Consider the following 144,179-nt stretch of genomic DNA (forward strand, 5'->3'; position numbering starts at 1 on the left):
CGAGGGACAGATACTCCTTAATATTCGAGAAGGGGAATTGTCTATATTGCGCATGCATTGAAGGAAAACGCGCACGATAAACAGTCAAACCTGGGACTTCACCGAAGCCAGGATATTGTTCCACTGGTGTCATGTGATCAGTTTCTGACGTCATGAACAATGCATTACAATTTTATTGTGAATTGTATCTGTAAATCACGAAGGCGAGATTGACAATATGAATGCGTCATTATAAAACTATGACGTCATAATTATAGACATGGTGTTTTTTGTGAAGTGAGACGCGAGACGCTGAAATGGCCACAAAGAAAGATGAAAAATGTAGTTACGTAATAATTTATGCGGTATATTTAAGTTTGACGACCAGCTCTAGTCGCATCAGGCGAAACTGACGTCAACCTGGCAGATGAATGTTGTTCCGTAATGGTCTTCAGCAACCAAAGCTTGTCGTAAGAGGCGACTAACGGTACGGGTGCACTAAGTTGGTCGATGCATGTCATCTGCGTGGATCGATCGTCAATTTGTCAATCACTATCTGGCCAAGACTCGATTACATATAGACGCCGTCTTATACTTGGAATACTCAGAAGCGCGGCGTCAGACAATGAGTGAGTGAGGTCTGACGTCACTTTAAACAGTAATTAATATATATCATGGGCATGGCGTGTGAGCAATGTCAACTACTATGGCACTGACAAAACATGGACAAGGATATGTGTGTGTGTGCGTGCACGTGCGTGCGTGCGTGTATTTTTACATTAAAACATGTTTTGATTTGCAAAGACGTATTGATCGATATACCAATGCAGTGTGCGTAATAGTTTCCAAATTTGGCTAGCCAATCGGTCTAGCTATGCCTGAAAGTTACTAGCCCACAGACTAGCTCACTAGTCCGAAATTTGAATGTAGACACGGGTTTCATCATTAAGCTGCTAATATGATGAACATTTTTATCAGGCCACTACTTTAAATGATTTAAAAGTGTATTATAACTCAACAAGTCGGAGAGTGTGATATATTTACAAAATGACCCCATGAAAATTCACTAGCCAGCCAGGCCAGTACTGGCCCGAATGGATGTTTACTAGCCACGGTCTAGCGGGCCACTGGCTATTTCGCACACTGTATCCATGGCGCAATGTATCGCGTTAGGCCCAAAACAGAAGGAAATATAGCTCAGCTTAACATTAACATATTGAATGTCAATTCGTTTCAATTCCTCCCTACACGTTCACGTGTCCCCGTGTGTCACCTGTGTATACCTGATTCACACCAAGGGCAGAATCAGCGATGCTGTCCACTTAGGTAGTTTCAAGTATTTCTAATACAAAAAGAAAAGATGTCTCCCAAACACTTCACGATATAGTCGGAATCGGATATATATACCTTATAACTGTAGAAAGAGGTTTAGTGGTAGTCTGCTCGTGACTAAAAGGGGAACTGTTTGGATTAGGATGTGAAACTACGGTCAATTATATAGAGTGTCCAAAAAACATAATTAGATTCGACTTCCAAACCAATCCGCTACCGACGGTAATGTATTTGATTCCATTATTCCGAACAGAGAGAGAGAGAGATTTTACGTCGCATCAGCTGTATTTCAGGCATATAGTGACGAGGAGAAAGTATAGTCCTTGATAGTACTTTGAATAGTTTTGTCGAAATACTAACACACTCCATTAAATCAGATAAAGACAGCGTGTTCTAACATGTGCAAACCAGGATACTGCTACTTTCAACTAAACAAACATTCTCTAAGAATGATAAGAAATCTCTGTCTAAAGCAGAATCTCTACTATTCAGTCTGCATAGCATGTTCATGTATCAACACTAATCTAGGTGCGACACAAATATCTTCAAGTCTGCACATGTATGACAGGAAGAACGCTTTCAAGTCTCCAGTGGCTATGTCAAGCAATATTCAAGCCGTTCCTGCATATAGTGTCTCCAGTTCACACTCCTGGGGTATAGGGGTGGTGGGGTAGCCTAGTGGTTAAAGTGTTGGCTCGTCACGCCGAAGACCCGGGTTCGAATCCCCACATGGGTACAATATGTGAAGCATATTTCTGGTGTCCCCCGCCGTGATGTTGCTGGAATATTGCTAAAAGCGGCGTAAAACCAAACTCAGTTAGTCAGTCTTGGGGTATAGATATACAACCGAGCAGGTTCTTTCACACAGCATTATAGACTCTTGCTTGAAAGTTGTTAAAACTTTAAAAAAAAGTCGGTGGACACGAGGAGGCCATTTCCAAATTTAACACACCAGTAACGAAAATGATACAATTCGATACAACTCCCTATGTTCACTTGAACGCTCTGATGTTTTTTTCAGGTGGAGGTTTGACTGACCTTGCCTTGTCTGGTCCACCACTATTGGATAGTGATTCGTGAACACATCCTCATGATATAGTCAGAATCGTAAAATGGCCCTTTGTTTAGATTTCGTATGACTGTGGAGGCTATCTTGTTGTTTTCTATGTAAGACTCAGTCACTGGTTTGTCTGGTCCAAACTGGATCATAAACATGTTACAGTGACACAGAAGGGCTGTTCTCACTGCGGCGTAAAACAACGTAAACCGACGATGATACTGATTAACTTTATTGCAAATATCATATACAAAGTTCTATGTACATGTAGCAGGTTAACTGTTCATCAGATGACGCGGCTTCTCATTTAGCCCCTGGAATAAGAAAGGTCATACTTAGTTGTTACAAGACAAGACAAGAGTGTAAATGAGAGTTTGCGATACTTGCTAAACCAACAAGATTAAACTATCGATCACATATTAACTAAAGACGATTGTTAAACTTTGGAGACACCAGCTTGATCTTCTATGACATTGCTACCGACCATATAATGTTTATATGTTTATATGCGACGACTTTGTCAATAGAAACCCACCAATGAGCGTACCTTCATCACTATCTCTGCTCTGATTTACTTCATGGTTCTGAGGGAAGTGGCTTGTCTGTGGTTAAGGCAGTTAAACCTATTGCCACACGTGCTACCCTTTATTGGTGTTCTATGAATCATGGTGTCTCGTGAAAGCACAGTTAAACCCAGTAGTCATTTAATTGATAAGCTGATCAAATGACATATGTATTTGTGAAATGTTCACGAAGCTGTTTTTTTCATAAACTTTGCCTACCTCTGTTGAGGTACTGCGAACAGAACTCTCTAAGTCTCTGGTCAATCTGGAAGTATCGCCCGATGAGGAACTCGTCTCTTGGCACCTTCTCCAGCTCAAAAGCAATGTCATCAGCGAGATGGTCCAATACCTGATCACAGCATGAAGAGTTGGCTGGAAAAAACCCCAGAAAAATATCCATTATTATCTTAAAGTAGGATGTATTGTCACCTTGAGAACATGTGTATCATCCTCGAAATGACACGTCCACTTATGTAAGACTGTACTTAAAGTTCTATTTTTACGAAGTAACTTACTAATTCCAAGAAATCCTCCAAGTCCACCCCCGAAGGCGCCGCCTGTCTGACTGTAGACAACGGTGAAGACGGCAGAGAGCAGCACTACGGCGACGATGAGGAGGTGCATGTTGCTGATGTTGAGGTTGATTGACGTTGTGGTTGGTCGCTGACTTTGTGGGGTTATATACTCACCAAGGTGAGGAACGTAATTGGCATATGTCACATGGTAGGTCACGTGGTTGTTGTCAATTTCGACTTTCAACAGGTGCTAAAGTGTGTGACACGTGCTTAAGATCTGCCAGATTAATAAATTAGAGGATTGATTGACATGAGAAAGTAATCCTTAATTTGATTGGTCTCATGGGTTGCGCTGTACATCCATTTGATTAAGGATATTGAAACCAAGGAATGATGAGGTGTATGGAACATTCTGTCAACTACTTTATGATCAGATATTGAGCAAAAATCGTGAATTATATTCACAGTAAGGCTGAGGTCTGTTACGAAATTCAGCTTCTGATTTTGTTGTGAAACCTGATTTTTAGTGAGAATTTTCACACTTTTGTTTTACTGATGAGTTAAATCTCTGTATATAAAGAACTCATTTGATTTGCCAAAATCCAAAAGAAATGACACTGATTTGGAAGTGAAAAGTAACTATTTAGGGCAAGCAAGCCAGGAAAAACTACCCACTTCCAACTACATCACTCACCCCCAAAACACCTGGTCCCATTACTGATTTTCTCTATTAGTAAATGCACCACTGATTTTCATTAATCATTGATAATTGAAACGACTTCTAGGAGCATTTTGTGCCATTTCGGAAGATGGGACTACAATAATGACATTTTTATGCATGACAGCTCTTTTTATTTCATGAGTGCGATAGCTATTCCATACAGATTGACATCTGTACAAGAATCTATATCAAAACGTCTCACTCACGAAATAATACACGCTGCTATCTATAATTTGTTAATTTTTTGTAACCACTTTTATATTTTACGCCCAGTAAGAAATGTGTTTCATACTTATTATTAAAGACGATAGATAATTATGTTTTCCTGACAATGACTCTCACATTGCCTACTTCCGATGAAGTTCCTGTTGCTTTTTTCCAAGATCTTTGTGAAGCATTCTGACAATGACTTTTCAAAATTGTTTAGTCACATTGGCATTGAGTGGCATTTGAGGGGTCTCCTCACTGCTCAATGCGTAAACAATTACACACTTTAACGTTATATCGGCTCCGCTTACGCGTCGCCGATATAACTAAATTTGCGGCTATATAACTACCGGTATACGTCCCCAATTCGTCAAACACAGTACAGTTATCCCTTAAGTGGCACAGAACGAAACAGAATGAATGTTGGGGTGATTCTGGCCAAGTTTGCTTAGTCTTGCATGCCATACTTCGACATGATTTGTGGTCCTGGCACCCACAGTGTGGAAGTGATTCCACACATGTCTACCGGGACCCTCAATCCACTGCAAAGTCACATAGTCTGCAAACTGGTTCACACATGGGTCATTCAGATAATTCACATTGTTCACAGCACTGAGCCACACATCGTCAATGTCCTCTGGTCTCATCAGTGGCAAAGCGGAAGCAATTCAAAGCACAGTTATAAACTTGTCAATCTCGCTTGTATTCTTATCAATATCCATATCCATGCAAATAAGCAAATGCCATTGTTGGCCTATTATTACAACTGAGTATGTTACATTTTTTAATTAAAGTGTTTACTGTGTTAAAAGTAAAAGTTTGATTGAAAATTTCGCTTGTATTCTTATCAATATCCATATTAGGCCCAACATTATTAAACGGATAAAAATATTGATGCAAAATGCTTCCTCCTGTGTAATCCAAAACGGTCATCTCTCCTCTTTCTTTCCTAATGATCGTGGCTGTAGACAAGGAGACCCAGTTTCTCCGTATCTATACATTCTGGTAGCTGAGATCCTCGGTATCATGATAAGGGATAATAAAGAAATCAATGGTATAAAACTGGATAATGAGGAATATAAATTAGCACAATATGCAGATGATACTCAATTATACTTAGACGGTTCTGAAGAAAGTTTGAAATTACAAACATTTTACAGCATGGACTTAAGATTAATGGGGAGAAAACTAAAGCTGTTTGGGTAGGCTCTAAAATTGGAAGCAAAGTAATACTGTGCCCAGAAAATAGTTTAGACTGGCAGGAAAATGACTTTAACATTCTTGGCATATATATCAATCCTAATTTGGATAATTTAAGGGTAATTAATACTAGAAAAAGACTAGAAACAATTAATAGAATTCTTGCAAGTTGGAAAAAGAGGAAACACTACAAGGGAAAATTACAGTTTTGAAAACATTAGCACTATCAACTTTAGTCCATATTTTTTCTGTTCTTCCATCTCCCCCAAAAGAATTCATTAATCAATTGAATGACATTATGCATAACTTCATGTGGGATGGTAAGAAGGATAAAATAAAGTGAACAACTTTATGTAGAAAATATGAAGAAGGTGGACTGAGAATGGCATTAGATCCTTTATAAAATCATTAAAGCGTCATGCCTAAGAAGACATTTGAATAAAACATCATCTCAAAATCCAAGAATATTTCCAATCAACAAGATATACTGAGTCAAAAAAGAAACTTCAAAAAATGTAATTTGAAAAATAATGAATAATTTTTCTCTGATGATACATCTATGTATCCGAAATGGGATCCCTATCTTTCGACTCTAGAAAAACGTTAGCAAAACCCACTCAAACCCATCCATTCGTAGTGCAAATGACGTTAGTGCCAAATCAGGTTTTGCACGTGCAGTCGATCACGTGATCTTCGCATCGACGTTTTCTTCATATTCACGTGTTTGCATTGGCCTCAAGAATTGAAAAAACACTTTTAAACCACAGTTCTAACGGTACTTGAAATGCCACGATTGTCAAATGTGCAACGTGAACGCGCCGTTGGCATGTTGCAAGCGGGAAGATCAGTTATTGACGTCGCAAGAGCAATGGGATGCTGCCGTCGTACTGTTTATGACTTGCGAGGTCGTCTACAACAAACTGGCACCACTTCTGATCGCCCAAGGTCGGGTTGTCCACGTGTGACGTCACGAGCAGAAGACCGTCAAATCGTCCTACGTCACCTACGTGACAGATTTCTGCCGGCTACACGAACCAGGGCTGAGATGTTTAGAGGTCGACTGTCCTCACAGACCATTCGAAATCGGTTGCGGGCTGCCAATCTCCATTCTCGACGTCCATATCGTGGGCCAATATTGACGCCGTTTCATCAACGTCAACGTCTGCTGTGAGCCCAACGTCACCTCCGATGGACCCAGAGAGACTGGAATCGAGTCGCCTTTAGCGATGAATCCAGGTTTACCCTCAGATTCGCGGACGGCAGGCATAGAGTATGGAGACGACGTCGTGAACGGTATGCCCAATGTTGTGTATAGGAAGTAGACAGATTCGGGGGCGGAAGTTGCATGGTGTGGGGTGCTTTCTGTGGGAACAACCGTTCCCGACTTCTGGTCATCCGTGGAAACCTCACAGCTGCTGCTTACCGCGACCAGGTGCTCACCCCTGAACTCGTTCCTTTCATGGCGGCTCAAGGCCCAGGTCTACAGTTCCAGCATGATAATGCTCGGCCGCATACCGCGATGTTGACACGAAATGTCCTTCAAAACGCTGGAATCAACGTCATGGACTGGCCATCGAGGTCCCCTGACCTTAATCCAATAGAGCACGTTTGGGATGCACTTGGGAGAAAGCTTCGTGGTCTTAGGAACCAACCTCAGAATTTGCAGGAACTTGGCGCTGCCTTGCAAGAGCAATGGCGCAGAATCTCCAACCACGTGTTCACAAGCATCAGGCAGTCGATGAGGAGACGGTGTTTGGCAGTGGTGAATGCGCGGGGTGGCCATACACGATATTGAACTGAGAAATCTCGCATTTTTATTCTTGTGACTTGACATTCTGTATACCCATGTTTTGGAACGGCGGTGTAGCCTAATGGAACTGATTATGGCACTGTCAGTGTATCGAGTACATCACACAGATCTCAGCAATTAAATAATAACAATTTAACCATCTTACCATCTCTTGTTCTTTTATAGTGCTCTGAAGAAAGAATGTGAAGTTTTAATATTTCTTCTTGGTGCACACATTGATAAACATCTAATGGTTGACAATCCATTTTGGAGTGAGGTTTTAGCTATAGTTTGGCATGAAATGCATGTGGACCCGTTTTTTTGTAAATATCTCTTCATCCAATGACCCAATCGATCTCAAACTGTGCAAGTGGGTGCTTTGTCAGACAACCTAATCACATTGTAAATCACCGATTTTATGCATTTGTATTAAAGAATCTGTCTATGTAACTGTCAACAAAATAAACAGCAGACCGCAGACTGCTTGCAGAGGGAGGGAGCCAATGACCTGTAAAAAAACGGGTCCACATGCATTTCATGCCAAACTATATATGGAGTAACTATCACAAACAACTATAGTTAATATTAATCAAGTAGAAGAAATATTGACTGAACCTTTGTGGGTGAATCACCAGTGTAGAAATAGTAATCTTTATATTAAAAATTCGTTCGATGGAGGTATTCACTTAATAGGAGACATTTGGGGAGAAAATGTTTTTTTGTCTTTCAATGAATTAAATTTTTTTATCGCATTAAAGGCACTGTTTTAGAGTAAAATAAACTTAAATCGAATATTCCAAAAACCTGGAAAACCACTCTTTCCTCTCATGCAATTAACACTCAAAAACCTCTCATTAAACTCAACTCTTCAAGATTTAAAGGTGGTAGGAATTATTATGACAAAATGATTGCTTGTAACACTCTCCCCAAGGTGTGTCATAAATGGCAGAAAGAACTCGACAGAAATATTTCATGGAATACTGTTTTTTACGAAATATAGAATTGTACCAAGGATGTGAAACTCTTAGAGTTTCAGTACAGATATTTTAATAGAGAAATTTACACTAGAAAAGAACTATTGCAAATGAGACTTATTGATAAAAATATTTGCTGGTATCAGACTTGATCATAGGTTACGACAATGTGACGACCACCTGCGTATTCGGAATGAACTCTAGATTTACTTGAACATTAGCCATGGTGATGAATGATAGTGACTAAGCATTTTCCTGTGTAATATATAGCTGACAACATGAATTTTAAACAGTGACATTAATTGAACATTGATAATTGGTGAGTTGATATCAGTCTGACAATCCATCAGCTTGGAATCTGTCCCTTGGCCATGAGTTAAGTTCAGCTAAATCATGGGACGATCCCTTTCCTTAAAACAACATCACTAATCCTAATCCTCTGCAGGCTGCCTGCACAGTGAGGATAAACCGAATTTGGAAGATGGTGTGGTGAACAACGGGGAAAGTTCTATTGAGATGTAGATCAGGAAACTACTAGAAGCCATCGCATCAAGAGACTCTAATCGGCCATAAACATAGACCAAGGTAGTCACATCTCCACTGCCGACCATCAACTCATCAGTAAGCAATCTTAATCCTGTTTATCTCGTGTCCATCACATCGTTGACTTAATTTCCCCTTAATCCCTCCAAACTTAATTGTGCTTATGGAAGCAATTATCTTGTATGTGTAAACATCCTTCACACTTTGTAAATCAACCGTATCGATTGTGTAAACATCAATGGACTTACTGTACAAACCCTACTCATGTATATATAAGCATTTCCAGTAGTATTGTACATCAATTGCTTGATAACATTGCTTACATTGATAATAAAGATGCTGTATATCCATAGGACCTTCCCCGTTGTACTTTGTCTGTCCATTGTTTTCTGCCAGTAATTCTTTATGTTGGTTTCTAACAATGTCTTTCATTTCTTAACATAAGCCTGCATGCCGCTTTCTAAAATGACCAGTCGTATTGGGTTTGGACATGAGGTTACTGTTTCAAACGTCCACCAAACGAGCGTAAGCTTATCGTTTAGTGGTTGTCGTCATCTGAAGATTGTTTCAATATCTCTGCACATTAGGGATCTGTAGCCTTCTTGTGAGTGTACCAGTTTATGTTCAATGTTCTCCGACAGACTGGAGCCCAAACTATTGAGTGTGTGTAATTAGGTGTAACCCGTGTTCTTGAATGTGACATTGCTGAGGTTACGTTCACTATCAGTGGGGGACTACTCTTCTTCGCTACAGTGTCCTCGTTTTCCCGAGGCAGAAACTATCATGTGGAATGTTACTGATGTTATGGAGTTGCCAGTATGAAGTGTGAGTTGGCTACATGCAGTAATGCATGTTATGAAGACATGTTATTTGCATTATTATGCGTCAGAGGAATATCTTATGTTGGATTGATTCGAAAGGACGTGTGTCACCATTTGCCTTCAAGACCCGTTGCAAACGTTCCATGTTGTACATTGTTTCAACGAGTGTGTTTTGGTTCTGATAGTCATCTGGAAGTGGATCTTTATCGAAAGTCTCTGTAGGTGATGCACATGACTGACACATTGAGTTTAGTTTTACGCCGTTCTGTAGAAATGTTTACATATCACTTGGGAGTCTTCGCGCCGTTCCGCATGTGGGTGAACTACGTCAATGCGTGACGTCATCTTTAATGTATGCGACAACGCCCTCCTCACGTCAAATGTAAATGACCTACCGCCCTCACAGGTTGGTTGTTGTTTTACGTGCTCCTGACCCCGTTGGCGCCCTACACGACTCCGCCCTCATGTTTTCGCCGAAATACAACATATTTTAAAGAACAAAAAACAAAACAAAAACAGGACCAAAATCGATCTCACAATGAACAGGCACAGACGTTATCGCGACGGGAATTTTTGGAATACATGACATTTGTCGCATCTCTCCAGTAAAAGTACCAGTGTTGTACATTTTGAATATTCAAAGGGAACCCCGGCTTTATCTGTATGTATACAGGGAATACGTATAATCAGGGAATATGCATAATCCCCGAATTTCAGGTAATATGTGTAATGTCTGATTCACTCAGGGAATATACATAATGCCTAAAATTTTCAGGAATTATACATATTCCCTGGTTTTAGGAGAGGTTTTTTAGACATATTCCTGAAACTGTTTGAAAGTTTAAATGCTTAACTTATCATTGTAGCACCTCCAGACGGAATTATTGAAATAAAATATTAACAAGAAACTTTTCACCCCCTTAACGGCAATGGTATACAAGTCACTTTCACTACAGTCCAGCACAACTCCAATAAGGTTTCTGGGATCTGATCGGCCCCTGTCAACGTGGGGAATTTGAACAGTTACATTGTCACCAATGTTTACTTTATGTCATCACACGCCTGCTACGTTTGACCATTCTCTCAGTCTGCTGCATCTGTGCTTCATTGGCTTGCTTTCTCTTAAGATGGATATCTTCCTGTCGAGTCTCAATTGTAGATTCAGATGGCGACTCACTTGATGCTGGTGTGGCAAAGTCGGTTTCTGGTGGAGGGTCTGTAGAAGTGTCGGACTCTTCACTTGATGTGGGATTAGATACTACAGAAAGAAGATCATCTTCACTTTGAAGCTTCTGGGTGATCTCATGTGGAGGGCTTGGTGAAGTTGGTCCTGTGCTTGCATCTTCACCAAGGAGTGCTGCAAAGGGAGAACATTTAATTCCACTGTGGAAACTAGAGTTTTTCTGAAACTGCACCAACTTAAGGCCGACTGTCCAATCAGTTGTATTGTTGTCACCTAACCATGCTACCAACATGTCCTTGATGTCACAATTGGCTCTCTCAACAGAGCCCTGGCTTTGTGGATGCCTAGGCTTGCCGTGAACTATTACAAGATCTGGCCACATTTGCTTCAGGTCGGCAATTACCTGGGCAGTAAACTCTGATCCGTTGTCACTCTGGAGAACGCAAGGAGCTCCAAACAAAAGGAAAATATCAAATAACTGGTAAGCAACCTCAGCAGCACGCTTGGACGTAAGGGCACGAGGGAACACAGAACTTAGTTAGGTGATCTTGATAAACCATGATGAACTTGAACTGTCCTTGGCTCATTGACCGCATGTCTATGAGATCAACTTGGCATCTGGAATTGAAGTTCTTGCTGACAATAGGCTTAACAATAGTCTCTTTCTCTTGCGTTAGCACTCCGCACACATGTTCTTGAAAAGGGGCGAGAGCATCTTGGGTCACATTAGCATATTACTTGGACACTTCTTTCACCATCTTGTCTCTCCCACCATGACCAGTCGCCAAATGGGCTCGCTTGATAACATCAAATGTCTCTTCTATGCTGACAAAGTAGACAGGAGCTTCATCAGGTTGTTGGCGTCTTCGTATCAACTTTTGTACATCCCCACACTGTATAATTCATACTTCTTCAGGGGTCTTCTTGGAAGTGTTAGTAGCATCAATAATTTCACTCAGTATTTTACCGTACTCTTCTATAGGGATCAGGACTCTCTTGTTCTCTTCATAGATCTTGTACAGGGACTGTGTAAAGTTCTCTTCAAGCTCCATTTTGCAAATGTGACTAACGTTGCAGAAAAAACCCTCTTTTATATCCTGGTTGATATTACTGTGATCAAATGTTGTTACAAGATTGTACTACTTCACCCGATTAATGGAATGAGATTAACACTTAAATATTTAAAACTACAAGCGCTACCCTTGTTGGAATTATTGAGATCACATACTCATCGAAAGTGAGTGGGAAATCCTGCACTACTTCATCCGAGATATTGTTACTACAATCATTAAGTTGTTTGATCTTAACAAGCTAAAAGTTATATTTTTACATTAAAGGTGCACACACAAAAACAACCCCAAAAACATCTAAACTTTCAAACAGTTTCAGGGAACATGTCTAAAAAAACTCTCCTAAAACCAGGGAATATGTATAATTCCTGAATCATTTAGGTATTATATATATGAGTGAATAAGACATTACACATATTCCCTGATTATGCATATTCCCTGTAACATATACACGGCTCTCAGACACAGACCACTGCTTTCTAACAAAGACCACGTTCGTCAACACTTCCTTCCTTTCACTGACAGTACGAGTAGAGTGTTTTGCGATAACCTGGTGTTATCACGGATTTATAATGATAACATTGAAAATAATCTCACTGTAATTACGTTTAGTCCCAATGGAATGTATTCAGTAGAACATCCACACCCGTTATTCTCTGTTGTCATTTTATACTATTCAGAAAGTAGAGGATATTCCGTTTTGGGATGATACTTTCGGAACCAAGATGAATGTATATGGATTTGGACGACGATTGTTCCATTCAGAAGGTGTTATGAATTTCGTGTAAACAGGCCAAGCAGTGTTTCATGATGTGCACGTGAACATAGTCTGTGTAAAATTCGAAATGTAAACTGAACTATATCAGGAAGTATAGCAAGATGTATTTGGTGTCTTTGGAAAGCTTGGAATCTCTAGTTTTCGAAAACCAAGGTTGCCAGACTTGTAATTCTTACTCAACATTTCATTTTGGGGCGTTTCCATGGTAACCATGCTATTCACAGATATAACACATGGTGCCATTTTGGCGCCGACATGGACGTCGTTTTGTATTTCAGGATGTCAAGAGCACACAGGGCCCGTATTGTTTCTGAGTACATCCAACGGGAGAACATAACCATCTTACCATGGCCAGTACTTAGTACAGACTAATCGACCATCGGTCATGTCTGCGATATCCTGGGGCACCTTGTTTTTGAATATCCTCCACATTTCAATTTTTTAGTAGCATATATAATATCCTGAACGTTACCTTAAACACGGCACATGTATGCTGAAACCTACACGGAAGTCGACAGTTGTCATTCATGCCTGTCAATATATCTTGATATTTAAATTTAGTTATTCAAACATTAAAAGTATTAAAATGCTCAAGAATAAACAAGAAAGAAACAATATCAATATTTGTATTCATTGTACATGTTATATTTGTTCCATGTGCAATCAATAATACATATTTCTAATTTTTTTACATTGTACATAGGTAGGTATATATTACAACATAGGTAATGGTGTGCTGTTGTGGCATAGAGATTGAAATATTTATGTATGTAGATTCTGTTTTATATATGTAGTTATATCTATGCCATCATATGATTATGCTACTTTTGGACGGATATGATGGTAGGATAACATATGTTTTATTATGATATTTATGTTTCAATAAGTAAGTGTATAATATACTTTTTGTGTATATTAACATTTATAGATGGACAATATGTGCAAGATGAGGTAGATGCCTTTACTCTTACCTGAGTGCCACACATTTGGGAGGCATATTTAATCTTTTATTGTACTTTTATAGAATTCTGATGTTTCTATCATTTACAAACTATTTAAACAAACAGTAATTTTTGGATAGTCTAACTCTAACCAAAGACGTTATACATATACATGTCTATGCTCTAACCAAGTCTAACGATTAAAATAACTTAGTGTAGTGTGTTTGTGTTTTCATCTGCACATGATATGATTTATGATAAATGTAAGCAATACAGTATTTCTTGAATATCCTGTAATTAACGATGACGTGCAGTATTTTAATATGTATGTGCTTTGACAATTTTACCTATTCCTAATTCCTATTGCTACAAGGTGAAAATGTCTTGTGATTCCTAAGTCACAACTCACACCCCAGCAGGCGTTGGTCTCATTCAACTATACAACCCTAATCCTGCTACAATATCAAATCATCCTCATGTTCCTGCGAAATGTGAAATGCTGGATTTCCTGGCATATTCACAGCTATTTTCCCTGTACACCAACTTGAATCTACATCTGTGGATAGCACAAAACTGGGTTGTCTTTTGCACTGACGTTTTATAGTTCACTGAAGTGTGAAACGTCGGGTAAGGCCTTATTTAAGAAGTCGGCATCTCAACCAGCACAATCGCCCTCCCCTCCTTACTGATCCGTTTCTTCAAACATTTGAATCGGAACTTCTGCTGGATTTAGCAGCACCAAAAGAGGAATGTGTTCAAGCATCAAGGATATCGATAGATGATAACAATCAATAAAGGCTTAAATAGCCAAATACGTCATTAACATATATGAAGTGGAAATAAGAGCCCAGTGAAACCACCAATCTCTTTGATTTGTAGATCTGTGTATTAAGATACAGAGTGCCAAAAATACCACTCTCCTCAAGACTGGGGATTTTGAGGCGGAGATTTGAAAGACCTCAAACGACTTTTACTGGATGAGGGTTACAATATTCAGGGCCTCGGTAAAGCTTCCAAAATGTTTTTTTGGTAGAAATATGGGAAATATTTCTAAATTTGACACATCCGTGACAAAATAATGTCCGATTTTCATTTTTGTGCCAAATGTTTCAAGGGAGACAACTGACTTGTGTCCCTACTTGTGAGGCAGGATTAGCTGATAGTTTTGCGAACCACTGGCATCATCGGTATTGGATGGTGATTCACATGCTCATGACATAGTCGGAATCATTCAACATGTAACAATACTGGTCGTTAATTGAATATATACCCCTTTCTTGTGTTATTATGCATTTCAGTTCAATTGAATTTTCAAACGCATTAGGGACATATTTTCAAATTCTTGTCTACCCCTGAGGGTATTCGGGGTTAGATTTCTTCCAAGAAATCAGTGGTTGTACTTGATGACTAAAAATGATCTTGTGATCTTGTGATCAGGTTCAATGACGTCCTTTCAGACTTATTGCAGTTTACAGTGCGCATGACCATTTGTTGAATGTAGCAAAATCGAACACACAGAAACACAATAGACGTTGATATTAGTATTTATTGTAGATCAATTACAGGCAGAATCCTTGCCCTGTGTAGCAGGCTACCTAGGTAACACCAAGCAGCTTCTCACGCTGTAATAGAGGAAAATATAATGTTGAGTGATTGAAGCATGGAGAGTGACAAATGTGATGTCACTATAACACTGCATAAACAACTAACCACAAAATGTGTTAGTGCTATTATGCAAGATGGATGAGACTATCCTCTTCAACTATATCTCCGCTGATTCAGTTCTAGGTCCTGGTGTAGTGGGTTATCTCTGGTTCCCCATATTACTACACATGTACCGCCATCTAGTGCTCTTCTGTGTACTATGGCTATTTGGGAAAAAATCGTTAACCCCCCCTGTCATTGTATAGAAAACGACACCAATGTAATGACAAGAAATTCGTGTTGTATGTTTGAAGCAAAAAATATGGAATTTGATTTGTCCAGAACCACCCTACACATTCACCTCGAACAAGATGTTCATTCAGCGCTGACAAAGTGGTAAAATGTCTAAGATCTACGTAATTACAGACTTTTTCAACATTTGTGACGTTGTTATTCCTGTGAGAATGTTATGGCATTTGGTTCAAATCCTTGTCCACAGCGATTAGTAATCTCTTGTTCCAAACCATACCCTTGCTGGCGTCTTTCACCAACGTGTTTAACTCAAAGACCGGCATCGCCTCTGGTTGTTCTCGGTATGGTGCCATGTCATCACGCCATTACAGACACATTTACGCTGCCGCGTGATGTATAGGGATAACTAAATGATATGGATGAATAGCTGAATGATGTCCCTTAATGTCCCTTCTCTGGTTGGAATACACCTGAGTCATGAAAAGTCAGAACATCAACACTATAGAGCACATATTTTCAGAAGTTTTGCCTACCTCTGTTGAGGTACTGCGAACAGAACTCTCTAAGTCTCTGGTCAATCTGGAAGTATCGCCCGATGAGGAACTCGTCTCTTGGCACCTTCTCAAACTCAAAAGCAATGTCATCAGCGAGATGGTCCAATACCTGATCACAGCATGAAGAGTTGGCTGGAAAAAAACCCAGGAAAATATCCATTATTATCTTAAAGTAGGATGTATTGTCACCTTGAGAACATGTGTATCATCCTCGAAATGACACGTCCACTTATGTAAGACTGTACTTAAAGTCTATTTTTTACGAAGTAACTTACTAATTCCAAGAAATCCTCCAAGTCCACCCCCGAAGGCGCCGCCTGTCTGACTGTAGACAACGGTGAAGACGGCAGAGAGCAGCACTACGGCGACGATGAGGAGGTGCATGTTGCTGATGTAGAGGCTGACTGACGTTGTGGTTGGTCGCTGACTTTGTAGGGTTATATACTCACCAAGGTTAGGAACGTAATTGGCATATGTCACATGGTAGGTCACGTGGTTGTTGTCAATTTCAACTTTCAACAGGTGCTAAAGTGTGTGACACGTGCTTTAGATCTTGCATATTAATAAATTAGAGGATTGATTGACATATTAAATCAGTTATCTATAATTTGCATAATTTCAAGATTAGTATTGTAGGGGTGATTCAATTTGACTACATGAGGGCGCATCCATTTGATGTGTATTCTGGGATTGGGAGGCGGGATGCTCTGAGATAAACAAACTAATGTTTAGCACTCAGTATTCACGAATATATCTATTTATTAGCACAATAAACGAGTCAACGAATCGATTCATTTTCCTCGTTAACACATCCTGTTTGACAAATGGATACCTTCCACTTTGTTTCAACACATTATCAATTTTTGGAAAATGTCTGAACAAACACTCAAATTTAGACAAATCTCTTCCACATGTACAACCCAACACGCCCACACATAGACATCCAAATGGATGCACTCAGAGAACTTTGAATTTGCTTTGACCATAAACATTTAAGGATTTAAGAGAGGTGTGGAATATGCCGTTATCTTCAACATAATAATGTATCAAGGTCATCATGTTATTTATACAGTAAGGAACATATCTGTTATTCAATTGCTGTATATTTGGCTGTTTAGGCGTAAGGTTTGAATATTACAACCAATAGTTACATAATGTTTACATATGTTTAATTCTAAGAACTGACTTTATGACGCAAATGCCACACGACCTGACATGAATTGGTCTTCAGTAACCCATGCTTGTCGTTGGAGGCGTCTAACGGGATCGGGTGATCAGGCTCGCTGACTTGGTTGACACATGCATCATATCCCGATTGCGTAAATCGATGCTCATGATGTTGATCATTGGATTGTCTGGTCCAGAATCGATTATTTACAGATTGTCGTCATATAGCTGGACTATTGCTGAGTGCGATGTAAAACTAAACTCACTCACTCACTCGCTCGCTCACTCAGAATGACTTTTCATATAACTTTCTGAAAATGGTCTTCACATTGTTTTCTGATAATGGCTTTTCTTATTGTACTTCGACATTGACCTTTGTACTGTTTTCTGACAATGACCATTCATTTCCCTTTCTGACAATGATGTTCCCAATTCTGTCTGATAATGACCTTCGTATTGCTTTCTGGCAATTGCCTGTTTTACTGAAACATAGAAAGCAATGGTGTAAATATCACAAAACAATGATCCAAAACGTTATCGACAAGGAACTGAATGTAAACGTCCCTTTTGGTTTCTAAGTACATTGTGTGAAGCCCATTCCTCTTATACCTCGCCCTGATTTTCTTTTGAGTAAGCGGCGTAAAACCACACTCACTCAATAAACCATAATCGGACAAGTTTAGCATGTCAATTTTCTTAGAAGTACATTAAACACAAATGGTTAATCCAGGCATGCGTATTAACACACGGTGAACTGAATTGTTTGGGTTCAGTCAGCAACAGCTGTCCGTGTAATGAACTGACAGGTGAACTCAATAATACCTGAACATAGCCTCCACGTGATATTGCAATTACACAAATATTTACCTGTGACCAACTACTGATTAATTTACATACCAGTGCATGGTTGGAGGTACACAAACAAAAGTATACAATTCAGCTGAACGGATATACGTCGATATAAGTCGGATTTACGTGTCATTTGAATTTTGTATCGAATGTTTTCATTCTCAGCTTTGTAAATATATAATCTTCAATTAGTTTATGTACCTTAAAACGAAACGCCCGCGAATTAAAAATGTGTTTGCAAAAATTCTCGGCACACAGCCGCAAATAACGGCAATTGTTGACTTCAGGCACATCACGTCGAGTGGTACCCAGTCTAATATTTTCTTCATAATGAAATATTTTTTTTATAATTTGATCGATATTTTTGTTCTTTGTTGAAAATAAAACACTGCAGTTTCCCATTTTCTAAAAATTAGTAACTTTCGGTTTAATTAACGATTGGATGAATAGGAATGATCATGTCAAGGGCGGTAAACAAACAGCTCCACATGCATCATGATACCGAAAAAATTGTGCCATCCTTTTGATAGATACAACTATTGTGGCTGGAATTAATTACATGATCTGATTAGGTAAATGGTTTTGTCTTTGTAACAAAATTATCATATTTATCGAGTTTAAAATGATTTTGTTTGATTAACCTTCAGACACTGTTATTTTTGACAGCCGTAGGTGACGCGTAAGGGCGTGGCCAAACTAGTGTTGGGAATTGGTTGAAATCTCACAATTGATGATTGCTTCATTACCAACGAACAATCATCGAAATAAATTGGTTAGTGTCATTTTTCAGATTTTCCTACCAAGGTTGTTATTGTAGATATGTATAACATGATGCAACTTGCTACTTTAAAGTGATGAGTAATATATCATGAACATAAACTTTCTGGAGTCTTCAAGAAATATTCAGTCATGACTTTTCAGTTAGTGAAGTGAGTTTTCTAAGAATTAAACAAGTTTTCAGGCCCTGACAATTTCGAAGATATGTTCCATCGTCAAGTGTTTCAAACACTAAAACAGCAGTTCCAAAATCGTTTGTGTTCGATTATGAGAAAATGTGATCGATTGCTTGGTCGTTTGGTCACTGCGACCAATCTTCGATTATTTCAATTAATCGGAACACCACTAGGCCAAACTCGCGGTTATTTTTAGGTGACAAGACACGAAGGATGTTTGAAAATACGCGTTCAAAAGCAGAATCTGAACTCATATACATTCAAAGAAAACGACTCACTACCTAAATAATGCAGATCATGACACATTATCACAATATTTGTAATTGCACCCACCCTTGATGAAACCGGAAGCACGTACGACATCGCACACATGGAGGCAAAATATGCACGAGTTGGAAAACGACCATTGATACATTTTCTACGATGGAGATATCATCTTGGTGGCCTGAAGGTACAGAGTTTCATCAACAGCAGTTACTACTTCTACTGTATCAACCAAACAAAAACATAATCCAACCATACCACTGTGTTTAAAACGAACATATTTCTTTAACTATGTTATTGACTCACACAACAAAATCTCCACACTTGTTCACTGTAGACTTATCGTTTTTAGTTTTTATGTATCAGTAAATGTGTCACAGGTCAATCGCTTGGTTGGTTTCTTTATTATTATTTGGCAATATTCCAGCAACATCACGGCGGGGGACACCAGAAATGGGCTTCACACATTGTACCCATGTGGGGATTCGAACCCGGGTCTTCGGCGTGACGAGCCAACGCTTTAACCATTAGGCTACCCCACCGCCCGGTTTCTTTAAAGGCCAATGCCCCTGAAACACTTCACTTCATGTGCAAATGGTGTGAGTGACGGGTGCTACCAAAAGTGTAGTACGTGCTTTCCATTTTCGCAAACACCCGGTGTCATAACTGAATTACAGTGATCTATTGATATATCTGCATTTTACCTTGTACGCCCCTTGAGTGAGTGAGTTGGGTTTTACGCCGCCTTTAACAAAATTCCAGCAATATCACGGCGGGATACGTCAGAAATGGGCTTCACACATTGTACCCATGTGGGGAATCGAACTCGGGACTTCGGCGTAACGAGCGAAGGCTTAAACCACTAGGCTACCCCATCGACCCTATACGCCTAGTATTTATTTGTTTTTAAAGGAAAATGACACTTGTTTCCTCGTTCAACGTGTTATGTTACGTTGGATTAAACGATGACCTTGGACATCTTCACAGCTCTCTTAAACGCACGCACGCACGCACGCACGCCAACGCACACACACACGCACACATAAACCGACACACTTCTCAAACCTAACGAATTAAGCATGCATTACAAAGTTCTATATATCAATGCCAATATAAATAGCCTTATGAATTTGGACATTGCCGACAGCTGCAACCTTTCCCTTGGGTGTTTCCGTGTTTTATAAAACAATACTGTGCTCAAATTCCTGTACTTGTGGCAACAAAGACTCATTGTACTGCTAGACATGCTAACCTTACGATGTGCCAACTTTTGTTTCGGTGGCGCAACCACGACAGTTATGTGGCTGCCACGTCGTCACCATTTGATATAATTATTTAAACTCTGTCGTAGACTGAATTCCGGTCAATCTGCGTGGAATCGACATATCGACACGGAACACGTAATGCAGCTGAGGGAATTCAACGCCTCTTCCGATATAGCATGCAGGCTCGTCACCTTCACAGGTGTTCTTCAGAAGGAGCAGGCACTGAACAAAGTGCAGATGGCCCACGTGACTTCTGGGTACATGGGTCCACTTGGACAGAACAATCTAGGTATCAACCGACCCTAGGCGCATACAATCCACTTTACAATCACCTTTCTATTGTCCAACTCCACTTGCACATCGATCCTAGCAGGATTGTAAGACGATTTGGATTTAAGATCGTAGCTAAGATCGAAATCTTCGACGGTGGAGGTACGGATTTCTTAAACTCGACTACTGTCTACCGCAAACCAAAATCTCTCTAAAAGATTAGTGAGTTGCATGAGAATAATTTAGTATAAGCACTGCTTGTTTTTGTTCCTCCTGTTGTTTTGTTCCTGGGACTGAGAGGTGATATGACATATTGTTGTGGTAACCATCTGGATTGTGCTTAAAGTACGGAAATATCACACAGACTCTTCCTCCCTCTCTCTCAATGAATTGCTGCCTGTGCGCTTTTATTGTTTGAAGAGTGTACGCCGACATATGTTTACTGATGTTTATCCTCGAACAATTGGTAAACTTGCGATGCTAAGAAACAGCGGCCATTAGACGTTTCTAACACATGGCATTATGTTATTATAATTCATTTCATTAACAAATTTTAGAAATAAAAGTGAAATTTCCCCCTGACTTGATCAATGTAACCTGTCATGCGCGACCTTCCAATGACAACTGTTGGTGACGCTACTGTATCCTATAAGTACCGAGGTAGCCAGTCCATGCAAGTATCGCCGAGCCTGTTGTAGAATGTGAAGGTAAGGGGGAAATATTTCAAACTGTAAGGTAGGGTTTTGCTGTGACTATCACGTCGACACAATATTCCTTTCACTTAAGTACTGTTTGAAAATGTTGAGACCATGGATAACCTGCAATAAGTTAAGATATACTGACTGACTGAGTTTGGTTTTACGCGGCTTTTAGCAATATTCCAGCAACATCACGGCTGGGAACACCAGAAATGGGCTTCACACATTGTACCCATGTAGGGATTCGAACCCGGGTCTTCGGCGTGACGAGCCAACACTTTAACCACTAGGCTACCAACGCCCCACTTAAGATATAAATATTGATAAGAAAATAACGCCCAAGGGAGAAACATTATTGTAATTGGACGCGCATGATGATGATTTGGAACAACAGATCTGGATGCATAGGTCGTAGAAACAGATGTTGACCTTGCTGTTAGGATTCACGTATTATCTGTAACTTGCACACTGGGTGAATAATTATTTTTTTTAAAACCGTTATGTTTTCAATTCGTTGAGTATTTCATAGTTCGAGACGCACTGCGTCGATATGTGATCATGTGATCATTTGGTCACGAGTTCTCCGTATCATCAGTAACAGTATCATCTTTTCAAACTGTTTTAGCGACTTATTTTACTGCAGGTGATTGTCGACTGTGTATGACAGTAGTCCTCCTTTAAGTGTAACAGTAGTGTCTGCCTGTGTGTGACAGCAGTCCCCCTTTAACCGTTACAGTAATGTCTACCTGTGTATGACAGTAGTCCCCCTTTAACCGTTACAGTCGAGTCTGGCTGTGTATGATTTCAGAGTCTTACGGACTGTTGTGAGGAGATTCTGATCTCCATCAAGACGTACGAAGACTGCAGCTGCCCGCTACTGACTGAGGCCAACCCGGAAGAGACTCGTCAGAATTTCTACCTCCGTATTTTCTACCGCGAGCTGTCTGTCTGGCTCAAATGGTACTGCTACCTGCATGGCGCTTACGTGCCCTTCGGCGACGGACTCCCCATTCTCCCGTACTACGGTGGGTGCTGCTGGTCGTTAGTTTAAATTTTAGACTCAACGTGTTACTTTATATTGAGAAAGGAATTTGGGTTAACTGTCAGTAATCTAGAGAAATCATATAGGAGTGTTTCGTTATTATGTATTAATTTATTCGACATTATGAGTTATATGTGCTTGTGTCGGGGAGGTTAATTGGGTCTTATGTGATGTAATAAGCAAGTGATGTTACGTACAAGCTTACGTTTATGACGTTTTATGAGACGCTGGGTGGAGGACCAATCAGATCGACAGAACATACAAACTATTATAATATAAACAAGATGTTTTATGGATTTAAGCTTCTGTATTCTGTCCCACTCAACGTTTCGGAATCATTACAGATCCCTTCATCAGATGAAGTCATCACCTGATGAAGAGATCTGTAATGATCCCGAAACGTTGTGTGGGAAAGAATAAAGAAGCGTAAATCCATAAAATATCTTGGTCGTCTATAACAACTTCAAAATGCCGCTGAAAGACATCACACGACATCAATATAATAATATGTTCCATACAAATATATTGCAAAAGGACTAATCCCTGGAAATAAATCTGAACGAATGTCTCTGTTCAAAGGTTCTAACATCGGTAAGTACCAGTAATCACTGTTGTGTGAATACCAATCGGTGTCGCAGTGTCGCAGGGCTGCAGTATGTTTCTTTATGAGAATCATGTCCCAAATTCGACACAAAACATGGCATTGCATATTATAATTTTCAGAAACTGTTTTCAGCAGCGATCTGTTATCGAATAAAGGTTTTTTTGTCAAAAAATATGACGTCACCCTTTGTCATCATGACGTCATAGCATTTCAAAGTAACGAGATGAAGCACATGGATATGGACAAACTATTCTTTTTTCTTATGTGCCTCAAGACTGTTGTTATTGGGTTTTCCGTGCATGGAATTATAACATTTGACTTCAGGCTGACTGTTTAGGTTCCAAATGTACAAATACACGACAAAATCGTAATTTCGGGGAGATGTGTCACTAACGCAGCTCTAGAGAAATACTGATAAAAGTCAGTTAATGTTTTTAGTTATGTTTTTCGTATAGGAGTTTGTTTCTAATGATAAACCGCGTCTGCGTGTTATCCCATAACAACAGAGACTTTTAACGAATATATATAATGATGCATAATTTTATCATTTCAGAGGATGATGAAGAATAAACAACGTCGGACATAACCACGTAAATGCATTTATGCAATAAACAAAGAAATATGTTTAAGCAGAATCAGTTTTTGTTATATTTACTTTTCTAAGATTCTTCGCTGAAAGATCAAAGGCGTCGACAGTACTTTACCAAGCTTTAAGTACACTTTTATTTGACGTCACACTGAATTGACGTCATTACGTCTTTACCGTCAAACCTCTCGTAAGAGTAAGTACTCTTGGTAACCGCCTTCACGATTCAGGTCAGTTGTCAGAATCCTACAGTCGTACATTATCCTGTAATAGTGTGATATCCTACAGTGCAACTCATTCCGTTAGCGTCATGTTTCGTGGTTTGCAGTGGTTTCAGTCGGCTATCATTACTGGTTGAAACATGTCCACACTTCCCCCATGCATTCGTAGATGGTCACGTGATTAGCCAGTTTGTTCCAGATGCACTGAATTGAACTTATATTGAGTGTAAAAATGCGACGTTCATATTGACTTTTGTGGTTCACGATAGTCGCATACCTAATTGACAAAAATAAAGAGATCAGCATCAGCGCCAGGAAATAACCAGCGTTATTACACATACGCGTCTAACATATTGTTCATAACGTCAACGATCAGCGTCATCACACATACACGTGTCATATACTGTTCACAACGCCAACATCAGGGCATAATCAACGTTATCACTCATACACGTGTCGCATATTGTTCAAAACGTCAACGTCAGTGAATAATCATGGTTATCACATATACACGTGTCATATATTGTTCACAACGTCAACGTCAGTGAATAATCAACGTTATCACTCATACACGTCTCATATATTGTTCACAACGTCAACGTCAGTGAATAATCATGGATATCACACATACAAGTGTCATATATTGTTCATAACGTCAACGTCAGGGAATAATCAACGTTATCACTCATGCACGTCCCATATATTGTTCACAACGTCAACGTCAGTGAATAATCATGGTTTTCACACATACAAGTGTCATATATTGTTCATAACGTCAACGTCAGGGAATAATCAGCGTTATCACACATACAAGTGTCATATATTGTTCACAACGTCAACGTCAGGGAATAATCAACGTTATCACCCATACACGTCCCATATATTGTTCACAACGTCAACGTCAGTGAAAAATCATAGTTATCACACATACAAGTGTCATATATTGTTCATAACGTCAACGCCAGGGAATAATCAGCGTTATCACACATACAAGTGTCATATATTGTTCATTACGTCCACGTCGGGGAATAGTCAGCGTTATCACACATACAAGTCATATATTGTTCATAACGCCAACGTCAGTGAACAAACAGCGTTATCACACATACAAGTGTCATAAATTGTTCACAACGTCAGCGTCAGTGAATAATCATGGTTATCACTCATACAAGTGTCATATATTGTTCACAACGCCAACGTCAGTGAACAAACAGCGTTATCACACATACAAGTGTCATATATTGTTCACAACGTCAACGTCAGTGAATAATCATGGTTATCACTCATACAAGTGTCATATATTGTTCATAATGTCAACGTCAGTGAATAATCATGGTTATCACTCATACAAGTGTCATATATTGTTCATTCCGCAACTCCACGGAATAATCAGTGTCGAATATCTACCGAAACATATTTCACAATACGTTAAAACAAATTCATTACACGAATGGAATAGCTAAATTTAAATCGTTCATGATCTACTTGATCGGGTAGTCAGACACGCTGACTTTGTTGACTCATGTCTTCGCGTTTAAAATATGTCATCGTATCCCAATGACGTAGATCGATGCTCGTGATGTTGATCACTGGATTGTCTGGCCCAGACTCGAATCGAGCGTCGCCATATAGCTGGTATAATGAGCGCGGCGTAAAACTAAACTCACTCACTAGTGGATACAGCGTCTACCCTGCGGTTCGATTCCAGGCTGCGTCATACCAAAAGACATCAACCTGTGGATCAGGTATTTGTTGTTACCCTTCCTGAGAACAAGAAAACAAGAACTCGGAGTATATCATGTCTGAGTGGGGAATCGATATGAAACCTCGGATACTTGGTGTGCAGTCGATAAGGAGTCTGGGTCTGGGTCTGGGTGTGGGTGTGGGTGTGGGTGTGGGTGTGGGTGTGGGTGTGGATGTGGGTGTGGGTGTGGGTCTGAGAGTGTGGGTTCGAATCCCGGACTCAACCCACAAAGATACTAGGATCTGTACTTTAATAAGTGTAATCCCAGATATAGCATGATATCATGCTAAGGGACCGTTCATAATTTATGGCTAGGGGGGTGATGATGGTTTTAAGGGGGGGCCACCCATTTTGTTCTGGTGAGGTTCAGCAATTTTGTACATAAAAATATTTAAAAATTATGCTTAAAAAATATTGGAAGGGGGGGCAATGATTTTGTACATAAATTTTAGGGGGGGTCATTCACATTGTACATGCTTCTCCATAAGAATCATCTCTCTCACACACACACACACACACACACACACACACACACACACACACACACACACACACACACACACACGGGCCATAAATTATGAACGGTCCCTAAATATGAAGCGACAAAGAACTATAATCCCAAGCATGTTTTTATTGTCAATGCAAACAGATTCAATTGATAATTCTTTGGTAGTTCTTTGTTTCCAAACATTAACAAGTCATTACCATAACAAGTTCATTGATTCTCTTCTCCGTGATTAATACCTGTGTCGTGAGTACGAGAGAGAGAGAGAGAGAGAGAGAGAGAGAGAGAGAGAGAGAGAGAGAGAGAGAGAGAGAGAGAGAGAGAGAGAGAGAGAGAGAGAGAGAGAGAGAGAGAGAGAGAGAGAGAGAGAGAGAGAGAGAGAGACACAGAGAGAGACACAGAGAGAGACACAGAGAGAGGACGGGGGTTGGGGGGATCGGAGAGAAACATCTTGCTGGATGTACTCGCTAACAATACGGGCCCTGTGTGTTCCTGTGTTGTTATCCTGAAGTACAAAACGACGCCCATGTTGGCGTATGCCTTCAGGATGTTGTCACGGTGGAAGTGTCCAGTAACAAATCTGTATAGCCTGGACGTCCAAAGTAAACCTTGATTCGTCAGAAAACAAATCGTTTGACCAAATGGTTCTGGGCACGTCATGACGTAATGTGATGGTCAGTCAGTCGTGGGAGAACACGTGGGCCTCGGACATGCAGGTTCCATCTGTCGTCCATCTGTATCTCTGTGCAGTTCGTCTTCATATTGGGAGGCATTTTGACCACGGTCGTTCTGTTGAAAAAGTCTTGTGCGCCGGTTGTTGCCGTTGGTGCAGTAGATCGACGTACAGTCAACTACTGTCATGAACGTTAATTGTCTGTCGATAGCATGAGTGTTACCTGAGGGACCGTTCATAATTTATGGCTAAAGCGGCCTTCACACGGCAAACTAAAGTTTGAAAACACGTGTTGTCAAACACGAGTTTTAGAGCGTTCCAACATTCCAACAACTCGCTACCAACACCAATTTCAAAGTTGTCAAACTGTTGTCGAGAAATAGGATCTGTCTCTGTTCTCACCACCTTTTCCATCAAACTTTTTGTCAAATTCGAGTTTGACGTGTGAACTCAAACTCGTGTTGTTCAGAAACAATCAATCGCCGTCAACGACATGGCTCTCAAATGACACGACATTTTGACAACATGTGGTTGACGTGTGAACACGCGAGTTTGACAACTTTAAACATTTACACTACACATAAGCATAATATTTAGATATGAATATGTACAAAATTGTTGACCACCCTACATCCCTAGAACAAAATGGGTGCCCCCTTTATATCATCATGACCCCAACTGCCCACCCCATAGCCATAAATTGTGAACAATTACTCACTGTGAAATGTTGAGAGTTCGTGTCACCAGGCAAGCCTAATCTATGATGGTATTAACAAACCACTGCAAAGCGGTACATTGGACTGTTTCTGTACTTCCTTAAGGCCAAACACCCAAATGTCATCTGCGTAACATGTACTCGGGGCTACTTTATTATCAACTATAGAAACAATTATTCAAATGTGATAGGTACATGGAAACAAACAAAGCAAGTGGGGCATTGTTTGAGCAGTAGGGCATGACATGCTTACCATTTAAAAAAAACACCTTCAGTGGTTCTTTCATGTAATCTTCGCAGTTGTTTCGCTCTTTACACTAACTGCAGTCTGTCTGCAGACTGGACCACATCGTGTAACGTGTATTTGAGTTTGTTGCATGTGGGGTACAACAGTTATCTATGCTAATGGCAATTTACAGATGACATTGCTATCAGTGTAACAACGTACAACGAATATATATGTTGACAAATAACACATGACCCCGAGCTCACAGCCAAATAGCGTACAGCAAGTATCTATGTTACTGAGGTGGTAAACTTGACTTGGAGTTTTCATATCTTTTAAAAAGAAATAATTTATAAAACTTAGTATACATTGAATACGCCAATATATACTCATGCCAATAATGGTTGTCACCCCTCCCACCCCAACCCCCACACCCCACACCCTCTCCAATAAAAACAAATTGAAGGGGTGACAATCATTATTGGCATGAGTACATGTATAAGCTGTGGAAAATATGTCGATATAGTTGTTAACGAAGCATAAAGTGTTTTTGTAGAGAATTAACTAATTTTGCGTTCATGATTAGAAGAAAATCCACGTTTCTGTAAGGTTAGTCTTATGCATTTAACTTGCAATGGCAAGAAATAGCAATCATTTGAAATATGACATATGGCATTATCTTATTATATTTCAATCTGGACTATAATTAACAATTTTCAGACTTAATAAGAGTACATACTCGGTACGTGATATAGTTGACAGCTGCTTGGAGAATCCTTGACCCCCAACTGCAATAGCAGCTGTTGGTGGCTCTACAATATCCTATAAGTACCGAGGTGGCAAGTTCATGCAAGTATCGCCATCGAGTGAGGTCTCCAAGCGTTACAGTCATGAAAGTCACACTCTTCTTCCTCGTCGTCTTCATCACCATCAACGTCTACATGGTCAACGCTGCCACGAACGAATGTCTCACTGACCCTATTGTAGAATGTGAAGGTAAGATGAAGAACATGGCTAATTATGTGATGACCAGTACTCCCAAATAGCAGTTCGGTTACAATGAGAAATACAAGGGTAACTGCGACTTCAAAATTAATGCATAGAATATGCATAGTGCTTCATAATGATTTGGATAGTGGGCACAAACGTCAGTATTGCTGTTAGGATTCAGCTGTTATCTTCAGTCTCTGCCCTGAGTGATGAACGGGAGATTTGGACATGTCTATACCTGGGATATATGTATTTCGTTGATTTCTGAGTTGGAATCCTCGTTTTATTCAGATAAACTGACCTGGTCGTTCAGAGGACTGGGAATGACTTTGCCCTTTGGCCATATTTGTGTACTATTTTCTCAGAAATCCTGCATAGATCAAATGCATGCTCTCATTAAATCATTTTTAACCACTTACTGCTACAGATAGTGTTGTTACAAAAACGTTTTTATGAAACCTTTGTTTATTTCTAAACTTCTTCAATTCCCGTAGGATTTAAAGGACGCTTTTCGCGCTTTGTATTTCTGAAGCCAAGCAACGTCACTATTTCGACATTTTGTAACCTTGGTTACAGTGAAAATTCATGGCGAACAGCTGATACTGCTAAGTCTTCGAGTCACAACCTCTCCACCCAATATATGATGTCCATGTTCATCTCCGGTTTCCACATTTTTCTATTATCGCGGACGTGGGTGGACAAGCGTCCAGCACGCCTGAAACCTATGACTATGGGTTCGAATCCCGATTATGTTTCTAGGTTTGTCTGCACCATACCCGTGCATGTGGGCTTCACCAACCTGATAAAATGTTGGGACATAGATCACTCTGGGCACTCCTCCGTTATATTGACACGCCCATACGTAACTGGAATATTGTTAAGACAGCTTAGACGAAGCTGACAAAACACATTATCATTTCATAAAGTCGAACTATTGTAAAACTTACTGAGCATACAATCAGACCTTGTAAACTCGTATGTCTCGAGTTATCCGTATGTCTCGAATTATCCGTATGTCTCGAATTATTCCTAGTCGATGTGAGATCGCGATCTTATTGGATCCTGTGATCAATGTTGGAACAACACAGTTGATTTGTTTTCAACGTAATGCCGCGATAATCTGAATAATGCATTGGAGTAGTTCTGAACTTAAAACGTGCTTGGGCGAAGGAAGTCGGCATCAGTGTTTGATGGCTGCTGAAAATGAAACAAACAATAATAGTTTTTCGAAGTAGTGATGTATTTGATACGGGTATCCGGATATCACATCATAGTCCCCCTTTAACCGTTACAGTAGTGTCTGCCTGTGTATGATTTCAGAGTGTCTTACGGATTGTTGTGAGGAGATTCTGATCTCCATCAAGACGTACGAAGACTGCAGCTGCCCGCTACTGACTGAGGCCAACCCGGAAGAGACTCGTCAGAATTTCTACCTCCGTATTTTCTACCGAGAACTGTCTGTCTGGCTCAAATGGTACTGCTACCTGCACGGCGCTTACGTGCCCTTCGGCGACGGACTCCCCATTCTTCCCTACTACGGTGGGTACTTTTGGTCGTTAGTTTAAATTTTCGACTCTGCGTTTGTCGTGAATGAAATTTCTATCACGATTTGAAACAACACATTTAATATGGCTATCCTTCGTTACCGTAGCTAGCAAAACCGGCTGATTTAATATTTCTTGATGAGTAGGCCTATCATGTTTGAAATGTGGACACGATATGACATGTCATACGGCGTTTGATGAAATCGATTTGACTTGTCATGGCAACTCATAACGCTACCCACTGTATTATCCCGCCACAACATACTGCAATGTGGGTCTGATAAATCAGCTGTCCCTTTCTGGTCTGTGTGACCCGTGAAGATCCGGGGTAGAATAGGTCTTCAGCAACCCATTCTTGTCATAAAAGGCGACTATGCTTGTCGTAAAAGGCGACTAACGGGATCGGGTGGTCAGGCTCGCTGACTTGGTTGACACATGTCATCGGTTCCCAATTGCGCAGATCGATGCTCATGCTGATGATCACTGGATTGTCTGGTCCAGACCGGATTATTTACAGACCGCCGCCATATAGCTGGAATATATAGCCATATAGCTGGAGTGCGGCGTAAAACTAAACTCACTCACTCACTCTGGTCCGTGTCTCACAGCTGTGGTTAGAAGGTTTCCCATGCGAGGAAACATTAGATAATTCCGGCATAATCACTCGTTTCTGAAATACATAAATGAGTGGAACATCAACATTTGACGGTCCCCACATGCTAATACACAGATACATAATTTAAGTGATATCTTTAAACATCTAACCTGAAAGTAGGTAACAAACTCCTGACGTGGATTTTCCCATGTCTTTGTTCCCGGGGGTCTGCTCATTGTTCTGTCCTGGAACAAAGTGCCTCTCAACAGTAATATATACGGAGTGACCATTATTTATTTTATATTTTATATAATATTGTATAATTCTATTTTTCAGAGGATGAAGAAAAGAAATAAACAACGTTGGAGGAAAGAACCATGTAACTGTATCTCTGGGAAAAAATAAAAATAAAATAGAACATTTTGTTGTTAAAATTTTACTTTTGACAAACATTCGTAGAAGTTCAGTTGGGATTGCAATAACGATTGTTATTACGAGGTTCAATTCTATCCCGTGTCACCAGAATGACCGTGATGTTAATATGATGGAATAAGGCAAATATTTTCTATTGACATTAGTTATAACGAAGAACATCGCACACAATCATACATTTCTGACCGGAGCGATGGTTAACTTATATGAGTGGCATTTTAGAAGTTAGGAAGTACAATATAGAACAAACTTTATGGATAACAAATTCTTTTATTTTGTTAGTGCGACATTTCGATACAGATTCTTGTACCGTTGTCAAGCAGGAATGGTTAACTGCTTGACAACGGTACAAGAGTCTGTATCGAAACGTCGCACTCACAAAATAATATAAGTTGTTATTCATTAAGTTTGTTCTATATCGGAACGATGTTTTTGCCACCTCAAGGCTTGGGGGTTAACAGGAAGTAAATCCATTAGACTTCCGAACTCCCTTTTCTCGAAAAAAAACTTTTGTCGATTGTAGGAAGTATCACATACCACTGCAGACGCCAATCCGTGTGGAATATCTACCAAAACAGATTAAGAAAAGCATAAAATAAAAAAAATGATCAAAATTACTGGAATGGCTCACTAAATTCAATTTTTTTGCTCTACTGGTTGCACCATCGACTTCCAAATTTTCATTAAAAAAGCAAATGCTAGTTTGGATGTGTGTAAAAATCATGTAAAGGTCATTGCTCAAAATGATCATGACCCAGCTGCAGTAATCGATACGAATGGATTAAAGGGGTACGTTCGCCAGTCTATCTGTATGTTCCCCAGGGACTTGAGATTGATAATACGACGTGCCGTTGAGATTGACATCCAGAGATCGAGGGAAAAAACAAAGCGCCTTTGAGCAGCTGAGCTGGATATCGGCGCTATACAAATGTTAGTATGTAAATGTATTTCAAATACAAAAAGCCTCATATGCAAATGCCTTTGACTGGAATTTTATGATTTAACCAAGGGGATCTTTGCTGTTACTCCCTGTAACAGATGAGAGAAGATGTCTTTTGTTTTAAGGTTGTTATGATTTGACCATAGCTAAGATACATCTTCATCATAATTTTGAATACGCCATGAACTTTGTGCGACTTATATGAAGAAGAAAGGGGACAGTCGTTGTTTTGTTTGTTGTTTAACGCCGCACTCAGAAATATTTTAGCTGTATGGCGGAGGTCTGTAAATAATCGCGTCTAAACCAGACAGTCCAGTGATCAACAAAATGAACATCGAACTACGCAACTGGGATACGATGACACGTGTCAGCCACGTCAGTAAGTCTGACTATCCGATCCCGTTAGTCACTTCTTACGACAAGTATGGGTTACTAAAGACAAATTCTAACCCGGATCTTCAGGGGTAGACACCCATAATATACAAACTGCTGTTATAATAATCGATAACAAATTCAACGTCTCAATCCTGATTCATGTTTCCAGTTTGTTGCGCTGGCTATGTTGCACATAGCCAGGGGAAAGCGATTAACATTTGATGAACTGAAGGTGTAGTAGATACTTGCTAGTTATTTTGAGGTTTTCTGCATAGTTCAGAGATGTGGCTATTATACGTTATGAGGTCGAAATTCACACCAAGAAACCAAAAGTAACGATTTTAAGAACAGGGCGACCTTTCACCCCAGGTATATTGCCTAAATTTGCCAAATTTAATACTTTATTTGTTTGCCTTCAAACAATCTAAATGTTGGAGGTCAAAGATGACTTTGGCTCTCTATCCGTGAGAGTAACACAGTGTGTTATCATTATCGTAATTGTACACTGAAAAATTCACCAAGTGGTAGCATATCATTTTAAAAGATTCTGAATACAACATGGCCTAAAATAGAGCCTTGCGGTACTCCTTTGATTATGCGCCAATCGGTTCAGTTTTTGTTACTGGGGTATCTGTACTGGAGCCTCTACGTAATTGGCAAGCCCGTATGTCTTCAATTTAAGCAAAACCAGGGTATGACAAAGGCTGTGAAAACTCTTTGACAGGTCTATAAGTATGACATACTGATGAGTGTCAAGTGTTTTCCGCCAATCCTCTACTAATCATAGCCAGTTCGTCCATGCTAACCCTGGCTAGAAGGCTACTTAGAATATACATTACCATTATAATGGTACTGAAGCTGTGGTTTTATGTCGATTTAATGAAATGAAAGAGGTACGACGCTAACATATCATCATTTTGTATATGTGTTTTGTTATTTCTTTAACAAAAGGAGGATGACTTGAGCATACTTGTATCTATATGGAAATGACGACGTGTTAAGAGAGTGATTGACTGCGTTACAGAAGGGTTGACTGATAAGAGAACTGCAGGTTTTTGACAATGGAGTGGGAATATTGTCCCGTGGCCTTTATAAATGATGATGTATATTTGTCATGAGTGATAGGACAGAAATTAAAGAAAGGTACAAAAAGACTAATGTTTCGACCTACTTGTCATGAATTGCTAGGATACGACTGTACATTTGAAGATGAGGTAGCATTGCTTATGTCCTTGGCAACATTGACACAGAAAACGTTGAAAATGTTTGACCTGTATCTGGTTTGATTTAACTGTATGATCTTTTTAAGCCCTTATCAGAGGTAAATAGTTTGATAAGACTTTTTGCGGCATTAACATTCTTCTAGGGCTCTGTAGAGGCAAAGTCCTATCTTGATGGATCCGGAATAAAATTTGTAAAGGGTACTTAAAGAATGTAGGCAAACGAATGCAAAGGTGACATTCAGCTATTGATAGTAACAACTCTAAATCATTATTTTATATTTTGTTTAACGTGATTTTGTTTGTTAACCATTTGATGGACAGCGAGTTTTCTCCAACGTCTAACACGATCCTTATGAAAGCACGAGTAATGAATTTAACTAGGCTTAGTTGATATGACTTAAGAACACAAAATTGCAAAATCGTTTGACTCTACTAATTTCAAAACACCTTTCCTTAAATAATAATGTAAAATAATGTGTAGCTCCATTATACCACGAAGTTGAGGCATATTAACAAAAATCAGGATTGGAACAAAAGAACTCTCACACAAGCGTCTGGTTCCTCATTTTGTACTTGAAGGTTTTTCATATAAAGCATGTGGATGTCCATTTGGGGCGGTGGGGTAGCCTAGTAGTTAAAGCGTTGGCTCGTCACGCCGAATCCCCACATGGGTACAATGTGTGAAGCCCATTTCTGGTGTCCCCCGCCGTGATGTTGCTGGAATATTGCTAAAAGCGGCGTAAAACCAATCTCAGTCAGTCAGTCAGTCCATTTGAATGCACGTGGATTAATCCCCACCAATATCTTACACATTGGCTAAAATAGATTAACAGATAATTATGACCAAACTAACCCATCGTGCTTTATCCCTGACTGACAGGACGTCTTTTGAAAAAAAAATACTTATATCGGACCTTTCCCGTACTTGCTAAAGAAGAACATCCGAATAGTTAACGATACCATGCACTCGGGGCTATTTCACTAAAACATACAGACACGATTACCATAAAGATTAACTTTAAAAGAGTAGAAAATGCTTTGAAAAGCATTTTTATGTGTATCTGTTCTGTTGCTTTCATAGTTAAATATAGAAAGTCAGTGCCAAAAATACCTAGTATACCTTCAGAACCAATGTCCGCTTGGTGTAAACTGAAAAATAGCTGTGGAACTGATAGGAACTGATCACTGAAAATCAGTGATTACATCCTCACAGGGCAAAGGGAAAGCATTAGACTAACATCTAGTCTCTGAAATGAACGGATTTTACAGAAACGACAGTTGAAACTGTGGAAATCTAGACTTGCCCCATAATCTAGACTTGCATGGGCTCTCTTGAACATATTTGTTTCTGGGCCTGTATGACAGACTAGGACAGCATGTGTCCAGCGCTACCGGTTCGACCCGCCATTCACACAATTTGCCCCAAATGAAGTATTTTTTGACTGACGCCGCACAGCTGTACTCCTCTCTTGCGATGGCGGCGGCGTCTATACAAACCTGATAAGCAAGTGATCGGTAGACCGGAATGGTTTTTGGACTTACGACAAGGAAAACTTTCCTCACTCGACTTTCTAAAATCTCTCTTTAGATTACATTTTTATGTTGGTTTTGTTCTTTGCTTTTCGAAGAATATACACTTTACGCCAAAAGAAACGTTACCCTCCTTCCTTAATGACGGCGGTACCTATCTTCAACTGGCGTTGTGATGCGTGGACGTCCACTTCTTGGTCGGTCTGCGGTGATCCCAGTCTGTCTCAAGCCCTGAAGAAGTCTTATAGCCGTGATACGGTGGCATCCGAGGGCGTTGGCAACAGCATTGTATGTCGACCCCATCTGCACCAACCCAATGGCTCTTTCTCTCCCTTCAGCTGTTAATCGTGGCATATTTCTCGTACTTGTGTATCAGATCATGTCTTCAAGGCTCTCTTTATACCCTATAGAATGATTCTACATGTGAAATGGATGTAAATACTGCTTGAATATTGCTGCGTTTTGGCGACTGATATTGCTATGTGTAAACAGAAAATGGAAAAATGTTACTTTGCAAGCTTGCAATGTTCCTAAACATTTTTTCACAATATCAAAGACACGTTTTACTTGTTTTCACTCATGCAAATCAGGAAAAAATGTCTTAAAAGAATTTTACACACTCTAATCAGTTGTTTCTTGATTTAATAGTTGAAAAATGGTGACTTTAAATGGTTTATCATTGTCCCAAAGCAGAATTTTATTTCAACCTTCTTTTGGACATCAAAATCACTATTATTGGTTTATTTCGGCATGGACGAATATAGGACAATTTAACTCTTCAAAAACTATCACCAAAATATGAATGCATTTGATAAGAAAAAATTGTGATTTGCATAAAGCTGTGTTGTTAAGCTTTCTTGTAAACTTAAACCTTCAAAAATATCTTTGATAATTTTTCAGTAATTCTTAAAGGTAGGAGGGTAACGTTTCTTTTGGCGTTTAGTGTATATTTGATCACGTCAAAGTCGGATTTTCACTTGCCATTCTTCGTCAGGAGCATCTGTTTTTTTCTATTGGTATACAGCATCAATATTTGTCCTTTGAAAGTGCACATCAAGGTTCCGTAATACTGTACACAATTTGTCATCAGCATTTGCGTGAACGCAATGAAAAGAGTGAGCGAGTCAATACGGTTTTGCACCGCTGTTAGCAATATTCCGGCAATATCACGGCGGGGGACGCCAGAAAAGGGCTTCACACTTCGTGGACAGGTGATTCCAGTGATGTGTTACATATAAGTCTTTGGTTTGTTTGTTTGTTTTAACGCCGCACTCAGCAATATTCCAGGTATATGGCGGAGGTCTGTAAATAATCCCGTTAGTCGCCTCTTACAAGCATGGGGCATGGGTTGTAGAAAGACAATTCTAAGCCGGTTCCTCACGGGTCATATAAGTCTTTTATAGCGTTAAAACATTTCTTGAAGACGGACACACATACACATACTTTATAATGACCAACCGAATGCATTTTATTTTTCTTCTGTTGTGATTTTTATGTGCTCCCCTGTGAAAACGACCTCAGTGTTACACACGTTTTGCTGTAGTATCATCAATTATATTGTTTTAAAACAGTGCTGCACTGTTTCGCAAGAAACGTTGGTTCAATAAAAGTGGAAATGATGGTAATTGTTGTTTTGCAGTTTTAACATTCCAGGGATAGACGCTAAACACTGAGATTTGGGAAGGGTAATATATTTTCCCTTTGAGGGTATACAATGTAGTTGTATTGGTCAACTAGTCTTTAGCTGTGAGACTGCCCTATCCCTGTACATATAGTTTGTTTCACTTTTGCATGTAAGCACTGTAAATAGGAGAGGGTTTCACTAAGTTGGCATAACTTGTACCCAATCCATTCTCTTGAATAAATATGTTTAAATCAAACTGCCCGCCCGGGATGAAGATGGCTTCTTATCCTGCTCCGTAGTATGCTCTTCCGCTCCTGCTAAATACAAACCGAAGTCAGTGCCCCTTCCTACCCCATCCAAAGTAGGAGAAACACAACACCCATATATATTGCTTTAACACTGCACTATGGTAGGTTTAGTTGCCATTGAGCCATTTGTATATACTGCATCTTAAGTCAAAAGAAACGTAAAGAGATGTCAAAAGTTACCAAGAAGCAGCTATATTGAATATAAATTATGAATATCAGCAATCAAATGTTAATTTTCTCTTATAAGTATTACCATACATAGTTACAATTATTTGATGCCTTGTGTATTTTACATATCGGAATGTTTTTTTCATGGCTGAATCATTTAATGAAATTACCACACCACAGGGTTTGAAACATGGGTCAACTGAAGTATGGCAAAAAGGAGTTAACATATTGGTTAAGGCAGATATTGGTCAAGCAGTGTTAAACAACAGAGAGAGTACTCGGGATATACAACTTCTTTTTTATTGATATTAGCGACGCTTCGGTGAAGCTACTAACAACGTCATCAAGAAAGTCATATAGAACTTCGTTATTATTAATATGAACGACTTGCTTGATAACGGTGTTAGCAGCTACAACGAAACGTTGACTTGCTTGATAACGGTGTTAGGAGCTACACCGAAACGTTGACTTGCTTGATAACGGTGTTAGCAGCTACACCGAAACGTTGACTTGCTTGATAACGGTATTAGTAGCTACACCGAAATGTTGAGTAGCTTGATAATGGTGTTAGTAGCTACACCGAAACGTTGACTTGCTTGATAACGGTGTTAGTAGCTACACCGAAACGTTGACTTGCTTGATAACGGTGTTAGTAGCTACACCGAAACGTTGACTTGCTTGATAACGGCATCAGTAGCTACACCGAAATGTTGAGTAGCTTGATAACGGTGTTAGTAGCTACACCGAAACGTTGACTTGCTTGATAACGGTGTTAGAAGCTACACCGAAACGTTGACTTGCTTGATAACGGTGTTAGTAGCTACACCGAAACGTTGACTTGCTTGATAACGGTGTTAGCAGCTACACCGAAACGTTGACTTTCTTGATAACGGTGTAAGCAGCTACACCGAAACGTTGACTTGCTTGATAACGGTGTTAGTAGCTACACCGAAACGTTGACTTGCTTGATAACGGTGTTAGTAGCTACACCGAAACGTTGACTTGCTTGATAACGTTGTTAGTAGCTACACCGAAACGTTGACTTGCTTGATAACGGCGTCAGTAGCTACACCGAAACGTTGACTTGCTTGATAACGGTGTTAGTAGCTACACCGAAAATGTTGACTTGCTTGATAACGGTGTTAGTAGCTACGCGGAAACGTTGACTTGCTTGATAACGGTGTTAGTAGCTACACCGAAATGTTGACTTGCTTGATAACGGTGTTAGTAGCTACGCGGAAACGTTGACTTGCTTGATAACGGTGTTAGATAACGGCGTCAGTAGCTACACCAAAACGTTAACTTGCTTGATAACGGTGTTAGTAGCTACACCGAAACGTTGACTTGCTTGATAACGGTGTTAGTAGCTACACCGAAACGTTGACTTGCTTGATAACGGTGTTAGTAGCTACACCGAAACGTTGACTTGCTTGATAACGTTGTTAGTAGCTACACCGAAACGTTGACTTGCTTGATAACGGCATCAGTAGCTACATCGAAATGTTGAGTAGCTTGATAACGGTGTTAGTAGCTACACCGAAACGTTGACTTGCTTGATAACGGTGTTAGTAGCTACACCGAAACGTTGACTTGCTTGACAACGGTGTGAGTAGCTACACCGAAACGTTGACTTGCTTGATAACGGAGTTAGTAGCTTCACCGAACGTTGACTAGCTTGATAACGGTGTTAGTAGCTACACCGAAACGTTGACTTGCTTGATAACGGCATCAGTAGCTACACCGAAACGTTGACTTGCTTGATAACGGTGTTAGGAGCTACACCGAAACGTTGACTTGCTTGATAACGGTGTTAGCAGCTACACCGAAACGTTGACTTGCTTGATAACGGTGTTAGTAGCTACGCGGAAACGTTGACTTGCTTGATAACGGTGTTAGGAGCTACACCGAAACGTTGACTTGCTTGATAACGGTGTTAGGAGCTACACCGAAACGTTGACTTGCTTGATAACGGTGTTAGCAGCTACACCGAAACGTTGACTTGCTTGATAACGGTGTTAGTAGCTACACCGAAACGTTGACTTGCTTGATAACGGTGTTAGTAGCTACACCGAAACGTTGACTTGCTTGATAACGGTGTTGGTAGCTACACCGAAATGTTGAGTTGCTGATAACGGTGTTAATAGCTACACCGAAATGTTGACTTGCTTGATAACGGTGTTAGTAGCTACGCGGAAACGTTGACTTGCTTGATAACGGCGTCAGTAGCTACACCGAAACGTTGACTTGCTTGATAACGGTGTTAGTAGCTACGCGGAAACGTTGACTTGCTTGATAACGGCGTCAGTAGCTACACCAAAACGTTAACTTGCTTGATAACGGTGTTAGTAGCTACACCGAAACGTCGCTCATATTACAAATAAAGAAGTTGTATATTCGCAGAACTCTCCCCGTTGTTCATAACACCAGCTTCTAAATGCCATTCAAAGAAGTTAACCAGTCCTAGCTTGGGTCATGATTTGGTCAGCACGGGGTCACCTGTGTGAAGTGTATTGAACTCGAACTATTGTAATAAAAGCAACAAAACTCTTCCGATGCACAGAAGACATTTCCTCAATGAGTAGATTGTTCCATTCCTACTTTATCACGCGTCTTATGGCGCTCTGTTGAGAGAGAGCACACCGAAGGCTGGAGATAGAAATGAGGGTGAGGTGTCTACTGGAAAGTTGCAAAGATCATTATATGATGTTTTGGCTTTGTTTTGTTTATTCTGTTGGTCCCAGGACTGTCCCACGATGGGGACTGACAGCTGTACGTTCTGCTGAGTGATCTTCTCCACAGTGCATGAGCACTTGCCACACACGGCATCGCATTCAGGAACGCGGTAGGTGAATTTCGCACAGGTGTAGAAAGGTCACACGTGACCTTGCGATTCTTGGTCTGTCGTGGGTTTGACCGCTTCAACGTGGCAACAATCTGGCGATGGTAATTTCTAGTGTAGTTAAACATGATTAATATGGACTTGTGATGCATCCAGCTGCGCCATATCAATTAGAACAACACTCTCTTGCTGGTCTGAATTTGAAAAAAAAAATAAACATGCTTCTGAGAACTGTGAAAATGGTCACTTGGTCGATGTTACTAACACATTTTGCATTTCTAACATTTTCTGTTGTCGCAGTTTAAGACAGGAGACACTAATGTTTACTTTTATAACACTGTTTTCCTTCAAAGATACGTACATGCATAACAACGATTAGCGCCCCAAATATTAAACGTATGTATGGATATAATATAAAGTGAATGTCCCTCCCTGTCAAGTTTGTACTAATATATGTATCTTTTGTCTCAAATCGCCTCCGTGGTGTAGTGGTTAAAGCGTCCGCCCGGAGAGCGGAAGGACCGCGTTATACCAAAAGACGTTAAAATATGGTACTTGTTGGTCCCTGCCTGGCGCTCTGCATTAATGGGTACAGCAAGGACTGGTCCGCTCGGAGTCAGTATAATGTGTCTGAGTGGGGTAGTCATGCTTCACTGCGGCATGGTATCTCAGTGGGCTAGCACTATAAAACCAGCTTCAGTCTGGGCTAGTACAAGCAGCCGCACATACACATACGCATGTACGTCGTCATATGAGCGAAATATTCTCAAGCACGACGATAAACCCAATTTCACCTCACCTCACCTCACCTCACCTCACCTCACCTCACCTCTTTTGTCTCATATCTATGACAAAGGGTGGTTTGGTAGCCAAGTGGTCAAAACTTTCGGTCGTCACGCCTAAGATCAGGGTTTGTTTCCCCGCGTGGACTGACTGACTGAGTTTTGGTTTTACGCTGCTTTTAGCAATATTCGAGCAACATCACGGCGGGGGACACCAGAAATGGGCTTCACACATTGTACCCATGTGGGGATTCGAACCCGGGTCTTCGGCGTGACGAGCCAACGCTTTAACCACTAGGCTACCCCACCGCCCTTCCCCATGTGGGGAGAATGTCTGAAGCCCATATCTTGTTTCCCCCCCCCCCCCCACTGTAATATTGCCAGGACATTGCATAAAACCATTTGCACTTAATACTTATGACAATAAACAATTATATCCACAGGTTCGACTTCACAATTGAAATATCAAAAGTGTGATACCCTGTGGTGATTTTCTAATTCCAAATATAATTTCCTTATTCCGGATTTAATAACATTACGTAACCGGCGCCCGGGATACCGAGCAGCAGCTCTAACGGGCTGTGGTCAGATGTCACCTTCCACTGAAGGCTAGCCCATATAGTATAAGTACACCTGTACTTCATGTCTCACAACCGTGTTCATCAGGTGAGGTAATTCTTAAGCTGCAGTCATGAAAGTCACACTCTTCTTCCTCGTCGTCTTCATCACCATCAACGTCTACATGGTCAACGCTGCCACGAACGAATGTCTCACTGACCCTATTGTAGAATGTGAAGGTAAGATGAAGAACATGGCTAATTATGTGATGACCAGTACTCCCAAATAATAGATCGGTTACATACAACGGTAACTGCAATTTAAAAATTAATGCATAGAATATGCATAGTGTTTCATAATGATTTGGATAGTGGGCACAAACGTCAGTATTGCTGTTAGGATTCAGCTGTTATCTTCAGTCTCTGCCCTGAGTCTGACCCTACTGACCCTATTGTAGAATGTGAAGGTAAGATGAAGAACATGGCTGATTCTGTGATGACCAATACTCCCAAATAATAGATCGGTTTTTACCATATATACGATTTATAAGTGAGAAGACGTACAAATGTAGCTTTAACCACATTTTCAAAATGAACGCCCCAGGGAGGAATATGCATAGCGTATTATAATAATTTTCCTAGTTGGCACAAACGTCAGCCTTGTTGCAATGTTGCAATGAGAGGTGAAAGGTCTGAGTGAGATTCGGACATGTCTGTATCTGGGATGTATGTATAGGTGAGGTGAAGAAAGGAATATAGCCTATGTTTATAACTATTACTCCTAAACAACATTTCTGTCTTTTACCATGAGCTTAATTACACTTTTTGAACCACGTGTTAACGATGCCCAAAGGCTTGTCAGCAACACCAACGACCACTATGAAGGTGAACCAAGCTAAACCAAGCCTTACCAAGCCTTTCAAAGCCTCACCACCTGACCTGGAACGTAGGAGTAGCCGAGTGGTTAAAGCGTTCGCTCGTCATGCCGATGACCCGGGTTCGAATGTGTAGAATGTTCGAATGTGTAGTGTATGCCTGTGTATGACAGAAGTCCCCCTTTAAGTGTTACTGTAGTGTCTGCCTTTGTGTGACAGAAGTCCCCCTTTAACTGTTACTGTAGTGTCTGCCTGTGTATGACAGACGTCCCCCTTTAACTGCTACAGTAGTGTCTGCCTTTGTGTGACAGAAGTCCCCCTTTAACTGTTACAGTAGTGTCTGCCTGTGTATGACAGTAGTCCCCCTTGAAGTGTTCTAGTAGTGTCTGCCTGTGTATGACAGAATTCCCCCTTTAACTGTTACAGTAGTGTCTGCCTGTGTATGACAGTAGTCCCCCTTGAAGTGTTACAGTAGTGTCTGCCTGTGTGACAGGAGTCCCCCTTGAGGTGTTCTAGTAGTGTCTGCCTGTGTATGGCAGAAGTCCCCCTTTAACTGCTACAGTAGTGTCTGCCTGTGTATGACAGTAGTCCCCCTTGAAGTGTTACAGTAGTGTCTGCCTGTGTATGACAGAAGTCCCCCTTGAAGTGTTCTAGTAGTGTCTGCCTGTGTATGACAGAAGTCCCCCTTGAAGTGTTCTAGTAGTGTCTGCCTGTGTATGACAGAAGTCCCCCTTGAAGTGTTCTAGTAGTGTCTGCCTGTGTATGACAGAAGTCCCCCTTTAACTGTTACTTAGTGTCTGCCTGTGTATGACAGAAGTCCCCCTTTAACTGTTACTTAGTGTCTGCCTGTGTATGACTGAATTCCCCCTTTAACTGCTACAGTAGTGTCTGCCTGTGTGTGACAGAAGTCCCCCTTTAAGTGTTATAGTAGTGTGTGCCTGTGTATGACAGAAGTCCCCCTTTAAGTGTTACAGTAGTGTCTGCCTGTGTGTGACAGTAGTCCCCCTTGAAGTGTTCTAGTAGTGTCTGCCTGTGTATGACAGAAGTCCCCCTTGAAGTGTTCTAGTAGTGTCTGCCTGTGTATGACAGAAGTCCCCCTTGAAGTGTTCTAGTAGTGTCTGCCTGTGTATGACAGAAGTCCCCCTTGAAGTGTTCTAGTAGTGTCTGCCTGTGTATGACAGAAGTCCCCCTTTAACTGTTACTTAGTGTCTGCCTGTGTATGACAGAAGTCCCCCTTTAACTGTTACTTAGTGTCTGCCTGTGTATGACAGAATTCCCCCTTTAACTGCTACAGTAGTGTCTGCCTGTGTGTGACAGAAGTCCCCCTTTAAGTGTTATAGTAGTGTGTGCCTGTGTATGACAGAAGTCCCCCTTGAAGTATTCTAGTAGTGTCTGCCTGTGTATGACAGTAGTCCCCCTTGAAGTGTTCTAGTAGTGTCTGCCTATGTGTGACAGTAGTCCCCCTTTAAGTGTTACAGTCGAGTCTACGTATGTATGACAGTAGTCCCCCTTTAAGTGTTACAGTCGAGTCTACGTGTGTATGACAGTAGTCCCCCTATAAGTGTTACAGTAGTGTCTGCCTGTGTATGATTTCAGAGTGTCTTACGGACTGTTGTGAGGAGATTCTGATCTCCATCAAGGCATACGAAGATTGCAGCTGCCCGCTACTGACTGAGGCCAACCCGGAAGAGAGTCGACAGAATTTCTACCTCCGTATTTTCTACCACGAGCTGTCTGTCTGGCTCAAATGGTACTGCTACCTGCACGGCGCTTACGTCCCCTTCGGCGACGGACTCCCCATTCTCCCGTACTACGGTTGGTACTGTTGGTCGTTAGTTCATGTTTTGGACTCAACGTGTATATTTACTCTATATTGAGCAAGCAGCTTGGGTTAACTGCCAATAATCCAGAGGGATCTTACACGCTTACGTCCCTTTTGGAGACGGTCTCCCCATTCTCCCGTCCTACGGTTTGTACTGCTGGTCGTTTGAAATCATGTTCCCCAATGTCTAGAGTGTAGTTATTGAATAATGGGGTTGATGATTAAAGTCGATAAAGGTAAATATCTTAGTTATCGACAGTTCCTACGGTCGTCACTGACAAAATACCGGTGTGGCATATGTGTCGATAATTCAATGAATTACACCATATGCATCGTTGGGATATAATGACGTTCATTACACAAATCAGTGAGCATTATCCCTTTAGTCGCTTCTTACGACAAGCCGCCTGGTTTGTGATCTGGATCTACTTAACGAGGGACGACATCCTCACAGTGTGTGTGCGTGCGTGCGTGTGCGTGTGTGTGTGTTTGCGTGCACAGATAGAAAATATGATTAATCTTTGATTTGAAGTAGTCATCTAGAAATGGTATTAATGGTAACAACTGTCGGAGGGAGCACTATTAAGATCTTAGCAACGGACATGTTCGTGTGTTAAACTTCGACTAACCTATATTATATAATCAACAAATGTGATTTTGAAACTTTGAGTTTCGTGGTAATCGAAAAAAGGTGGCAGAGGATCACTTTCGAATTATTGTTTGGCTTTTCTTGTAGTCGGCGTAAGAGGAAATAGTAATAAAGCTTTTAATAGTGTAGTAGTTTAGTGATACTTTTAATTGTGAAAAAATTATGCAGTTATTGGGAAGTCAGTTCTTCATAATTTGCGCTTCTTTGTAATAATGAAATATGGAGGAATGCATATATGCCCACAGCTCGCATATCTTCATATAAAACGCAAACAGTGTAAATAGTAAAGCCATGTATTTATCAATATTTCAACAATAGTGCTGTACATGTTGGGGTTTTTTCATTTCAGAGGACGAGGACGAGAAATAAACAACGTTCCTGATAAAATACGCAAGAGAAGGTTTTCGTGTCAAACATAATTGAACAGTTTCTGTAATATATTTTTCAATAAACGTTTGCGTCTAGTTCTAACTGTTAACTGTCTTTGTTTTACGGACATTACAAGTGTCCATCAATTTGGTCCTCATCATCAACGCAGATGGGCGTCCTGCCAATTTAGTAGCAAGCTTAATAGGATTAAGCAAATATTTTGGTATTAATTGAGGATTTGACCCGCTGAGGTTCATCAACGGCCCCTCCATAGTTTCATTCACAGTTTCAGATGTGACTATAACAACGGTCTGCCCAGTGTCACGGCAAATCGAGGCCCGTGGGTTAACCCGCCTGTCCTAAATCCATTAGAAAAATGGAGAGTTATCCCCAGTCTCGTATGGACACGTTTGTCGATTACAGAAAGACAGTCTAAATCTTCCCAGATTGAGAGGGAGTGTCTTATTTGCAAATACCCCCAGCAAAACGTGTCTTAAATGTGTAGGTAGTGACACATGGGCCTGACTCGACACTCCGCCACAACAAGAGGGGTAAACTGAAAGTCAAGAGATCAACCAAGACTCGAGAGGCTTTGTATCGAGAGATCTGAGGGATTTGGGCCTTCTTGCTGAACAGTGACGAGAGTCGTTGGATATTATGATGTCCCGTCACGTGACGACAAAGAACGTGGTCTCCGTGCGACGTAACACACGCCCGGGCGATATCCAAGTCGTTATTTAACTGACGTAGGACGCGCTGCCTGCACTTTATGATTAGAGTAAGACCTGGGATCAAATCTATATGTACGGCTTGTTGTGTCGGAGTGTGGGGCACGAAAATTAAATAGCAAATACCCGAGTTATTATTGTAATGTATTGCCTTCACCAACAGGAAAGGTTGATCTTCAACAAATCCACACCACCAATCCCTGCTACTGCGATATGTTTGGAAGACAGACAATTTATGATAAAAGTGCCGGAGTAAGTGTGTATGATTAATCCGAACAGGCTTTCCATTTTACAGACATTGCCTTGTATTAAACAAGCACGGACAATTTTAATGAATACATTTAAAATCCCTTAACAACACATGACTTTCATTACCACACAAACGAGTGAGTGAGTGCAGTTTTACGCCGCTTTTAGCAATATTCCAGCAATGTGGACTTCAATCATCGAACCCGTGTCTTCGGCATGACGGGCGAACGTTTTAACCATTAGGCTAGCCCGTCGCCCCTTCTACACAAACGAGCGATAGTTAAAAGACCGGGTGCTGTTTATGGTAAGCAAACTACCCGTTTAATGCGTACCCTTCAAAATGTATTAATTTATCTGCTTCTTTGCACTGGTGGTATTAATTACGCGAGTACTTGTTTCACAACAAAGGTAGAAACATTAATCCCATAGAAACATTGTCGGCATGACTAATCATTCAGAAGAAATGTACGAAGGCACGTTTATATGTTCATATAAGTCACATCCAGATTTCGACCTAAATATACATGTAATCATATGAGACTTTCTTTCAGCATTAGTATTTTTATGAAAAACGCGATTATTCGAGCGTACTTAAATCGGTTTATGTGTGTGTATGGTTGCAATGAATTTCATCACTGCGATCTCCGACATTTTAACATTCAAACATTAATCAACAGATTCATAATAATCATGGAGGAGTACTGGTCCCTCGTTGCCGGTGTTTCAGACGCGGAATGGGTGCTCGAAATATGTGACAATGTGTTCTCGGTTGGACACGACACGGTCCTTTGCTAAAAGCGATTAAGCCTTACTTATAACTATGTGTTTAAAACACTGTTTCTTCCCGAGTACGAAAATGCCATTGGTTAACGTACGATGCTTATAATAAAGAAAGTAATAACATGTTGTCATCATTGTTATTATGTTTATCATTGTTATTGCTGTTGCTATATGTTTATCTAAAATGCATGAGAACCTGCAACCTCCGTCAGGTAAATCGTTCCACCCAAAGTTGCACACTGTGATGTAAGAATAATACTCGTAACTCCCGCATATCGTAAAGTCGACACACAGCCGTACATCGTCTTGTCTGGGACTTGAGACGGTGTGACAGAACTCGTGTCTCACAATGGCGACTCACAACTGATAAAAGCGGTCGTAAAATACCCATCTGTAAAACTTGCATATACGCTGGATCTATCAGCTTGTACCTTAGATGTACGTTTGCAATCCCCTATGTATTCCACGAAACTATAAACCCCAAACGATGGCAGTATGCGAGAGATGATGACGCCATACATGCCTATGACTATGGGCAGCATGCATCGTCCTGATTGCCTGGTGTGAGGTGGCGTCGTGACTGAACCCACGGGTCAATAGTTGGACGAGCCAGCAGTCATTAGGTTAATTTCCAGAGAAGTGAATGAAATCTGTAAAATACAGCATTGTTAGCAGATTTATCAACAGTGCCTTCTGAATAGTGCCAGGTTTACTTCACAGTGACAAAAGTGATGAATCTCCCACAGGGTGTGAGAGTCTCATAAATGATACGAATGAAAAAAACTTTTCACATTCAAAATGAAATATTGAATTTAACCTTCTTTCTCATTTAAACCAATCGGTAGTCTTCGTGAAGGTTTGCCGATGGCTTCGGCTCATTACAAAGTTCGTAATGTCAATGCCTGTGATGTGATTTTCAATCAGGAACCAAGTCAACGAGTTAGTAGCAACGAACCAGAAACTTGGACTTTTCTGTTTTGCCACCAGAAGCGTATAAAACAGTTCACGCGTAACAGACAAACCTAGTTTAATCACATCACCTTTACATAGAGTCATGCAAGACTAACATACATGCAAATAGCGGCTGCACGAATTCCCATGTTTTACCAGCATATTTTCCCCATGAGTCCAACAATAAGTCACCTGCCTGTGGTTGTGTTGGAGTACGGGGTCCTCAAGACTAACAGCTAGTCTCTGAAATGACCATATTTTACAGAAAATAAAAGTTTTTAAATTAAAATAAAAAGGCAGCCCAGATACCCTCTTCATTTTAATCTAGACTTGCCACACATTCTAGACTTCCATGGGTTGTGTTGGGTATACATGTATTTGTTTCAGGGTATGTATAACAGCATAAGGGTCCTCCGAAATCTGGAAGAATGTATGAAAACTTCATGGAATATACCTTTAAACCGGAAAATATTACACATCTCATGTATTAGGTTCCATTCAAACCGATTTATTTTACTGCTTTAATTTTATTGTAGATTTCACATTTTATGACAACTTAATGTTTTAAAAACAAACTAATGCAAAAACAGGATACTGAGTGGGTTGGATAAGATGTGAAGGAACTAACAAATCATCCCTATACAGGAAATTAGTATGCAATTCGAGTGACGTGAAAGAGATAAAATGCAATTAATGTTTAATATAAATACTACTCTCGAAACAACCAGATCTTAGAACTACACTGTTTTTGAGGATTATTTGTCAACAACACAAATCTATCATTTGATAATGTGAATTGTATTTATATGTATATGATTTGCCGTCATTTAGCGAGAAGAGTACACAATTTTATCTTCATTAAACTGTATATCTCCTCATTGTCAAAATTTGATTGAACATTATATAATATCTGAAGCAATTGTTAAAATTGTCACTAAACCTCGTACACAAGACGGAGGTCTTCGGGCATGGCCATTATAGTATCTGCAATAAAATCGACGCTGAATTTAAATATTCTTTCTGTTCAAGAAAATGGTAAATAAGGTATGAGAACGTACTCCAATTATACGTCTCTTGTTGTTCTGTCTCAGAACCAACATCAGAAGTCTTCTGACAACCTCAACCTGCGACAGCCTCCCATCCAACGAGGAAATGTGCTAAATATTTTATAGTTTCCCCAACGGGAAGTGTCATTCAAACGGAAAAGAATTTGAATGAATTGGTTTGACAATTTTTCTATGATATTGACCAAACCTTCGTCTGTCAGACCACGACCTGCTAATATACTCGCAGGCAATTATGTTTCCGCGAGAGGTGGCGTTTAAGTGAGAGTCTGACATTTTGGCTCCCTGACAAAAAACGCAGGCCGTGATTGTCTCTCGAAATCGCGAATGGCTGTTTTCTCCATTGGAAGATCGATAATAAACATATTGTTCATCGTAACTTGACATTTGATGCGACCGAGATGGTCTCTCCGAGAAATTTCCTCGCTGTTTTTGTCTCAAAACCATATCATATTGCCCTAGCAACTAGGTTTCGTTGAGCATAAGGCAATTACACTGTACTGACAAAACAGTGATGGTGAGCAGAGACCAAATTTGGAATATCTTGGGCGCCTCTTTCTTGCCCTTTATTCAGTTAAAAGGTCCCGCGTTATTCCATTTGCATAATAAACATTCTACTACGAAAAAATGGTTTTATCAACTTCGAACAAATATGTTTATCATTCCTCTATGCTTCGAGAAAAACGTTTCTGTAAGTAAATAACATGGCTGACAGGTTGTAGGGAAACATTATTTGATCTCTAGCTGGGTGACAAAGACGGAGTGAAAGAAGAGGTTCCTGTCAGAATGTGAAGCGCGCTGTATTTTGGTAATTCGATCTATTTCGTGTAAAATATGCCATAACGATGCTTCCGTGTCACAGACAGAATAACCCTGCTGGCCGTTTACGAGAATCACTGATATCTGCATATCTGTAACATTACATTGTCATTAAATATTTTACAACTGGCCTCTTGGTATGAAAACAACACTTTGAAATTTTCTCGGGTGAAAATCATTACAAAGGATTTGAATCTTGACTTTTTACTAAGATCTGAAGAATATTTCAATAAAGGATACATTAGATCATGATATTATCTCCAGACAGATAACAAAATGACATTTCCAAGGAAACACCGTAGAACTAATGTTAGAATGTGCCGCGGTCAGATTGGTTGATGAAAGTCGTCGATGAGAAATATAGCCCCGGAATAATTATGGCGTTTGAATACTTTTCTTGTATTTTTTCATCGGCCGCCAAACGAGATAAAACGTTTTAGTGGACGTTCTATATGTTATACCGGAGAGGACAGGATACCAAAAATCAATTACGTTAAATTATCAAACCAGTATATGAAAATAAGAACTCTTCTTGATCAGGTAAAGCGCCTTGAAATTATTGTTGGTATCAAGTTATAAATGGTATACTTTAATGTGAACAGATATTTGCCCAATTTGTGTTCATGTCTCAAACGCATAGTAGACATGTTTAACTCTGGACAAGTTTACGTTTGCGTTGAGGTCCATGCTTGCCGTGTAAGGGAAGACCGTTTGATTGTTTGTCTGTTTGTCTCTCTGTGTGTGTGTGTGTGTGTGTGTGTGTGTGTGTGTGAGAGAGAGAGAGAGAGAGAGAGAGAGAGAGAGAGTGTGGGTGAATGAATCCAGTTATACGTTGCATCAGCTTTATTTCAGCCGTATAGCGACGAGGAGACAGTATGGTCCTTGATGTTGATAGTACTGTGTAAGCTTTTGTCGGAATACTAACACACTAAATTAAATTAGATGAAGACCGCCTGTTCTTGAGTCTGTGTGATATTTTAGTTGACTCCTAAACATCAACAGAAACAGATAAACATTCATCCGTACATAAGCACAATCCAGATGGTTACCGCAACAATGTGTAATATCAATGTGTCACAGTGACAGCACGAGGAACAAAACCAAGCTGTGCTTCTACTAGTTTATTCTCGTGCCACCTACACTGATCTTTTAAAAAAAAATAGAAACAAATATATGAAATGTACTTTTGGTATATTATTTCGGCTCAGTAGTAAATGGTTTCGCAAATAATGGGGGCTAAAAGTAGATTGGTCAAGTCAGATTAGTAATTACTCTAATCAGAGATTCAGACATGTGAAAATAGGGTTGCACACAACAGGTACAATTATCGCCCCTTTGCTTGGGCAGGTAATCTAATTTTTAATATACTAATCTGAAAAAGAAAGGTTACATTTTAATTAAAGTTCCAACATAAAAAACAGAATTATGAATTGGACAATCTATTCTTTACAAATCCACACAATCAACACAAGGGTAGGTTACCTTTAAATATATTCTCATAAAATCGATCGAAAATAATGCAAAGAAACCGGTTTTTGTGAAAAGAAAAACTAACTACCAAGTGTTTACATAAAACCAGTAGGATTCCAAGCCTGCAGCACCTATCTCTCTACAGAAACCTAAGTGCTTTGAGCGGCCGGTATAATGAGAGGTTAGTTTTTATTAGTCTCGAAGAAAATAACTGTACAGAACCATTGACAGACTTTCCGACAGATCACAAGACGCGCCAAACCTACAATTCCATGCAAAACGGAGTTACCTTCTACTCTAATGCTTCCTAATAACAACCTGAATCTAAATGCAAGTGATGTTTTGGCCTATTATCTCCTGGCGGAGGAACACACGGCGGTGAGGTGTCGCCATGGGCGGGGGCCGGAAGACACTCCGCGAGTGCTCCGTCGTCATTATCGCCGTGTTTTAAACGTCGTCATCGGTGACGGTGGCAGGTTGTTAAGATATGCGCTAATTTGTGAAATATCTTTGACAAGCTCTTTCTTTTAGCGACACAAGCCAGATTGGGAGCGCCAGGAAGGCAGGGTAGAGAATGTGGATCCGAATTGACTCGTGCGCTGATGAACAATTTATGCCACCGCTGACGCCAACCGTTCAGGACCAACTGCAAATTTGCGATTACAAACCCGGAGCCAATTTCTCACCAAACCGTCTACTGGTATTATCGGACGAAAGGGGTGATTTAAACACGCTTGGGCTTTAATAAAAGCTTTTGGGTCAGTTTCCATCGTATGTATACTCTTGTCTGGCTGTATGTAATGACTAAGTATTTCGCCTCTCACAGATGCGGTAGTCACAACCGTCAAATCAACTGGAATTCTTGTCTTGTATTTCTGTAATCGAACGCCTTTGACATAAGACTTGGTGGGAAGTTGTGCTTTTTGTGAGACTATTGTTTCCCTGTGAATATTGAGTTTAATCAGGTCAATACACTGTTGTATATAAATCATTCTTTTTAAGATCAACGTGTCGAGGAATGAACATATAGGTTCACAGGCAACATAAACGACAGATAGAATGAAGATGACAAATATTTCACATATATCCCTTCTATAATAATCATCAATAACTTGAACGTTTCTTCTGTTTAGTTAGATTTTCTGTCAGGTTACTCCACCACTTTAATTAAATACATCGGGGGTTTAGATCCGAGACCAGTCACTGACGCTGAAAATGCAATACCGATTATATACGATGTGAATGATTTCTTTTCAATTATGATTCATGGCGAATGTGCAAACTGAGTAGCAAAATACAAAATACCGGATACAGTTTTTGTATTGGTCATATGAACCACACATTTCTGATCCCAAAACGTCATTTTTTACTGTTACTTGTTAAAGTGAGTGTGAACAGCTGTTTATTATGATCGGCTAAATCAGACGAGGTTCACGTATTTCACGCTCGACAATATGCGCAGGAAACACACAGTTTCGAGGTTCAACCATTGTAAGCTTCGTTAGAAATTAACGAGATTTTATTACTTACTTTCAAAACACCTTTAAACTGTATGTCCATACACCATTTATTGGAAAGTTCAGCTGTGTTTTCATTCAACATACAATAGAAATATCCAAAAGACATGAGAAAGATTGGGGTGCATTAAAATTTCCATTTATTCATTAGAAAGTACGCCCTACCGTCCCTGAACTACATGTATAAACCTTTCCTTTCCGCCCATACTATCTGTAAAGAAAACGTCCAGTATGAAGAAGATATCCCATCTCAGTATGGCTCCTTTCCAGTTTGAAAACCATGCATTAAAAAGATACAACTATATTCGGATTCAGCATCAACCAGGTTGGTGCAGCAGTATTCGCATTAAACAGAGAGTAGCAGGTTTCAACTATGCTTTACATTGAGGTTAGACGTTGTTAAAGTATGTTTGCTTCAATATACAAACGCTGTTGAAATAGATTTACTTTGCTCTCACATTAACGCAGTGTAACTATGATGATTTTCAACTCTCTGTCACGTTCCTCAAACATATTAGGACTAAGCTATAGGTACTTCAAGACACATTAATGACGTTTCACTATATGTACTTCAAGACACATTAATGATGTTTCACTATATGTACTTCAAGACACATTAATGATGTTTCACTATTAGGTACTTCAAGACACATTAATGATGTTTAACTATAGGTACTTCAAGACACATTAATGATGTTTCATTATAGATACTTCAAGACACATTAATGATGTTTCACTATAGGTACTTCAAGACACATTAATGATGTTTCACTATAGATACTTCAAGACACATTAATGATGTTTCACTATCACACATTAATGATGTTTCACTTCAAGACACATTAATGATGTTTCACTATATGTACTTCAAGACACATTAATGATGTTTCACTATAGGTACTTCAAGACACATTAATGATGTTTCACTATAGGTACTTCAAGACACATTAATGATGTTTCACTATATTAGGTACTTCAAGACACATTAATGATGTTTAACTATAGGTACTTCAAGACACATTAATGATGTTTCATTATAGATACTTCAAGACACATTAATGATGTTTCACTATAGGTACTTCAAGACACATTAATGATGTTTCACTATAGATACTTCAAGACACATTAATGATGTTTCACTATAAGTACTTCAAGAACTTGTACAAGTCTTTTTAAGCATATATTAATCAGCACTTCCAACAAAATCAGTGTTCAAACACTAAAGAATGTGCCTCACAACAAAGGTTAAGCAACGTCTGAACACTATAGTATGAGCCTTGAGCACCACAAAATATCAACATGTAGGTGATACTACATTGGTAAGTAGGGCTGCGCAATATAGCCGGTTTACCGGTATTTACCGGTTCAGACATGAAAACGATACGTATTGCGATACGCTGATCGAAAACCGGTATTTTGACTTGCATTCGGAAAACTTCGTAACACTCGGAAATCTTCGGATATGTCCTTGTTTCATTTGTGCCAAATATTATTCACATTTGTATTTTATCATGATTAAAAGTTGTTATTAAAGCTTAATCAAGCCTAGTGATTTTGTTGTGTTTTTGCTCTATAAATCAAGAAGTAACTCGATTATAAGTAGTATTTGTTTAAAAATACTTCATGCAATATATTGCAATACATATCGCAATACATGCTTTCGCATCGCAATATATGGCAACATGAAAGTTCTCTGCAATACCCTCCCCTATTGGTAAGCCATATATACTGTGACGACAGAGCATGATTTTGCTATGAATCATGAAATAACTACGTACACACAATAGTAATGAGCCCCTATGTTCGTGAGACCCTTGGGCAACTGCCCAGCATGCCCATGCGTTGACACGGCCCTGTTTATATGTTTTAATAAATACAGTATGAATTTACAGTAAACAGATTGTCATTGTTCAAGCCTGTTTAATCATAATCCAAGACCAAAACATATCAAGAGACTTTCTAAATCTATTTTGATTATTTTTACTTTTTCAGCAACAAATTGTTGTACATGCCAGTATATATGCCTGCGTTTAATGTAATATGCATTTAATATACACGTTCTGTAACACATGCATGATGAAGCACCATTGATTGGTTTGAGAATAAATGACTTCACAAAAGATTCATGTTTATCATAGTTATTCTTAAATCAATCATACCTGATCTGCGGCCCCGTGTTATTGTGTGTACATATATATTTATATATTTGCTGTCGCGAAAAATCTCTTGACAGAACCTCTTTTGCATGGGTGTTTTTCTGAGGTGAAATGTCAGAAAAAACGTCAGAAGAAACGATTCACGCTTACATTTTTTAAAATTCCGTAGATATTGTGTTCTATTTATAAGGCGAGAGATCCAGTATATTCAACCGGAAAGCTTCCTCATTCAAAGATCAGAGAGAGGTTCAATGAATGTGATTAGACTCATATGTTAGATTCAACTTCAAGTGAAAACACACTTTGCAAACGCCGTTGTTTGTTGTATACATACATTCTTATAATGTGTCAGGCTGACACTTGTCAGTCGTTACTCCCTCTCGACCTACAGAGATGACAGTCACCAGATCATGGTGCCCCCGCCCCTAAAAAGACAGACATTTGTCAATGTTTGATCACGACGTCTTTGAAACCTCATTTTTACACATACTGTTTTCTCATGGACAAGTAGGACATGATAATTACCCAGTATATGGATATATCTTTTGATGTATGCGTTTATAGCATGTTTTTTAGCCAGATCGGTGTAAATGTCAAGACAATACAACTTCATTTGGCGATTCTCCGGCTTCAGTTTCAACCCAAGTGCACTTCCATCGATCACACCATGCGTACGTACTATTGAAACACTTGTTAGACAGGAATTGCTACATATCAGTGACGTCAGACTGACACTCAAGTATCTATTTTATTTTGAGTTTCGAAATATGACACGAACCTCTTGAACTTTAAAATTTGAGGTAATATCGCTGTAGATTTCCAATACTCTTAGTAGAAATCGAACCGAGTACTTCCAGCTAAATGACTGCTGTGTGAAGAACAACCAGAAAAGGCTTGACCTGGATCTACTGGATAATTATACAGCTTGTCGTAATCAAACCTGAGACTTTCAAAGGCTACTTTTATTCACCAATTATTCCTCTCAGGAGAAATGTTGAAGTATTATTTCACTGGTTAAATGTTATAACATAGTTAAACACAAATTTATTTGGATACATTGGAACCTTTTTTATGACAAACAACACAATCACCGACAATCTGTTCTGTAGCAAATGCATGGCTTTCATAAAAAACGGAGTATTTGGTTTCGCCGATTCAGACTAATGAAAACACATTGTAGAGGCTGAAACGATCACTATCAAAAACCCCTTAAGCATATTTATGTGTTAACGAACGGAGGTGCTATGTTTTGAGTAATATGAATCCTGATAGTGACGGAAGCAAGAGCCGCCAAATTGCAGCAGGGAGACATGTATCTACGGCTATTTGCAAGATAAGCGCGCAAATATCCCCTGGGAATCAACTTTGAATATTTGACGAAACGTACAAATTTGTTACACATTTTCCTAACAGATACACTCGCCCATGGGAGAGGAAAAACAGAGTGTTTTCCTTCTGCAGCCTTGTCCGCTCAAAACGCCATGATAACAAGTGATATATTGCGAACGGGAGAACTTCCGGTCCCGCGAGACTTTGCGAGATCCCGTTGCGTCCTCTCGCTGGCATCTTCCTGCTATCGGTAGAACGGAAGTTACTGAAGGTGTCATGAAATGCATCACTTGAAGATGATAATTCATTTCTAATTGTGCTAAATTGAGGAAACAGAGCCGTCCGCACCAGATAAAAGCGACTCTCAGAAGAGGTCGTTTCCCTTGGGATATTGGAAGTAAGGAAACATCACCTTATCGCCCTGAGTTCGGTCAAACTCAACTACGAAAGGCACAGGAGGGTCACATCACAAACCCTTTAATGGAATGCAATAGTGACAAAGGACATGATTAGACTCCTCTGAGTAAAGATTAAAGATTGATGACAAGGGTTGAACGAGATGGATGTGTTTGTGTGACAAAAATGTAGAAGCTGAAGTCTTTGATAGTCAAATCAATTTGCTGTCGGAATTACTCTTTTACTTGATGTCACTTAATTGTGTATTAGCACTGAGAGGCGGATTGCCTCCGTTATTTGTTATATAAATTACAGTATCAAGTGGATAAGCTAATGCTGTCTGGGGATTTGATCATAATGCATTGGTTCTTCTGAATGTTACCATCATCTAAACCATCACCCAGTAGTTTCAGTATCTGGTATGATTTGAGTGAGTGAGTGAGTTCAGTTTTACGCCGCTTTCAGCAATATTTCAGCAACATCACGGTGGGGGACACCAGAAATGGGCTTCACATTGTGCCCATGTGGGGGATCGAACCCGGGTTTTAGGGTTGAGGAGCGGATGCTTTATCCACTAGGCTACTCATCCTCCCCAAAACCATTTGAAAAACAAATGGTTTAGTAGACAAAAGTAATGTAACTAACACCAATTGTGTCTCAACACTGTAAGTAGAGAGATACTCAGAATAATTTAAAGATATGTTAGTATTTCTCAAAGAAATATAAACCTCCAACAAGGATGCAAAAGAATGAGTGTCGGCAGTCCCTCAGATCAGAAATCATGATCAAGATGCTCCACCCATAAAACATGTTCGGAGTTGGTTCTGGTGGACTTTTGCCGTCAACATTGATGATCAGTTGGCAGTCAGCACCACCAAAGATCACGAATGGTGATACACTCGGGACGTATGTAACTGACCAAACCATGCTGGGACGGCGAGTGGTCTGGCTACTAAGTATTGACCGCCGAGGGACCAATTCTGTGGAGAGGAGTCATTTGACAACACAGCCCACCCCCACCTCCAACCCCCGTGACGATAATAAGCGTCCATATCTCCCGAGTAATTACCAACGTCATTGATAGTTTATTTCCTGCCATTTATAGTACCGACCTTGAATTATTTTAGAAGACCATCACACTAATATTTCACCATGACTTATTAGATTATTGGAATAAAGTGTGCCAGATGCAGAACTTCCCTTATTTCTACATGTGAGCATTATTAAGACGTATCTTCAGGACAAACGTACAACATATAGCCACAAAATGGAAGAGTTTAAATAGAATCGATTGAATTACGTATTCTTACAAGCACAACAAATGGATGAGTGGATGAGTTTAGTTTTACGTCGCAAGCAATATATTAGCAATATTCCAGCAATATCACGGTGGGTGACATCAGAAATGGGCTTCACACATTGTACCCATGTGGGAAAGCAAACCCGGGTCTTCGATGTGACGAGTGAACGCTTTAACCACTAGGCTACGCCAACCGCCCAACACCATATGGGTCTACATAAATTATATTAACATCCATCCTAAAGAGGTATTATATGTCTGGCTAAGAATAAAGCCATGTTATGTAACGATAGAAACTATGTATGACACACTCTGTTATACCATGGCTGATACTGATAAACTATGTATGACACACTCTGTTATACCATGGCTGATACTGATAGACTATGTATGATACACTCTGTTATACCATGGCTGATACTGATAAACTATGTATGACACACTCTGTTATACCATGGCTGATACTGATAAACTATGTATGGCACACTCTGTTACACCATGGCCGATACTGATAAACCATGCATGACCCACTCTGATACACCATGGCCGCTCTTATACACCATGCATTATCCACTCTGATACACCATGACCAACTCTGATACGTCATGACCCACTCTGATACACCATTGCCACTCTGATAATCATGACCCACTCTGTTACACCGTGACTCGCTCTGATACACCATTACCCATTCCGATACACCATGACCCACTCTGATACACAATATGACCCACTCTTATACACCATGGCCACTCTTATACACCATGGCCACTCTTATACACCATGATCCACTATAATACACCATGACCCACTCTGATGCACCATGATCCACTATGATACACCATGACCCACTCTGATACACCATGACCCCTCTCATACACCATTACCCACTCTGATACACCATGACCCACTCTGATACACCATTACCCATTCCGATACACAATGATCCACTATGATACACCATGACCCACTCTGATACACCATGACCCCTCTCATACACCATGACCCACTCTGATACACCGTGGCCCCTCTCATACACCATTACCCATTCTGATACACCATGATCCACTATGATACACCATGATCCGCTCTGATAAAGCATGACCCACTCTGATACACCATGACCCACTCTGTTACACCGTGACCCGCTCTGATACACCATAATCCACTATGATACACCATGATCTAGTCTGATACACCATGACCCCTCTCCTACACCATGACCCACTTGATACACCATGACCATGATACACCATGCATGGCCCACTCTGATACACCATGTATGACCCACTCTGATACACCATGGCCCACTCTGATACAGATACATCCTGTTATGACCACTCTGATAACTATGTATGACCCACTCTGTTACACCATGGCTGATACTGATAAACCATGCATGACACACTCTGTTACACCATGGCTGATCCTGATAGACATGTATGACCCACTCTGTTATACCATGGCCACTACTGATACACCATGATGACACTACTCTGTTATACCATGCATTGATACTGATAAACATGCATGACCCACTCTGATACACCATATGACCGATACTGATAAACCATGATAACTGATACCCATGATGACACTCTGATATACCACCATGACCCACTCTGATACACCATGACCCACTCTGATACACCATGACCCACTCCACTGATACACTATGCCATGACCCACTCTGATACACCATGACCCACTCTGATAAACCATGACCCACTTCTGATACACCATGACCCACTCTGATACACCATTATAATTCTGATACACCATGATCCACTTACACCATGACCCACTCTCTACACCATGACCCACTCTGATACACCATGACCCACTCTGATACACCATGACCCACTCCGATACACCATGACCGACTCTGATACAACCCACTCTGATACAGCATGACTCACTCTGATACACATGACCCACTCTGATACACCATGACCCACTCTGATAGACCATGCATGACCCACTCTGATACACAATATGACCAACTCTGATACACCATGACCCAATCTGATACACCATGGCCACTCTGATACACCATGACCAACTCTTATACACCATGACCCACTCTGATACACCATGACCCACTCTGATACACCATGATCCACTCCGATACACCATGACCGACTCTGATACAACCCACTCTGATACAGCATGACTCACTCTGATACACATGACCCACTCTGATACACCATGACCCACTCTGATAGACCATGCATGACCCACTCTGATACACAATATGACCAACTCTGATACACCATGACCCAATCTGATACACCATGGCCACTCTGATACACAATATGACCAACTCTTATACACCATGACCCACTCTGATACACCATGACCCACTCTGATACAATGACCCACTCTGATACACAATATGACCCACTCTTATACACCATGGCCACTATTATACACAATGGCCACTCTGAAACACCATGACCCACTCTGATACACCATGACCATCTATGATACACCATGGCCACTCTTATACGCCATGACCCACTCTGAAAGACCATGCATGACCCACTCTGATACACAATATGACCAACTCTGATACACCATGACCCAATCTGATACACCATGACCCAACTCTGATACACCATGACCCACTCTTATACACCATGACCCACTCTTATACACAATGACCCGCTCTGATACACAATATGACCCACTCTTATACACCATGGCCACTCTTATACACCATGGCCACTCTTATACACCATGACCCACTCTGATACACCATGACCATCTATGATACACCATGGCCGCTCTTATACGCCATGACCCACTCTGAAAGACCATGCATGACCCACTCTGATACACAATATGACCAACTCTGATACACCATGACCCAATCTGATACACCATGACCTCTCTGATACACCATGACCCACTCTTATACACAATGACCCGCTCTGATACACAATATGACCCACTCTTATACACCATGGCCAGTCTTATACACCATGGCCACTCTTATACGCCATGACCCACTCTGATACACCATGACCAACTCTGATACACCATGGCCCACTCGGATGCCCCATGCATGACCCATTCTGATACACCATCGCCCACTCTGATATACCATGCATTATCCACTCTGATACACCATGACCAACTCTGATACACCATGACCCACTCTGATACACCATGACCAACTCTGATGCACCATGGCCCACTCTGATACACCATGCATGACCCATTCTGATACATCATGACCGACTCTGATACATCATGCATGACCCATTCTGATACACCATGACCCACTCTGATACACCATGACCAACTTTGATGCACCATGACCAACTCTGATACACCATGACCCACTCTGATACACCATGACCAACTCTGATGCACCATGGCCCACTCTGATACACCATGCATGACCCATTCTGATACATCATGACCGACTCTGATACACCATGCATGACCCATTCTGATACACCATGACCCACTCTGATACACCATGACCAACTTTGATGCACCATGACCAACTCTGATACACCATGGCCACTCTTATACACCGTGACCCACTCTGATACACCATGATCCTTTCTGATGCACCATGACCCATTCTGATACACCATGACCCACTCTGATGCACCATGACCAACTTTGATGCACCATTTCCAACTCTGATACACCATGGCCACTCTTATACACCATGACCAACTTTGATGCACCATGACCAACTCTGATACACCATGGCCACTCTTATACACCGTGACCCACTCTGATACACCATGATCCTTTCTGATGCACCATGACCCATTCTGATACACCATGACCCACTCTGATACACCATGCATGACCCATACTGATACATCATGACCGACTCTGATACATCATGCATGACCCATTCTGATTCACCATGGCTGACTGATACACCATGCATTATCTACTTTGATACACCATGGCCCGCTCTCATACACCATGACCCACTCTCATACACCGTGTATGACCCACTCTGAGACGCTGCTGCTTCCCCCAGCTCCACCTGTGTTTCCACACTGAAGGGCCTGCACCGACCTGACCCGGCACAGACTGACTGATGCGAGTGTTTTCAATGAAGGCACGCTTCTAATTTACACCTCAATGTTGACGATAAATATCACCTCACAGCATGCACATGTCTACCTTAATTTGATTACTGCATACTTTAACAGCACATTTAAGGGGATCTGAAAACTCGGTGTTATCAACCTTCCTGCTTTGTCCTATCTTCGTGGTGGCCCAGTTTCGTCCCTTTGGTGTGACAGAAACCTATGAAAGCAATATGAATCCCGGAGTGGTCCTGAATGATGCTTGGTTTGGTAGAAGCATCGTGTTGTTTAGGGCTATCCTTGCAACACACTGGCACCCCTTGATGTAACAGAAACACTACCGTGATCCAAACTCACTCGAACATTGGGTGTTGTATACTGCAATCATATATTGATTTGATTTTTCTGCTGTTTAAAGAAATAGTTTAAAATAACCTAATCAGGAGACTCAACTGTTTGTGAAACACATGCACATGTACAGAATATACTCACCATGGATAGCCTTTACATCGCGAACTCGGAAGATATGGGAGATAATCTTAAAACCAAGAATATAATTAAATCGACTCTCCTCTACCTAGAAGTATTTGAAAATCCCTGTTATAACCGAACATCTCGCCATCTGGATGTGTGTGTGTGTGTGTGTTTCAGATTGTGTCTGTGTGTTTCCGTGTGTGAGATAATTTTCTTTCTTGGGTGGGGTTATATTGACAGGTACGTGAGGTTTGGTTTAACATATGGTATCAGGATTACACATTTAGCATTTGTTATCATCACTTCCACATGCTTTTCATTTATCGACAACCAACACATACAAACAATTTGATCATGAAATGTTGCCAATAGTTTCATCGTGGTTAACAATGATGGTTTACAATGTGAGCAATACAGGTTTGGATGTAGGCTAAAAATAATAGATTTCGTAACGGTTTCCAATATAAGCAGGACTTGAATGAGATTCACACAAAACAGATTTCAACACGGCCAACGTTGATACGACAATTTTGATCATAATTGACAGCAAAGAGATTCCATAACTGTTTACAATGTAGGCATGATAATTAATTGTGATCATAACTGGCACTTAGTATGTCATCACTATTTACAATATAAACACTTACAGTTTCAGTTATGGTACATTACCACCCAGGCAGTTTTATCATCATTTTGGACATGAACTATTTCTGTTTTGACTCACATGGTAGTGTTAGGTATAAGCATGAGCTGTATATATTCTCAGAGTAGATTTACAAAAATCAGTACATAATTAATGTACCCACCATTTAACCGTTAATATATATAACCGTGGTTGATACAGATGTTCAACACTTCAATACAGACAGGATTTAACAACCGATAACATAAACACCCAGTGTCAACTCTAATGTCCGGTGATCCATTCATAATAGGGTTTTTTCATCAACATTTGGTTATTTTCTAGTTTAGGAACCTATTTTCTCAGAGTTTTCGAGACTAAGTGATTTCATGTGTTGACGATTTGAATTTAAATGTAAACATGGCAGTTGAAATAATAATGTTTACAAACAACAGCTTAAACCTGATTCCTTATGATGATGGAAATGGGTTTATACTTGCTATTATGCCACGCTTATAAGCACATGTGCTCACCACAACATTAATCGAAACTGACACAGAACAAGCACAACTATAGTACAGTCAAGTATATATGGATGACAACTTCTATTATTCTAGAGCTCGACGTTTCGATACAGGTTCTTGTATCGATTTCAAGTAAGAATGGTACAGGGAGAGAACAGGTGATATATTATACAACAGGACTAATTAACAAGGCTAAAAACACAACTATGGTGTAACGCGGACAGTTTTACAGTTTAATCACGGTTTTAGCACTAACATATTTAGTCAAGTTACGGTATTTTAGTTCTTTGTCGATGATGAAGCATTAATAGGTAGCATATTTTGAACCATAATTTATACAAATTATGTGAATTCTTGTTTTGAAACATAGTAACACGATTTCATCTGTATGTGTGTACATTTGCTGTTTGATTATGTTTCACAAGCTTGTCGGAACAGGGTTAAAAGTCATATTTTGGTTTACACATATATTGTTTGTGGTTCGCACATAACTACGAATATTACATGTTAAATGTTTAAAACAACAACAGAAAATAAATTACAGTTACTTATGGTGTGCACGCGACACACGTGAATTTACAAACATTCCATCTCCGACCGTCAGCGAGATAAAACTGTTCTGATTATCAACTGTATATTTATTCACCTTTGCGCCAGTTGGAATAGTTTTCGGCAAATAATCTGATTCTTCTTTTGCGTTGTTGCATGTTTTCAAAAATATGTGTAAAATATAAAAAAATTGCAAAGATGGGCATTTTAAATGCAGAGGTGAAAATAGACCTTACATTCTATATTACAAAGTTTCACATAAAAATGTTTTAACCCGTACACATGCATCATTGAGAACTGTTCTACATCAGTAATTGAGTATATTGTCATTTTTACATCTCTCGGTGCAGGCGAAAACCAAGGATTTGCTTCACATACAGTATTAGCACCGATTAAGGGGATCAAACCTGGTCCTTGACGTGCGAGCACTTTAAGCACCGGCGCCCCAACGATTCTTGCGAACCAGGAAACGCATAACGTACTTGGATAAATCATTTTCATGCATAACTTAACATTTGAAATATGATTACTGTTCATCCGATCCAATATTAAGTTGTTTAAACGCATTCACTGTTAACAATTTAAAATATAAATACACAGGTCAAATCAGACGAATTTGATATTGTTGGTATTCTCATAGTTTTAAGGTTATTTTAATTATAGTTTAAGAGTGCACAATATTTTCATAGATTTTTTAAAAGACAATAAATGATTGATAGCTTCCTCGCTATTTTCGAAATTACAATGAAGAAATGTGGTTTGTGAGGAGAATTTAATCAATTTGAAAAATGGAGCTTAGCTTTTTCAATTCTTTGTAACACGCGAGAGCAAACATCATTGTTTTGTCTTTTCGTTTAGTGACAGTTTGCAGAAGAATAAATTGCCCTGTTTCCAGTTATATAAACAATTTCGCTGTTAGAGAAAACAGGGTAGTGTTAAAATGGCTCTGCGACTTATCGTAGGACGGGAGTTCTCGTTACTTACAGAGGCTGGATTAAAAACGTTTGCATCCCCGACACTCCTCAGCCTAAAAAATATGGTGAGATTAAGAAATATTGTATTGCCTTCAACAATACACAATCTCCAACAAAGTGAAGCTTGTGGTTTTAGTCAACGTAATATGACCCCGCTTTGTGTCGATGCAGTCCACAGTGTCTCCTGGCCTCGCCATCAGCGTGAGTTAGGGACCCCGGGTCAGGGGGCAGATGATTAAATGCCTCTCTAGCCCCCCGAGTGTAACAAGACTAGCGGAAGCTGTTATGTGTTGAAAGAGACGGTATCGCGTCGACCAATTAAGTGATACCTAATCCGCGAGCAGAACACATAGACCCGCCTACAATATCTGAATGGCGACTTTACATTAGCCAATCGTAGCGTTCGTAACATGCAACGGAGGTGAAGCTCTTGCCAATAGACCCACTGAGAAAGGTTGCGTGCGATAGGCGATTGTGTGCTGATGATTAGTCTCAATTCTATTTTCTTGAGGTAATTTCCACGAGGCAGGACCATTTCACTTGAGAAGTCAACAACAGAGGATGAAAATTTGTGAAATAGGCGCATGAATCAGTAATCACAGAGAGCGGAGTTAGACGGATCACAGTACAGAAGTTAAGAATCTACTTCACCCTCCCAGGAACTCTTACTGTCATAGGATGGACGTACAAGCTGATGATGTTGTAGACAGATCACCTACTGTTGTGGGGGACTCTGACAGTGACGACATCGTCACGGTGACTCGAGAATCCTCTGTTCCGTCACCAAAGACCACCAACTTCAGTATCGCTGCTATTCTTGGGGGTCATTAACGACAAAAACTCAAAAGCCCGTCCAAGAGCCAGAAGAAGAAGAAGACGACGACATTGAAATAACAGTTGGTAAGAATATCTTTATACTTATTATTTCTTTTAAATAACACATATCAGCTCTAAAAATATGTATACCGTATGATAATTACGACCCGTCCGTGTATTCGAGATGGTAGGAGAAAATGGCCCCGCACACAATATCACCAGAAACTACAAAACAGTTAGACATTAAGTCTATCTCCTTGTGTTGTCTAACTGTTCATCTGTTAGTAATAAGAAAACACAAATATTTCAAAATACACACTCCATATTTTTTACAATCGTGAACAAATGTCAAGAGACTATACATCACCCTCAAAAAGACCCAAAGAAATGAAAATTGTACATTTAGCATCTTAAGGTCTGATATATTATGTCGGATAAGTGGTATACGACTCTCGACACAATACTCGGAGCCCCCTTACAACTGTATACAGTCTGTCAATGGGCGACGTTGGTGGGCTTTCGTGATCCTTGTTAAAAATACCCCATGCCTAACATTTGTGGGGTTTACGTAGTCAGTTAGAATACCTCCAATTTTTCTCAGGCTCCAAGAATTCTCAAATTGTCTCTGCAATATCTCAGCGTCCATGGGCTCCAGCCTGAGCGTTGGACGTTTTTTCTGTAGGAGTATACACACCCTGAACCTTGTCTCTCTGATAAGAGTTGTTTCCAGGCGCTGTCTAGGCGTGTCCAAGGCACTGTGGTGTTAAAATCTAAACCTTCGTAATTCGACTTATTTACTGTGGAATACATAATAATCATTAGACACCATGGTCATGCTTAACGGTGTGATATGTTATATTAAACGTCAGCGCCGAAGATTGATCAGTATCGAATAATTATTGTTGTGTTATATAATAAGTCAACGAAACAACCCATTTGTGTTTGACAAACGAACATTTAGATCCATGTTTAATATAACTTCGTGAAGTTGTTACACAGATACGGATATTCCTCCTCGGTTTGAATAGAACACTTATTAATTTACTAGTAAAATCATCCGGAAGAATTATTGACAGTGACATGTCTATATTAGATGATGCTGTTTCTATGTCACATACCGTTTCATATTATTGTTCTAATTATAAACGCCACACGTGCATGCATTTTCATGTTAGAGTTTAATTGATATACATATTAGAAGGAAAGTTCATGTATCAGAAAGAGATTTTCAGTCATATCAATGTAGCAATTTAAACTTTATTTCACGTATTAAGAAAATGCATTCCGTCAGAATGATCCACTAACGGCTACAGTAATAGAAGTGTGTTTTTCGTTAATTTCCACATGGCCTGACAGTGTGCTAAAATATAACAACTTGAGACATTTATCTGTTTTTACAGCAACCGTTTGAATTGTTTAGAGTAGTGTATGAGAGATAGATTGGAAGTACTAATACAAAGATGTATTTCACACTTAGCACAGAAAGTATACATTCATCAATACCGCCCAATTGTCTACTCGACCAAACATAATTTCGGAAGCAAATATAGTAAAATTCAAACTGTGATAGTCTGACATAGTTACTTAATCTTAATAAATGTAATATCACAACAACTGAAAATCCCATTCTCATTACTCCCATACAATTAAAACAGCTGGTGTTCGAAAACATGTGTTAACATATGTCCTTGAGTTGTCAACTCGGCAACCTTAAATTTAGTATGAAGATACAATACTGTTAAGTTATTTTGTTCATAATTATGATAAGTAAATATTATTTATGTGAAAAAATATAATGCGATAAAAAAATGAAATATTGGTTCGTTTTCACATGTTATGACAGGTTTCCAAAACATATCAATACCATATATAATCCCGATAAATGAGCAATAATACCAAACCTCTGCTGATTATTAAGTAGTAGTATTTTGAAAGGAAAATCGTCAGTATTTAAATACTCTTCCCTCAATAAAAAATGTAACTTAAACAATGTCAGCTGTTGAAATACTTCAATGTTTCAAAATTCATATTTGAACATATAATCGCCGGTCACAATGAACAGATTAGAGTGAATGAACATGTTCTGCGAATACACGCCATGAATGGAACAGTGTATGCCAGTGAGCGACTTGCAACCTACACCATGATAAGCCTGTAGATATCTGTACATACGTCTGACAGATAACTGCGTTAAGTCACCCTGAAGTGCCACCAACCACCCACTCAGCCCAATCTTGATGAGAATTCTTCAGGGGTTACATTGAAATATTTTTAATCATTACAGATTTTCCGTCGAAAATCGAGGATATTATCAAATTTTGTTTAACTCGATTACTAATAACTACCTCGTTATCTTAATTACGGTACAACTTGTTTATCGTTAACTTAACGCTCACATGTTTTAAGATTGACAATCGAGTGTAAATATTTTTGTAAACTTCAAATCTTACAGCTAATTAAGACGAAAATGGCATGTTCACCAAGGTTGAAGGTTGTTGCTATTTTGTAAACTTAATTTGCACAAAAATATCTCTCCCGTATATTACCATGTCGATAAAAAACACATGATATAATATATTGAGTGGGAGAAAGATAATATTTCGTATATATCACTACAGAAATTAGTTACAATCATGATTGAATCTTAAACGTCCTTGAAACATGATTCGTTAAGAATGATTTTCATATTTATCGTAAACATATTTGCTCATCATAATATATCCGAAAAACCATATATCTCACTTGTATAGATTTCTGTCAAACCCTTTAACCGATATACCGTTTTATTGCTCCTATAAATGTCGTTCTTTCTATACATCGATCAAAATATTTGCGCATGAATGAACGATATTCATATGTATGAACATTACAGACCTGTATAACGTTTCACTACCCAAATATTCTCAGTTTTATCAATAAATATATAAGGATATCATTTTATGGCGTGTGCTTTTTTGTTGAGATGTGGAATCATGCAATATCAGGATTGTATTTCGTAGAGGAAAAACGTACCATTGTCATTAAAGATAAGTTAGACACTTATCATTTTACGAATATTTTTCCTTTAAATGTTTCAGAATCGGCTGATGATGAGAGAGTTGAAACACCGGAAGTTAGCAAAATCGCAGAGGACACACTAAAAGTGGTTGGAGAGCTAGACTGCGTGGAGTGTCGCCTTGAGACGAAGGAATTATGGGACAAATTCCACGATCTTGGAACTGAAATGATTATTACGAAAACTGGCAGGTAGATACACAGTTTTTGACCATTCAAACTAACATAGGCTATATCAATGACGCAAAGTTTCGTTATCAATACTTGATGAATTTCAAATCGATTACGTTCAGCAGTGACGTCGTATTGAATTATTCAATGTAGTACTGTAATATCATATTTCTTATCAAAGGCGTCAGAATTATTTGAATTTTACTCGGAATAAACGTTTACTGGTATGAACGTCTACCCGTTGACGTCCGAAAATATAAGCGATAAAACGCTATTGTCATCTACAGAAAATGTGAAAGTGTCTAGTATGAGATTCAAGGTGAATTTAGATCAATAAACGGCTGTATATTCGTAGGGCGAAATATGGTGCCCTGAAACTTGAATATTAGAAACTTTAGTTTGAGTGAATTCTTGTAAACGGCTTAACAGATACGAATTTGTTAACGAATTAACGAGTTAACGAATACGAGTCAGACTCATGCCTTTTACTGTGGGTGGCAGTTTATAAGTCACAATCCGATACCACGAGGCATGTTGGTGTAGGTTGGTCAGATTCATTGCATTCACCGACTGTATTGCTGTGGAATACACCCAGAGAGCCCAAGTCCAGCGGGAGATTGTATTGTAACTCTGCTACCGGAGATTTCAGTAACACGAGGATCGATCGGCCAGTACAGTGGTTCGCCACTGATGGTCCAACACAGCTCGCTTTGTCAGTCGCTATTTGAACAATAGACGAAGCATTTAGTGACAATGGTGGTATATAGGGGGACAATAATCACGATGACCACGCTCAACAAATGACCACAACACACCCATAAACAGTCGTATGTGCTAATTTGTGATGATCTTGACTTGTAGCAACATTTTAACGCGGTCAAATTATCCCTTGTCGGGGATCATAAATTGCCCGGTTATGTCAACCCCATGATATCATTACGGAGGAGGATTTAGGCGGAGACTGAACGCAGGTGATGGCGAAACTGTTTTCCAATTACAACCGGATAATTACCGGTCAACGACTATTTGTTGGGAGTTGTGTCTGTTGTGGCGATTCACGGGAAATTCGGTCTTTGTCGTGATCAGTAATTAAACGCATGCTCACATTTCGCGAGTCAATCTTAAATAAATCAGACTATAAAAGTCCCATAAAATCTTGTGTGAATGCTCAAAGACTACCTCCATTCTCTGCTACAACATTGACGGGACCCCTGCGGCGAAAATGGGAGGACCTCGCTCCCTCACTTTCAATGGCAGCCTGATTGTGCAATGACATTAGAAACAAGGTTTATGGTCTAAATGTGTCTGTTTATTGTCTCAAATAACTATCATTGGTTAAAATGATCGTCTGGTAGGGTAAAATGGTGATTATTCAATCTATAGGGTCTGACATATTTTGAAGTCAATTGAAATGTACTTATCTATACCGAAGCTTGTGTTTGCTATGTAATTAATGCATGCTCGCTTGCAATATGCATTCAACATCACGTGGCGTTTAGAAAACAATTAGCCCATTTATCATGTTATGTGATCTTGTTCATGGGGACGTGGCGCTCCTTTGTAAAAATGTTAACAATTTCAGTCGTTCCACAGTCCGTTTTTAGGGTGATGTAATTTATAGTTTTCGTCCTCCCACGAACGACACGAACACCTATATTGAGAACATCACGTATTTAAGCACACCATGTGCTTAAACAGCATGTTCCCTTAGGGCATGGACAAGGGTGTTTGTAGTTCTGTATTCCTGAGCGAGAAGGCTCTCGTAGTAGGCAAGAGGCTCGTGTGTCCGCCCGTGGTACGGGTTCGATTCCAAATATGGTCATGTTACGGAGAGATCACTTACAATATCCACAGCTTCCTCACCATTGTGAATTTATGATCAGGCCATCCCTACTTCTCTGTCACAATCAAAGATTTCCTAATTTTCACGATTGTCTCAAGGCAATTATATCTTCATATTAGATGTGGTAAGTGACGGTTATGTTGGTATAAGATACTAAGTGGTACCATAACTATGACGAATCGGACTTAACTTGAATATGAAAAGAATTCATACAATACAAATACTAATTTTGTGTGCATTAACAGTCGGGTTCCTTTTAGCAACAATTAAAACTTAATTTAAATTACTATGGAATTAAAATGTTTTGGCAATTTTTTGACAGCACGAAGATATATCGGTAACCTCTATGAATTATACCATTCTTGCTGGTGAGATGTTTATACATTGTTGCATGTTTACGTTACGTCAACCGTTTATGACCCCTCCTCGAGACCACCCAATCCCCAACACCACGCACCTTATATTCCCATGGACATACATATTCTTGTTTGGATTGCAACAACCAAATACCCCTTCAAAATCTGTCGTAGCTTCTTTTATAAAGAGGTAACGAGGGACTCTGTTGAACCCGCAATGGGCGCCAGTGGTCGCCTGCAGGTGCGTGGTGGTAAATTAATCTGGTAGGGTGGGCATGCGTTATTGTTTCTCATAACTTTATTTTCACTCTTTTTGTTTATTTACTATGTATAAATTCTGAATAATGGCCGTTACTGTATTTGTCAAAACTTCTACCATACTTCATCATTACACCTTGTGTGCGGCCAATAAAGATACTGTATGTATTCTTATTCCTGGCAGTAGTACAGTTATTCAGTTGATCTTGGAAAGAACAGTCAGTGTTACATTCACATGCCCATGTAGAAATATATACCAGTTTTTTAAGCGAATGTCATTTATTTCGTAAAAACATGATACACCAGTTCATATCTTATCTTTGTAGACATGACCAAGAGTCTCTCGAATTTGTTACTGCACATTATAATATCCACTCACATTTTGCCAAAGTTACGAAATACTAAACTAGTAAGAATGTACCCACATTATAGAGAGAGAGATAATGTTTATTTGAGTCTCACTTTCTGTACATTGTCATAAAATGCATGCGTTTTGTACAAAAGTTAATAGTACAGAAACCACCCATTAGGTTATGGGAGACGATATTAAATCAACACATCGAACATGTAAAATGGTTTTCGTTGTTGTCGTTTCCAAACTAAATACTCACCTATGTATGTAATACAACTCTCCGGCTTTCTCCCATAACAACAAACCTTGAGAATTGTAATGGATTACCAGGCAAGGTGTACCAGCTTTGGAAATCAATAAAAGAACGCTTTGATTATATCGATAAGAGGAAGCCTTGAAATATTTGTTCTAAGATTCCTTTTTAGAACATTATTACTTATGACACACATGCCCTGATGTTTGATGAAGCATTTGCAATTTACTTCTGCATCCATGAAGCTTTTTGAGATAAATATGATACAAATACTTGTAACAGTTCAATAGACGATTGGTTAAAAAGATAAACGCCACATAGATAGAGGATGTTATCAGTGGATGAAACGTTCCGGACTTATTTATAATATTCGCCCGTGTTTGTTTCTACTGTATATAATTCACGACATCCAGCTCTGCGTGTACCCAAGTCTTTTGTTATCTTCTAAAGAACGATGTGGACAATAAACTATCTGAGGGAAAGTTCAAAACTTTTCAACTCCGCGGATAGGTAATGTGAGCTTTAATTAAAGATTTCTTCCTGTAAGTGTTATAGAAGACTATATAATTGGACTTGGCCAATCGGGGCAGAATAAACAATATCATTTTCATTCAAATGTTCTGAAGATATCGCTAAATAGGGGACACTCCCATGATAATAGATTAGTCAATTAGTTTCTTGTCTCTTTGATAAAAGTTTTTATTTCTCTCATTTTCTCCGTTTCCTTCATCCCCCTATCGGAGAAATATCACAACCACTATCATCACCGAATCCTTTAATCCAATTAAAGCATTATCTCGTTGCACGACTGTTATACGGGGGCTCGCGCTGCCTTCATCTCGCTAGTACTTATGTTATTGGCAATTTTGTATCATGTAATTAAGCGTGGAAGCCAGAACGCGATCTCTACTCCGTTTGTCAATGTGAGGATTTAATGTCTCTCTATACGGATAATTTACGCGTTCACTACGTTGGGAGAAAATTAAGAGTTATTTTGAACTAGCCTTTATCGGGGTTAAAAAGAAGTAATTTGTCACGATGCCTTTGTTTTTTTAAATACATTCATTATTCGGTACTCGTTTGATGTATGCCTTTTGCTCGAGCAGATCGCGACGGAATATAAACCCGGTAATAGGGTTGTCAACTTAAGATAAAATGCGCTACTGCATTTCGCAAAACACTATCAGAAAATAACATTGGTGCGTTGCAGTGACGACATCGCCTTCATCAAATTACTAACTATATTACCCCGTATGTCCTCGCGGTGGTTGACGAAGTCAAACACGCAAACTTCCTCTTCATCATTGAAACAGGTTGACTTTCCCCTCCTCTTATGCTCTGCACTGGCCATCAGTTCAGGCTAGATTTAATAGGGTTGTTAGTTCGAACGATCTCGGGTTAACGGATACTTGACTTGGGCTTAATTCTCTGGCCCTTAGAACAAAGAAGGCATAATTATATTTAGACATACATCAGCGGAGGCCGTCCCTGTCGTCGTCTGACCGAATGTTCGAATATTGTACGTGAGTTCAATTTCCACGAGAGGAGATTTGATGGATTAAACCACGACACGTAAAAAGAAACTCGATTCAGGAATTTTGATTTGGATAAAAAAGAAAAGAACATAAAAAATATACCAGCAGTGTATGTTTTCTTCGCTTGATGGAGATGGATTTGAAAGAAGAACATTTTTTGGTTTTTCTTTTGAAAGTATTATTGAATGAGTTAATGCTTGCGTGCTAGGAACAATGGTTAATTAAGTTAACTTTTCTCAAATCATTTACATCGGAAAGTTTTTCGGCTAGTTTGTCAGTTCATTTATGAATAAGTCTCGAGTGAAATGTAGTTCTTAGTCTCTACTCACTCACTCACTCTACTGACTCGTGATGAATCACATGTAAAGAAACGAACTGACATGCGGGCACTTGCAATTTCGTGCTCTGTCGGAGCGACAGGGTAGCACAGAGGTTACAGCGCTCGACCGTTGCGGGGAACCGGGTTTGATTCTCAACATGTGCTGTGACGTAACGAGAATGTTGAGCAAACTAATTTTGGGATCATGCATATTTTAAAGGATATTTGTTATGAAATTATATGGTCAGTCTTCACTAAATTTATGTATTACCCAAATTATTTATGACCACTAACGTTGTAGCGACGTGAAACGTTTCTTTTTTCAAATATACAAAACGTCAAACGTTAACGTTATGAGGAAAATACACTCTCCCTTTCCTCCCTTCTCTCTCTCTCTCTCTCTCTCTCTCTCTCTCTCTCTCTCTCTCTCTCTCTCTCTCTCTCTCTCACACACACACACACACACTCACAGCATGTTTTACCACCTTCATTACCTCTCACAAACCACGAGGAATAATCCCCCCGTCTTTAGCCAAATCCGGGCACAACGTTAGAGGCTTTGAAAATGTATTTTTACCAATATCAATACAAGTACAAAACGCCACGAAAGCCAAATGTTTTGTAAGGGATCAGCTCTAACACTGCCCTATCTTACCACACCCGTGTTTTTGTCCCCCTCGTATTCCAGCGACCCACCCCCTGTCGCACCAAGACATAATTTGGCTCAATCCCAAACACGGGTACTGAACATATTTGACAAGAGGCAGCGTCACAAGTGAAACGTTTCTCCTCCAGTGTCTAATTATGTGATACAAACGTTTCATTCCCTATTATCAACGCAGTCTGTCGAGCTTTCCGCGTCCATAAGTAATCTGACACGTCTTCACAGCCAACTGAGCTGTTGCGCACTGGCAAAATTAACCTTCGACCTGGCAGGTATAAATTCCGCGTTCAATGTCGGCACAGCCATTTTACGTACTTATTCACACATGGAGGTCATACACGAGGTGGCAATGAATACTTAATCATTCGTTAAAGGCGATGCTTGTTTCCTAACTTATATTTTCTGTTCTGCCTTCCGTGAGACCGTAATGGTCACGCAGTCTTGATGCCACTGGAATGACACTAGGCACTCAATAATGTGTCCCTGAACGTGTCGCTCCCCGTAAGATTCTCATTTGGTATCAATGTTGGAAAAACATTACGTTTAACATGTGACACAGGCACTGGTGTCACCGAGTACGTGACACTCCCGGAGGCATTGCTGTGACAACAGAGAAGCATTACGTTGGAGTGTCCATTTCATGCTCTCTTTATGAGGTATGACCGACATGAAGTCCAGGGAGGGGTATTAGCGAACACCTGGTGTCATTACTGATTTCCAACGATCTTCATAATGTTTACTACCATTTTGCTTTTACACCCAATCTGTTTGCAGATAATCGATGCTGATTAATCCCGGTTTAAAGTTATGGAATGACTAATCTCCGATACTGCATTGTTTTCCGTTGCCTTTCTATTTAAAACATGACATGTTGTTTAGAATTTAAATTGTTCATGGTATTGTTTACTTAGTTGACGAACTCATTTAAGGATAATCATTATCCTAATGTCATAAAAAACTGGCACCAACACGTTTTATTATTCCATGCCAATATCTTCCACCATCTCATGAGTCTGTTCCTCATTAACTGAACGTAATACAATGAATCTATGTTTCACACGGCGAGTGACAGTATCGACCCTAAGACCAATTTGAGTGTGTGTTTCTGTGCGAGCGGCTAGCCCTGGTACATCTCACTTAACACGCTCGCATGTAGCCCTGTAGCCGGAGACATGCCTCAGTGACGACAGGTGCCACGTTGAAAACACACCTTGCAAATTGTAAATCGATTCAGAGAGACAACACCGGGCCCTTTCTTGAAAACCAACACGTGCGCTCTCTGAAAAAAGAGATTTAGAAAATTGTCCCGATTAAACCTTGACCGTAGTATAAAGTTACCGCTGTGGTAATCACGGGTGTTTTGAAAGCCCGGGTGGCATAGTATGTAACGGGGATCGAAACAATACTGACTTCAGGTTTAAAACTGCCATTGTTTGGAGGACTTCATGACAAGAGTTTAGTCAGCCGACCGGGGCTGACTTTCGTTTTGTGTGTGACAGATAAGTTGTGAAAGATCGACAAGGGAAGATATACCTCGTTTGACACTGTCTTTTCATCTAAATGAGAAAACCTAAACGCCTTGTTGGACTTTCCCACTGCGGTAATGATAACCATCTCATCGCATGCTCCTGGCCTGGCAATTCTATATACGTGGGGGCTAGTTCGGTAATCTAGCATACCTTTTCTCTTTTCATAAAGACAGGAAATCGTCATCAATTATGCTACAAGACGTGATACCCAACACAGTCATTGGTATCATAATTTTACTGATAATCGACTCTGATTTGTCGCTCTGAAAGGAAAAAGTGTCATGTTTGTTTCCATGGAGGTGTGTGTTACGACCTGTTAACTCCAAACTGTCGTAAGTGTCGAGGTCACGGCTGGTGGCTTACAAGCATATGTTCCTGGTGTGTTCTTGGTGTGTTCTTCTGGGTCTTGGATGTATTGATATGTTAATTATGTAACCATTTTACCTTGCATTTTATGCATGTAATCTCACTGCTGAGACTAATCATTGCATCGCTCAAATGGGGTGTGAAAACTGATGTTATGTTTTTTGGGTTTCTTAAGACGAACTCAATGAAGGCAAGACTGACTATTCCTTGTTCTTGACGTTGACTATATATAATTCATTCTGTTTTTGCGAGGATGTGTAAGGTAAATTATTAAACACATCTGTAGTGACTGAAAAGTAGTATAAGAAAGTATAAATCCATAGTTGATCATATCCACATTGGAAACAGACAAGAAATGGTTTCTACCTCGTGGTGTATTTGATTCGGGCATCAAAGTTGTATTTTAAAGCTTATGTTTGCAGCGTTTGACAAATGTTTTTACCCTGGAAAAATGTGCCTAACGTTTTGCACTTGGCTTGGCTTGTTTGCATACGTTTGTTACGGATGCCATTGGTGGGGCAGTATACCAGGACACCTGGTGTCAACACGATTTGATAGCGATATATAAACACGTTGTTTTGATGTAGTCAGAATCAGGCAACGGTCTCTGCTTTCATACGAACAAGGAAGAGATTTGTGTCGCTTGTATGGGGTCATGGTCAAGACTGGGTCTGGTCTACTGGTAAGATATGATCATATTGAACACTGACATCACTGTCACAAAGTCAGTTCATCACCACATATCCATGTAACAATATCAAACTTTTTTTTTTACAGACGCATGTTCCCGACCTTGCGTGTCTCCTTCACTGGCCTTGAACCTGAACAACGCTACATTGTCGTCATGGATGTCGTGCCAGTGGACAACAAGCGCTACCGGTACGCCTATCACAGGTCGTCGTGGCTTGTGGCGGGGAAGGCAGACCCCCCTCTGCCTGCTCGTTTCAATGTCCACCCGGACTCTCCATTCACAGGGGACCAGCTCATGAAGCAGACAGTGTCCTTCGAGAAACTAAAACTGACCAATAATATTCTGGACAAGAGTGGTCATGTGAGTATATACATTTCATACCGTCAGTATGCACACATGCAATTGCTTCTAGGAAGATATTACGTGACGAAAGAGCATTGATATCAGATATTCTTTAAAACTAGTTTTATGTATGTCTATGAACTACATGTATGGCTTATGTGACGAACTACATAAATAATTAATAAACACACCTAAAGTGACTGGACGTTGTTGTATAAAAAATATAAACCCATGGTTGATGCTATCCAAATATGAAACAGACAATGAGTGGCTTCTCTCTGGTGATGTATTAGATTCGGGCATCATGGTTGCTATTTTTTGCAGCGTTTCGACAAAAGTTTCATTCTCGTAACGTTTGGATAAGGTTTTGTAGACTTCTGGTCAACACAAACAATACCTCAAGATAGTTTCCCATGATGAATTACGTCGAATATACAATAAGGTTGTACAAGAAAACTGAATGCTTCATCAGAACAATGCTTTCATTCATATAACTGGATATGAAAATGAAATGTCCCGATTTCGCCTTGCAAAAGTCCGATTTCATCCACAAAAGTAGGAACGGCCTAGACCTTACTGCACCTATCGGCAAGAATACGAATTACATCCCAGTAGACTTCACCTCACTGAAAAGAAATTTACTGACTGGAAAATAATGATCAGCAATCTGAAGTAATATAATTTGAAGTTTATAGTATGTAATCAAATTCATATAACATGCTATAAGGTATCCATCAAACACCATTTAATTACAAGATAGAATACATGAAAAACTGAAAATTTAGTTCAAACCGCTATATATGCATTGAAGTTTACCATGGCGAACTTGATGACTCTTTATGTCAATGCAAATTTTTCAAATGGAATTTTTAAACTCAATTATAAAAGTATATTACTGGAATTTTAATTCAAAGTAATATGAGGGATACTTTAGCTATTTTAAAACATGTTAAAACCTCATATATGTTTACGATATGTATGCAGCTGATTGATAGCCAGTGCTAGAGTGACAATCAAAATCGCTTCGAATCTAATGCTTGCTGTTGCTTATACGTCAACAGGGTGACTATAAATAATGGAACTTCTTTTATCCGAATATGGTTCTAACAGGAAAGAGATTGAAAGCTGAAACACAATGACGCCTCTCAATCTCTTACAAACGTAATGGAAGCTCGTTAATTAAAACGTTTTATTACTTGGGATAAGTACAAACAAGGGAAGAACTGAGTATCGTATACTTTAAAACTGTTAATTGTTCCGAGGGTCCATCAATGGGGACATTCTGGTTAAAAAAAACACTTGTCCGTAAAAAGGTTTTCCCCATAAGAAAATGACAAACCTGGTAGCCTGGGTAGGCCCCTAAATAACCCGGATGTCATGTTGACACTTGTCGAGTGAAATCTGTAATCAGATAAACTGAATGCATGGCATTCCTGAAGGACACGTTAAGTACCCTGGTTTTAGGAAGATGAGTTAAAGAGGCTGGTGTTTAGGCCAACAGTGATGGAGTCGACGGTGTTCCTGGTTGCAGAAGGCGTCGTATCTCCACCAGCATGTGTCAGCGGTAATGTAGGGGCTTTGTATGCAACACAAACACTCCACAACAACTGTTTATTTACCGCGTATCTCATTTCATGAATTTATGTTAGGTCGCGCTATTGCCGCTTGGGGATGCATAGATCACTTCCCTGCCCCACGGAAAGGGTTCTGATAACCCGTGTGTTCCAATGACATGGTGTCGACACACTCGTTTCCCCTCTTCAAGAAGAAAAATAAACATGTCAGTCGTTTTTTGGCTGGTTTAAAACCTGATGTCAAACGCTAAGTTGACACTTATCGGCGTGAGATGTGAGAGTTGAAATGTTGATTTCAAATGGGAGTGACTTTAGATTGCAAGCCATGGGGAATTAACAACTAGACAGTTTTATTACATTTTTGGCGATTTGGTCTTTGGGAAAATTGAAGCTGATGACAAGGTCGTTTACAAAATATGACTAAGCGACTGATAAGAAACACATGTACAGGATATATATGTAAATCGAGGTATTTGTTTCCTTGATGTATATGTCAGTAAATACCATTGTGAGCTTTGTAATATGTAACGCTGATCTGTGATGTATAATGTGGGAAATCGAACAGAAATCGACAACCGTCCCAGCTGTTCAAAATGTTGACAGATCGATTTGACACAACTTTCAATAATGTTTCAGTCACTATTAGTGACTGTGTCTGGTGTGGGGTCGAAATATTACTTCAGACGTTCATCACTTTGGTGTAATCCACAAAGCAAGGGTTTTGTGCTGACACACCTATTATCACAATCAGGGGATTCGAATATGCCACCCACGGATCCGGCTACATCTAAGGGACGTAATTCTGTACAGAGACATGTTACCTTAGACGAACGTACCACCTGCGTGCCCTGAAAAACAAACGGTGAATGATATATTGTTATCATTGATTCAATTCCCTCATTCCTTCCTTCACCAGGATGTTCTGTATTGTAGGTGATCCTGAACTCAATGCACAAGTACCAGCCCCGCATCCATCTGCTGAAGAAGACGGATGATACCCAGCTTCCTCTCTCTAGCCTTGACATGCAGAAGGTCAAGTCCTTCATTTTCAAGGAAACCGTTTTCATTGGCGTCACAGCGTACCAGAATCAGTTGGTAAGTTTACCTGTTTTCAAAAATATGTTTAACATTCTGATCAGATATATAGTAGGTAGGCATAGTGAATCATACATAAACCCGCAGACTTAGTCAAATATATACCTGGGTGCCGTTAAACAAAGCTATCTTAGCGCTAGGGTGACTAACTCCATACCTTAACATAGAATTGAGGTAGTCTTAGCGCTAAGGTTGTTTTGTACAACGGTACCCAGTCTGATACAGCGTTTGTATAATATTCAATGTATACCAGTTACATACAGCGTTAGTCAGATATACATAAGTTATACAGAAATTGGCCATATATATATATATATACCATTTAGATAATGCGTTAGTCAGATATATACCATATACATGTACTTCGCTTGTCACTGACAGATATAACCAGTTAGATTCAGTGTAAGTCAGATATATACCACATACTTCGCTTGTCACTGACAGATATAACCAGTTAGATTCAGTGTTAGTCAGATATATACCCGAAATATACAGTGGGTATGCTTCCAGTAAAGACTACGTAACGATTGCTTCACATATTCATAGTGTATATCATGTTTCAGAAAAATGTTGATATTCGATGAACTTTGTGTATTATAATTGTATCTGATTATATCTAAACAGATAAAATGGAGTATTAATATAAATAAATTGTTTAGCCCTTTAGAATGTGATTTTAATGAATTTCATCATCCACTTGCACGAATTAGATTTACAGTGTATACACATGCCCATGTGCAATGTTTCCCTCTAAAGTGATCGTATTCTATTTTCAGATAACAAAGTTAAAGATTGATAGTAATCCCTTCGCTAAAGGCTTCCGTGACTCTACACGACTCACAGATTTTGACAGGTAATTCAATCTCCTGTTGACTTTTCTAGTAACACCACGTATAGAATCCAGATGCAGCTACTCGCTCCACACTCTGATTGCACAAAAGCTGTAATGATAGCTTCGGTGTAAAAAAGGTGTGGATAGTGGCTATCATGGAAACCTAAAAAGATTGTTGAAAATTCGTCTCAGAATATAATCATTTTCAAGATACTTTGTCCAGTTGAATCTATTGATAGAATTTGTTGTCAAAAAGTATTATTGCTGCATTGTCCTCCTCAGGTTTTGGAAACATCCTTATCACTGATTTCTAGTTATCCATTTTTACTTTTATGGCTATTTTGGCTTTAACCCCGATTTGAATCTGTTTAAGCAGAGAATCGCGACTGGTTATTTTGGCGTAGACGTTTTAGATTAGAATGGAGTTTTAGTTATAAGTGAACACCTTCCTACATTGCCATCGCGATGCAATTTGATGTAAATTGAAACGGCGGATAGGAACTGCTGCATTGTTTTGAAACAGTGGAAAATAAGTGTTGCATTGTTTTGAAATAGCGGATAGTAATTGCTGCGTTGTTGTGAAACAGCGGATAGTAATTGCTGTATTGTTGTGAAACAGTGGATAAAAATTGTTGCATTGTTTTGAAACGGTGGAAAATAATTGTTGCATTGTTTTGAAATAGCGGATAGTAATTGTTGCATTGTTGTGAAACAGTGGATAGTAACTGCTGTATGGTTGTGAAACAGCGGATAGAAATTGTTGCATTGTTTTGAAACAGTGGAAAATTATTGTTGCATTGTTTTGAAATAGCGGATAGTAATTGTTGCATTGTTTTGAAATAGCGGATAGTAATTGTTGCATTGTTTTGAAACAGCGGATAGTAATTGCTGCATTGTTTTGAAAAAGCGGATAGAAATTGTTGCATTGTTGTGAAACAGCGGATAGTAATAGCTGCATTGGTGTTGAAACAGCAGAAAATAATTGTTGCGTTGTAACATATGTTATATTTGGGATTACACTTTCTTAGTAAAGTACAGATTCTAGTACTTTTGTTGGGCTGAGTCCCATCCGGGATTCAAACCCACACCCTCAGAGTCAGGCATCTAATCGACAGCAGACAAAGTCAGACGCCTAGACCGCTCAGCCACCGCGGCTTCCACAAAAATGGAAGTAGGACAACTGGTAGTCTAGACTGCGGACTTTGTGTACCCCTCTGATAAGTGTTAATGGCCGAAAGCTATGAAATACACAATGTGTGGGTTCGAATCCCGGATGGGACTCAACCCAACAAAGGTACTAGAATCTCTACTTTACTAAGAAAGTGTAATCCCAAATATAACATATGTTACATTTGACCACTTTCTAAATGGCATTGTGTATTTCATAATTGTTGCATTGTTTTGAAACAGTGGATAGTAATCGTTGCATTGTTTTGAAACAGTGGATAATACTTGCTGAATTGTTTTCTCCAGGGAAACTATGGAACACCTCCTCCAGAACCACTCGTATGCGAGATCCCCCCTGAAGGCCTTCACACCTGGCGAGATGCTGGAGGAACACTACAAACAGGCGGGTCAAGGTGAGCTAGTTACTACTTTTGTTAATTGTTTGACTCTACACGTATGAATATTGGAGTTGTGTGACGGTGGCCTCTAAATAATCCAGTCTGCTCCAGACAATCCGGTGACTGACATAAAGAGTATCTGTCTGCGCAACTTGGATACAATGACATGCAAAAAAACCCACAGCTAAGCGAGTCTGACCACCCAAACCATTCAGGGGTCTTACGAGCATACTGTGGTGAAGGCTAGTTCTAAACCGGATCGTATTTATTCCTATGAACATACGTTACTATATACCTGTATGTACAGAGGCGTCGCGGAAGGATTCGTCCCTCAGGGATTTTAAATTGCTAAAGTTAGGCATTCGCTGTACAAAGTTGCATCCCATCGTGAAGCCAGGATCCTATGACAGTGGGTTTCATTTCACAAGTTGCCCTGATTAAGGTCTATGGTTTGTCAGTACCGTATCCATGTTGGCTGATTTCACCAGAGTGAAACCACTCACACGATCAGTTCTTTGTCTCCTCCCTCATTAGACGACACAACTCCCAAACCATCTCCGGTAATGCTGTATTCGGTACGCCAGAGAGATGGGATACCATCCTTTCAATACTTTGCAGACAATACGAATCATAATTTTTTGGACGAGTCGCAGAGCGAAGCATGTAGGGTTGGCTGGCGCGTTTAATATACAGTTCTATTCCTAATTTGATCCAATATGTGACATCGTTGTTGGTCTTCCCCACTAGAATTAGCCTGGTAAATCGGGGACAATGCTCGTTACTATTGATTTGGTATCTGGCAGTAGTACAGCAGACCAAACTAGCTGGAACTGTGTTGACGTTAATCATCAGTGTTGTCTATCAAATCCGCTAATTGCACATCCTCTCAAACCTGTCATCCACAAGAGATGTTTTACTGGGATGAAAACAATTAATGATACAGACAAACGTCATCAAAACCCTGGACTTTCGTTAACACCCCCGACCCTGTCAGTTATAAAAAAACAGAAATCGTGAATAAGAAATAAGCTTTTCCATTTCAATTACACATGTTTCACCGTATCTGACATTTAAAAATATAAAAAATACAAAAATAAGTTTGCAATCAACGTGTCGATTAATTTAAATCTTCTTCTTCTGTAATAGAACACTGTAGGATATTATTTCCGGTTTGAGTAACTTCCAAAATGTGAAAGATGATGACTATATAAAAACGAAAAGAGAATCGTCGATTAAGCCATGTTGACGTTTAGATAGCAAGAAATGAAACACAGAAGGTTACATAATATCAAAAGAATTCATCTTGAAGTCTTTATTTGAATTGTGAAATACAGAAAATATGAAAAACGTCTGCCTCAGCCGAGGACATATCGTCGGCTCAGACATTGGCAGGCGCTACATGACGTTTTCCGTTGGAAAAACCAGAGGGGGGTTTCATTTCTTCGTAGGATGACAAATTAAAGAAGTGGAAGTGTCAGAATGTGTTGAAAAAACACGCAGTTGGATATCTCTTATGTATGAATGTTGTTGATAGGTTCCCGGTCGGTTATTTCAGGACTGTATTGCTGTAACTACCGTTCGAACGACAATGTTACAGTGTATGGCCTTAGCGTACATACGTCAGTGTTACAGTACATGTACCGATCGTACGTACGGCAGTGTTTCAATATGGACTGATCGTACGTACGGCAGTGTTTCAACATGGACTGATCGTACGTACGGCAGTGTTTCAATATGGACTGATCGTACGTACGGCAGTATTTCAATATGGACTGATCGTACGTACGGCAATGTTTCAATATGGACCGATCGTACGTACGGCAGTGTTTCAATATGGACCGATCGTACGTACGGCAGTATTTCAATATGGACCGATCGTACGTACGGCAGTATTTCAACATGGACCGATCGTACGTACAGCAGTGTTCCAATATGGACTGATCGTACGTACGCCAATGCTACAGAACATGGACCTAAGTTACTTCAGTCATGTAGATGAAGCGAACATGCTTGCGTTCGTCGAAGTGACCTTGAAGTCATGACCTTTCAAACCTCCACACTTAACAGGCTCTACGTTAAAGCAGGGGACCTGTTTTGTGACCTCTGAACTTCTGAACCAAGACGTTGTAGCAAAATATATACCCAGAAAATAAAAATGCAAATGCAAATGGAGAACCCAGACCAATGATGAATTTCAGGCGGTGAGGCAATCTGACCATGCTCAGTAATCCCAGGCTTCATATAGACTTCTTTTCTAAGATTTTCTAGGGTCTGTTAGCCATTAGAGCAGGTTTAGTCTGTCTCACAGTCCCGGAACCACATTATATTGTTTTCTTTCCAGCCCAGCCCTCCCAGCAATGCTAAAGCATTAAATGTAGCAAATCATTTGATTTCCTCGGGTTAAGGTTGAATCTCCCATCTCACTGGGGCTCTTGTCCAATTTACATGGGATCATTTGTTACTATCAAAATTATATATACTCAGAGACTAAACGTTAGTGTAAAGCAGTATAAACGACAGTGTTAACTCCGGACTGGGTAAACAGAATGCACGACAGACGGGATAGTCAACTAAAGCGTCCTTGTGAAAAACTGTAATCTTAAAATGTGTAACTGATCTCTTAATGCACCAATAAAGACTGGCAAACTGACAGTTGACACGGTTTCAAACATGGTAGGGGACACCAAGATTTGTTAATGACAAGACCTCCAATACCATTACTGCAAATAAACTAACTGTTTTTATCTTATTTCAGAACCACCCAGCATGCCCGTCAATATGATATCACCATGGAGAATATCTATGTCAGCACTCAGTGCCTATCACGCATCAGCCAATGAAAAGCCCCCGTGCAATCTCTATGGTAACATGTTCAACCATCCATATTTAAATCTACGTAATGACATCCAATCAGCAGCGACTCTCAACGAGATGTTGATACGTAGCGCCATCTACAAGAAGAGCCTCCAATCAACGTCAATTGCTAGTCTATATGGCCACGCCCATCGGTTTCACCCGTACCTACAGCCAGAGAGTAATGGCAAGGAAGATTCCTGAAGGGAGCGGATGGAGGGAGCCTAATGGGGATGGTGCAATGTTAACATTTTATGACAATGAGAGATGTGCAATGTGTTTGGACCGACTGTGATTAAGAGATAATTTGTGTTGTTGACTTTATCCTAATGAATGGGACGAACAGGCTGTTGGCCAGGCAGAGATTCTTCTGGAAAGAGATTAAACGAACCGATACAGTGAATATGTTCTTGCAGATGTTAAATCTCGTCTTAAGATTTAGAGTCTGCAAATATGCCATTCGTATCATCTTAAACTCTTTCGACACTAGACTCTTGGAGTCCACAATACTGGCTGTGAAGTATGAACATTGTACCCTGAGTAGCTGTGAAGTCATTCTAGAAGCTGAGGATGGGGCGTCAGTTGGATGCTCATGAAGCTTAGCCTTCACCATCACCTGTCTCTCCAAGCATCACTATGTGTCAGTCTTGTACAGTGACGTCATTGCCCTATGTGTTACCATGGTGACCTGTGCCTTAGGTGCCGGTTCTCTGATCTCACATTGCCATGTTCATCACTAGCGCCATCAACACAACACCCTGTTCCAGGTGAGTTCAGATGATGTAATGTAGTTTCATATGTAAAGGTTCAGCACGGAGCTCATATGAAAATTGATATTTGAAATTAATTGAGGTGACGACACTTGTTTTCATGTTCAGAAATTCTAGTACGTTTATGATTACTCCACACAGATCCATTCTTATGGTGTAGAACGTTTAATAAAAACTTTATGCTATGGACGAACAGTTTGAGACGAAAAGAACAGTTTGAGACGAAAATATCGCAAACATATATTATAGATGCAAACAAAATGTAAAACGTAAACACTAAAGAATAGCCTCGGTTATCTGCCGAACCAAATTAGATTGGGTGAAAGGCAAAATAGCCGTGAAAATGATGTGAGATCCTCTGCTGATAATTAGACAAAAACGTTATTGGTTGGAAGATATTTTGATGCGTATAAAAATAACGACACAGAATAGTTCATGATCATTTTGAATAGTATGACACGGTAATATATTAGTGTTACTTTACAGTGATGCCATAGTGCTATTGTGACCTGAAGACTTAACTCTGACAATTTGTTTTCAGACAGATCCATCGAGTTCATGGGTAGACAGGCGCGTTGTGCCTCCGAAGTCCAGATGAGACGCTAAGCTCCTTTCACCCCTTCGCTCACCTGCAAAGCTCATTGAAATAAGGCTCTAGGTGTCGCAACATGTACATGTGGTACAGAGGAGTTCTGTGATGGCAGCCATGGGTTGCAGTCACGCATATTTCAAGTGCACTGACAGAAGAAATCCGCGAGATTTAAAACTTTATGAAGTCTATTAAACTATTGTATATATACGTATATTGTGTAAAGGATTTTATTAAAACTCTATGTTATGTTGTTGCTTAATTATGAACATTCCGCTTTTGTTTTAATTAAAGATGTCAGTCTCTCTTTCAGTATTTTGTTGACTTTATAAGGAACACACAGAAGAAGGAGTGGAGATATTGATGCATTAAACAATGAGTGAGTGGGTTGGCAAATGGAAACATCTTGACGTTGACCAAACCGAACAGGAGAACTGTCTTTAAAGAATGGACACATTTCTTTTACACGACAAAATACCCTTAAATTGATTCCAAACCATTCAACCGTATTTCATTCAAATTTAAAAAAAAAATAAGCTAAACGTAACCGAATCGTCTCTTGAATTACGGAAGAATTAAGAATTATGTATTATTCATGTATGTTCTTTGACAAGACTTTCAAATTGAATTAGAATCTAAGTATATAAATTGTACTAAGTACGAATTTGTTTAAAATTATTTCCAATTGGTTGTAGGAGTTAAGTATTAACTCTATCATTAGGAACGTTACCTACCTTTAACCTATAAGGAACCTAATCTGGAACATGTTTTCAGAAAGCTGGACAGCATGCTAGATGGAATGACACAGCAATACTCGACTCGACTTACTCATGTGACAGCAACTCTTTGTTAGCAAACCATTCGGATGATACGGAGTGGATTACGATTGTGAAATGATATATATTGCATACGGTGATGAACAATACCTCATCAAGTCATGCCAACTGTCTACTCCAATAGGTTGCGCCTTTGAGAAGCATTCAGCTCCAGCGGCACCTTCTTGGATGACAAACATCGTGTAATGTAACGCATGTGGCATGTTGCAACGATGTATTACGCTATCAGGACTATACAAAACACACGCATTAAAAGTTTATATTTAACATGATATCAAACAGGTGGAATGAGCTGGATTCGAATAAACTGCAAACATATCGTATGATCAACAGCGTTGTGTTGATAGCGTTACGAGATACTGACAAGGTGAAATGCTTAGTGAGTGACACATTGATTGACGCACATTGCACGCGTGCCATTTCGTTTTAATTATAAATGCTTCAACACATACGCTATTGCAATGTTAACTTTCGAATTTGAAAGATTAGACATGCCTCCACGTTGTGTGGTCGTCATACCTCCATACTTTTCATACTGTGCCACACTCATTCCTCCATAACTTTCACCCATATATCCTATAGTTCGAGAACTTTAAAAGCATCATTTGAATGGTACACTGCTTAGTAACATACATCATTTGAAAATGGGAAAGGAACCAGTTTTATTAAGAAGTACTGACTTACCAAACATTTGTTTGGAGATAGAATATCATAGAGTTGGAGGATATAGGTTGAATGACGAACCCGGTGCTGGTTAGTTTTCCGTGATTCAGAAGGGCTGTATATGACAGCACTACTATAGATATTCCATGTAGAGCGTTTGAATAACGAACCCGGTGCTAACACGTTATTCGTTATTCGAAAGACGAATAACGAAACACGAACCCTCTGGAAATATGGTAGGCTATATTTATCTTACATTTGATAGAATTGATGGTCACACATTTAATAACGAACCCAGTACTGGTTAGTGTTTCGTTATTCAGAAGTTCTGAATAATTAAACACCTCATGCTCATTTGGTGCAACTGTGAATGGAACCCAGCTTCAGTGTATATATATGACACTACTATAGACACTACTATAGATATTCCATGTAGAGCGTTTGAATAACGAACCCGCTGCTAGCACGTTATTCGTTATTGAAAGACGAATAACGAAACACGAAGGCTGCTCCACACTTATTCCTCCATAACTTTCACATTGTAATATTGTCATACCTCCATAATTTTCATACTGAGCCACACTAGTTCCTCCATAACTTTCACATCGTAATATTGTCATACCTCCATAATTTTCATACTGAGCCACACTCATTCCTCCATAACTTTCACATTGTAATATTGTCATACCTCCATAATTTTCATACTGTGCCACACTTATTCTTCCATAACTTTCACATTGTAATATTGTCATGCCTCCATAATTTTCATACTGTGCAACACTTATTCTTCCATAACTTTCACATTGTAATATTGTCATGCCTCCATAATTTTCATACTGTGCCACACGTATTCGTCCATAACTTTCACATTGTAATATTGTCATGCCTCCATAATTTTCATACTGAGCCACACTAGTTCCTCCATAACTTTCACATCGTAATATTGTCATACCTCCATAATTTTCATACTGTGCCACACTTATTCTTCCATAACTTTCACATTGTAATATTGTCATACCTCCATAATTTTCATACTGTGCCACACTTATTCTTCCATAACTTTCACATTGTAATATTGTCATGCCTCCATAATTTACATACTGAGCCACACTCATTCCTCCATAACTTTCACATTGTAATATTGTCATGCCTCCATAATTTTCGTACTGAGCCACACTCATTCCTCCATAACTTTCACATCGTAATATTGTCATGCCTCCAATATTTTCACAGTGTTACAGTTATACCTCCATTATTTTCACATTGTGTTATAGTCATTTCCATGATTTTCACATTGTGTTATAGTCATACCTCCATATTTTTCACATTGTTTTAAACAGTCATGCCTTCAATAATTTAACATTGTGTTATAGTCATTCCTGCACAATGTCCACACTGTGGCATAGTCACACCTCCTTAACTTTCTCAAGTTGTTATTCATAGGCGTCCACGTATCGTTGTCGCCCTTACTGAGTGCCTTTGTGCTGGTACAACTACCCCTGTTTGGAGCACCTACAATAACGGTTAACCGACACATTTCTTCACTGCATTTCCAGATCTAACTGTGCACATACTACAACTGTTATGCTTTCAGAGGGGAGAGAACAAGGTTTGACTAAAACTATGTTTTACTGTATATATAAAAAAAACATCTAGCAAACACAAACACATATAATTTCTTCAACGTGTAGTGATATAGTTTCAGTTAACATTAAGAAAACAGCAAAAATGATTAAAAAACCCACAAACATTCACAATTATCACCGCATGGTTCTCCGAGAATGATTTTTGTCAAGACAAGAAGAAGATGCTGATTCAAGATTCAACTCCACAGCTCCTGCCAAGACGACAAAGCCCCTGGAGACGACGTTCTGCCATTGGCGTGCTGATTTGTCACATCACAACACCTTATGCCATTACAATTAGGTAGCTGGGACAAAAACACGGGCTGACGACTCGAAATATCGTTTTTGACATGCTGTTACATCATTTAGTTGTGATGTCGACATCAACTTGACGATTTAATCTCATTATACTTGGCATAACGACAAAATTTCTATGCTAACTGCTAGTGCTGTGCCTGCATACAGCAGGTTGAGTGGGTCTCTACATTCACAGGAAGGTCGTCAGACCAGCACTAGCAATCTAACACAATTATTTATGCATATCAGCTTTTAATAATTATGAATCATAGAAATAAAAAAGTCAGAAGCGAGATTGCAGGGTGGGCGTGTTGACGTCATATTACTGTATGATTGCCAGACTACAACGCGTGCGAGAACAATTGGTAACATCATCTAGTTTTTATGCAGGTCATGATGTAGGGAAGAGCTTCTCCTTGCAATATGCGTGAAAGAGAACTTATGGTAACAACATACGGGTAACACAGCGCATAATGTGGGTACGATCGTCCATTTGTAATGTACGCCAAAGAGAACTGATGGTGTCAACACCAAAGTCAACACATACGGTTCTTCGATACTGGTATATTCGCGAACGAGTAAAATAATCGAGGTCAATACAGCTCATTACGTGAGGAAAAACGCATCTTCGATGCTAATATATTCGGGAACGAGTAAACTGATCGAGGTCAATACAGATCATTACGTGAGGAAGAACGCTTCTTCGATGCTGGTATATTCGCGAACGACTAAATGATCCAGGTCCATACAGCTCGTTTCTTGAGAAGAACGTTTCTTTGATACTGGTATATTCGTGAACGAGTAAAATGATTCAGGTCCATACAGCTCGTTTCTTGAGAAGGACGTTTCTTTGATACTGGTATATTCGTGAACGAGTAAAATGATCCAGGTCCATACAGCTCGTTTCTTGAGAAGAACTTTCTTTGATACTGGTATATTCGTGAACGAGTAAAATGTACAGCTCATTACGTGAGGAAGAACGCTTCTTCGATGCTGGTATATTCGCGAACGAGTAAAATGATCGAGGTCAATACAGCTCGTTTCGTGATGAAGAAGGTTTCTTTGATACTGGTATATTCGCAAACGGGTGAAAACACCAAGGTTTATAATGCTGATATTGTACAGAAGCGGCAAACTTCAAGAAATATATGAAACATAACTATGCTGAAAGCACTGTCCAGTGCTAGAATAACAGTATTTGTTGATCACATAGTCAGGATACTATGTGTTCAGGAAAAAGATTCCAATTTAATGAAAAACCTGGGACTTGTGGAAGCTACCGGTAGAACGGGACATGCTTATCCTGTTCATGAACACCCGGTGTCGTTAATTTACACTGGTCCATTCATATCCTTTTCATTGCTAGTTTTCCTTTCTCTCATCCCGGGAAAGGCTTTACCTGAGAAATATGCATTGAGGAGAGCGTGCAGTAAAACATCAAGGTTCCTAAGTTTATTCTATGTTTTGTGTATGCGCTACATATCATGCCAGCTTTAACGATGAATCAGAATGACCTGTAGAAGTTCCGTTTAAGACTGTGAAATAAATCTTATATTTGTATGACACATGACAGTACGTGGGGATTACATCGTCTAGCTTTATTGATTCTCAGCTGGGATTTTGTTTTTGCTGGCTATATCGACAGTTGGCTATATCATGTATTAACACTTTGTACATATGACCATTCTAAGAAAGGATCAGCAATCCCTTCTGTGGAACCCAGCTGACATAAATTCTATCAATAGTGCCATCTCCCACTTTCAGTGATACGACACTGAAGGTTACTTTTCACAGGTCATGCATCGAAGAAAGTCTCATCACATATCATCGACCTCTCTCTTAAATAGTAAGACATTTCAACATTATAATATAATCAAACAACTGTTTCCCAAAAATCTAGATATGCAGGTGTGGTACGAGAAAGATCTTTAATGTACATAACCTGTGTATGACCATATGCAATAACTTTATCACATAACCGCAGCTGCACGTTCGTCACCAGAAAACGGACGGTTGGTTGGTCTAGTGGTTAAGGCGTTTGCTCATCACGGCGAAGGTTCTGTTCCTACATGGCTACAAATAAAGAAACTCTCTATCCATAAAAAGCGTTCCTCTTCAAGTAAGTTATCGTTTCTAAGTCCAGACATTGAAAACGTTGTTCAATTACCTGAAGACTCTTACAGTACAATATGTGGGCGTTCCCTGGTTCCCAGACTTACAGAGTCGTAAGGATGCAGCTAATGAGAATATGGATTTAATTTCAGCTAAAACTGCTGTAGGCTTACGTTGAGATTATAGCCAGTGAGGACTATATTACAAGTAGTGCATATCACAGTATGTTAACACAATGCTTACGGTACCAAAGAAGATTGCCTCTTTATTCCAACGGTGATGAAATTCACGAATGTATAAAATGCATTTAAATAGTCAATGTTTGCAATTACATATATTTATCCGGATTCCAACTCTCTTTCTGGTATTGAAGGCAAAACGCGCTAAAGAAGACGCGGAGGGATTGAGAGTGGTTTTACATCCCGCATCTAATTAGCGGAGGAGGGTAGACCCAGCAACCACCTTCCAAGCGATGGTAATAGAATTCAAAATATTGAAAAAAAATAAGAACTAAAATATTTCAGATATTCTGGAAATAGGAGAGCCCTCCTTAAATTTAATAACATTTATTTTAGAACTTCAGATAATTTTAGCGATTTACCGAGACAGGAAAAATATATACTGACGAGTTGCCTAGACTTCATAAGACAATTGCCCCTGTATTTTGAAGATTTTGGCATTCCATGCTTAGATTCCATCTAATTTTGTTCATGACATGTAACCTGCTGTGTCAAAATTGAATTTGTTTCTCCCTTTATCGCTGTTTCTGCATTCCTGTTGCTAAATGGATCATTCTATGTAGGACGATAGGCGACCACTGACAAGCCCACTATTCACGGCCTTGATAAAGCTGGCGCTGGTTTAACACAAAGGGTCTTTGCAAGAGAGAATTGTTACGTGGACTCAGGATCGTATCTGCTGTGACACTTGAATTATTAACAAGTCTCTAGACGTGGGCATGGCCCCACTGTAAGATTGTCTTATTTTTACATTTTTATGCAATAAATGAAATGTCTATTTATAACAGATGTATGTGTTCATTGGAAGAACCTATGACATTACCCTGTAGGTTTAATAAGGGAGTTCACACTAGTGTCAAGTTATAAAGAGAAGAAGTAGATAATCCACACCCACATTTCCCCATGTGAACGTGAGTACTGATAGGTGATACTGACTACAATATCCATATGGTATTTGCTTCCTGAATAAATTGTTCATGATATCCTGACACAGTGATACCGACTTAGATAGAAACCATCATATTATTCCATGTCTTTTACCCTTAGGTCCTCCGCTAGTTTTTATCTTTTGTCCCTTGTCCCCCCGTTCCTAGTCGTCGACCGTCAGTGGTCTGCCAGTTTGAATGTGTTTCTCCTGTGCTGTCCTTGTCTGGCTTTCCAATGATCTCCAACTTGTCACCTGGCTGCCATGGGGTCTCCTGCTTGTCACCGTGTTACCCTGCGACCCCCTGCTTGTCACCATGTTATCCTGTGACCTCATGCTTGTCACCACGTTATCCTGTGACCTCCTGCTTGTCACCATGTTATCCTGTGACCTCCTGCTTGTCACCATGTTATCCTGTGACCTCCTGCTTGTCACCATGTTATCCTGTGACCTCCTGCTTGTCACCATGTTATCCTGTGACCTCCTGCTTGTCACCACGTTATCCTGTGATTCCTGCTTGTCACCATGTTATCCTGTGACCTCCTGCTTGTCACCATGTTATCCTGTGACCTCCTGCTTGTCGCCATGTTATCCTGTGACCTCCTGCTTGTCACCATCTTACCCTGTGACCTCTCGCAGGTCATTTAGCTGTCCTGTGACCTCCATCCTGTCATGTCTCTAACTTGCTCGTATTCGTTGTGGTGTCAAATCTTGTTGCGTATCTTATTGTTCACCTCTGCATACCACAGGAGTGTCCTATTGTCCCTCAGCTGACCCTTGATTGTCCTGTGGATGCAAGTTGTAGCTTGGTTGTCCTGTGGATGCAAGTTGTAGCTTGGTTGTCCTGTGGATGCAAGTTGTAGCTTGGTTGTCCTGTGGATGCAAGTTGTAGCTTGGTTGTCCTGTGGATGCAAGTTGTAGCTTGGTTGTCCTGTGGTTGTAGCTTGGTTGTCCAGTTTGTAGTGCAAGTTGTAGTTGTCCTGTGGATGCAAGTTGTAGCTTGGTTGTCCTGTGGATGCAAGTTGTAGCTTGGTTGTCCTGTGGATGCAAGTTGTAGCTTGGTTGTCCTGTGGATGCAAGTTGTAGCTTGGTTGTCCTGTGGATGCAAGTTGTAGCTTGGTTGTCCTGTGGATGCAAGTTGTAGTTTGGTTGTAGCTTGTAGCTTGGATGCAAGTTGTCCTGTGGATTGTCCTGGACGTGGAGTTGTAGCTTGGTTGTCCTGTGGGTGCAAGTTGTAGTTTGGTTGTCCTGTGGACGCAAGTTGTAGCTTGGTTGTCCTGTGGAAACCACTGGAAAACAAATAAAAATGTCACCTGAAGAGCTTAAGAAATCAATGCATGAAATGCAGGACGTCGTTAAGGGAACACCTATTTAAATTTGATTGAGGGAATTAATGCAAGACGTTGGCATCACCAATTATGCTACTCTCTCGCGGATGTGTTTTTATGCATGTGAATCGGGTTGTCTTCTCCTATTGAGAAAAAAACCACAAGGGATTCTGATCAAGACGTTTAGGTATATCGGTGATCTGGTATAGTTCAATAATGGTCTAAAAGCCAATCCGATGAGACAGGATACATTCATTCTCTCGCAAACACTGAGTATCACCACCATTTGGTTCTGGTTCATAAACACATGCACATGGCAAAGCCGGGACTGCACAATGGTCCCTGCATACAGCAGACATTTCTTACGATTATGGAAAAGAATAGTGGTTTTATTTACACAGATACCCCTCGATCTCTGTAACACCTAAATATTTTGACAACTGTAGCACACCTGATTTACGACAATGACCCGCGACTTGACCTAAACGTTCGAGCAAATACTCCACGACTTAACATCTGTAGATCTGACAGTCACAGTTAAATCTGTTTGACATGAGGAATTTGGCGTAATAAATCTTGCACCTTTGGTGGTTTCTAACGATAAACCTTTAACCATAAAATATGAATCATGTAAAAATAAAAATCTAGAAACTATTTGAACATTGTGTTTCTAATTACTATATTTGAAATTAAACTTTTTGTTTGACATAATGCTAAAATTGTATATAAATCGGAAATTTGCGTCATTTTGAGTAATTTTATCAATGCCAATTGCACAATGAATACTGAGACACGACTCATGATAAATCCACTATGAGATGTCCCTCTGATTATAACAATGATTGCGTCTTATAAATATGAGGTTAATAATTACATTCAAATTACAAGCTTCAGTATTAAAGAATCAACATTCCTCCAAACTGTGTAGGGAAATCAGGCAAGCTTTAGCATCGTTTCATGACTAGAAGAATTCAAACGGAGTCACCCGACGGTTGTTTCCATGCTAAATAGGCCACATAGCGGTTGATGTGGCAGCGTCGTGATCTAAGACTGCCGTATAACATATCATCATCCTCTGTTTCTGACGAGAAATTATCGCTTAATGTCACTTCCCAATATCAGCCCATTCTTTGGCAATTTAAAGGGTAATTTTTGGATGAAAGAATTCTAATATTTGCAATAACTGTATTTGGCGTTGTGTAGCGCTACTGGTTAGAAGTTTCTAATTGGTCTACTGGCGCCGTTCTGTCCGCAATGTTTTTCTTCTTCTGAATAAACAATTAGATATGAATATTTTTGTCATGTCTAAGGACATTACAGTGGAAAATATTGTTTTAAAAATTCAACATTGTGTGCGCATAAAAAAGTCTGTCACACCGCTATTTATTTGCTAACTGATATATTCTACTATTCGGTCTCAAGGGATTGTTTTTATCTTGCGTACTGAACATTTAGATGTTTACCTTCTTTCTGCATACGACAGAAGCTGGTAAAATCAAAGCTGATTTACAAAACGACTTCGGAATAGCTGACTTTCTTCAAAAGAGCAGAGTCGATTGACCATACTGGCACCTCTTCGCATGTCTTCTAAAAGTGCATGAAGATGTTGTTGGCCGTGTTATTCAATGTTTCCATGGATCAAACACCTGGTTAAAATCGTTTCTCCTCATGACAACGACTACAATTTATTTCAAAACATCTCGTCTCCAGTCCTTTCATACCTGTGTTTTTGTACACGTGCCACAAAACAATCTTCACGCTCTCACTCATTCATTCACACACTCACTCACTTATCGTGAGAATCAGTACACGAACAAGATATAGTTGTTTATATTATGAATTAAATAGCTGTAACTTTGGTGATTTATATTGTTTTCGGACAAGAAAAGCATGCTCGCGCTATCGTCCACTGGTTTCACGGAGCCAGACCGATTACCCAGGCTGCCACCCTGTACTTACAAAGGTCGGACATCACTTGACATTAATATCGTATATCAGTGAGTCAGTGAGTGAGTTTAGTTTTACGCCGCTTGTAGCAATATTCCAGTAACATCACGCCGGGGGACAGAAGAAATGGGCTTCACTAGTATCCATGTGGGGAATCGAAAAAGGGTCTTCGGCGTGACAAGCGAATAGGGCTGCGCAATATAACCGGTTTACCGGTATTTACCGGTTCAGACATGAAAACGATACGTATTGCGATACGCTGATCGAAAACCGGTATTTTGACATGCATTCGGAAAACTTCGTAACACTCGGAAATCTTCGGATATTTCCGTTTTTTTTAATTGTTCTTTTCCCTGTTTCATTAGTGCCAAATGTTACTTAAATTTTTATTTTGTCATGATTAAAAGTTTTTATAAAAGATTAATCAATCATAGTGATTTTGTTGTGTTTTTGCTTTATAATCAAGCATTAACTCGATTACAAGTAGTTTTTGTTAAAAAAATAATCCTTGCAATATATTGCAATACATATCGCAATATATGTTTCCGCATCGCAATATATCGCAATATGAAAATTCTCTGCAATACCCACCCCTACGAGCGAACACTGTAATCATTAGGCTACCCCATCGCCCCAGCATATCAGTACCCTCCCGTGTATGATGTCGTATGTTATAGTGACGCTGGACGATAGTGTTCATACTTCAGCCGGGGTGGGGGGAAACCAGAGATTGGGGCATCGAACCCGGGACTTCTGACAGTCAACGTGTTAACCGATGTGCTACACACTCGAGTGTACAGACTATTTTCTTACCTATTCAGTGAAGTTATACATTAAATAATATATACATCATATTTTCACTTGCATCGCTTTTAGTACATAGTTCAAACATAATCTTATTACTGAAGATCATATTCAGCATAATAGGTATTTCAATACTTGAATAGACCGACTGTAGTGGAATTAATTTATATATTAATAAATTAAGTTGTATTGCAATCCTATGATACTGAATTTAGTCTTATACTGACATTTCGTTTTCAATTATTTTCTAGAAATGTCTTTACTCATATTGGTTTCAGTCGATAGACAATATTAGCAGATGACTATAAATTCTATTTTCGAAAGTGTATTTTCTCTACAGTAATTATGTTTTACAGAAATTATTTCAAATGAGATTTGCACTAAATTTAATATACATTGCGGTCAACAGAAAAGATACACTTGAAAAAAGGATTTTAGAAAAATAATAAAAAGTGTGTCAAACTTTACTGTGATAACAACAGTCCCTTGAACACTGTACCCTTATGGTCCAAAATATAACATTATGATAAGTGAATCAAATACATCACCATCCAAATACACTTGTACCACTTTAGCCTGTTTAGCCACCTTCATATGGATGAAGTCTTCCTTTAGCCAGATAGTGAAACAGTGAGGTTAGTTTTACGCCGCACTCAGCAATATCCCAGCTATATGGCGGGATAGTGAAAGATATAGTTTTTATCTCAATGAGGACTTCTTTCCCCATACTATATCTTTCTATAGATGTTGTTATAACTGATTCTTGTTTCAGTATCTACTTTATGCTAGTCTTGCTTACAAATGTTTTCACTGAAATTTACTTTCACGGGTGTTGAACAATGTATTTCTGTAGTATGTTTTACCTGATTTTGTTCAAAATATAAAGTTTAAAATGTAAAGCTACGACATGTTTTTTTATGTAAAGTTTTATCAGTTTCAAATATTATGTTTTACTGAAATTATTTCAATTTAGATATGACTTTTACTGTTATGTCCTTCAATGAAGATATCATGTTTTATCGAATTCTGTATTCATTTGAGATTTTCATTTGACTTTAAAAGAGATTAAATTCACTTGATGTTGCTGCAACCAGAGGATCTATTTATACTTATATTGATTCCAATAGAGTGTTCATTTGTGCTGTAATTGATGTGTATTTATTGTAATAACAATTCTTTCAACAGAAATATGTATTATATCTAAACTTGTACTGACTTGTAATATCCTACAATGACTGCTTAACCGATGGATAATAATTTCATTATCGATATTTATATCAATAAGAGTTCTTTTTTTATCATTCAAAGTGGTTTCTCCAGAGATTATAATTCACTGATATCACTGACAAGGGATAAATGTTCTAACTGAACTTGATTACGATATATGTTTTATTTTAGGAAATATTGCAGTTAATAGATTCTAATTTCCAAGATCTTCCTTGAAAAAGACATTTTAATCTTAAAACGTGCTATTTATATAGATTTGATTTGCTCTGGCCATTCAACGGAATATGAAGTTATAAAATAGTCCAGTGACGCGTTACATATAGAACAACCAATGCGCTTATTCAGTTACACAAGAGAGTTAACCTGCCAGTTTGCTATAATGATATTAAAATCTAAATATAATTCAGTATTGCGGCTATAACTGAGAGTGTTAGTTTAAATGTATTATTTTGTAATTTTGAGTTGAAAATAGAATCAGGGGACTCAAAGCAGTTGTTAACAATGATTTAACTGTGTTTGTAGAAGCTCATGGAGATATTCCTTATTATTTCTGTAACTGAATTATACGTTTGGTCTTTGGAGAAGCCAGTCGTGATCATGAGGAAAACGGAACATCTGAGATTGTTTCCATATTAAAAAGGTTAATTTCACTTGATGATGTTTGCTGTAGACGTCGTATACCGTAACCTACACAAACCGACCACAAGCAATAATGTAACTGTGAATTGTGGGTGTATTTTATTAGTTGCCGCTTCAGGTTTGGACGGATAGTATATTTGTTTCTGTGACAGAGGAGCGAGTACAACCATCCCTGCTTTGAAGTGATTATCAAGTAATAGTTACTAAGAGGATCTGCAATATCGTAATGTCTACCTCCGAATTATCCACGAAGAACAACCCCTGACTCCGCGCATACACCCCACGATGCATGCAACTTTTTTCTTTTCTTTTTTCTGGGGGGTTGAGGTTGGGGGGTAGAGTCGTGGAAATCGTTTTTATTGACAAAAAATTGCATACATTGATATTGATATTAATTTCCTCCTTCTGGAAATATCAATTATCTAAATGGTTGTTTTAAATATTGGAACACACACGTTGATATGCCGAACACTGCCAAACAATACGTACATTATGATATTGAAGTCGCCATATCTTCTCCATCAGCCGAATACAGATGTTGTGAAACTATTGAGATATATCCTATAGATGTATCACACTAACGAATGGAGATAATCAGACATATTTCACATCAGCAGCCATTACTACACAGGTATCACACGACGCTGGTTGTGTACAGAGCTGGGGTAGAGAGGCGATATCCCTTTAGACATCCGCCCCACGCGGTGTAATATAACCACATTGTATACAATCTCAGCTCTATGCTCCTCGCGCTTTTCTCCTCATACAGCGGTGATAGCAAAACCATGCATTACTTTCTGTTGATTTATTTTCTTTAAATCAAAGACGATTTCTGTCTCCTTATCGCAAGATCACCACGATATAAAGTGCTGTCTATGGGGCAAATTATCTCCCCTTGTTTTCTTTTACTCATTTGCTTGGACTATGGTTCCTTGTAAGCTCTCGCAGAGTGCCTCGTCGCCGTGATGTCTGTTACCACAAAAGTGTTTACAAAATAAGTCCCGGCACCATCATCGCCACTCGTCCGCAGACAACTTTCTAAACATTTGGCTTTGTATTATAGGCAAAAAGTCACTTTATCATTATAAACCATCATTAAAAGCTTGATAAGTGACTCTAAACATGTGAAGTTGATATCTTCAGCGCCCGTGGAGTTGATGGCAGGGGTTGGTAATTTACGACGGAACACCCTTCCGGAAAATGCCGGAAAGTACCGAGGCCACCCAAATCGAGGCTCTGACGGATGACAGAGAGCGCTTCACACGTTGAATCTGGGGTCGGTCTAAATTTGATACCACAACTAACACAGGTAGTAACTCATCGCATTCACGCAATCCGTATTCCGTATCACCATAATCCGCATTTCGTATCAGCGGGAAAACAAAAACTTGGGACTGCATGTTGAGGGGAGGTAATCTATATCCTACGATATCGATGTGAAGAGATCTCTCACTTGGGTACGGCACTGTGCTGGCGACAAGATGGAACACGGTAGCCGGGTTTAGAGAAAGGGGTAGACGGGAGAGAATGATTTAACTGGAAATAAAACCTCGAATGATATTCATCTGTATTATGGAATGTTTCTCGCATTTCGCTTATAATGTTTTTCTTAATAAAGCGTGTAAACATTATTCATGGCCAGCCGCCATAGTATCTGCATCATAAAGTCGGGGGCCAAGAATATATTCCCTGACGAAAATCATGAAACAAAAAACTAATGTATTCAAGGAACAACACGTTTATGTCTTGTATGACGAAAATGTTACAAAACCTACGCAAGTATCGTTTTGATTGTACATAAATAAGACTAGATTAAAACTAGACTGACACCACAAAAATATAAGAAATTTTACGAATAAAATATTTGTACATACGACAAATATATTTACACCATCCGAGCGAGGTCTTTCGAATTCCCACTCATACTATATAGTTTGTGAAACCGTATGTAAAAATAATGTATGTTCATCTCTGTATGTTGACATTTATTTGAAACATTTAAGAACTCGTCATACTGGTAACAGAAACATGCCAGAATAAAAATGCACTATGTACACTCTTGTTTTATTAAATATATAGCCTCGTTATCTTGAAAATTATGAAGGAAACGTAATCATATTGAGAACTATTTACATTCCCGATGTTAGTTCCTTGTATAGGAACATCATTTGTGCACATCGTCATCAAATCTTATCATTTGAACAACTATGTTTAAGCTGCTGATGTTAAAAAAGATTATTTTAATTTTTTAACAAGAAATTGAAATAATATTTTAGATAGTGTATGTAATATGCCTTATTTCTTCACTGTCGGTGAAATCATGTTTGTACATACAAGGCATTATGTGATGAACACAAACTGGATCAATGATCAGTTCCTCAAACACAATCTGGGAATATATTTAGGAGTGGAACACCTGCAACGCACGCTGAGCAAGATGGCGGTCCACGTGTTAGCCTCGACTCCACAGCTCACATTTACGAGTTTAAACATGGGACGTCTTAATCACTTTACTGCCAAATACACGATGGTTTTAATTTAACAAATTCTTGCAGGAGACTTAAGTTCGGAGGAATCTCTAAGATCACGTTGATTGGCTTTAATTTCGCGAGATTTAACGAGAAGATAAAAGGGAGAGTATTTTATATGGATTAATAGTCGGTTGTAGAGACGGGCGAGGTGTTAGCGGAACATCTGCACGTGTTTCGTTTTAGATCTATTAGCAATAACTTGAAACAACGACAAGGCCGCCCGTTTGTGGTACTATAAGCAATGATTTATTTACATTTTATGAATACATCACTTGCTGATTATATTTTGGAAAAGTGAAGAGGGGACGCCTGGGAGAATGTGATTGTTTTTCTCACAAAGGAAACTTACTCATATTGTCCCTTTTTTTTTCATGTTGAAAGGAAACTATTCATGTCAGCGTTTTCGTCTGTTTAACTGATTTTTAATTATATTCATGATTGTGATAAATTAATGTTTTATTTCAATCATATAATTGCTATCACTATTTTGCCTTTTTCGCCCAATGAATCTGTTTGGGGGAAATATTTGACAGTCCTTAGGCTTGCGTTGACGGTATATTTAGTTATACATTTGTCTCAGTGGGACAAGAGTGTCCGTAGTCCTTGATAGATCGTGGGTCGAGTTTCGAAATCGATCGGTGAGGCAAACAACATTTGACAGAACTGTGGATGCTGCTGACGACAATCGGTATAAAACAAATACATAGCCTTATAGTTAGTTTAATTTCGTGTTCCGGAACTTCACGAAAACTTTATCGTCTTTGTACTGCGTTGAATATTTTGTTTTAATGATTGCTGCAATGCAGTGACGCCGAGCTTATAGACGGAGACATATAGCACATTGTTTAGCAAAAGTAAATGTCCGAACACCTTAAGCATTGTTAGAAATTAAATTGGTGTGAGAGATATGTATCATATCCCTAGTTCCCCATCTGTGCCACAAGTGTTCCTCTATAGGATGGAGCAGCTTGTGTATCGAATAAAAGTCACAGTGAAATTGAACGTTTGTTTCTAAATCAACAATAAACTACTTTAAACATAAATTCATGAGAAAAACACAATTGTGTGTTTGTCTATATGGAGAGAGAGAGAGAGAGAGAGAGAGAGAGAGAGAGAGAGAGAGAGAGAGAGAGAGAGAGAGAGAGAGAGAGAGAGAGAGTTTCCCTTTTAACGTTAACGTTGACATTTTGTAAATTTGAAAAAAAGAAACGTTGTTTCACGTCACTACAACGTTAGTGGTCATAAATAATTTGGGTAATACATAAATTTAGTGAAGACTGACCATATAATTTGAGAGAGAGAGAGAGATTACACTTATGGTCATGAATATACATACACATGAACATACACCGTGAGGTGAGCACTGTGAAAAAAACTCTAGTTACTTTAAAGGTTGAATATACAATTGATTATAACTGTATCTAATGATAGGAGACAGTCTGACATGCTACAGTGTAGGATTATCAATATCGTCAGACTCAATCGTGACATATATCCATGTACATTTCCTTCCGTGTGTATTAAAACAACAATAACGACCCCACAAGTACCGCATGTTTCCAATTTTCAAACATCTTCAGTTCTTGATGTCTGTATCATCATAGCTAAGCCAGACAATAAACAGTGTACAGTTGGTACAATTTGATCTACGATCGTATCACGTTATACAGACGTTTGTTGCTATTCATGTGTTATCACCCCCGCTGTCTTAGATTGTGTGATATTTTATAGTTTTGATGAGAGGAATATGGTTGATATATATAGGTAAAGCGATACAAGTGTTAACTGATTTTTACAGAAGTAAATATTTATTTCCTTAATATTCACCAGCTCGTGTGATGTCGTTGAAACTGCAGAACAGCAATATATCAATCAAAGATAAGACTATAGATATCATTCCATCCTTCGAGCTTCGGGTGCAGATAGCTTGAAAACAGTGTCTAACAACAGTACACTCCCATAATTATGACTTGTCAACATCACACGAAAAAGGTTAAAATATATTTAATTATCCGTAAAATAACAGTCAAAATACAAAGCAGTTTCAAAAGATATATTTAGTTACAGGTATGTTATATCCTTTATAGAAAATAAACCCAACATATTGTATATAATTAAGGTAATACCTTATGTATATTTAAAACAAGTAACCTTGTAAAATAAGGTTCGAAGCAGGATCACAGAAATGCTTTGTTCAGTATTATTTACGCATTGAGGGGGGAGGGGGGAGTTATTAACCTTTGTAAAATGTATTTGTCCTAAGATATTACATGATGCAACCATAAAGGAGATTTTGTTGTATCTATGAGATTTTGGTTTTCGCCTTTGACTTAAACGATTTTATGTCAAAATAACAAGTATGTGCATGAATACATTTACATAATCAGTATATATACGTTAACGTATATAGTTTAAATGCAAACGGGAGATTTCCTAACAATTTATATTATTTTCCGTAATGGAATTGCATCCGTACACAGTATGGCTGTTCATTGCCCGGTTTAAAATACTATTACTTTTGATTACCATGATATAATAGAAGATATAAATAAGAAGAACTATGAAAATGTATACTGGATTTTGTCACGTTGTGTTATTAAAATTCCAGTGGCTATGATTTACTTGGATTTATGTACGTGAATCCACATCAATAGATTTAAAATACATAGCAATTGATATAATAATTCTATATTCTGATGTATTTAATGAATAAATATAGTTAGGGGTATATTCACGACGGAAATGCTCAAAACGCTTTCAAGTAAATCCAAAATATTTTACCAGAAGGTTGTAAAGCGACCAGATGTTATGAATAATGTTGCTTGAACGCACGAGTGGCATTTTAAAATGATGATAACGTTTCACTAGAAAATTGTAGTGCACCATTCCGAGAATAATAGCGCAATGAAGACAACGCTGAACTATAGTTAAATAACATAAAGGGGCATTAAAATGTAAATATTCATATAGTAGATATCGGAGCGATGAAACGTGCATATTCTTGAAGTAACTCCCTTGAACGTTTATGGTATTTTTTCAATAAAACAATCCGAGATTCGCCTTAAACATTCAGTAACTAAAACTAGTCCAGGTCTAACGTTTGTATCGCCTGAACGTAAGCATTCAACTATCAAATCGGGAAAATCACGCAAACTTCTTACTATTCCCTGATATATTACCACAAAGCACATTCCCAGCATATCTGAAGACGTTTTGTTATAAAGCAGTTTAATGGAGGTCTATAAAACCAATACAGTCGATACTGAGGTGACACGCAAGTTGCTCCATGGACGGATCCCCTCTGCTCTTTGTGTAGAACGAGGATAAGGGCACATGCAGTGGTTTAGTCGTGTCACTGAACAATTTGAATTGTCAAAGTTTGCTTGATAAATGATTGTTTGACAGTTAACAGCTCCGGCCGTCATTGTAGACGGAGCAGCTAAAGTTTCCCCTCTCACACAGATGATGCGCCGTGTGCCATAACACCCTAAAACAGGCTTCGCGCACCTCGAGACCACCCGCAATAGTTACAGCGTTTCTACTGCAGACCTTAGTGGTGTTTTTAACTGCGTGACAGGTTTAATTGGCTCTAAATATCTACAATTCATCACTCTAAGACTTTATTTAGTGGGTTTAATGTTTATGTTGGATTGAAATGACGCAGTTAATATCAATGCTTGATTTTTATTCACGCTGAGTTTACATTTAACATGGCATCAGTCCATTTTATTGGATCTTGACGCAATAAACTGTTAATATTGGCTATGATGAATACTTCTAGATTCACATCTAATTCATATTTCTCAATAAGGTTTATCGATTAATTAGATACACAATGAAATTAAAAATACTCTGTAAAATAAATTGTGTTTATTTATATTATCGTGTCACTTTGAATATTTGTACTTGTTAAAAGACAAATTTAAAATTATAATTGTGACTTTAACAGCGAAGTATATAATTCTTAACACTGTAACTTTTACATAAACATACTCATAACAAAGCATAGTTAAATGTTAGTATACTCCGAACAATATTCATGTATATGGTGATAAAATCACATTATGTTACATCAAGGTTTTATATCCTCTAGTCATTCCATACAAACTCCACGTATTTTTAAATACAATTTTTATTTTTATATGTCAGTGCCTCGCTACATTTGCTAAGAACGCACCAATGTAACTGTAGCGTTTTTTCTGAGCTAAATGTTACTCACGGAAAATTTTCGTTTGACAAATTCAACTGTTTCCCGCAAGATCAAAGCGCCGGCTTGATGAAGAGTAGGCATGTCTGGCGCGTGTATGAACTAAATGTATACATAGATATAAACAAGTGTTAAAATATACTTATCTCTTTTAAACACTTGAAAATGTTTTAACACATGCACAAAATCAAACCTACGTTATTTAGGATTTTTTGTACAGCGAAACATTTCCATTGTAACTTTCACGGATGTTGAAAAAGCATGGCAAACTTTGTATTCTGACAGGGTTGAATATTGGTATAATATTATACTTTTATCAACATACAGTGGAATGTCATAGTTATTTTAGAAAGTATTTCTATATCGCCTCTAATATATTTAAAGGATATTTTAAAAAAATCTTTACAGAGCCTTATACAAACTGAAATATGTAATAGCAAAAAGCAAACTGGATTATGCATCGATGAAATGATTTTTGGACTTTCATAAAATATATTATGAATATCATTTATTCAACCTTTCACATAATGAGCCTACCGCTAACTGGCAAAAAACGTTATTTGAAGATCCGTTTACGATAAGATATCTTTTTCAGGACACCAGTATTTTAGTGCTAAAATAATTTTCAAACAAGAGCCTGCAGTAAACCTGTCACAATTTTATGCTAATTTGTGGCGTTGAAATGGCTGCAGTTGATCTTAACTTCAACATCTAAACTCCAATATGATGAATATTCCTAATATGAGACGTTATCGCGCTATTACGAAAAGAAATGTATGAATATATTGCTGGGAACTTAAGGACGTTTTATTCCAAATACACGGAGTACCCCCTGGTAATGAAAGCTGGAATATTCCACTAAGTTCCACAACGGTGATGCGGCCTATCAAATGAATTGTAATTCCAGACAGATAAAATTAAGTGTGCATCAGATGATTTCGTGACTAACCAAAACCATTGTCTCTGGGATTTCGTCTCTTATCAACTTGACAAAGCCGTATAAATGTGTAGGCAATCTTTGGGTGATTTGCTGAATAAACTAGCCATTCTCTCTCAAATTCGGCCTTTTATCGTGCTCGGAAACACAGGCAATATCGTCCGCCCATTCCTCAAGAGTGTCCGGTCTTCGAGACGCCACATACAAATTGACCTGGGAGGTCCGATAACGTGGACCTAGACTTGCTAGGGATTGTCTATGTGAACATTTCCCCAGTAGCTGACGACAGTAATGGTATATACGATTTTAAATGGAGGACATGTAACATGTAACACTGTAACCATGTTACAATACTGTTATAGCTTGAAGTTTCCGTTTTTTGATTAACTTGACGACGTGGCTGTCTCCATTTCTACGTAAACTTAGCCTCAGTATTATTCGTTACTCTGCTATACAGTATATAGCAGTGTAACGAATAATACTGAGGCTAAGTTTACTTAGACTGTGTCTGTCTCTCAATATTCATAAATCAAGTTGGGTTTTTTTTAATTGATCTATCGTTTCTATACCATTATTCTATCTATCTTTGATATGCATTAAATGATATCTAATTAAACATAGTATATATTCAAATTTGCCCAAACATGTGTCGTTTCGTCGGGTACGTTGCTTGTGTAAACTAACTGCGTATATACCATCGGTTTCGACCTTCGTAGCTTTTTGTGATTTTAAGTAATTTTAAAAATGATTCAGATGTGTATACTTTAATGGTATTCCTGTGAATATTAATCTCAAATCAAATCAATACAGACCCTCCTGTAGATAAAACGATGAATTTAATAATGTCAAAACTTCTTAATCATTACATATTAACCAATTTCTCATTGTCAGACTCTAAGTTTAATTATGATGTAAATAACCATGTTTCCTCTGTTATTGATGTATGTCTACAAGTTTTCATTGTTTCGTTTTTCCTTTGTACAGGTAAAATAATACTTATGTGTCACATCTTTTTTTATTTTACAGCGGTCTAAGGCACCGCAAATCTCAGAGTTGCGTCCCTTTGGCACACGTTGCGATGGTAGGTTCGTGGGTCCTGATTATGTATGATGACTTCATACCCAAAGTTGTAAAATGCTGAGACATGCATAAATATGGGATTTCCTCTCACAACTGGAATATTTTTCAATTACATTACAAAATAAACTTTAAAATAATCACATGAAGCCATGGCAAAATAGCAAAAAATGTTATACTGAGTATTTTCATAATGTACCGTAAATGTATTTAACGTCTTCATGTACATCAGTGTACACACACACATGTACATACTACGCTAGCCTTCCTCCAGGTCTGTACATAATGATAAGTGTATGGTAAGTGGACAATAAGGACGCCAGGCAACTTGCTCTTAGTAGCTATTTAATTATTATATTTTTATTTAAACTAATAATTATTTCCTTAGAAATGTGTACAAGTGGAATAGACTGGATTACCTGATATTATCAAATGGTAGGTGTGGGTATTGCAGAGAATTTTCATATTGCGATATATTGCGATACAAAAGCATATATTGCGATATGTATTGCAATATATTGCAAGAAGTTTTTTAAACCAAAAAAGTACTTATAACCGAGTTAATGCTTGATTTATAAAGCAAAAACACAACAAAATCACTATGCTTGATTAAGCTTAATAAAAACTTTCAATCATGACAAAATAAAAATGTGAGTAATATTTGGCACAAATGAAACTAGGAAACCAACAAAACGGAAATATCCGAAGATTTCCGAGTGTTACGAAGTTTTCCGAATGCATGTCAAAATACCGGTTTTCGATCAGCGTATCGCAATACGTATCGTTTTCATGTCTGAACCGGTAAATACCGGTAAACCGGTTATATTGCGCAGCCCTATCAAATGGACTATTAAAACATGTGTAACACTGTAGGTACGTATTTGATATAAGTAAATAGTGTATTTAGTCTGTAATCAAGTCGATATCACACATAACGGAGTTCAGGTGTACTAACCAACCCGCCCCACACAAAAGTGATCTGAGATCAGCGACGGGTCTTGCAGCTAGGCAGCTTGGCCTGCAGTAGACATTAAGTAGATTACGGCACATACCAAGGTGATGTCGCAGTTGTAGAAGCTTCCTCGCGACACGCTGCTTATCGCGGCGCCGTCAGCTGCAATTACACACTCGACGTCGGACACTTTTACAACCTCTACGACGTCAGACGAAGCGCGAGCACAGCATGCCACCTTGCACGGCCGTCCAGGAAGTAACTCAATACAGACTGGGTACACGGTTCCCGCTTATCCCTCCTAGCCCGTGGCTAGTAAAAATCCAGTCAGACCAGTAAATCTGACTGGCTAGTGAATTTTCATAGGGTCATTTTGCAAATATATCACTCTCTCCGACTTGTTAATGTATAATAAACTTTTAAATCATGCAAGATTATGGCCTGATAAAAATGTTCATCATATTAGCAGCTTCATGATGAAACCCGTGTAATGCCGACATATCTTATTCTCATCTACATGTACTTTTGTAATCTATTTGCTTAGTTTCTACATTCACATTTAGGGCTAGTGAATTATTTTGTGGGCTACTTACTTTCAGGCATAGCTAGCCCGACTGGCTACCAAAATTTGGAAACTATTTCGCAAACTGCTCCTTGGTTCAAACTTTATTTTTACAACTTGCAAATGAGACCATAGATGGCCACAGGAATGAACCACGATTACGTTTTTAAAAGTCAATTGTAGTTTGTATTGAAATCTTTAAAGAATTGAATACTTTGCTAACTTTATTCTGTATTGCTTTCATCTCATTTTTCTGATTCCTTTTGTTTTACTTTTTAATTGTTTGAATTAAATTAAGTTACTAATTTATATGATTTATACATTCGTCTTTCAAAATGATAAACTGCAAAAATTAAATGTAACTCTTAAACATTTCTTTGGCTGAAAACATAATTAAACTTCAGGATCAATTTAAGTTTTGCCTTGACAAAATATTAAAACATAAAATTGAACTGACCTCCAAATGCCTGTCAGTTGCCATTGGAACCTTCATTGTTATCATATTGAAAAATTAAAATCCATGCGATATTTTTCATGCCATATCTTTTCACAAAGATTTAAACTCATCGTTCATCATCATGTCCAGCCATCTCCACGCTTGTACTGCATGACCTAGGGATACAAAAATCTGTTTGAGAGACGACTGTGACTAAAGTGATTTGTTATCCCTCGAGTTTCGGTAACTTGTTAATATTTGTTCCCTGGAATGGAGTGAACTGAAAGACCGACAGCCCTCCTTCCTCAGAGGCCAGGAAGATCCCATCACCTCTTTACGTTCACAACTTGGAGCCATTCTTGAAATTTGTCAAATCATAAAAAATATTATTTTATTTGTTGAGCGTACAACGCTCATTGAACGGGCAATGAAATGCTCACCATTGTACTTCAGGGAGCAATATAACATCAGTTCAACGAGGCTCCGTGGAATCGCACAGGCTCCGCTTCAAAGATGAATATTGTTCCGTTTGTTTGGAGGATGATGAATTATCTATTGTTAACAAATAAACACAATTTCATGATAATCCACAGAGAAGGTTACAGAGTATAAAGACATTCTGCTTGACTCAAATTGCTTTAAATCCAAGATTTACCAAAAGATCGTATAAAAAATCACTCGCGTTGAAACATAGTCTTCGAAATCAAACGAGTAATTAACCCAGATCAATGAATCTGATGTTCAAAATCAAATTATATTGGTAGAAGTTTCTCAAAACGAAATTAACAGTTCTACGAACGCAATCGGCTTGCAAGGGGCTACAAATAAGGTGACTCTGATTTGCAGACTGAACGGGCAGATGTTCGTTATTGGTACAATACATGCATCTTTCAATCGCATCAGGAAACACATAAACATAAACTAAATGTAAATGTGATATATTAAAAGGCGTATACTTGTACACTGAAGAACATTATTATCGGTAGTGTGAGTGCAGAGCATGCATATGACTGGTGCATTTCGCGAATATTTTATTTAATTTCATCTGCTATGCCGCCAGTGGAGCCATCGTGTCTGCTGCCCGCGAAATAAAGACACATTCTCTCATACTCAAAGAAGTCTCTGTGTGTCAGTCTGCTGATATGGAACAAATTCATTCTGAGATGAAAGAAATATGTTGTTAAGCAGAATACAGTATTTGATTAATGATTCAATAAAGCGAAGAATACACATAATCAACAGATTTCAAATTCTGGTTTTACAGACTACGGAAAACATGGAAAAAATAAATAACTTTCCATAAACATTATCAAGGAAAATCAAAACTTCAAAGAGGGTTTTTGATTAGAAAATAAGAGTCAAATGTTATGCATATATTATACTAAAATATGAGAGAGAGACAGACAGACAAAGACAGACAGAGACAGACAGATAGAGACACAGACAAAGAGAGACAGATAGAGACACAGACAGAGACAGACAGAATGAGAGACACAGTGAAAGAGAGACAGACAGACACAGAGAGAGAAAGAGACAGAGAGTTGACATACTTTAATGCAGTGTGTCAGTTTTGTAATCTGGTGTCGTGGTGCGAAAGAAGCTCTTGACCAGTTGAGACTTTAATGTTACCACACATGTTCCTATAATCCCCGAACTATGCCAACAATGGCGGATACATAACTCAAAACCTTTAATGCGGCAATTTCACAGAATGCCAAGCGATTGAGACGAAATCCAGAATCACCACTAAGCATTCGGGTCAAACCGTTTACAGTTAGACCAATCTTGGAACCGCCGGGCCATAGAACTGTATGTAGGGTAGGGGCATCGTGGGATGGCGTGACGGTGGGCCACTACACAGCTCTCCCCTGTAAAGGTGTGCTCTCAGCGCCAAGTAGCTGCCAGTACTAAATCTTGTCTGGCACCTACAAGGTTCTGGACACGAAACTTTAATGCATTTAGTATGGAAGCCCACTAAGACCATACACATAGCATGTGCAAGTCCATATATGGCCTTATCCACGTTGACATCTTCATCCACGACGACGTCAACGCATTTCCATATGGGCATGGACAGCGACATCGGTATCCTCATCTGTATATGCATCCACACCCCAAAATCATATTCCTGTCGAACAAACCCTCCATCTCCAGTCCAAATCGCGGAGTGCATCAATATGAAGCACTTCGAAGTGTAGAGTTGCGTGCCTTTGGATGTTCAAGGATCCTGTGGTCCTTTTTTCGAATCCGAGGATGTAATCATGATTGTATTCTTTGCAGCATCACACCCGTGCTCGTAAGTATTTTGTAAAACATAGAAACTTGTAAACATCTTGCACTGTTCCGGACTTTTAATTTGAGACGCTGTGATGTAACCGAACGCGCTGTGAGCGTTCTTGTTGAAAAAGTCACCTAAAACAACAAGACAATATTGCTCTATATGTACAAATTACACATTAACATCTTTAAAAAGACACGTGTAGAAGATACAAAACATATCTATTTACAAATAGTTTGGGACACTTTACATTTTACTTCGTCGCTGTATTCATATAAAAATGAAGAATTAAAACAATACGAAACGAATATTTTAAATAATTGAGGATGCTCCCATGATGACGTCACCAGTGGTCAATTCATGTAATGACCACAGCCATTTTTCCCCTTATGGGTGAGTGAGTTTAGTTTTACGCCGCATTCAGCAGTATTGCAGCTATATGGCGGCGGTCTGTAAATAATCGAGTCTTGACCAGACAATTCAGTGATCAACAGTCAGGTGCGTAGCAAGCCAATTTTTCGTGTAAGCCCGACAGTTTGCAAGCTGTGTATTTAGACAGTATTGACGTCTTGCACAACATTCATACCCCAAAAATCATGTGTGAGCCCGGGATTTTGTTTATAATGGTAGCTACGCCCCTGACAGCATGAGCATCGATCTACGCAGTTGGGAACCGATGACATGTGCCAACCAAGTCGGGGTGCCTGACCACCCGATCCCGTTAGTCGCGTCTTACGTTTGCCCCTTATGCAATGTGAAAGTTTTCTAAAGGCTGGTTCTTTTCTTGCGTTAATGTTTTATGTAAGAAGGCGAAATTATTCATACAGAATCCCCTATATTAGGGGATTGCTATACTAAGTAGCGTAAAGGTTTGGTCTTCACGCTGGTTTAGTTCCCCAAATGGTTACAATACGTGAAGGGTATTGTTGTTTTCCCCCACCGTCAGTTTGCTTGAAAGCATAAAGTAGCTTAAACTGAATCACCAGTAGCTATATATACACAGTCAGTCGTCTAATGCATTATTATATAGGAATAAAGATGAATAGAGTACGTGATATATCCTTCGATATACATATAAACATGGAAATAAGAGCGTTCAAAGAATCCAATCGACCGTAAAATGATAAATCAGAAACTGCTGCGAAATATTCACGTTTCAGGCAGCGGTTGAAAAATCCGGAATGATGTCCCGACTGGGTGCCCGTACAGCGGAGTTAAGTACTTAGATTGAAAGGCAATGATTTGGCGACTGGATAGGTTGTGTGTAGCATGCGATCTCCCAATGCCGCACGTACATCGAGTGTTTGTGAAGAGGGGGGGATAAGGGTTTATCAGCGTCAAGTAGTCAATTGTGTTAAACAGTCTGCTTGCCACGTCCTGTCTGTCGACTGCGACATTGCGGGCACGGAAAAGGCTAAACTCTCTGATTTGGACCTCGTTTGAACTTAAAGGCTGAATGAGGGGGCCGCGCCAATTAGAGACCCGGGGTTCTTCTCAATGAAAGTTACGTGTTTGGATTTAAATACGGTTTTATTCAGAATACAGATGTGCAAATAGTTGTAGCATTAATGATGTATGGCTTTTAAATTCAAATATTGGATTTGTAATATTTTGACATGAAGAAAACGCGTTTACTAGGTATCAGCACTATATGGTAGTGATTTTTAAGCACAAAAATATTCTCCATGATTTTTTGTCGGTTTTGTTGAAAACATTAGCAAATACCACCGTTTGATAAGAACCTGGCTAATCTACAACCATTCGCATCAAGAATGCCATGAATATGAATTCCAAACAACGCCAGTCAAATGACAGACGTTTGAACAGAATAATGCAACATCAAGAACACAGGTTTAAAAAAAGAACTATTCTTACTTTATCGTTTGTTGGCATCAAGGTGTGAGTGAGTGAGTTCTGTTTTATGCCGCCTTTAGCAGTATTCCAGCAATATCACGGCTGGGGACACCAGAAATGGGTTTAATAAACTGTGCCCATGTGGGGAATCGAACCCGTGCCTTCGAACCCGGGCCAACACCTTTCTTAGTTGCTGTGCATATTCAGTGTATATAGTATAACTACATGAAATGAGGTAAAGGGAACTAGTAGTGAGATAATATCAGCAGAGAATCCAAACCTCATCCTCTTGTTCTCAGTTCTGGTGTCCCATCCTTATCTTCTTTTCACTTCGAACACCAGATCATCATTCTATCCTTAGCTTTGGTATAGCATCATAATCTCTGTCTTACTTCTGGCGTACCATCCTAATCATCCTTCTTTCTATCCTCGAATTCTCATCCCTCTCTTTCTCTCCTCCCATCACCACCCCTTCTTTCTACCCTCCATCCTTACTCTTCTTTCTACCCTCCATCCTTACCCTTCATTCTACCCTCCATCCTTACTCTTCTTTCTACCCTCAATCCTTATCCTTCTTTCTACCCTCCATCCTTACCCTTCTTTCTACCCTACATCCTTACCCTTCTTTCTACCCTCCATCCTTTCTTTCTACCCTCCATCCTTACCCTTCTTTCTTACCCCTCCATCCTTACCCTTCTTTCTACCCTCCATCCCCTTCATCTTTCTTTCTACCCTCCATCCTCTACCCTTCTTTCTACCTCTCCTTACTCTTCCTTCTTTTCTACCCTTCATCCTTACCCTTCTTTCTACCCTCTATCCTTACTCTTCTTTCTACCCGTCCATCCATCCTCCCTTCTTTCTACCTCCATCCTTACCCTTCTTTCTACCCTCCATCCTTACTTTTCTTTCTACCCTCCATCCTTACCTTTCTTTCTACCCTCCATCCTTACTCTTCTTTCTACCCTCCATCCTTACCCTTCCTTCTGCCCTCCATCCTTACTCTTCTTTCTACCCTCCATCCTGACACTTCTTTCTTCCCTCCCATCCTCATCCTTCTTTCTTCCCTCCCATCTTCGTCCTTCTTTTTTCCCTCCCATCTTCGTCCTTCTTTCTTCCTCCCATCCTCATCCTTTCTTCTTCCCTCCATCCTCATCCTTCTTTCCTCCCTCCCATCCTTCTCATCCTTCTTTCTTCCCTCCCATCTTCATCTTTCTTTCTTCCTCCCATCCTCATCCTTCTTTTCTTCCTTCCATCCTCATCCTTTTTTCTTCCCTCCCATCTTCATCCTTCTTTCTTCCCTCCCATCTTCATCCTTCTTTCTTCCTCCCATCCTCATCCTTCTTTATTCCCTCCCATCCTCATCCTTTTTCTTCCCTCCCATCTTCATCCTTCTTTTCCCCATCCATCCTCATCATCTTTTCTTCTTTTCCCCTCCATCCTCATCCTTCTTCTTTCTTCCCTCCCATCCTCATCCTTCTTTCTTCCTCCCATCTTCATCCTTCTTTCCTTCCCCCATCTTCATCCTTCTTTCTTCCTCCCATCCTCATCCTTCTTTATTCCCTCCCATCCTCATCCATCTTTCCTCCCTCCATCTTCATCCTTTTTTCCCTCCCATCTTCATCCTTCTTTCATTCCCTTCCATCTTCATCCTTCTTTCTTCCTCCCATCCTTCATCCTTCTTTGATTCCCTCCCATCCTCATCCTTCTTTCCTCTCCATCTTCATCCTTCTTCATTTTTCCCTCCATCTTCATCCTTCTTTCCATTCCTTTCTTCTTCTTCATCTTCATCTTTCTTCCCTCCCATCCTCATCCTTCTTTATTCCCTCCCATCTTCATCCTTCTTTCTTCCGTCCCATGTTCATCCTTCTTTCTTCCCTCCCATCCTCATCCTTCTTTCTTCCTCCTCATCCTCATCCTTCTTTCAATTTCCCTCCATCCCTCACCATCCTCATCCTTTCTTTCCTCCCTCTTCTTCATCCTTTCTTCCCTCCATCCTCATCCTTCTTTCTGTCCGATCTTCATCCTTCTTTCTTCCCTCCATCTTCATCCTTTCTTCCCTCCAATCCTCATCCTTCTTTCTGTCCGATCTTCATCCTTCTTTCTATCACATCCTTTCTTTATTCCTCCAATCCTCATCCTTCTTTATTCCTTCCTCCCATCCTCATCCTCCTTTTTCTTTTCCTCCCTCCCATCCTTCATCCTTCTTTCTTCCTCTTCCCATCCTCTCTTCTTTCCTTCCCTCCCATCTTTATCTCCTCATCCTGCTTTCTTTCCTCCCTCCCATCTTCATCCTTTTCTTCCTCCCATCCTCATCCTTCTTTCTGTCCGATTTTCATCCTTCTTTCTTCCCTCCCATCTTCCTCCTTCATCCTTTCTTCCTCCCATCTTCTTTCTGTCCGATCTTCATCCTTTCTTCCCTCCCATCTTCATCCTTTCTTCCCTCCCATCTTCATCCTTCTTTCTGTCCGATCTTCATCCATCTTTCTTCCCTCCCATCCTCATCCTTCTTTCTATCACATCGTTCTTTCTTTCCTCCAATCCTCATCCTTCATTTCCCCCTCAATCCTCATCCTTCTTTCTATAATGCCACCCCCACCCCTTCTGGTTGGTAGTATTCCATCCTCCCATCCCCTTCTCAGCTGTACCAACACACACTCATCTCCTTTTTAGGTCCAGCATTCCATTTTAGATGCTCCCTTTCTAATTTCCAGCTCCCCACTCGTATACCCGCCCGGGCCTGGACTGATGACTCAACTGTCAATTCATAGAATCACTCTATTTAACCTCATATATAACTTTACTTCGGGGACTGTATGTCATTTAACTCAAAACACTGACCTCATCTTTTTGTAAAGCAACCTACTATAACGATGTTCTGTATCATTCTACTTGCCACGACCGAAATATATTACTGTCACTGTTCTAATAACAATGCAATAAAATCACAAAATGACACATTTTAAATGTCATCCTACAATCATTTATATTACCCTAATAGACGATATAACAAAATTCTTATTGCTGCGCGTCGGAAGCAAGAAATGCAAGAAAGCCAATCGAATATGTCAGAAACTCGAAATCTTGACATTATCTAAAATAATGGTTTATGAAGTAGAAAGGAACACAGCGACATTTCAAATCGTTAAATAAAGATAAATTCTATCAAGCATTAGATTACTTTTTCTTGTCATTAACATTTTTTTTTGCAACAACGAGGAAATCGTTTGTCGTTAATTTTGTCCACAGTGATACGCCGCCGCCAGTGCGACAGGATGCTAAACATAAATCACATTTTATTGTCCGTCAATCTGTAGATAATTGAAATATCCTCACCTAGCGCAATATAATTAAACAATCAGCAACAAAGAAGAGACACCATGTATCTGAAGCGCAATCTATTATATATAATTAGCCTAGGGTCTGTGCCCTCCACTGAAAGCCAGCTCGAGCTATCAGCTATGAACATATTCTGATAATAACGCCATTTATTGACGACGGCCATCCGACGGGTTACAGCCTTATAATTTGAAGCAAATGGTTTGTCAGATAAGTAAACATTAGTTGTATTCTGGGCGACATCTTACAAGACGTTTATTGGTAATAAATGACAAGGAAGGAGTTTAACGCTTGGAAAGACATAACGCGTTGTTCCTTCGCTGGCTACATGGCCTGGAATGAACGATAAACTCCTTGCGATATGACCCTCGGCGTGAAATGCATATTAGGGCTGTACTTACATTGGTCTCTTTAATGACATCATTTCTGTTTGTGGAGGTTTCGGGTTGTACAGATGTGACAGGGTGACATTTTATATGTCACATTTGCACAAGAAGCAGAACTATTGGGATGCTGAAGGAAGTGATTGAAAGACATGTGGATAAACAATTCTCGTGTGTTGTCTTTATTGTCCAGCGTTGTGGGAATATACTGACGTTCTGGCATGTGTGCGGAATAGTGGGAATTATCACAACAGTATTTATTGAATAACATTCTGACTGGCTCATCAACTTTAGTTCAGTTTTGAAAGATTTGTGATTATGATGTACTAGCTTCGGAGGTCCTGAAATTCTTATTCTCATTCTACTCCAGAACATTTGATATACTGAAACTACTGAATAGATTTAATGAAATAATCATAATGATGCCAATATTTGGGGTTGTTTTATCAAATGTTTATTGTAATTTGACGGACAATTACTTTATTCATAACTAAAATGTTAACTACAATGTAAGGTTCAATCTGTAAAGAACGATCTCGTGAAATGTTAATATTTCAACACTCTATAATGACAACCTATCTATATAAAGCATAAATATCGACAAAAGATGACAGCAATGTTTACCAGTGTGTTAGTATACATGGGAACCACCTTTGTTTAAGACCTCCACATTCTAGGTCGATATGGTAAAAATAGTCAATATTTTAATTATCGAACATATGAAGAATAGGCTCGGGATAGCGGGGATTCCTGGCTTGTCGTAAAGGGAAAACTGTGTGCCTTTCAAGAGAATGGGAGTATTTTTCTTAAATAAAATTATAGAGTCCGATGCCTTACTGACAAGAAACATGCCTTGTAATGTAGGAATAGAAATCACGTGACACTTTCTCGAACCAAGTGTCCAAAGCATACAGTTTGTTACTTCTATTCAGTTTTCAAAAATGATGTATGTCATAGTATCCCACTTGCGCAGATGCTCATGATGTCAATCACTGGAATGTCTGGTAGGACCACCGTCATATAATAGCTGTAATATTGCTGAGTGTGGCGTTAAACAACACACAGACAAGAAAGAAATGAACCCCTGTTTAGTTTGGAAAAGATAGGCGAGTTCCTAAAATCATTAACAAAAATGCTGATGTCCAACCACTTTGACCGAATTAAATGGTTGACTCAGTCTAAGTGTCATGATTGATTCCGTATCACTGCTTCCGCCGCACTTCACAAGCTCCACTCATACATAAACTTGAACTCGAATATCAAGCGATTCCATTAACTACTGTCTAACCTTCACGCATCGACCAACAGATGTTGGAAAGTAACCATTCAAACCGGTGTCGAAGTTGAAGTGACAAACGTAAATATTTCGAGTTGTCCGAGATTCGGTTCGACACATCCGCCGCCAAATGACGGCTAAACAAGAAATACGTCGGGCCAAGCTTTCACTTCGAAATAACAGTAGTTCAACACATTAAAATTCGTCACAACAGGGTCTGATTTCATTACCAAATACGTTTACTGTGTTTAAATAGACACTGTACATATAAACGTATTCTTACAACAGAAGAAGAACATCCCTCAAGCTACAAAATGTGTATATAGGTTCACAGAATTGGGAACCGATGACATGTGTCAACCAAGTCAGCGAGCCTGACCACCCGATCCCGTTAGTCGCCTCTTACGACAAGCATGGGTTACTGATACCAATTCTAACCCGGGTCTTCACGGGTATATACTCTACGTACTTTCGTTATACTGGTACTAATCTAAACGAAAAGTGATAATATGTGAAAACATTGAGTTGCACAAGTCTCTAAGGTAATTAATAGTCTCAATGATAATTACTAATAAAAATAAATAACAAAGACTGGCGTCCACTAGTCTAAACTTGCCTCATTAAAGGATGGAATTCAGTACAGCCTACATCCATGAAAACCTAGTTGTGATTCTATTTATCATAATATACATGTACTGATTTCTAGCCTTGGAGCAAGGCTAGTGAAAACACTGGCTCGTCACGCCCGGGTGATTACATGGAACTATTTTATCATAATGGTGTCCCCGCCGTGATACTGCTGGAATTTCTAAAAGCGTAAACTAAACTCAGTCAGTGGGTCAGTCTTTCCAGTCGATCTACATTTTGTGCTGAAAAATAACATTTAAAAAAATTTAATTTAAAACAATAGGAATAAAACATCCTATCTAACCCCTATCAAACACTCAAATCAAGCGTTCGTAATAAATGTCCTCTTAAAAGCGATGATGGCGTTTAAAGATAATAGTGTCTATCTTTTCATAATTTCACGACAGTATAAAATACATGCAGTTTATCGGCTCAGATGTTAGAAAGAGCAAAAACGATTCCGCATGGCATACAAATCGTAATAAAGAATGTTTTAGTGTACAAGTGGCAGGTATCAAATGACAAGTGATAAACGTATCTTTTAGTTTCCAGACCACCAAGACGTCGCTGCCAACAGGTTCCAGAGAAGCCATGAATATATTCTACACCTTTTCAGCAAATTTACGAACATCCAACCATCTTCCACCCCCGGGGTCCTGTCAAGGTAGCTTGGTACACGCAGGTGAAAAGGCCGCGGGATAAGACCCCAATACCCACCCTACGGACTGTCAACACGCCCCACGAATTAGGCCCCCTGGTGCCCCGCAGCACTGACGCAGAACCATGGCCCGACCCCTCGGGATGCTGGCGCCGCTTCTTACAGCGATGCCAGCAAGCGTGAAGTTGACGATATGGGAACCGCGAGATAAAAAATGTGTGTCAGAGTATTACCGAGTCCGTTTTTCACCCTAACTAGTGGCTATCACATTAATCACAATTCAGATGAAGTTTAGGCAACCTTGCAGGTTATTTTCAGGCCAACCTGGTCTGTCGACGGTTATATTTGTCCGTTATTTTATAACAGTAAATTAACAGTTGGAATTAACGACGTTCTGAACAGTATCGTACATCGTATCTCAGAATGAGTGAGTGAGTGAGTGAGTGAGGTAGGTTTAAAGCTGCTTTTCAACAACTTTTCGGTAAAGACACAATATCAACCTCAGGTGTCAGGAACGACCAAGATGACTTAGACCGTGAACGACGTGGTACTGACAGGATAAGAAGAAGAGAAAATCTTGGGTTCGAACCAGAGATCATGTGATCCGTAGAGAGACGAGAGGGCAATACAGCATACAGGTAACTTGCATCAATTTTTACACCTTTGATGAACAGAAAAATTGAATTATGCGAGAACACAAAAAACAACCCCAAACAAACAAGTAAACGGGAACCGACAACCAGTCTTTAATCAGTAGGTATTGAATGTAAGCCGTGTATTGTGCGCCCATCACACGGTATAGGAATAGGGGTAGGAGTGAAGACAGTTTAGTTCAAAGGACGGACCCACCGTTTCATCACATCTTTATGTCACTGAATATCTTCAACGTCCTGGAATGGAAAGTGGAGGCTGCACATGCTAGAGTCAATTCAGAACGATTTTGGTGGATTCGGCGTCGCCTTGCCAGGGACTGTCTGAATCACAGCTATAGGATCCGTATTCGTTATCTGTTTTCCACCCCCTTCTCCACTCCCCAACAACCCGACTCATGCTAGCATGATAAGCTACAACTGCACGTTCTGGGACGTCCACATCTCTTCTACACCCAATCAATCGTTCAGGATCTTCAGTCCCCTGATAAAACCACCTTCACAAATTTCATATCCCTTCCACCTCCAACCGCCTTGTCAATACCACCAAGGATGATCCCATGTTTTCTGCTTCCCTCAACCTACCCTGCCAATAGATCACCAAGGACGATCACATCTCTTCTACCGCCTCCACCGCCAATATATCACCAACGACGATCACATCTCTTCTACCGCCTCCAACCCACCCTGCCAATATATCACCAAGGACGATCACATCTCTTCTACCGCCACCAACCCACTCTGCCAATACATCACCAAGGACGATCACATCTCTTCTACCGCCACCAACCAACTCTGCCAATATATCACCAAGGACGATCACATCTCTTCTACCGCCTCCAACCCACCCTGCCAATATATCACCAAGGACGATCACCAAGGACGATCATCTCTTCTACCGCCTCCAAACAACCCACCCTGCCAATACATATCACCAAGGACGATCACCACGATCTCTTCTACCGCCACCAACCCACCCTGCCAATATATCACCAAAGGACGATCACATCTCTTCTACCGCCAACAACCCACCCTGCCAATATATCACCAAGGACGATCACATCTCTTCTACCGCCAACAACCCACCATCTGCCAACCTGCCCTGCCAATATATCACCAACCAATATATCACCAAGGACGATCACATCTCTTCTACCGCCACCAACCCACTCTGCCAATACATCACCAAGGACGATCACATCTCTTCTACCGCCACCAACCCACCCTGCCAATATATCACCAAGGACGATCACATCTCTTCTACCGCCACCAACCCACCCTGCCAATACATCACCAAGGACGATCACATCTCTTCTACCCAACAACCCACCCTGTCAATATATCACCAAGGACGATCACATCTCTTCTACCGCCACCAACCCACCCTGCCAATATATCACCAAGGACGATCACATCTCTTCTACCGCCACCAACCCACCCTGCCAATATATCACCAAGGACGATCACATCTCTTCTACCGCCACCAACCCACCCTGCCAATACATCACCAAGGACGATCACATCTCTTCTACCGCCACCAACCCACCCTGCCAATATATCACCAAGGACGATCACATCTCTTCTACCGCCACCAACCCACCCTGCCAATATCTCTTTACATCACCAAGGACGATCACATCTCTTCTACCGCCAACCCACCCTGCCAATATATCACCGGACGATCGTCTCTTCTACCGCCATGCCACCACAAATTGGGCATTCACCACCTACAGAGGTGTTGCCCTTCCACGTTGCCAGGTTTACCACATGAGTTCATCAAGCAATTAATCCACATTAAAACCTTCGAGTCAATGCACCCTTGGTCTGACCCCATTCTCATGGCAACTGGTGCAAAATTCTGGATTTTATTCCCTTCAGTCTTTTATTGCACGTGCGTGGTGTGAAGGCGAGAGTCCGTTTATTCTCCGGTTATTGGGCACGGGTGCATCTGGCCACATACCGAGATTTAAAGTTGGCCCTTTACAGAAGCTGTGTGGCCTAGAGAGCAGGTAATGTTGAGAGGGAAGCTGAAGGACTTAGGTAGCTCGAGTGAGCATTAAACTCAGACAATTAGTCTTGACATTAAAACTGCATCTGGTCCAAACCTGAGTATACATTGTAGTGTTAAACCGCTGCATGCTGGTATGTTGACGAGTGTCCCTATCTCCTCATCTTGAGCCTAGTGTGTTTAGTAAGCCAATCCCTGTGTGTGGCTCCTGTTTACATTGCTATGTTTAATGATTACTTACAACGCATGACAGGCCTAGAATTGACATTTATATTGCTTTCAAGAGAGGATGCAGTATGGCGGCTAAGTAAATTGACAATACCAGCAACGTTTACTGCAGAGAACCTTTAACTTGTATATCACGATGTCTTCGCGGAACCAATAAACCTGTGGCTGCATTCAGCGAGAATACCATTAGATTCACTTTCCGATGAAGGAGGATTTTTGACATATTCATGACACGATTACGAACATTTGCAAAGGCGGCACTTCCCCTGTTATAAATAAAGCATTTAAAACAACAACTCCCCTTGTCACTTAGCATTAATTTGCCGAGTCTGTTCACTGCAATTGTTTATCTTAATGAACCCAAGGAAGTTAACACGTACCGTTTAGGACTCAAACTGACAACCCACACAGTTGTGTACTTACAATGATAATATAACATACGCTTGTTTCAGATAATAGGCTACACTCGACTTCATCTGTGAATGTACACACATACATGATAAACAATAAGAGATGGCACATAGCGTTAAGCATGCCAGTCGATATATAATCTACATTATGTTGCGTTTCTGAGCAGTCATACTCCGTTGAAACGGAATCAGATTCATATTTTTTTTAATATGAAAAGGTTTTAATATAAAGCGATACAGCTAGATATTAACCAGTCTCTATTTCCCTACGAAGGGATTCCATTTGGCGTAAAGAGAAAAGAAGCGATGACGTGTATATGGATGGGTCAATGTAAATCAGTAATGGCATCAATTGTTTGGGTGAAAGTTCATATCCTTGTAACTTCACAGTATAATACAGGTTGTCGTCGCCGGAACTCACAAAAACCAGGGTTGAATTCATTGGAGTATCATAGCATAACCCGTGAAGATCCGGGTTAGAATATTGATCTTCAGTAACCCATGCTTGTCGTAAGAGGCGACTAACGGGATCGGGTGGTCAGGCTCGCTGACTTGGTTGACACATGTCATCGTATCCCAATTGCGTAGATCGATGTTCATGCAGTTGATCACTGAATTGTCTGGTCCAGACTCGATTATTTACAGACCGTCGCCATATAGCTGTAATATTACTGAGTGCGGCGTTAAACAACAAACCAAACCAAATCAAAGTATAAATCTGTCTTCCATAACAATTCGGTTATCCACCTTAAGTTGTGGCCAAAAGCACCTTGAATGTTTCAAAATTCAAATATTTTATATATATATTTCTTGACGTCTACATTGCCATGAGAACAAACACATTACTTTCAAAGAATGTTGATCAGTAGCATGTAGCTAAAACAAGCTAGACCAAACCAAATCAAAGTATAAATCTGTCTTCCATAACAATTCGGTTATCCACCTTAAGTTGTGGCCAAAAGCACCTTGAATGTTTCAAAATTCAAATATTTTATATATATATTTCTTGACGTCTACATTGCCATGAGAACAAACACATTACTTTCAAAGGATGTTGATCAGTAGCATGTAGCTAAAACAAGCTAGAAAATAAGTGATGACAAAACTGATTATTGAATTAATTTTCCAGTAGAAAAACATTTTCTTCCTTAACGTCCGATGTTGTGTTTAATAAAGGGGTTCATTCACCTATTGAGCTGTCTGGCACATGTTGGTTCTGGAACCAATATGTCATTACGGAAACTCTCACTTTGTATGTCTGACATTCTTACTGATCTTCAATTGAGATGGTTCCCTTATTATTGCATTTTTTACATAAAAAATCGCGATTGTATCACTATAAGTGACAGGCGCCAAAATACGAAGGCGATGGCATTTTTACTGAAATCATCTTTTCTTTACGTATCAAATTTTTAGATATTATCATCAACAAACACTGTAAACAAGCCGTTACTCAAGCTTTGTACATCAATGTTGCTTTATTTCATCATATTACCGAAAGCTCGTCAGTATTCTGACACGCGCTCGTCTCATATCGAGTGTGAGGGAATGTATTCATTGTAACGCTGAAGTAGAAGAATGCCTTATCATTAGTTTTTCTCAATGTACGACTGTTTGTATGTTGGGCTATTTCTAATTTAGTCGTGATCCTGTCACCGGCTTATCGTGGCCAGCGATAGGACGTGATGTACACTGGAATCCCGCCAGAAGTCAGAATCTCTCGACAGGGAGTCCCCGAAACTGAAAACGTTCAATCTCTCATCAAATTTATAACATTGATTTCGCCCATGAGATAACGAATATTGTTTGAGACCTCATCTGTCAGTGTCCGAGATTGTTCGCATGTGCGTCTCGTGGAAGGTCGCCAACGGTGCCAAAACATCCCGATAACCGTTTTCACGCGCTCACAATATATTTCTCTTCTCCAGTCTTCCATAAAACGACTTTTGTTTCTTGGCTTGCATTGGCACTTGCGCTTTCATGACATCAATTTCCTGTAATGGACTAGGGTTAATCGGGAAAGGGTATTTTTGCCGTAAAATCAGCCCCCCATTTCATCTGCTACCACTGCCATTGTCTCGCCTCCGCAGTATCGCCTCTGTTCGCCATTAATGCTGGCTTGATAGGAAAACCATTTCAGGGCATGATGGGATGCGAGATAGTGCGAGACCTCGATGAGACAGCGGCGCCATAGTCGCTAAATCTCGTTGAGATCTCGTGATAACCCGGCTCCTTCGAACGGGATGGATCACGTTGCGAGCGCTGACAGCATAACAGATAATTAATTTATAAAATTTCACGTTATCTGATTGTATATCTTACACAGACAAGGATGCAGTCTTAGACGTGTGCTTGTGGACAAGACCAAAATTAAGCTTATTTTCTCGCCCTCTTCCGATCATTCGTAAAATAAATTGGCGCAGGATTAATAAGACTTAAATAGTTAACCACTTTGTGAATACAAGGGGTCCCTGCCGTTTATCTAGCATCAATCTGCACATATTAGCACAAAGGGTCACCAAAATGGCAGACGCATGAACGTTCTTGGGGACTATAAAATAGGACAGAGTCGATGAAAATGTAATCAAGTCCAGCATCCCTGTGGTTTCATATAACATCAACATGCTGATGAGGCTGTTAGCGATTGGAAGATGTCCATCATGTTTAAACATTATTCAGATTATACTAATAACCATAAATATAAAGTGGTATATTACTCTCAAGAAATGTTCGTTGGTCACGTTCGTCGCGAGGAAGGCAATGATCTACAAACGTTCTGTTATGGCCAATTCATGTTTATTGTAGCAATTTGGGCTTTTCATACACTATTTGGATGCTGCAATAATTTCGGCAACGTGTCTTGAAACAATAAAGAAAGCATTTGTTCTGGACCTCATTCTCAGCGCTCGATTACCTCAACGAAGACCTTCCCAATTGGAGCAACACGAAAATTCGACTCGTTGCTCACTCTTTAATTCTTGCTCACGCCAAGCATACAATTCGATAGTTGCTGATGCTGTTATCTCTATCGCGGACAAGCTTCAGGTTCGTCGTACACGTACGTATTATGTACGAATTCCATCAGCTCACCAAAAACCTACAGGTTTTGTCACATACGTGTTTGTCGACTCGGTGATTCTTTCACGGGGCGGCCACAACGAGGAAGACATCCCTGCTCCTTGACGCTATAACACGGTTCGAAGCGGGTATATGGGAAGCATGGGTGGCCCAGTTGTCGAAGGCGCTGCAATTGTCTGAGGAGAGTTCGAATTCCGTACACGTTCCTATTACATTTCTTGTTTTGACGGCGCCATACAGGATCCGTGGTGGTGTTGCCAGTGTGGTCAAACTGATGAATATATCTGAAATAATGTGTCAAGCGGCGTTAAACCAAACCTATCCACATCAAACCCAAGTTTCCTACTTTTAACCAAACTGGCCTACCTTTAACCAAATTTACCTACTCTAAGCCAAACCTATCCACTTTAAACCAAACTTACCCACTTTAAACCAAACTTACCCAGAAGTAATACTGTAACACTATCTATTTAAATCGAATAACGATCCAATATGTCTTCCTTCACATAAATATTTGAAGCATTTCGCAAAAGCATTCACAAAATCACGTAATAATTTGAAACGTTTTCTTGGCGTGAAAACCCTGTGGATCTTATGGTTTCTCTCTGACAGAATTATATTGCCATAAATATTCACACAGAAAGATTTCTGGGAACACACTTTTACAACACGTTCTCCACACACCAAAGTTCTGAGTATATTTTGCTGACATCAGACATGGGTTGTCACAAACAATTCTGTAGTGTTTCAGTGACTGGTTTTAGCCTTGTAATATAATGTCTTGATAACGGAAGTAAGGTTCTGGTGTGGAATTACAATCACCTGAACTATTTCTCCTGTGGAGGTGAACACCAGGTGTTAGCGCCCTGACTACATAGTGGAGAGCGAGGGTAGGGTCCTCGGAATACATTCCTTCTTTTGTGACAGAGGTTTACAGAATTACCTGCGATCCACGGGGATTATCCGTTCCCAGTGAGTTATTTCGAAAGTACATGTCCTGGTTATAGGCTGTTATTTCACAAACTTCAAGTAGCTGAGCAGCATATTCTATATATGCCCATGGCCTGTTCTGTGAAAACCGAACAAAAAGTGGGTTAAGTCAGTCCATTCTTTGAACGATGGCCTCTCTGAATGTGTCGTTGTGAATGAGTGAAAAGATCATAGAATAAGATCGTACAAATAATTTATTTATCAAAACCACAGAAAACATTATATATTTATACTTACATTGCGTGTGGAATGTTAACTAAACTACCAAGCTAAAGAAGTACCCCCTGGTCGCAACAAAATCTGCTTCACACTGTTGTGCAAACCTGCCACGCCCTTGTGACGTCATGTTGTGCACGTCACCTGTTGTTTGTTTGTTTAACACCATGCACTCAGCAATATTCCAGTTATATGGCAACGGTCTGAAATAATCGAGTTTCGACCAAACAATCCAGTGATCAACAGCATGAATATCGATCTACCCAATTAATAAGTTAGTTATTGATGTAACGACATGGTCGTTAGTAGTACATCTCCGTCGAATAAACACTTATCGCTTTCTTCATTTTAGCCATCATCAAACATCGGTGTATTTCTTCGTTTGCCGGATAGTTTATGTTTAACTTAGACCATGTGACGGGAGATGATGTATCAATCATATTAAGCATCGATCAAAGAGAGAAAGACATATAAAATACCAAAACCTTAAAAATTATTCAGCATTCACCATGAAAACATCATATTTATTGTACCCTAACGATATAACGAGCGTATCGAAATAGTCGTTCCATATAATACAAGTCAATATGAATCTTACGAAATATACACAGACCAAAGACTATCAAAACTTTATGATATTTTTAAATATGCAATAAATATGACATCATCACCAGTACCATTGCATCTCTTTCGCGTAGACTGGGTTCTATATTTGTATGTGCGAAAAGCAGTTCCGATTTCAAAAGCATCTAAAATATATAAATTAATTTCCATTATTATGAATTGATTTTTCTCATTTAAAAGCGCAAATTGCTTTTATATGTATATATATCACAGAACCTCGCCGGGTCTCGACGTGTGAAGGGCGCGGCCCCCTCTCCATGTCTACGCTCGGCAGATAGTTCTGGCACCAGCATGAAAGCCCTCCACATCGTGATAGTATTATACAATCATGGCCAAAAGAGAAGTTTGATGGGCCGTGAAGAAGTCATATATCTCTCTTGGCTGCAGTAAGATGGTAATTCTGAATTCCGGCCAATAGGCAGCCATGGGAGGATGTTCTCGCTAACGAAATTATTCTTTTATTGCCGCAACGAAGCTCTTCGACTGCCATTGCAGCAGCCATTGGACAGTAATCACATTACCGCCAAGTGTTTGCAATCACTACAGAGGCACGTTACCGTTACCAGCACGTGTAGTCTATCAGGACAATTTGTGATCAATTATGAAATAATAAACGTCTGTGTCCACTACTACATCAAAGGACTCCCCGTGGGGTAGAGGAGAGGGTTCGGTTACATTGCCAGACGACCCGGGGGTGGCGAAGGCTGTCCGGTGGGTTCGGATTGTGTGAGTGAGAAAATTGTCCTATTGTTGGTCACTTTTCCTTTTGATGCTTTATAATAAATTGTTTAGATGGTAAACAATTCCAGGAAACTTGAAACGAGTTATGAACCAAACTTCTTCATGATAATGATTAAACTGTTTGACTTGCAATTAAGAAGTTGGCGAGTAACAGTAATGCAAGATATTTAATGGATGTCATTTTTCAAATTCTATCATAATGCGATATTTTGGTAAAGATCCTTCCACTGGAACGGCATAATGGTCTACACAGAAGGGTCGCAGCTTAACACAATAAAGTTTCCAACCATTAAATATCTTGCCTTTAGCACAATGATTACTAAGTTTTTCACTTAACCTCATTGACAATTTACGAAAAGAAATCCTTTTGAATCGTCAGTAAGTAAACATTCGCTTTTCGATCAAAACATAAGTGTAGCCCTATTGTTAGCATCGAAGTTAATAAAGTGGGACCCCGAACTTCAGTTTGAATTTGTTATGACGTGCTGATATATTTGAAAATTTTGGCACTGTCCAGGAAGCAGAAAACATTGTATTTTCGGCGGGATAAATATATATGAATACGTATTGTTGCAGATATTGATGTTTCATTATACATGTTACCGTTGCTGCTTAGGCGGAGTTTGATGCTTAACGTATAGGTTAACACTTTTAGCACTTTCGGTTTCGTTTGTTTAAATGTAGACAGTTCTGATAATGTGAAATGACATCATTCTAGAGTACATTTTATGTTAAAATGTTTCAGGCCAGAATGACTAACGTGCACTAATAAAATAAACACAGGCTGCACTGAAGTTCAGTGAACCTTGTAATTAATTTATTATTATGATAATTGGCTATTCGCGCGAACAATAGGGTTAATAAGCTCTGATGAACGACTCCATTTTGTGTCGTTATAACAGCTTTGTCCATATGTGTCTCTGTTTATGGACATCGACTCTGTTGTATGGACATCCACTTTGTTGTGGCGTGTGTGCCTATACGTGTGTGTGTGTGTGTGTGTGCGTATTCGAGTGCGTGAGCCTTTATCACTTTGTATTGAAACTAAGATAAGAAACAGAATTGAGATCACATTATTGTATGAATATATACATTTATATACTAGAAGACAAACATCTTTACTGACAAAATAAAAGAGGGAACAGCTTAAAAAGGCCTTTGTTTGGAATAAAATTGTTAAGCCAAACCAAATATTATTCGGCCAAATTGTGAACACAATAGATACTGACTGTTTCCTTCAGTTACTTCACCTGAAGGAGTAAGAATATGCTCCTAGTCTCCCCAAAATAAAGAATTTGACATCCATAAATCTACGCCTTTAAGTGACTTATTCGTTTGAGATTTTCCCCGACACAGCTGTGAAACACGTACCTGCAATTTTCTCTATGTTTAGTTATTTTTTACCATGAATATTTCGCCGACAGTGACTATCCTATAGTTAACATACCTAGGTTAAGCTGCGTTCATCTGGCTTGAGCTGAGAAGGCGAATACGAACATTGATGAAATTAAAGCACCATCGACATGGATATAATTATAGAGGCGCGTAGTTAGGAGAGGTAAGGGGGTAAGTCGTTGGTACTCCGGTGACGGGTAATTTCGGGGGTAATTTATTAAAGCAATAAACGTATACATGACGTTATTGCCCGCAGGGAGAAGCGATCGCCTTGAGGGTACCACAAATTAGAGACAGGGTGTAAAATTGGCAACTCTGAGTGGTTGTATTTAATTGAGTGTTTCCCCAAAGATCATTGTGGCAACGCCACACTCGGACCAAAGTGAAGCATCTTCTCCTTAATTTGGTAATTTTCTAGCTTCTTGTTTTAAGTGTCAAATGACTACGAGCCGTCTTGTTAACACACGTGTGTGTATTCCTTACCCACAATCCACGTGCCACGGCTTCCGCGCTGTAAGAAGGAAGGGCAAGTAACTCCTGAACATTTGGTAGAGGCGGAACCCCGTCAGGACGGAAAGCAAGATGATCGATCAAAGAAGGGGAACTATCTAATTGTGATCTTTAATCATCAACCACAAAACATCTTTCCGCATCAAAACAGTTTAAGCTGCAGCCGGTCCGGCTTTCAATAGACACAGGGCAAGTTTGACACCTATTACCCGCGCTTACGGCGGCGTGATGCATCTTGCGGCCCCGCGTTTATAATTGCCTGGCCACAATTGTTTTACAGATGTCGGGTGGTTGGTCGTGTAATGGTGGCCGGATGAATAAAGAAAGTTTGTAAACCAGAGCGTAAAACAAGCTCGCTTGTATCTGGCACACACAAAGAGGGGAGGTTGGGATGAGAGGGGGCCGGTTCAATTGTCACCAGGACGTTGGCAGGGGGGTATGCCAGATGGGGGAAGAGCGTGGTCCCGGCGTGCGTCTATGGAGACCCGCAATAGACATATCACTGTCAGGCCAAGATTAGCTGCACACTGATTTGGGGCCAGGACTTCTAGTTAAAAGGATTACTCTAGAAGTACAGATCTCTGTTATCACGAATCATCTTAAAAAAACATGAGAGTCCGAGACGAACTGGGCGACATGAAAGGCAAATTGCAAATTGTAGTTGTCTTTACAGCGTAGATGTACATTGTAATTGGCTCGGACTGCCAATATTCGCGACAATGTTATCAGGGAAATCGGACGGCCAACCCTGATGAATATTCAATAACATTTATTGTGACCAACAAATACAATCAAAGAGTAACTGGCCGCCATTGTCTCAGCTATGAACAGTTGGGTTGTCGAACGACACCACTTTCATTTGCAAAACGTAAAAGCATAGGCACTTGAACAAGAATGACCTTATCATTAAACAAAAGCTGTTTCCTCTGAATATAACTCCTGTCACAAGATGTGTTGTGATAACATACATTAGATAAATCTCAGATTATTTGTTCTGGTTTATCTCTTAACCAGAAAGATCCATATCTTCACACAAAAGTCGCTATATGGCGGAAATAATGCCGATGCGATCTTAAATTTCAACTCACTTTTTCACACAAATGTCCATTTTGTCAAGAACCGAAGACAAGGAGCAATTATTGAATATTTTCGCGAGCGACGTCTTTGATTTATCATAGAATGTTTTAATGTTTCCATGTTCACCTTCCTCACCTTAGTTATAGCATTTCACTGAATTATTTTTGATAGAAATTATATTGACTGTTTGTCATACTTGTTTGCATTACATCTTGAAGCTACTGAAATACAGGGTGTTATAAATGCATGTATACTCACTCCGTCTCTTGTACAGAAAATAAGATTTCGTTAACATGGAACCTATGGGCCCGTGGACAATGCGTCAAGCTTTCCGACAATAAGGAAACTTTATTTATTTATTTATTCATATATTTATTTATTTGAACGTAGTAATAGAAGTAGTAGCAGTACTGTTAGTAGTGTTGGTTGAGTTAGTGAGTGAGTGAGTATGGTTTAACGCCGTTTTTAGCAATATTCCAGCAATATCACGGCGGGGAACACCAGAAATGGGTTTCACACATTGTACCCATGTGGGGAATCGAACCCGGGTCTTCGGCGTGACGAGCCAACGCTTTAACCACTAGGCTAACCCACCGCCCCAGTTGAGTTAGTAGTAGTAGTAGTAGTAGCAGCAGCCGTAGTAGTAATAATAATAATAGTAGTAGTAGTAGTAGCCGTAGTAGTAATAATAATAATAGTAGTAGTAGTAGTAGTAGTAGTAGTGGTGGTGGTGGTGGTGGTGGTGGTAGTAGTAGTAGTAATCGTGGAAGTAGAAGACGTAGTACTAGACGTTGACGTTGTAGTTGTAATTCAATTTCTCGCTTGGTCATAACGGGACATCAATTAAACGTCAAGTCTCCTCTATTTTGTCTCATCGATTTGTGAACGTTAAGTGAACAGGCGAGGAAGCATAGCCGTCTAAATGGCCGTGATCCAGGGTCATATTAAGACTGAAACAATCATTCTGATTAGGCCTTGGCGGATAAATTTCACTTTTTATAGTTTATCTAGCCCTCTCGTATTCTGACATGCGATATCCCCTTGCAGACCGGCAAATCCCATGCCGAAAATCACTTTCCAAATGATCGTGATAACATAGTAATTAGTTTTTAATGTTTTACACGTTCAGCTTGGCTATTAGTCGATTTATTTATCTAAGTTTTTGTCAGTGACCATTCGATAGCTTGGTCTTTGGGGAATTCCGAACACGACCCTTAAGAGCCAGCCCTACCCATCTGTAATCCTTTCCATTTACAATTCTCACATGCCTGTCAAAACGATTTCCTTATAAATTCTGATGAAGATAACGAGTCATTTTTTTCCTCCCCAATCATCACACTATCTATTGCACGTAACGACAGTCAGCGTTCGGCGTTGCACAGGGGAAACATTTCCTCCGCATCTTCTGTTGCAAATACCTCACCCCTCCGACCTCTGACGACACGGGGGTCAGACCATATCCCTCCGCGGACCAACAACGAGGAAAACACGAGAGAAAAAGCTGTGTAATTTGATTTGTAGGGACTGGTAAAAGGTCCAGATATCCCTTTTATTGCAAAATCGAAGGCATCACACCTGCTACTAAAATATCGCTCTAAACGCGATAATTCAATAACCAAACCGCCTTTCCCTGAAGTGTTTCTTCCTAATTTATCAGAAATGGCGCATCGCTCAGTCCCCTTGTCGTAATACACGCGGGAAATTATCAAACAATGTGCAAATATTTAAAATGAGGCCGTATTGGGACAACTCCAGCCGAATATGATCAATTTATAAATTTGATTTGCATGCTTCAGGGCCGTTCGTCGATTACTGAGCGAGACTAAGTGCGTTATGTCCCTATTAGCGAGGCAAGGTATGAGTTGATTGGTAAAGTTACCCTCAGCACTTATTAAATTTGCGGATGAACATTAAACATCAAACGCCATAATGTTCAAATTACGACCACATGCCCAATCGTAGTCATTAGACGGGCAGTACTCCTGTAGCGGCAACTCGCGTTACATCGGTAGACTCGCGAAGCCATAATCACCCTGCCAGCTTTACCCAAGCTAATTCGTTAAACGCGCCGAAATTCGCCGACATAGTGATTGTTTCTGACGGGTAGAATAAAACAATGGAACACAATTGTCGTCGGTGTTGTAAGCGCCAATTAACCCGCCATCTTGGGCCGTTGAATGATCTAATGCTCATCCACCGACCTGTCACCAGATGGGTAAATGCTATGTTGGGCAAGAAATATAAACAAGACTTCATCATTCAACCCTGATGACGAATTTTTCAAGTATTTTCACTTGGACATCTGTATTTACCTCCAATAGAACTTGTCACCGAGGCTATGGTTAACAAATCAAACCATCGCCAGCTTCCAAGGGAGGTAATTACCACATCACGTTCGGTGTTGCGACCCGCGTGCTGAAATGCCTACAGCGATAAATGGTTTTGTTACATGACTGTTTTGGTACATGGTTGGTGGTGTGAGGCGTTGGCAGCGAAATGTGCCGAACTTCAATAATTAGATTACAATATTTTTTACAAAACAACTAAGATGAATACTCCAGGCTATTTCTCTGTTCAACCTTTCATTAACGAGAATCTCGCGGGGTGTTTATGTATTTTAATAATATAATGACATATTAACTTATTTTTTGTCGCATACTTGGTAAACAGCTGTTTTGAATACACAGTGGTCTGTATGTTTAATTTGGGTTACACGTTCTCAGTAAAGTACAGATTCTAGTGCTTTTGGGGGTGAGATCTTTTCGGGACTTGTGGGCAAGCGATTAGGTGCCTCACTCCGAGAGTGTGGGGTCGAATCCCGGATGGAACTCAATCCCCAGAAGTGCTAGACTATGTTCTTTACTTAGAGAGTAGTGTTATCCCATATGTAACATATGGAACATCTGTTTTATTTATAAAACATTTTCTCTGAAACTCACAGACAGTGTTCTCTGAAACTCACAGACAGTGAATGGATCTGGCGTGCCGTCGTATCATATATGTATCATATATATCACAGGCTCATCCGGGGGAAATATAGTACTAGACACCGCAGTTCGTCTAGAAATCTGTAATATTGGGTTCGAATCCAAGATTGTCCACGATCATGTTTCTCTGGTTTGTGACTACAAACCCGTGCGTGTGAGTTTCTCCATCGTTTAGTCAACCACCTTGATCACTTCTAGCTTTCTTCCCGTGCATGCACGTGTGTGTGCGCGCATGCGGTCGTGCGTGTGGATGGACTAATGTCGGATTTATAGCGCATGCGCACTGAGATACCATGCCACGGTTTAACAAGGACGCTAAGCTGGTTCCCGTCTCCCTTTGAACGCGCCACCTTGCATATATTGGATATGCGAGACGGGGCCCAGCTTAACAAGGACGCCCTCACTCCAGCACAGTATACTAACTCAAAGGCGACCAGATTTTGTTGCCCCTTTAAGGGCATGTTTACACAAAAATGAACGTTTTCAGAATAAAAATATTATCTCGTACTTTCATGGCCCAAACAGTACAGTTTTCACAAATAACTATTTACTTTATGCAATATATCCATTCGTTTTTCGCACATTTACCTTGAGTCCTGTTTCCAAAACAAACAGACCATGGCTTATGCCCCTTGAAGTATGACGTCACTGGTGCCAATTGATAAGCAAATGACGTCACAGACCCCTTTCACGTGGTGTAGGTACATGTGTCTTGTTCTTGTGTCTCGATGGCAGCCTAGTGTTTTAACACTCATGGTTAGCTGATTTGCATACCGCTCAATGCCGTACAGTGATGACGTGGCGGTTTCAAAACACATACAATGTACAGAATGTACTGCAACGTTCTTATTTATGTGTACGGTGTAACTAAATCGTACAATATTCAGCTTGAGTCGATTGTCTTTGTGACAGTGTCTTTTCGCAGTTTTGAATTTTGAGGGACATTCCATTTTCTGTGAAAGTTTCAAACCATTTATTGTATGGAGGGCAAAATTACTAAAAATCACATCGTAAATTTTGCCATTTTGACACATTGCTGAACCACAATTCTTATCGTTATTTTAGTTTATGTTTTTAAATCTTAAAATCGAAAATATACTTAGAGAGTAATTTAAAAAACAACTACAACAAAAGAATATTAGTGATCAAGGGGATTGACCCAGGTTCAATTCCCCACATTGGTATAATGTGTGAAGCCTATTTCTGGTGTCCCCCGCCGTGAAATTGATGGAATATTGCTAAAAGCCGCGTAACACTAAACTCACTCACTCACTCTGTTTATCAAATCACCAATAATCATTCTGAGCCGTCGTCGATGACCCTAAAACCGCTTGAAATATTTTGAAAAATTCACAAACACGAACGCCGAAGTGAACTTTCCTCAGAGTGTTTTATATATTCACGTGACACATATGTCGGTTATGTTACGTCACGTATTATTCAAACTCAACCTCCTTGCATAAATCGCCGAACTCCTCGTACGTTTCACAATAAACTTACAAATGGTTTTTGTCACCAGTTCCACATGACTCGGTGAAATCAAGCGAAATAAATCAGGCGTGAAAACGAACGCCCTGCTCGTAACTCAGTACTTGTTTGAAACGTAAACAAATTTTCAGATTTTACAGATGTATCATTTTGTCATGTCGTAAGAGATGCTCATTAGGTTTACAATATGCAGGGGAAGAAGTATCGTAGCAAAAATTACTAAAATGAAAATAGATGTATTTAAATGATTCAACACACTAACGTCAAGCGTGACTCCATGACTGACGCAAACTCAGGCACAACATTAACTTAGTTACAACCTCCCTTAGTTTCAACGAAACTATAAAACAATTACAACAACACGCAGACTGTGAGAATGTTTATGAATACCTACATGTCACATTTATACATGCCTTTACGGTAACTGAATCAATCATAGTTTCCTTCCTAATATCCCAATGTGTGAAGCCCATTACTGGTGCCCCCCGCCGTGATATTGCTGGAATATTGCTAAAAGCGGCGTAAAACTAAACTCACTCACTCACTCACTCCTAATATCCAGCGTACTCTGCTCGATGAACACGGCCTCTTGTGAAAGTCGCTTACCGGTAGTGATGTCATACGTACCACTACATTGTCTTACAGAGTTTGGTATTTTCGTTGAGGCGAGGTTTATGAATGAAAATACACACGCTCAGTCTATCCTGCTGCTTACAGTTTCAATATACAATGCACTTTTCGTATGTTTACATAATTTTACACGCGATTAATTTCAATATTGATATATTTTGCCTTGGCACCGGACAGGAGACCAGTCTGAATCCATTGGCAACAATTACGTCATAATGTAAGGGGGGTAACTCAGGCCTGTTCAGCTCGGAAAACCAACATTTCAACTCTTATATTGAGGTTTCTATTCTCAGTGTGAGAAAAATGAGTGTACATTTTAAACATTGATATGAACTAAGTCTAAAATCAGTTTGGTTTCTCATAACAAAAAAACCGTGGTTGTTTATGCACACTTCCCCGCCAATGCACAGCACGAAACAGGGTTACAAAAATACCATCTTTAAACGTCTTAGCTGGTACTACCGAAATGGTAGACCACAAAGTTGACCTCCACATAACAAGTGTACATTGGGCAATAGACAGTCGCAATAAGGGTTCCATATGGTATTTTATGAAGATAAAAAGCTCCCGTGATTTAATTTAGCAGTAACTCTTCTGACAGCGATAATAATCGAGTGTGGACACACGCTAGTGAGTGAGTGAGTATGGTTTTGCAGCTTTTAGCAATATTCCAGCAACATCACGACAGGGGACACCAGAAATGGGCTTCATACATTGTACCCATGTGGGGAATCGAACCCGGATCTTCCGCGTGACGAACACATGCTAACACTGAACGCCAACATTGTGAAGTTATCCGGTATATGCCTTGTTTGTGACTGGTTTCATGACATAGAGTGTGGCTGATGTTGTGAGTAGATCGTCAATATCTATTATGGGATCACCGAATATTCACCTGTAAGAAAGAGTGAATATGGCGTTACGCCACTTTTAGAATATAACACCAATACCACATCGGGGGACACCAGAAATGGGCTTTACACATTGTACCAACGTGAAAAATCAACTCCGGGTCTTCGGTATGACAAACGAACGATCTATCACCACCGCCCCTTGTCTAGAAGAAAACGCGTCGCTTTATACAATCATGCATTATTTTTATAAAACAACAACCTCAACTGAATGATAATAATTGTACCTATATTAAGTTAAACGAGAAACAAACTCAAAGAGCAGGATATATCATATACCCAACCAACGGATCAGATTTGAATTAATTTTTATAAGTTGCGGTTCAAATGGGAGTATATTTGTCCAAGTCAAGCTGAAAAAAACAACAACTTTTATCCCCACAAAGGTCCAATGGTAGCATTCCAATTGAAGGGGTTTCAAAACATATTGTGGGTATGCCCAATGCTTCTAAAGCATGATCGAATTAATTTGTTAGTGACACTTCCCTCATGCCCGACGGTCATGTAAAACGCATTCTGTTATTTTTCACGTTCGCATAAGCTTCTTTATAATATATTCTCTATGCAACGGACACACAGAAAAGGCACCCAATTCGTCGGTTATCTCAAACACGATGACTAAATGTAGGCAGCATTTTGGAACTGAACTGTTATAGAGGCCAGATCAGGCATCATATGTGTGAAGATCAAGCAAGGTTGCTGTCACCATTGCACTGTGCATCCTCCTGTCCTTGTGTACTGAGAATCTTGATGCTTCATCATATATCGTACTGAACATATTTATTTAATGACCGCGATTGTTTTGGCATCCAACATATCGTTTAATTCGTCTTGGAATCCTAGTCTTAAAATTTCTTCAGTCATTCCAACGTCCACAACAGGTACAGTAAGACAGGGATTTGCACACAAAAAAGACCACGTGCTCATAAACCTAGGGCCAAATCTTTGATTGATGTGTCACTTTTTGTAAAAAAGGGACACTAAAGTTTAACATTGAAAATTGGCATTCATGTACCAGATAAACATTTAATGGCGCTAAGTTCCTCCGATAGGGCGTCCAGAATACCACGTATAGATATAACAGGGTTTACATCCGGCGTAACAAAAGTGATTGGCACCCTCATATATTGTATGGAACTTATTTCTACAATGTACCGTCATTTATATTGAAGATGTACCCTTTTGCACCCTTTTTGATTCCACAACGTTAGACGTATATAATATTGTGTAGCGTTGTCCACCCAGCGTTGCCAGATTGGATTGTGGCGACACCCGAACTCGTTGTAACGTGTTCAAAATCATTACAAGAGTGGCAAGTGTTTAGGCAAACACCTGGCAAGTGAGAAACACTTCACACGTAATTCACCACCCCAAGATTGTTAACTATGTTAAACTGTTATTGCTTTATAATTGCTGGCAACAAAGACAAACAAAACATGTTTACTTCAAACCATATCGATCAGCCTTCACAGTGTAATTCAACCATTTAAACTTGTCAACGAGTTGAAACCGTTTTGAAAACATTTAGGTTTTCTTTTAAGCTTTGTCATTTGAGACGTCTCAATCACGGCCGAGCAAATCATTAGAAAACGCCGGCCCCACTTACAAAGAGAGTATTCCATAGAAGCTCTGAAAATACTGCCCACTTACACGCAATAGGTGGGCAACGCTGAAAACAGCTCTTCCTAGACACGCACATGGAACACTGCAGGGTTTGGGAGGAAATGTGACAAATGGGAGAACCGATCAAATTCGGTGGGTGCTCGTCGATCGTGTTAGGGCGATTGTTTCCACGCTGCAGTGCTTTTCAACACAGCAAGTTGGTTACACTAATACTGGGTTTGACCCCAGACTACACCGGGCGTAAACTGACACCAAACAAAGGTGATCCCGTGAGGCAATTTGTCCAGGTGGCTGGGACGAGGATCTGCAAATCTACATATGGACTTTCAGTTGTTTGTCTGAGGATAATCGCTTCTCCCGGAACATTTTGTCGTATGGCGTGACCCCCTTGCTCTCTGAACCTACCTCACACGGTGACAGGGTATAGCTTCTACCCGACACAAAGACAGCCATTGAGAGATAGCCTTCGATACTAGCGTGATACCGTGAAGGGCTGGGATGGACAGGTTTCCTTCATAAATCTTCTGCACATGGAGATTCCTTACATGTGTCAGTTTAACTTCGCCGCAAGGTGGGGCTGGTTTTGATTTCAGAAGGAGGCTCGGAGTTAATACAAACTCGGCACGGAAATCCTTCTGAGGTAATGGGAGGTCCGGGTCGCTTGTATCTCATTTTAAGAGAATAAAAATCGTCTTTAAGCACCCGAGGAAGACTTAACATATCGTCATGTTGTTTGTTCACCTGGAATTAAAATGTTGTGCAAATGACACACTGTAACTACACCGACATTTATTATCCCCATTGTTGTTTCGGCGATTTTAAAACCAAGTGCAAGCAGGGGATGTTTACTACACGAGTAAGTGAGTGAGTGAGTTAATATTTAATGTCACATCGGCAACATTTCAGCCATATCGTGACGAGAACATATTTGACATTGAAATGGAATATATGAAAATTATAAAAACCTGTCGACGAAGGACAGTGAAACGCCTAGAATATCACATTTACAACTAAAACTAGTGTGGAAAATTAAAACTGATAGCAAAATTTGGACAATACACTATATAAACAGGCTATAGAACGCCAACAACTGAAGGTAGATCACCATACCAGGAACCATGGGGACTTACAGTACTAGACGTGGACACTACACGAGTAAAGAAAATGATAGACGTTGACCTGTGTAGTGAAGCCGACACACGTCATGCTGTCAGTAAACCAACAACCATGGCTCAAACTCGATCATAGAATTTTGAGGGGAGCAGCGAATTGTGGCACTGAAGGCAACGTGGCCCCTTTGGGGATACAAACACGCAACTAACAGGTTATAGAAATTATTTACGTAATAACTTACAACACTATTACACAACCGGGCCATCCCAGACAGAACTAAAGCTTCTTTTTTTATTTTTTTTTATTTTTGAATCTCCATACATCCAGGAACTAAAACTAATGTACATGAAGATAGTACAGTTGACATATTAGAACAGGTTCCAACGTCACACATACTGAAATTGCCGATAAATGTTAAATAAATATGTGAAGGTAGACTGATACGTTTTGATAATTACATACACGGAATAATGTAACAGTGAATTTGTCATTGTGGACATTTAATGATGTTACAGAGGTATATTCACAAAACCTGTGTCTATTTAGTACATGTTTCCCTTTGACAACTCAATACTATAAGCAGTGGTCTGTGGGAAATGGGCAAACCATCAAGGACTCAGGATTGACAACGGAGTTTGTGTAAAAGTGAACTACATGTATTTTTTCTCATCATACAGACCTTAAACAAATATATCCAAGACCAATGCAGGCCTGTGCTAATTTAGAATACCGCATCAATGAAAAATGTCTCAGAGCTCCTTCATCTTATATTTATATTTTCAAAGAAAATGTAGGAACTGGTTGTCCTGCATGCTTCCTTTCAGAGGGAGGTGGGGGGATGTGAGGTAGCCTTGTGGTTAAAGCGTTTACTCGTCACGCCGGAGGCATCATCTATTATCGATTATCGATTTGGTAACCACGTGTTCTCCAGTAATCGACAGTAGTTCCCAGTCCGTTTTATGCAACCTCTGGCTCGTGGGCGGTGGGGTAGCCTAGTGGTTAAAGCGTTCGCTCGTCACGCCAAAGACCCGGGTTCGAATCCCCACATGGGTACAATGAATGAAGCCCATTTCTGGTGTCCCCTGCCGTGATGTTGCTGGAATATTGCTAAAGGCGGCGTAAAACCAAATTCACTCACCACTCCTTTCAGAGATTTGAAGTTAGTCTGTGGTGATTTGTAAATAGTAAAGCCTGTAACGTGGAACTAGCAATAGTACAAGATATGAAACAATACTATCGAAAAATGATTAAATACAATCTGATTTTCATATTCCGGGTTTGAACAAGCCTCTGTACCTCATGCTTGTCTTAAGTGCCGACTAACATGTGGATCTGGTGGTAAGGTTATATTGATCGTGTGGCTAGGTTCTGTGTCTGAATGCGTAACACTGTAACCGATAACATGCTCCAATTGCTCATTTGGCGGGCCCAGACTATTAAAGACACACTGTCTTTAAATAGCTGGAATATTGTTGATAGCGGCGTCAAACATCATTCACTCACTAAGTCACTGAAGACCATCGGAATAAACACTTCCAGTCTGAAATGCAGGTTCTGATTACCAATGCTCCTGTCTCAGCACCATCAGATGCACCACCATCCCAATCAGTGCACGACTTTGCATGCATAAGAGAAAGCAATTCTCATGAGAGTCTTCTAATACAAGTCATGAAGAATTACTGTTTTCAACTTTACTCAAGTGATAACATCTCCGCTTTAGCGTTCCGAGCCTCCTAGACAATTGCCCCATCCCAGTGGCACCAACATTGTGGTGTGCAGGAGATAAAGAATCTCCCCGAGCAGGAACCGCGCAAAGCGAAGATAAGCACACAGTTCAATGGCGTCAGAGTGGGTCTGTCTCTCAGCGCGCATCTCAAATCACCACTTCAACGTTTACTTTGTCCTTCCATGTATCAAAGCTAGATTCGCCTCAACAAGGGTTCCATGTCTTGCATATAACTTCAGTTTGTTGTGATTTTCCGTAGTTTGGAAACAAAAGTCATGACGATATGGCTCTTGGGCAAGATGATTCTGATGATACAGTGTTATAGAAGCCACATTCACAGCAGTGAAACGATAACTGGAGATTGCCGCCGCTAACACGAGACATGTAATGTCTCATATACTCTGGTGGTCCGTTAAGCACTCACTACGAGGCAATAATTCCTTGGAATTGAGACTTGTTATTTTACAGGGATTATTTGACAAATTATGGTTAACTTTATCAAGTATGCCTTGTTTTTAAGAATTCTTGGAACGCGGGATATTATATAATTTTTTTTCGTTTAGTTTTCGATGGCGTTTCTCACGCACACTGGTAGCGGATGAATGCTAATCCATTATCAACTGTGCTGTTTATGAGAGAAGCGGGTCTAGTTGCGACTTAAGATACTGTGTAAGCACTTGAAAAAAGTTAATGATTTA

General features: G+C 39.6%; 3 protein-coding genes across 3 annotated transcripts; 2 read left to right on the forward strand and 1 right to left on the reverse strand.

Moving 5' to 3' along the window:
- Positions 1–10,747: 10,747 nt before the first annotated feature.
- On the reverse strand, positions 10,748–11,936 carry LOC124259382 (KRAB-A domain-containing protein 2-like). Its single transcript, XM_046693508.1, has 2 exons — positions 11,793–11,936; positions 10,748–11,317 (listed from the first exon to the last, which is right to left on the reverse strand). The coding sequence occupies exons 1-2, from the start codon at positions 11,934–11,936 to the stop codon at positions 10,748–10,750; spliced, it is 714 nt and encodes a 237-aa protein (XP_046549464.1).
- Positions 11,937–28,795: 16,859 nt separating this feature from the next.
- LOC124259383 (T-box transcription factor TBX20-like) lies at positions 28,796–87,627 on the forward strand. The gene is made up of 12 exons (XM_046693509.1): positions 28,796–28,901; positions 30,216–30,434; positions 41,939–42,052; positions 44,284–44,502; positions 66,247–66,393; positions 69,387–69,555; positions 77,787–78,060; positions 80,550–80,711; positions 81,488–81,564; positions 83,017–83,123; positions 85,864–86,728; positions 87,273–87,627. Exons 1-11 carry the CDS (start codon positions 28,796–28,798, stop codon positions 86,163–86,165), a joined length of 1,896 nt encoding a protein of 631 aa, XP_046549465.1. The 3' UTR covers positions 86,166–86,728; positions 87,273–87,627.
- A 34,651-nt stretch (positions 87,628–122,278) lies between these two features.
- LOC124259384 (mucin-2-like) lies at positions 122,279–123,514 on the forward strand. Its single transcript, XM_046693510.1, has one exon. It carries the CDS (start codon positions 122,279–122,281, stop codon positions 123,512–123,514), a length of 1,236 nt encoding a protein of 411 aa, XP_046549466.1.
- Positions 123,515–144,179: the final 20,665 nt, after the last annotated feature.

The sequence above is a fragment of the Haliotis rubra genome, unplaced genomic scaffold (genome assembly GCF_003918875.1).
Source record: "Haliotis rubra isolate DU_JTF1 unplaced genomic scaffold, ASM391887v1 Scf72, whole genome shotgun sequence".
NCBI lineage: Eukaryota > Metazoa > Mollusca > Gastropoda > Lepetellida > Haliotidae > Haliotis > Haliotis rubra.

Coding starts and splice junctions, on each gene's coding strand:
- LOC124259383 (XM_046693509.1), top strand. CDS start 28,796: ATGAAAGTCACACTCTTCTTCCTCGTCGTCTTCATCACCATCAACGTC. Junction 30,435..41,938: donor CCCCATTCTTCCCTACTACG/GTGGGTACTTTT, acceptor GTAATTCTTAAG/CTGCAGTCATGAAAGTCACA. Junction 66,394..69,386: donor CGACATTGAAATAACAGTTG/GTAAGAATATCT, acceptor TAAATGTTTCAG/AATCGGCTGATGATGAGAGA.
- LOC124259384 (XM_046693510.1), top strand. CDS start 122,279: ATGATCCCATGTTTTCTGCTTCCCTCAACCTACCCTGCCAATAGATCA.
- LOC124259382 (XM_046693508.1), bottom strand. CDS start 11,936: ATGGAGCTTGAAGAGAACTTTACACAGTCCCTGTACAAGATCTATGAA. Junction 11,318..11,792: donor CCAAGAAGACCCCTGAAGAA/GTATGAATTATA, acceptor TGCGTTCTCCAG/AGTGACAACGGATCAGAGTT.